Source organism: Micrasema longulum, unplaced genomic scaffold (genome assembly GCF_059751315.1).
Source record: "Micrasema longulum isolate JH-2025_06_02 unplaced genomic scaffold, ASM5975131v1 h1tg001328l, whole genome shotgun sequence".
NCBI classification, from domain to species: Eukaryota; Metazoa; Arthropoda; class Insecta; order Trichoptera; family Brachycentridae; genus Micrasema; species Micrasema longulum.
In genome coordinates, this window is record NW_028278515.1 from 192,517 (window position 1) to 326,986 (window position 134,470).

At 31.9% G+C, this 134,470-nt stretch overlaps 3 protein-coding genes and 1 long non-coding RNA gene across 8 annotated transcripts; 1 reads left to right on the plus strand and 3 right to left on the minus strand.

Annotated features, from left to right (window-relative positions):
- Positions 1–4,244: 4,244 nt before the first annotated feature.
- Positions 4,245–45,925, minus strand: Keap1 (kelch like ECH associated protein 1). Of its 3 annotated transcripts, XM_088235092.1 has the most exons (14): positions 31,344–31,465; positions 30,285–30,808; positions 23,764–23,917; positions 19,816–19,929; positions 17,565–17,729; positions 14,489–14,638; positions 13,529–13,645; positions 13,033–13,194; positions 11,460–11,651; positions 9,428–9,559; positions 9,261–9,340; positions 8,050–8,255; positions 5,458–5,634; positions 4,245–5,192 (listed from the first exon to the last, which is right to left on the minus strand). In XM_088235092.1, exons 2-14 carry the CDS (start codon positions 30,293–30,295, stop codon positions 4,783–4,785), a joined length of 2,070 nt encoding a protein of 689 aa, XP_088091218.1. In that variant the 5' UTR covers positions 30,296–30,808; positions 31,344–31,465; the 3' UTR covers positions 4,245–4,782. The 3 variants fall into 3 exon arrangements, with proteins under 3 accessions (XP_088091218.1, XP_088091219.1, XP_088091220.1); XM_088235093.1 differs by lacking the exons at positions 30,285–30,808; positions 31,344–31,465 and adding an exon at positions 45,707–45,925; XM_088235094.1 differs by lacking the exons at positions 23,764–23,917; positions 30,285–30,808; positions 31,344–31,465 and adding an exon at positions 23,266–23,399.
- A 2,233-nt stretch (positions 45,926–48,158) lies between these two features.
- On the plus strand, positions 48,159–66,600 carry omd (integrator complex subunit 5 omd). The gene is made up of 16 exons (XM_088235091.1): positions 48,159–48,481; positions 50,546–50,792; positions 54,118–54,268; positions 54,839–54,943; positions 56,179–56,369; positions 57,572–57,695; positions 59,051–59,218; positions 59,733–59,891; positions 59,971–60,289; positions 60,502–60,815; positions 60,899–61,305; positions 61,435–61,551; positions 61,880–62,045; positions 63,098–63,234; positions 63,560–63,644; positions 66,398–66,600. Exons 2-16 carry the CDS (start codon positions 50,574–50,576, stop codon positions 66,544–66,546), a joined length of 2,811 nt encoding a protein of 936 aa, XP_088091217.1. The 5' UTR covers positions 48,159–48,481; positions 50,546–50,573; the 3' UTR covers positions 66,547–66,600.
- Positions 57,778–59,679, minus strand: LOC148275873 (uncharacterized). The gene is made up of 2 exons (XR_015823922.1): positions 58,471–59,679; positions 57,778–58,372 (listed from the first exon to the last, which is right to left on the minus strand). It is a non-coding gene; the product is annotated as an uncharacterized LOC148275873 (long non-coding RNA).
- A 568-nt stretch (positions 66,601–67,168) lies between the features above and the next one.
- Grip (Glutamate receptor interacting protein) lies at positions 67,169–121,220 on the minus strand. 3 transcript variants are annotated; one of them, XM_088235089.1, is made up of 17 exons: positions 120,971–121,220; positions 106,907–107,041; positions 86,903–87,112; positions 74,514–74,719; positions 73,763–74,037; positions 73,224–73,408; positions 72,946–73,059; positions 72,698–72,860; positions 71,810–72,036; positions 71,578–71,723; positions 71,095–71,464; positions 70,853–71,008; positions 70,577–70,768; positions 69,873–69,983; positions 68,762–68,958; positions 68,577–68,675; positions 67,169–68,451 (listed from the first exon to the last, which is right to left on the minus strand). In XM_088235089.1, the coding sequence occupies exons 1-17, from the start codon at positions 121,083–121,085 to the stop codon at positions 68,383–68,385; spliced, it is 2,970 nt and encodes a 989-aa protein (XP_088091215.1). In that variant the 5' UTR covers positions 121,086–121,220; the 3' UTR covers positions 67,169–68,382. The 3 variants fall into 3 exon arrangements, with proteins under 3 accessions (XP_088091215.1, XP_088091214.1, XP_088091216.1); XM_088235088.1 differs by having other exon boundaries at positions 69,873–70,475; XM_088235090.1 differs by lacking the exons at positions 106,907–107,041; positions 120,971–121,220 and adding an exon at positions 100,953–101,278 and having other exon boundaries at positions 69,873–70,475.
- Positions 121,221–134,470: the final 13,250 nt, after the last annotated feature.

Genomic DNA, 134,470 nt, shown 5'->3' on the forward strand with positions numbered 1-134,470 from the left:
ATGAGGTTTGATTTTTCTTAAGCTACCAGGTATTACTCCTTAGATATGCGAGTTATTCATAAACAAAATAAAATATTGAGATTACAATATTCCTATATAGCAATGTAGGGCATGATATTAAATTTACATAAATTAATACAATTAACTTTTTAAAAAGATTGGTAGATATCTATATGTAAATATATGTACCAACTCGAACAGAATTTTTGGTATGTAATAACTAAATAAAAAAGCTGATACAGCTTGCTTCAATAGACCTATATAACACATTTAAATTGTTAAGCTAAAGTCACAATAATCATAAGTATGTACATATCACACCTCCGATAATAACTAAAAAAAAACAGATATTGAGTTAAATATACAGAATAATTTTTGAAAAAAACTCTCCACTTAATGGTATTATGATGACTTACATTAACACTTAATTGAACGCGGCCATTCTGAAACAGTGTCATATTTTTTTATGTAATAGTGTGAGAAATCCAAATACATATGTATTTCACATTGGCATTGCTTTAAAAGGTGAAAAGAAAAACGAAAAACTAAATAAAGATAACATTAAAGACAACATGTAATTTTATAATAGTTTTTAGGCTTTCTTGGAAATAGTTTTTTTGAGTAATGACTCTATTTTATCGGATGTGCGATGTGAATAAAAGATACAAAATATAATAAACTACAAAACATAATAAACTACATAATAGATGTGAAACTGACAGGTGGCATTTTAAAATTTATATGTGACAATAATTAAAAAAATATATATATTTATTTTTAAATACTTGAAGATAGACATTTTAAAAGTCGGAATAATCAGCGGGCGTGTATGAAAATATGTATGAATGTAGAGGAAGCGAGATCTGCATACAAATATAGAGTGATATGGCATTCTATCCTCTCCGCCTACCCTTATGGGGAAGTGGCGCGATGGTTTGTTTCTAGACCTACAATATGGGCTTTTTTCAATACGTTCGCTGTGCATTGTTACATAATACATTAGGGTTGTTTTTTCTATTATTGTAGGAATAATCCCACGATATTGTCTATTTCTCCCAATATCCTATATCCCATTTGGTAAAGAGATTGAGAATTCGTTAACACATTTTTTTTGCTTGCTTTATTTTTAATGGAAACCATTAAATTCAAGTCCAAAAAGACTGCGCTAAAATAAAACTTTAGGAATGGAGTTTCAATATAGGATTAAACTAAGATAAAATTCAGCTACATGTTTTAAAGCTATTGGTTTACAACTTGTTTAAAGTAGATTTGGATTTTAAAATACTTAATTTATCTATACACGGCATTTCTGCCATTTACATAACATATTATTGAAAGAGTGTTCATAAAATAATACAAAATGAGATATTAATACATACACATATATATAGAAACAAAAACTTACATATTTTACACTTGGCAGTTTTAGACATTAGTCATTATATCGTTACAATGGAATTCCGTCAAGAATTGTCAACAAATAACTTAAATCAAAAAGTAAAATAATGCGATGTCGAGTGATGCTTTTGGTAGTTTCATGTGTGATTCAGGAATAAATAAATATTTTGAATACGTCCAAACGTTTTTAGACAAGGCAGTTTGTAGATTCCACTCCCTGGGGAGTTATCAAAATTGAAATTCGCCGCAACAAAAAGAAAAAAAACATCTTCAAAGGTAATAAGGAAGTTCAGGCAATTACAGGTAAAATAAAATGTCTCAGAGAGTGAAATATTTCAGCCAGATAAATCTCTGATATATTAACACATCATCAGATGAATGTTCTTTACATTCAGATGAAAATGGTCTATTTGATTATTTTTTGGTTTGTACCTATAATAATTATGATAAATTGTTGGAATGTATAATGGAAGATCTATCATATCTTTTTTTGCACTGGTAAATAATTTTTTTGATGGGTAAAATGGATCCTGTTGAATGTGATATAAATTATTAATCTTCTTTTTAATTAGGTTCACAATAACGGAACCACCAATTTCTTAAATTTAATTGTGCAAGCTGATTCTTTTCAAAACGTAGCCATCTGATATTGAGCAAGCTAAAGCTATAATCACAAGTAGTTTTCTTCCAATTTGTTATTGCATTTTGTAATGCATAAAATATTCCCCCATCTCTTTGTTATTTGATAATCTTAATTCTCGAAAAAATGAATTAAAACAACAATTAAACATTTGAACAAACTCGAAATATTATAATTAAACCAACTGGTCCGAGTAGTATTAAAATTTCAATTCATGTGAAATAATTCAATCAGATGAATCTCTTAACACTAATATAAAGGTTTCAGCTTGATTACTTCACAAAACCAACACATGGAAGAGTTGAAGAAATGTGGATGTTCGAACAAAGACAGAATGGTGAATATTACACAATGTATGACTTCCATATCTCTATTGCAATAAATTTCCATACTCTATCTAAGTAGACGAACTTATTTATTGTAAAATATGTGTATTTTAGTCGTATCAAAACCATAAAAGTGATAAGATTTATATAATGAATAACTACTGATAGAAAATTTATCCGAAATAAATCACATAGAAATGTATAACTTATTATTTATATATATTAGGCGCATTCCTTAAATATGTGAGCAGCACATTCTTTAAAAATTGAGGAGCAATATATTTTGATATTGAACAAAATTATAAGTGTGAAAAAAAAACAAATATTCTTAGAATTACCACAGAAAACATTCCAGCACACGTGATTCCCAAATTCGAAAAATACTTTTACTATATATACCTACGTATGGCCCCGATAGTATTCATGGATACGCCGGACACTGCTCTTAAAGTTGATTCTAGTTCTATTGGAAAGATTATAATTCTGCGCATATATATGCAGTTCATAAACTTGGCATGTTGTTCTACGAGACGCATCAGATGACAGCATCCAATTTGTGCAATGCAAAGATAAAAAACAACTGTTTTAAGATACAAGTATAAATTGTGAAATAACATATCATTGAAATCTGTCGGAGGTCTTGGACATCTTGTTTGGGTATTGTAATGTTTACAGCTTCACTACACTACACGTGCTTGCCCTCCATCAATTTATAGACAATCAACAATGAATTATTGTTATTAAAGTGGATAATATATAGCGCCATTTTCATAATATAAAACGTCAAGGATGCTTTACAAAAGTGATTACATGCAATATTTCATTCAATTTGACTTGAAATGTAAAACTTTTCAGTAAACAATTTAGTTTTTGTCATCATATGCTAAGGATTTATTCAAATTTCAGTATTCTGATAGTCATTGTAATTATTAAAAATAGTAGAGAATTGCAAGTACAGTAAAACTCCAATTATCAAAGTGAGTGCCAGACGTTTATCCGGATATGAAGAAATCCGGATAATCGGATTAACCACTAAATTAAGGCACTGTTTTGAAAGAAAATACTACTTAATTCTCTAGACAGTGATATTATTGATCTATATAGATAGTGTATATAAAACTGTGTTTTATGTTTTCTTACTGTTTTGGATTGTATTAACTGATATTATGATTTGTCACAAAAATGTTTTCTTTTTATGTACAGTCCCAAATGAGTTTTTTTTATAACTCTTGGGAGTATAATATTTTGTTCATGTACTGTATGTTTTATTAATAATAAAAAAATAAACTTAACAATCTTTCAGCTCCATAATTATAGTCCTTAAAATATAGCTTGATTAGAATAACAGCTGTCAAACTAATTTCATTGGTGATGGGAAATTACTGATCACTGATCAAATCGATTTTATCAGTTATTTCATGCAATCATGAAACTCTGTTTCCGAAAATTGATATAAAAAATGCAAAAAAAAGCGTGTTTAACACAATTATTCACCAAAAAATGAGACATTTATACTTGTTTCATGAACAACATCAAATTAATTATTTTTTTATCCGATCAATTTGTCCCATCTCTACGTTTTTGCAAAATGATGTAACCTTGTAGGAACATCATTAATAATTAGGTTTGTTTTAGTTTTCTTTTAATTTTAAAGCTGATTTTATATATTACTGTTGATTTATGTTTCAAGCATTGTATTAAAAAAAAAAATTAACACGCCAGATACAAATGATTTTTCGTGTGTCAATATAAATAACTCCTTTGACATTACTACAAAGTTATGTCGTCACTTATCTGACAACTGTCATTCTAATCATGTTACATTTTAAGGACTTTAATTAAAACTTTGTGAGAGTTTACATAAACACTTATTTTTCTCATTTTCTTTTTTTCATTTCTTGATATCGATCCAGATGGCTGGAGTTCAGATAAATGGAGTTCTACCATACATGCACAATAAAAGTATAATATATATTAAGAATACCTTCATAATAAGTTCACATTATTAAAAACATATTTTGTGACAATGTCAACATACAAATACATAACTGATTTAAACTGTAAATTTGATGATACAAATATATCTAAATCCATAACATACCTAAACCTACCTAATACCTACTAATAGTAAGAACAACATTATTGTATTTTGTCAGCTTCCTTACTGATGATAGTCACGGCACGTGTCTGATATACATATATTATTTACAGATCGTATTTATTACTACACTTTTAGAAAATAAACGATTTACATAACTAATTATACAAATAGAGACTGAACACATTGAATTGTGCTTCATACTAACTACATAATATGACTAAATACAATTATTATTACATAATATAATGTATCTCAAAATTGACAGACCGATACAGTGAAATTGGCTTTATATTTACACTCAGGAATTAAACCGAGTCTTATAAATTACCTGAGCCATTTCTCGGTCCAAAAAGAGACCCTACAATGGAACTCACGGATGGCATTCCACTATTGTTTGTTCTATTGGTTACGCTTCTATCAATATTGTTCAAGTTCTCGATTCTGTCGGAGCCGGAAGGATAAATGATGTTTCCGTTGCCGTTTCTCTCATCCCTGGGTGCTCCTGCTGGGTTTGACCTGTTGGCTTCGGAGCGAGTTCGAAGTTTGGCAGGCAGATCCCCCCCGTCGGAGTCGTGGTCAATACTGTGTACCGGGCAGGTCCTCTGGTATGCCACTGCGGACGCGTGTCCCGACCTGCCCGATGGCAGCGGAGTTCCTTCTTCCCACTTGTCAGTGTTGGGATCGTATACTTCCACTATGGCGAGGAAGGCTTGGCCGTCATATCCTCCTGAAATAATATTGTTAGATTTTAAAAACAATGTATGGAATTTCTGTCAGCGCTTCGAGCTGTTAACCATTGGTAAAGGCAACTGATGATTATGTGTTTTATTAACCGATTTGGTATACCGATGACAGTCACTTGTAAGCATTTTGAGCAATTTCAATGTTTTTTTACCGGTTAAGTGCCAAAAGCGCGTTGACACGCTCTCCGTTTCCCTACTCGGAGGGCCGGCCATACAAAAATAGCGTGTAAAGAAGTGTGCCTTACGCACCCATAGCATAGAGTTTTCCATCGAGAGTAGTGAGGGAGAGGGCACTTCGGGGAACTTTTATAGGACTGGCCTCCTCCCACACTCCTCGTTCTGTGTCGAACCGTTCCACAGACCCCAGTTGGCGAGTGCCGTCGTACCCGCCCACGACGTAGATCCAATGGTTCAAAGCTGCTACACCTGTGGAGATATACACTAAATTAATTCTGAATTCCAACAATGAAAGCGTCCATTTACTTAATGGTGCAATCACTTAATTTTTATAATAAAACTGTCTGAATATTGATTAATTATTTATTTCTAATAAATTAAATTCAACAAGGAAATACTCTTGGAAGAGTGATGGCTAAGACAGACCTATAGATGGATATTAGGCTTTTTGCTAACTCAAATATTCATATTTACATGTGTATATACGATGTATTTAATATAGTCGAACTAATTTTTGCAATAATTTAATTTCAATTTTAATCTTTTATATTTTTAAGTTTATTTAAATTCATATTCTTATTTTTTAAATTTTATTGTGACTATTATTACTATAATTATTGATATACATTAAAAAAAACTTATTATTACTACGAGTCTTTATAAATATTCTAGTGAAATTCTATTCGATTGTATAAATTGTATCTATTTTAAATTAATCTTATATGAAATCTAATGAATTGCTTTAATAACATATAATGAAAACTAAATTTTGGTTTATATACAATTTAAAATTTTTCTTTTGTGACTATTGGTGTTCACATATAATTGGTGAAAGATGTTTAGTGTCATTATTTTTTATTTTATTAATTGTATTTATATTGTGATATCTTTTACTGTTTGTGAACTGAAAATAAATAATTACCGACCGGTTTTGAAGCTACACAAGCTTCCTTATCAAGGCAGAGTCATTTAGAACAACAGTGCTGTAATGAAATTTTGACATATCTTATTTGAATATTGCTTGAATCGAGATTCTAAACTTTCCATAAAGGTTTATTTCCTCATTGTTCAATCATTGGTAGGAAATAGTAAAAATCAGAAATGGTTTTAAGTATTAATTTTTACATTTGAAAAATTCTATTTATTTTTAAATTGTTACTTTTACCACTGATTTTTGATTATTACTACCAATCAAACAAGTTTATATTATGAAAAAATTTAAGCTTATCTATCATTGATGATGTTGAATTTTGAAAACATGGAGATGTAAATTTTTACAATTTATTACCAACGTGAAATATATATATATATATTTTTAAATGTTGGTTAGTTGGCTATTTTTTTTAAATTTTAAAGCGAATACATTACAGAACAGCTAATTTAAAAAACCAAATTAAAAATCGTCCTAACATAGATCATTATATTATATCCGATACAAAGAAGACGAAATAAAAAAGACACTCTTCAGATGGAACACTTTCTTTTTAATCATACATTAAAAAAAATAATTCACTAAGGAGCGAACTGTCATGGCGTCTTTTGTTGTTGTTTGTCCAAGCACAATACACAATAATATTGTATTAACTTAACAATAATTTATAAATCAATATTTTAACTTAAAAACATAACATATTTAATTTGCAACAGACGCTTCAAAAGAAAAACGCAGTAGTTTAGTTTTTAAAAAGACATAACATATTAATTTTCCACAAAAAAGTCCACACCATAGAAATATAATAGTCCAGAAACCGCATACGTACATCAAACTGAAGCCGACTTAACTACTTATAGATGGGTAGTTTTACATTTTGGCCATTAGGTACTCTGTAAACGTCGCTTAGTACGCAACTGCCGATTTAAATTGAATTATGCCGTGTTGTGTCATTTGTAAGTGTCAAAATACTGCTGGGATTAAAAGCGAATGCGGTGGAATCACATTTCACGAGTAAAAAGCGAATTCACAAATAATATTATTTAAGATTTCAATTATTTTACTATCTGTCAGATTGTTAAATAAAATTAGGTGAACATTTTGTTTGTATTGCCAGGGTAGTCGAATTTTTTACCCGGCTTTCTATTAATATAAAAGCCTCAGTATAATATTAAACGGTACCAATTTACTTAAGGATTATTATATAACATAACACAACACAAAATTATCTTATATTTGTGTTATGATAATATATTGTTCAGTCTGGCAACATTAAGCGGCCACTTCACGCATGCGCGCAGGCGGGATGTCAGGTAGAGGGGGGTCTTTTGGACACAGTACGATGTATACAAACTTGGTTCTACGCCCTTTCTGATATATTATAAGTCTTAGACGTGGACACAAACAGAAAAAATAAAATATATGAAAACACATAACGAGATTGTTGGATTTTTAGACATTTTCAATGGCAAAATTCAAGACTTTAACATGAAAAAACTGACGAAAATTTACACAATTGTTTGGTCGGTTGTCCTAGCAACAAAAGAAACAATACGAAGATGCCATGATAGTTCGAATCCGGAATTTACAGACAAGTAAATGGCAGCGGTTTAAATGAGTGCTATCTACAGGCGTCGATAATGCAGGGTTCACTGGTCGTTCTCCAGGTGGTAGCACTCCACGCTGCTGCCCCTGAGCGCGCACAAAGTGCGTGCCACATTAGGTAGACTAACCTGCTCCACTTCTGGCTGTGGCCATGGAAGGCATGAGGGTCCACCGGTCGTTCTCCGGGTGATAGCACTCCACGCTGGCAAGACGCTGCTGCCCATCGAAGCCCCCGACCGCGTACAGGAGTCGGTTGACCACGGCAACTCCCACCCCGAGCCGAGCAAAGTGCATGTGGGCCACATTTGTCCAACAATCTTCATCTGGATCAAAACTGAAACAAAGATTTTCTATTAAGTTATTAAATATCTTTTGAAATACTGAGAACCTTCGAAAGTCATTCTATTGTACATCTAACCTTTAAGTGGCAAGTGGGAATAGTATGGTGATATTAATACAGGTATTTTTCAAATTCCGTCACATCCGAAAGGATTTAAAAGTTCGGCAGATATAAGAACGGAGTTTATTGAAGCTGGTGGTGCTCCAGTTAGCGTTCATACCATATGTCATAGACTCCGAGAATGCGGCTTTTTAGTAAAGAGACCTGAAAATAGCCATTTCTGACAAACAAGGTGTTTGAATGTTGTAGATCTCTTTGGTTCGGATAGAATCCAGTACGTGAGACAGAAATCGGGAGGACGAGTGTCTTCAGCAAACAGTGAAACATCCTGCTAGACAAATGATCTGAGATGCTTTTCTTTTTGAGGAGTGGAGCATTCATCAATGGAACTGTAAATGTCATATTCAATATGACTCACATATGTAATTAATATGTGCGGAAAATATTATTAATAATCATGTTTAAATTATTTTTAGACCAAGGAATTTACTAAAATTAATGAGATTTCAACACTGCATTGGCCCGGAAACAGTCCCGGTTTGAACCTAATTGAGAACCTGTGGCATGTAATGGCGATGGAAATAAACTTAAATGAAGACAAATATTCAATTTTATTCCCTATAGAGTCTTTAAAACTGATAAATTACAACAAAGAAGAATTCCATAAGTATTCTTTTCTCAAAAATGTTCTCCATCTTAATAAATCTTGATAAACGACCCCTTTCTTATTCGCTTTCTTCTCTAAATCCAGTAGAAAATAATTTAGCTATTCAATACTTGTAAAAAATTGTAAAAAAAAAAGTTTCACTTTATTATAGGAAACATTTATAAAGAAATCAGGGATAAAAAAGAGTTTTTTTTCAATATTGTGAGAAAAGACTCACAATTTTCAAGATCATGTCCCAAAATACGGCATAGGTGTGTACATTGAAAACTTACTATTCAACACTTTTGTGATACTCGGTGCCAGCTGAACCTCCAACAGCGTACAATAATCCGTCCATTACAGCTACACCAACCTGTTAAGTGACAAATATAAAATAAATACAATGGCATTTTTTTACCATGAAGTAAGAAATGATAATGTCGTTTGTTTATAAAGTTACCCTATTTCTAGGAGTGGACATAGGGCTGCACGGTCTCCATTGTTCCATACTTGGGTTGAAGACATCAACCCAGTCACTGTCGTACGATGTACCGGGCGAGTTGTTCCTGCCGCCGACTGCGAAAAATAAACCCTAAAAAAAAGAACAAATAAAGAATTAAGAATATTTATTTTAAAGTCAACATGTTCCCTGTCAAGAAGAATATTGTTTATATGAGAAATCGTATGCTTAAGATACGGATGTTCATGCATTCAAAGTAATTTTAATTCCTTAGTTCCATGGCAATTTTTTATTAACTTATAGAGATAAATTTACCTCACTACAAACTACAAACTTTAAAATATCTTTTTTTTACTTAAATTTAAATTTTTAACCATTTATGTTTTTTTTTCCTTCTCTTTTTTATACTCTTTTTTTATACTTTCATAATTAACCTTACATATAATTGCTTTATAATATGGAAACTTCACTGGTCCATTAGAGTTAAGTCTAATTGTGTAAAATATTAAACTTTGTAACTGTAATGTATGTTTCCTAAATAAAAGAAAAAAAAAAAAAATGATACAAAGTAAATTTAAAAAAACTTTGAAACGCGGTCTCGCTTTTCTTAATACAAACGATTCCTGTATTTTCTCCCTGGATTATGGCACTAGTGCAAAGATTTTTTTACATTCTATAGGTATTTACCATTGGCATGCTCCAACTTTTTTTTGTTATATTATTGTGTCGTGTGAATTTTTACCGCTGTGTGAAATGCGTCGTATCTCTAAGTACGATTTATGACCAGATTAATGAATCCTTAACGCAGGTATAGAGATATTTAAATTTATTGTTAAATACATTTTTTCCTATATGCCTATATATTCTATAAATGCGAAAATATTATTTTTCCATCAAATGTGAATTCTGGATAATTTTATTTCTACTCGTTTACTCGGTTTGCCACGGTAAAATTTTGGGCCACTGAGCAAATACTAAAATCAATAAGTAACCAAAAACACTAAAAAATTTCAACAGAAAATATAAGTATATTTCAATTTTAGAAAAACTTGTCTCTAGACCTGCAAGAAAACAAATGAAAAAAGATTAATTCAAGTACCGATTTATATTTAAAACAATAAAGTAGGCAACGGTTTTATGAATACATTTCTGTGAACATACAATTATTTTAAATAATTGTTTTTTTTAATAATTCCCTTTGTGTATTGCCTGTATATTAACCCTGGTGATTCTAACTTGATAGAAATTTCTTTGTCGAGATGCAGATCAAATTCTAAGAAAACGTTTATGTTAAATAAATCTTTTCTGTCATCGAAATAAATTGCGGATAATTATGATTGCAGTTGGTCTTTTTTGTATTAATGTATTAATTATAAATATTAATAATTATACATTTTTGTAATACATTCACTAGGAAAAAACTAATTGCTACGAACCACTCGGGTCTTAGTAATCACTGTTGATTTCATAATATTTTTCACATTAAAAAAACAGTTATTTAAAATGCAGTATATTGCTCATAAATTATTTCAGCAACCAAACGCGCTACCTACTATATCACAAGTTGGACATTTAATACGTTAAAAATATATATATTAGTAAATAATAATAATTGAATAAAATACAATTTATACAGAAAAGTAACACTCTGTATACAAGCTTTACATATGTGTGAGTAATGTGATGGCCTCAACATAGGCTGCGTTACCAACACTGACACAGAAAATTTCATTCTGATACTCTTTCTAAAAAAAAACACAACAAAATGGATTAAGTTTTGAGAGCGGAAAATGGGACAGCAAAACGTCGATTTTAGTTAGGCATAATCAGTTAGACTTTCTTAACACCAAAAAAGAATAAATAATAACTCAAGAACAAAATTCTGATGAGTTAATTGATATCTTGAATTCTGATTTGTATTTCCTCATTTCAATTCTTATTTTTATGGAGTGCGCTTTCAATTCTCTGCAGGAAAATCGATAGAATGGTATGAACTAATTAATTGAATTCACAAAGAATACGGAATGAGTACCTTGAGGAAGGCTCCCCCGAGGCCTGACCGCGGCACGGAGAGGGGAGGAAGGGAGGTCCAGGAGTTCTCGTCCAGATTAAAGGCGTCCATGGTGTTGAGGGAGTGGCGCAGATAGCCACCCGCGATGTAAATCACTCGGGGCGTGTTGGGTCGCCTTTCCTTCACCACAGGTTTCTTGTGTAAAGTGAGATCCTTAAAGATAATTTATAAGAATGAGTCAAAGGAAAAAAATATTTTTATAAATGAGGCGTGTTAAAACAAAGTTGGCATTCCACTTTTTTTCATTTTGAATAATATATGCAACAAATGTTTTATTAGTGCTTTTCCCAGACTGCGGATAATGAGGAAATTCAGTGATTTTTAACTAATATTTTTTGTTAATAGACTATTGAACTAAGCTAAGAAAATATTTTATTTTTATGTATGTTAAGGTTTTGTGATTACACTGTCGTGACGTCGCGAGTTCAAGCCTGTGAGTTTTCCTAACATTTAAAAGGGGAACCTCGTACCTGTTGAAACACACTAAATGTTGAAAAACACAATACTAATTTATAATTTACTGGTTATTGTTTACCCGAACCTGCGACATTTCAATGCAATTCATATTTATAAATTTTTGAGAAACTTAGCCTTGCAATTAAATGCTCTAATTTTTACACTTTTTCATAATCTCAAAAAAAAAAAAACTTAAAACCGTGTTGAGCTGTTTGAATTAAAAAAGTGCATAGACAATATATTTTAAAAAAGAAAAATATTTCATAATCATACGATGTAAACATTTTTTACATCCGATTTACCGTAACACCAAATTTTCTCATTTATTATTTTAGTTGCAAGAAGTTACTCTCTGAGTATATTTATTGCGATTAATCGGTAAATGATTAATTTATTTTCAATTAATTAAAGGTTTTAGTTTGTTTTTTTATTTTTGTTTTTGTCATGTAATATTTCATATATGCCGTCAAAAATGTATGAGATACTGCCATTTATGTTCCGTAACCTTTGCAGTCAATAGTATTTTTATTTCTGTATCCATCGCCATAACTAACTCATTTCAGACCAACGGTGGAGATTGCCGTCTTTATTTTAACACACCTCAAATGCTTGTGATAAATATTAAGACTCTTACTGCAGGACGATTAAAACTAATAAAAATACTTGGCACCATTAGGTTTTAAATATCACAATACGGGTGCAAGTGACACAGATTGCCTGTTTTCTTGTTATCTTGCATACATATTTACAAATTATATTTAAAATCAAACAATAGCAAGCATTTTTCTTTATTATAAGAGGCTTTTTTTAATATTGACACGATTGAGATGTTTTAATAGCCGGATAAATATTGAAACAAAAAAATTGCTGAAAATTAGGATGTGATAACAGGAGTCTTATAACGTGTTTGAAAATTATTACTTTGATATAAGTATATGTATGTACGCTTTAACGCAAAAATACTATGGCACAAACAAAAGATATATTTGTTATTTTTGTAAAACGTCAGTCAAGAAAAAATACAAATAATTCATCAAACAAATAGCACTAAAAATGAACTGAAAAATAAATAAAATACCTTAAATATCCTAGATAAGTATTCACGACAAGCGGGAACTTTTTTCAATAATGTACAGTTTTTTACTTGGTCCTTCAAAAAGTTTGGAGTTAAATATTGACATCTAACTGCATACAGTATATGTTCCATTTTAGGATACCTGTTTTCTTCATCATATTTAACCTAAAATAAAAAACAATTTAACAACAAATTTGCAACAACAGCTAAATAATAATAGACAATTTGATGGAAGAATATGGTTTCAAATTGAAGATTTTCTTTCAGATTAAGAAAACTTACAATGAATCTGGATTGGAATGCATGGTTAGACGCTGTGGTCATATTCAATAGTCATTTTTTAATTAAATTAAATGAACAAAACATTACTGAGAAAAAGAAAGGTACAATTGTTTTTGATTATTAGAATTATATTTTGAAATCATTATTATTTCAAATGGACAAAATTTTATACTTGCACTGAAATGAATAACTGATAATATCAGAAGAAGGAACTTACCCAATTGACTACAGCGTTATAAACTTCTTGTTCTTCCTGAACATTAAGTTCATCTTTTCTAATTAGGGAAACTAATTGTATTGCAGATAGCTCAAGGAATTCTTCCTCCTGACAGATCTGGAATTTTTAAAGTTAATATAGTTTAAACCACAACAGTTTTGGACAAACGTGGGAGTAGATGCTACAAACTGCAGACAGTTTGTTGGCTTTTGAAATTATGTATACAATACCAGTTATACCTGCCCTTTGCTTTCATTTTGTTCATACTTTCAAGTTTCTTTCTCAATATTTGCATTTCAAATTATTTTTTGTGTCATTTAAAAAAATTATGATTTTTGTAACTCGCATGCGTAAGTGAAAAAAGTGAGTCTTAAAGGATTACTGTCCCAGTTATATTTTTCTTTGCATATGTCTATTTGAGTTAGTAATTTGCCATTCGCCTTCCACACAGTAGACCCAGGCTCGAAGGGGGAGAACTATTCACGGGGACCCGTCACGATAGATCTTCACAGGTCACAGTGACGTCAGGAGCTTGAATAGCACTGACCCCCCCCTCTAAGAATAATAGTAATTTGTCATTGGTCTAAAGCATTAATAGCCCAGTTATATTTTGTTTTGTACATGTCTATGGGAGTTGTTAGTAATTTATCATTGTTCTAAAAATAAATAAATATAACCAGTTTTTTGGGATTCTTTTTCGGAAATAACAAATATTAAATTTTATATAAACAACAGACATATCCCGGGGTAATTACTACAACTAGGTAATCCTCAAGAATGTTACAAATAGACAAGTCATGCATTCAAATCATCATAATATGATTATAATGAATCACTACTCTCTTATTCGTAGCATTCAAGGAGGAAGATACAAACATGTGTTTTCAGTGGGAAAATAAAAAATGCTGATTTTGAAGTTAATAGGAAGTGTAAGAATCAAAAAGAAAAAACCTATATCACCTCTGTAAAGTGTCTTTCAATAAACTGATTGGCTTTTTGCTTGAGCTCAGTACATCCGTGTTGTTCCGCAAAGTTAGCAATTCCGATAGCGTTGGATGGGACCATTTGGCGCTCCAGGAATACACAACAGGCTTCTATAACGTTTGTTATCTGAAATTAAGAAATATCATTTAACAAACCCAAAAACTCTGGAACTCGGTTAAGCTTAGGTGTGATTATTCCCTAATATCTGTATATTTCATTTCTTTATTTTGTTTTATATATGTATTTAAAAGGCCCCTGCTGACTTTTACATCTTTTTAAAATGATTACAGAAGTACATAGGTATTTACGTATTTTTGTAAACTGGGAAGTAATATTTTGGTCTTCTGGAGTTGGGACTTATGTCTTAAAAAATGTGTAATAAACTGTTTGTGAGTAAATAAATAAATAAAAATGCAGACATATATATACAAAGTAAACGAATTACAAAATGCAGATAGAAAAAAAAAAAACTATAAGGGGACTCGGACACAACCCGTTAATAACAGCATTTCTTTAAATTTTGATGTATGAGATTCAACCTTACTTACCCACCCTGCCAGCATAATCTATAAATGAGTGGGTCGAATACAAAACCGCGACTGTGCATGATCACTGTTTTTGGAAAGACCAACTAACCCAGCAGCAAAAATACTATTTCTTCTAAGTTCAATGGGCAACTAGTGCGTGGTATAACAGGTAGCGAAAAGACTATTCATTTTAAACTGAATTTGCACATTGAACATAAAATAAATAGTAGGTTTTGTTGATCTTACCATAAATAGTGATCATGAAAAAAGCGGTCTTGCATTTAACCCCCTTAAGTGAGAAAGCACACAAAATATCATCAGTTGACAGGTAAAACTCATACAGACAGTACAGATAAGTACAGTACAGATAAATACAGACTCATAAGTACAGATTTATGGTAGAGGGACTTGTTACTAAGTGGTATGGTATTCTAAAGAATTAAGAGACATGCAAAACAAAAGAGATACACTTTACAAAATTGCAAAATTATCAAAACAACATGAAAAGTGGGAACAATTTAAAATTATGAGAAATAAATATTCAGCAGAACTAAAACATACAAAAAAAACAATATTTTCTTAACAAAATAGAGGAAGAAAGGGGAGATCCAACAAGAATGTGGAAGACACTAAAAACAATGATAAAAAATAAACCAGTTAATATGTTATTGAGAAATTTTGATAAAAAAATTGTAATATTATTAAAAGTTTATATTAGTTCTTAAGATGTTATAAACCAACTTAATAAAGCATAAATAAATGAGTTTCACACAGCTATGTAAGTTCAACACTGCGTATGGGCCAAGTCCCATTGATTGGTGTATTTAAATTTTTAAATTAACCAACAGACTTCCTGCATTTGATAAAATTTAATATTGCGAATAAATAATCCCGAAAAAAGCAAGCAATACCATGTATATCCCTAAATTCAATTAAGCGGAGGAGACATACTTGATTTGCGTAAAGGCAATACAGCAAAAACGCCATGCGTAACTGCCACAATTAACTTCGAATAGACGCAAACGATAGTAAAAACAGATTTTCTAATATAAATTTACAACACAAAATAAACAGCATTTAATTTAAAAGAAAAAGTTACCAAGCCCATTAAGCGATCCGAAACAGTTGTTTAGGATTGTATAATTCACCCACTACAGTTTTGCAAAAGATCTTTGAGAAATATAGAAATTTAGTGATATAAAGTCATTTTACCATAAATCTGTATTTAATGAGTTTTACCTGTCAACCGACATATGAATCATAAACTTGCAAAAACCAACAGTTTGGCAAATGCCAACACCCTAATAGAAATACAGTAAATTCAAGTAACCTTATGTGATTTCGTATTTATATTATTTAACAAATATATTATTATTCAGTGTTCATACTGTCCATTTAACAGGTTAACTGAGATAAACTTATAATAAAATAAATATAAAACAACTTTGTTTTCAACTACATTTTTTTTCTAATGACCGGTTTCAAAGCTTCTTTATCAAAGTTACTAATGATTTTTATCCTCTTTTATTTTTATTGGTGTTTTTTAAATGTTAAATTGAAAGATATGAAGCTAATAAGTCAAGTCATTTTGTCATGTTGTTCTTGTTGTAAAGATGGGAGGTGTGGAGTGAGATAGATACGATCTTTAAAACTAGACAGGAGTGGGCTAAAGTAAATATTGTTTATTTGGTTAAATCTTAGAATAATAACCTAATAGTTGCCCAAATGGAGAAAAAACATTCTATGATTATTGACCATAGAGTTGGCTACAGATTACAGCAATACAACGGGCCGTACGTACTTGCGTTGAGAATAGCAAGCGCAAACCGAAACCGTCCATTAAAAAAAAAAATTAAAACCTAAAACCAAACTAAAACCGAACCAAATATTCGAAAGGCTTTTGTTCTATGCAAAAGAGCTTAATGGCTTCTCTAGAGAATTATTACTCTGAGGGTTAAACACATATTTTTTTACAAAACACACAGTTTACCCTGAAGATGACTCCTGCAATGGTGGCCGAAATGTCAAAACGTCGAAACGGATCCACCTTACATCCGTGGAATCACCAAAAAACATACATATTGACAACTTATGTTAACGCCTAATAAATCTGAATACAGTTATGTGTGTGAAATAGAACCAGAACCCTGAACGGGTGTGTTCGACTTGATGGCTGCTCTCAGGTGAAAATCTTCAATAAGGAAATCAATTGGAGATAAGACTGCCTTGTTGTATAATGGTTGGCGCATTCGTTTAACATTCTTGAAGTAAAGTGAAATATTGATTTTAAAGGTGATTAAAAACTGCAATGTTCCATAGTTTGTAGACTGGTACCTGAAGCGTAAGGCTGCCCATCTTACTTTCTATGTAACAAAAATGATCAAGATACACCGCAATTGGAGTACTAATTCAGTGCCCTATGCGCCACTTGGTGCGCAGAGGGAAATGATGATTTATCCATGTAGTTAGCATCGAATTATTATTGATTGCGAGTGAAGAGCGTTACCCTGGGTACAGCTGCTTACCTGGAACATGGTGGCTGCAGGAAGCAATTGGCAGACGGTGACCTCGGTGACGCGGATGTGCCCCGTGTACATAAAGTACAGCAGGCGCGCCATGGCTGAAGGACAGAGCCCTTGCAGACGCACCTTGGACATGTCACACTCTTTCAGGCCGCCGGTGAACATGGCCTGCCGACAGGTTTAAACCGGGCAAAAGGTTAATGCACGCTATGGACCTTCACTGTCTGTATTCGGGGTACAAAGCAAAACTTTTTGTGAAAATTAAGATTTGTGCTCTTATGTACAATCCATTCAAATCTTTAATCAGCCTTTGCTTATGAGTGCATGACTGAACATTTTAACAACGATATTTTGAGTTTGTCCAAATTTTTGCAGACAAGGACTGCATTCAACTCCCTGGGGAGCTGTTAACATTAACATATTACAACAGAGATGAAGAACATTTTAAAGAAGGCAATATAGATGTCTAGGCATCTACGGGGCTTATGACCTGTCATTGGCTGGTCATAAGCCCCGTAAATGCCTAGACATCTATATTGCCTTCTTTAAAATGTTCTTCATCTCTGTTGTAATATGTTAATGAGCATTTTAAAATTAAATATTCTAGTGTGCCTACTAACACAAACGAAATTCAAATGTTTACTCGGTTCACTGACAGGCACTTACACATTAACATATGCTTATTAAAATTTAAAATACACTGCACATATTATTTATTTATACATATGGTTAAGTTTACCTTTTACAATGTTATATAACTTAAATACAGTATAGTAAACGCTAGACTGATCAAAAGGAGCAAAAATTAAAAATTGACCAATCAGAAATACCTCGAGCACAGTTCTTTGTAGGTGGTGCAATTCTACTCGGAGGTTTTGCATTTGATCCATAGGCATTTGAGAATGGACATGGATTAGTGCACGGTTTGTTGCAGTAATACATTTAAGAGCTGCTTGTACATAAAAAATATATATAAAAAAATATTGATTCCACTAGTTTCGGACCCCACGGTTATTGAAATTTAATATAAATATGTTAAATTGGATACCCCTCGACAATTACTCAGCTGTGTTGTTTGATAATCTTTAAAGATGATCATTGTCAATTTGTTCTTGTGATATGTTAATTTTATATTTTACTAGCTGAACCCGGCAATGCTTAGCTGTTGTTAGATTTAAGTATTACTTCCATACTTAATATTACAAATGCGAAAGTGTGTTTGACTGATTTTTTGCAAAAGAATAGCCGGAGAGCTGAGAAGTAAAATAGGCTACTTGTTTTTCATCTTGAAATTAAAAAAGGACACTTAAAAATAATGAAATATAGCAACAATGATGAACAATATTTGGAAATTAGTAGGTGGTAAGGTGGGCTGTCAAAAACAATTAATTTGAAATTGATTCTTTAAATTTCTAAAATTGACTTTCTTTTCTATCAAATTTAGAATTTTTGTAATTACCCTCTCTGATTCTAATTAATATTTTACATAAATTACTACTTTTTACCCGTGGCATCGCTCACGTGGTATTAGGGAGAAATTATTTAGGTAATTAATTAGCTGTGTTTAATCAAAAATAGTTTTTGTTTATCAATAAGAATTTTCCCAATGGAATCATATATTTTATCGGAATTTAAATTAGCTTGGTCTTCCAACTTTCGCTATGAAAGAAATACGATGATCCGTTAGACTATGGTGAAGTAGCATTGTTATTCTGTTCACAAATCCAAAATCCTACTGCAAAACTAAAACGAAAAGCAAACCGAACTAACTATATTATACACCATAACATAAACAAGTACATATATTTTTTGTTTTAAACATGTATATGAACATAATTAAATTACATTTCACTGTCTTTGAGTTTTAAACAACAACAAACCATCACGCCGTTTCCCAGGGGGGTAGACAGAGGGATAGAACCCCACTTTACTTTGTCTTTGCATACTGATCTCGTTTTCTCTACGTTCATATATCTTCTTATGCCCACACAATTATCCTGATTTTTGTCAAGTCCATCTTCAAGTATTTGTTGAATCTTGTAATGTCCTCGGTCTTCCTATTTTCTACATCCATCAATATTTGCATCGTAAATCCTTTCAGCCGCTCTTTTGCTGTTCATTCGCTATACATAAAAGTTATTTAAAAAATAAATAAGAGTTATCAACAAAAATGAACTTGAGAATAAAAAAAAAAACAGCTACCACCATTTCATAATAGTAATTAGATTTTGTAACACAATGGAAATATAGATACCTTAAAATAGGGGCTGGCAGCAGCTAACACAACTTTGTGCGCATGGAATAACTCTTCACCGACAACCAGAATAACATCCGTCAACATGTGGTGAGAGCGCATCATGAACATCATCTACGGAAATTAATTAATTACTCCTTGGTAAGTGACACGTGAGATATGTGATAATGTTAAGTAAGATAATATAAAATAATGGTAAGACAAAAAGAACTGTGAACAAGGAGTTATTATTTGATTAGAACATATTTTAATAAAACATTTCTACAGAAAGTGTAATAAAAAATAATATAAGAAAAAAAACTATTATGACATATGTATTTTTGAAACTTTGAAATATTTTTAAATAAATAAGTGTTTTTCCTTATTCTAAAGCATTTTCTATTGCAAAACACAAAAAATCTCAACATGACCAATCTTCACAAAATTTAATGTAAAAGTCAGAATGTAAATAAATCCAAATGTCAAAACAACAAAACTACTTATCGGATTCAATTCAAACCACTCTCTAAACGAAACCATAGAAACAGGCCACGTTGTTTGATCATTAATAACAGTTTTAAAAAAAGATTATCTTTTCAAAATCATTGTTACTTTCGATTTTTAACTATTACTAATGATCAATCTACCGTTTCAAAAATATTAATTTAGCCCCTAACTTTTTTTTACTGGGCCGATCAAAGATTTTAATAGCTTAAAATCTTCTCAGGATAATGGTGACCATTTTGCAAAAAACTGCGCATAAATCAGTCAAGTACAATTTTAGTTTATCGCAGACAAACAAATAAACATTTATTTGTATATATATACTAGCTGAACCCAGCCACGCTTCGCTGTGGCTTTATCTGATATTAATTATTAAGGGAGTAAATAAAAATAGTTTAGCAACTACACATTTATCTAGTGACTATGCTGTAGGTAGAATATAAGGAAATGCAATGTTCTGTAAATAATTTGAGTCAATCCATCGATTACTTTCCGAGATTTGCGGCCACAGACATACAGAACCTCAGTTTATTTATAGATAGATAGAGGAAGATAGAAGATGATGTAAGTATGTCTGAATTTAATACCAAGAATTCATTTAGTGCATGCACATCACTGCACATTTTTTGACAGAGTGAGACAAAAATATATTTTTTTGTAGGAGAAAAAGAAATAAGGCATGTCATAAGCAGAATATATAAAGTTCAGAATAATAAAGTTTTATGTAAATTGGCAACATGAGTTTTAGAATAAAATATAGCCAATGACACTTCTAGTTGATTATCTGTTCTAAGATTATTTCATCATTGTTTAACTTTTCATATAAGTATACATAAATATGTAATTATCTGTTAAATGATAATTTATTACGATAAACTTTATACCACAAATATGTGACAATGATACTTAATTATTGCAAATAAAAATAGTACACATACTCGAAAATTATCTTTATCTATATAAAAGGTAATGTCCTCGATGGACTAAATAACTACTGAACCGATTTATGTACGGCTTTTTTTTATGAGTTTTGGCCAGGGCATATTTATAGCTCTTAAAATCTTTAATCTGATTAATAGAAAAAAAAGTTAGAAGCGTAAATGTTATATGTACTTCATAACCAGAGCTGCATTCGACGAGAATGCATATACTCAAAAATTGGGAGGATGTTAATTTTTTGTATGCAAAACGTTTGTATTTGAATGTTTACTGACACATTTTTTTTTAATCGGGTTGTAGTCCTGTGATTAAGTTGTGTCTAAGGTTCTCGTCCCAGTAAATAATAAGATTGCAAATAATTATTTTACTCTAAAAAGGAGATAATTTCCCTATCTTCTTCTAATGGTACATAGTGCACTAAAGTGATTTACCTATTGCAGCACACCAATCATTTAGAATTTAGACGAAGGACTGAATTATTGCTGTGAACATCCCTTTTTACATAAAATTTTTCACCATCTCCCGAATCGAACCTGAGACCTGAATCGTCTACTTTCTATACCCGCCATCCCTATCATAGTAGATAATTTACGAACTTTAAATAAACATATTATGTACGCTAAATACCTTGAAAATTCTAATCGAATATTGAAGTTAAGTACATCTTTCGGATCCGCCGCGACGTCGACCAAGTGTCTGCTAATTATTAGTTTCTAAGATTTAATATTGTCTTATTTATTAGTGAATGTAAATAAATGTGCACATAATAAGGGGAGGAAGCATATTGAACAGCCAAATACGTAGAAAAAGGAAAAAGATCCTCAAAAAAGGTAAACAAATTTTGCTGTTTTTTGTACGGAACTTTCTTTCAGGATGGTTATGAAATTCTCACATATTCTTATTATGATTTCACACATTCGATCTTTTGTAAATACATATTTAGAAAATAAAGTAAAATCAGCTAATTTCTTATAAAATGAAAAAAAATATTTTATTTAAAAAAAATATATATATATTTATGTATATGAAGGGTATATGTAACTTTTTTAAAGGAATACGGCATCAATTCTATTATTCCTTCCATATTCATGATGAAAATAAGATTACTATTTTACATTATTAATGTTTTACATTTGTTATATTGATAAATAATATTGTTTAAAACAAGTATTATTATCAAAAACCTACATTTTTATTCTTAATCTTAAGTTAAATACTAAATATTATTTTTAATTTAAAATCAAAGATATTTTTCGTAAGTGTTACTTTTTTACTGATGTTGTAATTCTTTTTTACTGTTACTTTCAACTTTGAATACTTTTTTGTTGTTTTTTTATTTACCTTAATTGTATATTTTTAACTATTGTGTATATTATATTTCATATAGGTTGTTATCTTATATTGTATTTTTTTTACTGCCAAAATTATAATTTTAAAATATAATTTTGTAAAGGGTTCTTTGATCCATAAATAAAAATATTAACACGAGTGTTCACTCTATTAGAGAGGTAAAAACGTTATTATCAATAATGTATGGACAAACTATTTGTAATTTTATACATATTTTGTCAACATTTTTTCAGTAAACAAAAAAATGTATACGTATTTGTATTATTTATATAGTTTTGGACTATTTATACCGTTTTTTTTTATTAAAATGAATTAATTACATTGGTAACTAAAATATAAAATTGTTAAATACGAAATAATAATTAAAAAATCGGTAATTATAATAATTGTTATCAGAAAAAAATAAAACTGTAATTTATTCTAAATAAGCTTCTTTCCACCCGTAGAAAAAGTACGAAAACAACAAACATGTTAACCCTCCCTCCCCGGTGATGTGTAGCTAGTACACATTGCGTCTAATAACTATAATATCTTTATAAATATAATAAATATTGGGTTAAGATTTTAAGTATTCCTCCATTACACATTTACGTATCGACTGAAATAATTTGTGTTTCTAAAAAAGCATTTTATCGGAAATCAGGGATAAATTTCAAATATCATCAAAAGTATACTCACAGTATACCGATAACACCTGGCGTTACACGTCCACTACATGTCCAGACACGTAGTCCAGTACTAGCTACTTAGTAGCTCTCGGGAATTTGGCGCGGGTGCAGTTTCGCCCGAGTCGCTAGCGATACCCAATGGTTTTTTCATGTTTTCAGCAGTTAGATTTGAATTATTATCATCTTTGAATTAAATTATGGCTAATTAAAGCCATTCCCAATAAATATTCCATTTTTAAATCTCTTATTTTTTTCATGTGTAGTGACTACACAGCACCGCAACGCGCGGGTGTTTTTAGGACAGTAAGGGAGAGGTTAAACAAAATCCGCCATCTTCTGATCATTTTGTTTTATAATTATTTTTAAAACTCGAATATTGATTATAATGACTCAATAGGTACTTTCGTCGCGCTAAAACACTTGCTTCAAGCATTATTTTTTTGATTAAAAAAATTACCTTAATAAATAATGACAAACCGTAAATTTAAAAGTTGATAATAATGCTTACTTTCATAGCTTCCTTGATATAATTGGCCATGCAGAATGTAATGTCTCCCGTGTCATCTGGTTCCCCGGGAGGGGATGTATCTGTCGTTCGCCTCCCACCCCCCAGCACCTCCCCACACACATCATTCTCCATTCTGTGCAACTTCCCTGCACAGCTACAAAAATAACCAAATTGATTAATACTTATTACATATTAGGAAGATAGTGTAAACTGGGGTATTGTCGGCCGCCCTCTAGTATTTGGTATATTACATACCCACATAAATAAACAACGAACACATGAACAAATTTGATGAGATAACATGATAACAGTGTCAAATTGGAATAAAGTATAATCAAAAGCGCAAAAAAATGTAAATATAAAACAAATTAAATTTGACAATTAAAATGGACGTAGAAAAGTTACATGATAAAAAAGAAAATTTTACTTAATTGGCAATTATCATGATTTTTTTATAAGTTAACAAATTAATTTTATTTGAAAAATTACAAGATAGTCGGTACTATTCTTATTAAAATCTGTTAGGAAATAAGGGAGATATAAAGGATCAAAGTCTAGTCATTTGAATAAAGATAAAACAAAAAAATCGTGACGTCACCAAATATGACGTCATCGGATGCGGAGACAGTTTTTACGTAAAAATCTAAGATTTTAAGTGAGTAAGTGGAATGACTTTGATCAGTTTCGAACTTCATAAAAGGGATATTTGAATTGTTATTTTTTAAATAAGAAAATATTATGTTGTGTGAGCGAGAATATAATGAAAACTTAAATTAAAGTCAACCAACCCTTCGGAGTGGGGTCGCTTTGTTACATCATGATTTTATGTGTTGGTTTTGAAGATTTTCCAATTGTAAATTACTTACAAATTAAGAAAATGCGTGTCTTTGATAGGTGTTTAAGTCGCATCTCATGAAATAATTAAGCAAATATAAATAATATACTTCGATTCCACATAAAGTAAAATATATATTTTTTGATTATTGTAAACCAAAAAAGGCAATTTTATTATAATAATCGAAATATAAATCAAGTTTAAAATTTAAAAATATTATGGTGATTAAAAAAATGTACTTATTAAATAATTGACAAAGATGACATACTTGCTTTCTGATCAAATAAAATTATCAGTTAATTAATGTATTGTGTATAAGAATTTGTTCATTAGCTGATATAATCGGATCAGAATGAAAGGTTATTGAGTCCTTTATATAAATTGTGGAAACTTTTCTTTCACAGATTTGAATTTTTTTTTTACCAAAAGACTTAGAAGTGCTATTAATGTGTATGAGGTTCTTCTACAAGATTTACTAGATGAATCACTTCACAGTTACCACTCGAAGATAAAGCCTAACATTTATTTAGCTCATTTTTGAAAGAAAATATTTAAGGAGAAAGTCATTTATAAATTTATTAAGACGCGTTCGTATGAGTCAAAATATTTATTATTTATATTCTGAAATCCCGTATGTTGAGGGTAAATCCCCAGTCCCCACATTTTACTATCGCTTGGTAAATAAAATTTTCTTTTATATTATCCATTGTATAGTGTATCAAAACATAATTTGTGATGTTTGGAAGCAGCCCGAATCTTCATAAGAGCTTTTTGTAGTATTTGAGCAAAATATTTTTTGTAGGCCCTGTCTCAAAACTTTTATTGATAACTTCGAATCATGTTTTTATAAATGTAAATAATATTATTATTATTATTTCTCCAAATTTAATATTATTAAGTTAGTATAAATATAATCTTCACCAACAAGCTACAAAAAGTGGCTTGGTGGGATTTTAGTTTTAGTAAAAATATAACAAGTGATTTTTTTTTTTGAATTGTAAAAATGTTCTATTAAAATAAATAAATTTAAAAAAAAATGTAAAAAAATTCATCAATTTCAACTCACTTTAGAAAACGTCTTACTATTCGTTAAAAAAATGCAAATAATCATAATGTACACAAAATTACTTTTATCATTAAATAAATATTTAAAATACTAACACTTTAGTTTTTTTATATATTTTTTTGTATATACGCCTCCACTCGTTTGCGAGTGATTTTAAACACTTTAGTTTATCACAGGGTTAAAAAAGTGCAGTAAGTTATCGACATTTATCAAGAAATCGCTGTCCTAGCATACATCGTACACTTTTGTAACCAAGAATTGCAGGTTCTCTTTTTTGTTAGCAAGAAGCACGGCATCATCAGCATACAAAAGACAATTGACAGTTAAATCACCCATTTTTGCTCCCATCCTAAAACCTTTCACTTCTTTCATACAGTTATCGATATATACGTTGAACAGTCATGGTGACATTACACATCTCTGTTTGACTCCTTTAGGGATGTCAAACCTCGATGTGTATGATCCATTTACCCTAACACATGCTGTGCTGTCCTTATACATGATGTCCTTATAAAGAGAAGCAGTAGCCCGTGTCAGATTGCCGTTCACTCCATACTACGATAACATCTTCCATAATTTATCTCCGTCAACTTTGAAATACAACTGAGAATAAATTATTAATGACCTATAATTAAATATACACGTTACTCGTATAAGCACGAAGTCGTTAGCATTTCAACTCGTGGGTAATTGCATTCCTTGCCTTCATTCTCTAACGGACTGTTGTCGTGATCAGACGCGACTAGGGCTTCATTCATTAGTGGAATTGACAAGCAATAGGGAAATATCACATACTACGAATACCGATAAAAATATATGAAATGGATTTAGAAATAATCAATTGTATTTTCAAAATCAATATGGATATTGTGGAGAAATGTTTACACACATAAACGTAAAAAAAAAATTAAAAATATGTTGCTAGAAAAACGCGACGTGTTTGGCCTTAGTTGTTGTGACATCAAGATTCGTGATAATGTTCTGAACAAATTTTAATGGCCAGGAACAAATAAACATGAATTATGATGTATTAGGAGCGTGGCCAATGGAATGACCGTTTTCGCGGGAATTCAAAATTACAAATTTCAAAGTATTTTTTATGCTACTAATAATTAGCAAAAAATATTTTTTTTCTGGACAGAAAGTATTTAATAGACCTTAATTACTTTAAAAATGAAAAAAATGTGATATTTCTCTATTTCGCTACTAAATAATACAATTAGAAGCCGGCTTTCCGATAAGGCGTTAAATGCCTCAACATGTCTAAAGGTCTACTTTGCTTATTTTAATGCTTATTATTGATTTAATAGCAAACAATTTCGTAGACTTTTATTTGAGTTTTTGTATATTTTAATTTATCAAAAAAACGTATGTTATTATACAGAAATGTTTGTTTTTTTTTAATTTTGTCCATCGGTACGACCTTTTGGCCGCCCGCGGAGTCTCTTTTAAAGTTAATAATGGATTTTTCGTAGATTCCCGATTCCGGGGAAAGCCCACTATTTTTTTTATTACCGGGTCCAGGGATCCAAATCCCGGGAATCGAGAAACCCTAGACATGACGCTACGCAGAAAAATGCTATATTATGTGTGATGGGAAAATATTTTAATAACACTGCAACTGTGAAAAACAGAACAGATGCATCGTTTCATTTGTAAATAATTTCGATTTATTAAATAAGCAGATAAATAATAACACTGACAACAATGGTGTACCTAATTACATAGAAATGTTTCTTTAGTTCATAGTATGAACAATCTTTTTGAATGAAAGGTTTCACTATTTACCATATACCACCCTCTTATAACATTTTACCAGTAACGTAATATTTGGGTTGGGTTGAAAACATCCCTCTATTTCCGCTTAAGTTTTTTTAAAAATCAAATGGGAAAATCCAATAACAATCAAAATCCATTTAAGCAACAAAGGTTATAAAGTTTAATATAAACCAAAATTATTTCATTATATTTTATTCACATGAGCGGCACTTAGCGGCATTTATACATACATGTTAGTAGGAGTCGAATATGACATTTAAAAATAAATAAATACTAACAGTTAAAACAACAATGATTAACCGATACTCCAAAACTGTAAAATAATAAATAGTATAATTATTATATAAATAACAATATAATACGGAAATACTAAGTGTAATACATTAAAAAAATAAATTAATACTAACAGTAAAAACAACAATTATAAAAAATACTAAAACGTGTGAAACGATAATTAGTATAATTAATATATAAATAACAATATAATTCGGAAATACTAAGTGTAACACATTTAAAAATAAATTCATATTAATAATAAAAAATAAAAAAAGATAAAGAAAAATATTGTGCAGGTATATGGCATATTATGTAAGAAAATTAACTCGATAAAAAAATCACTTTAATAAAGCAATCAAAATATTTGTAATCTATATAATTATTATTCTAAAAATTATTGATTGCGTCTGTCATGGACGGGTCAGTTTCACACGTATCGCGCCAATACACTCGGTCCGGTAAAATTAGGGTGGGTGGATACTTATTTACTATTTTCTTTAGTTTTATTTATCGAGTTTCTACCCGCGGGAGAAAATTTTGCTAAAAGAAATCGAGTGGAGATTGGTCGGCCTCTTGGTGTACTGGTTCGTTTGTTTACCTGCCGATTGATGAATAAAATAGCTTTAAAAAATATATATTAATCAGTCCACTTTCTTCTTGTTCTTTTATCGTTCCTGCTAAATGTCACTGTGGTGTGGTGACCGGCCAAACTCTTGCATAGGAATTTCAGTTTTATTTTCAAAGTCAATCGGACTAATTTTTGTTTGTAGAAATGTTGACGCTCAAATCACGAATTAAAAGGAACGGTAACAGACAAAAAGACGCTGCCTGCCTAATTCGCTTTGTATAGCGTCGTCTTTGTCACGCATACACTTATTCCACACTGGACGCGTGCGACAGAGACGACGCTTTACAAACTCAGCAGTCTCTTTCGTAAGGCCGTCGGACGATGCTTTGCGGAACGGACGAGGCTTCCGTAAATATGGAACGCGGTACAGCTATCAAATATTTTTGCGTTATATTATATTTCGGGGTTAAAACTCAATTTGAATTAGTTTTATACTATTATATTAAGTTCTTAATTAGTATTGAAATATATATAAAATGTAAATGCGCCGTGATTGTTTTATTTTTTTGCACCAGCAGGCCAGAAGGCCCAATTACAGTGGTGAATTACATCACAGAACACCCAGACTTGAGAAAAATCACATTGAACTTTTGTGTTCTATCGAACCCGGAACCTTCCGTGTGTGAGTCAATTAAACACTACACCACGGAGGCCGCCGGGATATTTAGCGTATTATATCTGTAATTTTTTAGCGGTTTTGGTAGCATTTTTCTGAAAGACAAATTATTCTTTATTACATCTAGATTGCTCCGAACAGCAAAATATAAATTGTGAGGCTTAAAGGGGGCAAAATTTCAGAGTGCCCCAGATTATAATTAATCAACTGAGGTCCGCAGGGCAGATAAAACGAGGCCCGAAGGGCCGAATTCCTTGGCATGTAACAGTCGGCGATAACCGACTGTTGCCTGCTAGTAATATTAAAAATGACTTAATTTTCCCACGCATAAAATACAAGACAGGTGCCGGGCCACCTTGTAAATTATATACTAAATTTGATACAAAACTATAGAGACAAGACATTCGTTTTTGGACATTTTAGGAATTGACCCGCGCAGAGAAATATGTAGCGCGGATTTACGTAGGGTAATTTTACTGTATAGTATTCGATATAATAATATATTAATAAAAATATGCGTATTAATAGGTACTTATATATTTTAAAGCATATTTTTTTTTACATTATAAAACCTAATTACATTATATTTTTACATTACTTTCTTTACAATGGGTACAATGATTTAAAAAAAAATTGGTATCAAATTTTGGGGGGTCATTGACCCCATGGACGTAAGGCAAAGCCGCCACTGCAATCCAATCCAATCCAAAGCAATCCAACACACACGGTATCACCCAATAAAGAAACATATTGAATCCAGCCTTGTTTACAACCTTATCCTCTTCATTCGCTTTCCGCATCTAATACACCAATCGCAGTGTATCTTGATTATTCTTGTTACATGAATGAAGATGATCAGTCTTACGCTACAGGTACCAGTCCAGGGACCATGAAGTATTCTAGTGTAAAATACCCTTTTAAATAAATATTTCATATCAACCATGTCGGGAATCGAACCCGAGACCTCTTGCATGGCAGGCAAACGCGCTGATCATTACACCATGAGGCCGACTTGACAACTCCCTAGATAGTGGAATCCAGCCGTGTCTACAAATATCTGGAAATACTCCAAATATCGTTGACTTTATAAATTGCCTATTGTTATAAGTTCTCGTTTTCCCCCGGGTAAAATGAAAACTATTCTTAAACGTTAATATAAATTTAATGAAATTAACACATTTATAGTATATGTCCGAATAATATTAACTAATAAAAATAAGCATTTTATTTACGTGTAGAAAACGACATTTAATAAAAATACGTTTTTCACAAAGTAAACGTGCTAAGAACATGCCATTGGTAATTTTAAATATCAACTTACCACATGACCATATTAGTATATTTATCACAAAATCTTGAATTGTTATCTGATGCTGATGAAGAAAGGGGATTAATTAGTCACTAATCAATGTTAGTTCACACTAATTATTGCACTTGGCCATCGCAAGCCGCACTTCACATTACTCACAATCACAAGCCACAATCACAGGTCACGGGTCCTATGCCGCCTAAACATTTATACGTTTAGGAGACCTACCAAGACGGTACGCGTTACGCGTGGATGAGAATTTTGATGAACAGGTATTTTAACATTATTTTTCTGACACTCTCTCGCCAATGCCTCCCCGATACTGTGCGAAAAGACAACTGCACGTCGGACTGACTATGCCTGAGTAAAATCGACGTTTTGTTGTCCCGTTTTCCGCACCACAAAACTGAACCGATCTGTACCGGTCCTTCTGCGTTTTTCAAAAATAGTTATATTTGTATTCCGTACGTCCGAAGACGGCATATAAAACTGGGCGCTTTTAAGTGTTTTTGGATGGTCCTAGTTACCATAATAAACTATATATAAAATATAAAAAAAACAACGAGGAACTTCAGCCCTACGGGAAATTGGATATAAAAAATGTTTTCTTGCGCAGGATAAAAATTAGAGCATTAAATTGTAGTGCAAAGTTTCTTGAAAATGTACGGAAAAATTAATAAAAACGCACTACTTTGAATGACGTCACTGGTTCATGCGAATCAACCTATGATCTGAGAGCTATGTAAGATTTCCGGTTTGCTTGTCGCTTCCGGACCAATTGGAAAAACTGAATCAGAATAAGCGGAAATGAACCTCTGACGTTACACGCGGAGTTATTTCAGAAATACAAAACTTTAAAAAATCGTAGCGCTGATAATACAGTATATAAAAATTAATAAAAAAAGACCTAGTTTAATAGTCTATTAACAAATAATTTTTTTTTAAAAAAACCACTGAACTTCCTCATTGAGACACGCCAATAGTAAATATCTAGCGTGTAAAAAATCACTGCTATAGTGCTATAATCCAGCGAGAAAATACGGAATACGTGTGTATGAAAAAAAGTCAGACCGCGTTTCCATTTAATATTCTAAATTTAACAACAACGTTTACACTTTTTTCTTTAAACAAGTTATTTATTTCATTAAACCGCCTGCCTGGCTGTTGTCTCAAGCCTGAACCGCATAATGCCTTCAGTTGCTAGCTGCTTCGTCGGTACGTTGCTAGGTAATACGTTACCCCCCGTTTCGTTCCGTCGTGACAGCAGCTCCATTATCAATATGCCTAGTCATGTTGATCAGGGATATCACACCGACGATATTTGTACAGATATTTTGACGATAAAAATAATTTTAAAGTTGTGTTCTCGTTGAACAACCGTGTAAATAATTTGTATTCAGTCAATGGACATTGGTGTATATCAAGTATGTACAGACAACAAAAAAAAGATTTCATCTAAATTATTTGTAAAAAAAGAATTTATGCAATGCAACACCGCGCATCTAAACCAAATTGTTAAAGAAATTTATATAAGTTTTTCTTGCATTATCCATCCATACTTAATATAATTTAATTAATTTTATTTTATTTTATTTTATTTTATTTTATTAGGGAAATCAACAGTTCTACATACATATTTTTAGTAAACAAACAGATATAGTGTATGAACTCAGAACTAATAACAGATTTCCACATAGTATACAAAGTTAGTAAAGAAAATATATTACATATCAAATAAATACATACAATTTATACATATCAAAAAATAAATGCGGAAGTGTGTTCATGTCTCAACGGAGCTACCAATTGACACTTTTTTTTGCATAGGGACAGTCGGAGAAGATGAGAAGTAAAATCGGATACTTATTTTTCATACCGAATTAAAAAAAAAACACAATGAAAAAATATATTAAACTTATATCAACAATGAGCAACATCATCATTTACTTTCCGCACCCAATGGTGCATAGGGCATTGCATTGGTACTCCAATCGCAGCGTGCCTTGATCATTTTTGTCACATGAAGGTAAGATAATCAGTCTTACGCTTCAGGTACCAGTCCAGGGACTATGAAATAGTTTAGTGTGAAAAAAGCCTTTAAAATAAATATTTCATATCTACCATGTCGGGAATCGAACCCGAGACCTCTTGCATGGAAAGCAAATGGGCTGACTATTACACCACAAGGCCACGAGCAACATTATTTAAAAATTAATAGGCGGTAGGTGGGATGTCAAAAATAATAAATTTGTAATCAATTGTTTAAATTTGAAAAATTGACTTGATTTATCTATTGTATTGGTGTTTGTTGATCTCGAGAAGGCATTCGACAGTCTCCAGTGCCTCGATTATGATGGGAAGATAACATATATCTTCAATTTTATCTGCAAATTAAAATTAAGTTTTCCATATGAAAAATACAATATGTTTAGATTTTTTTTCTAAACATGTTCAATAACGCGTATTTAGTACGTATAAACGCGCTATACCGCGCTATAATTGCGTTCGGAATACCAGCTCAGAAGGTTTCTGACTGTGTCTCAATTCAGTGTTGAATCGTTGGCTGTCTGATGAAAAGTAAGGAAATCATATGATTTTAGTATTTGAAAATGACGTTATACAAAATCGCACTATTTAAAATATAAATTAAATCATTTTCACCATCATTGACTTTCCGCATCGAGTGGTTCATAGGGCACTGCATTGGTGCACCAATCGCAGCGTATTTTGTTTTTTTTTGTTACATTAAGGTAAGATGATTAGTCTTACGCTTCCGGCGCCAATCCAGGGCACTATGAAATATTTTAGTGTAGTGACCCTTTTGAAAACATATTTTAGTAATAATAATAGTAGTTATCGGGTTGTGGTCCTGTGGATAGTGTCTCGGACTCACGGACCGAAGGTCCGTGGTTCGAATCCCACTCTACCCCAACTCGATTCCATTTTCTATTAGTGAGTTATTTACAACTCGGTGAAAGCGGCCCTCAAAACTAAATATTTGGGTAAATACCCACGAACGGGCCATGCCTTTGTGGGATTTTTTTGTTTACTATTTTTCTATTAATATGTACTTTATTGATATGTAATTATGCTTTATTTTTTTAATACTCTGTTTAATTATCATGTTTATTGTAAAAAAACAAAAAAAAATGAATAAAAAATAAAAAATAAATAAAAAAATCATAAGATCGCAAATATTTATTTTATATTTAAAAAAATATCTTTATTAACCATAATATACGATGTGATAAATACAAAATAAAACATGTTAAATGGCGGACTCATTGCCACTAGCAATTTCTTATAGCCTGACCAAAAAAATAATAATGCAAAAATTCATTACATTTCATGTCAATCGAACCCGAGACCACTTGCGTGGTAGGCAAACGCGCTGACCAACACTACGCTACACCACGTGGCCGACAAAAAAAGGAAATAAATATTAGATAAAGAGAGTCATTTTCTTTTTAAAAAATATATTTCATATCGGCCATTCAACAGTATTAAAATTTTGCTAAAAACAAACGGTAGTAATAAAATATTTATAGCCAAAATTTCATTCTCAAAAACACGATTGTTCCATTAAAAAGGGTTTTAATTAAAACATTTATGCTATTTAATTATTTTTAACGAAAACTGAAAGCATAATTTAACATAAGAAAAATATCACCAAATTCGTGCGATTTAAAAATGCTTTTATTTCTTTTTAAAAACAAAATTAAAGTTTTTTATTTATTTACTTTCACGTTAATTCATTGTCTTTCAAATTAGAATAAATTGTGCTCAAATACTTTGTCCATATATGAGTACCAATGTACCTAAGTTTAGTTTAAATTTCAAAAGGCGTAATCTGCTGGCCCAAAAGTAAAAATATTTTAGTTCTGTAAAACTTTTAAACGCCTATATTTTCACATAAAATGTTTATTTACATTATTTCTATAATAGCGCGATCACTTTTAAAGAACGGCGTATATAACTGGCGAAATCGTACAATTTTCCTATTTTTTATCAGACTTAGCCTTAACGTCAGCTTATAAAAACTATAATAATGACAGTTTGATAAAAATATTAAATGTTAATATTCAATTTCCCTTAAGGCAGCTGTACACGTTGGCCAATTTGTTCACTAGTACGCTGGCAGTGTGGCTCGTCACAAGTAAAGCTAGGGTTTCCTAGAACAGCGGTGCCCGTATCTTAACGGCCGTAGTGAACGATAATGCGGTAGACAGCCGCCATAACGGTGATTAGAGAGTGGTTTCATAAGAAAACAGTGTTATCAACAACGTTTTTCTAGGAAACCACTCTCTAATCACCGTTACGAAGGCTGTCCAGCGCATCACCGTTCACTACGGCCGTTAAGATACGGGCACCGCTGTCCTAGGAAACCCAAGCTTAACAGTTTACGAATCTACCGATTTTAACTTGATGGAGGTGACAACTCTGGTTTAGTGTTTCCCGGTGGGGGTCAATGTGCGGACGTGTATAATCGAATGTTAAAAGCGCACAAGAAATACTTGTCTCAGGCGCCGAAATGGACATAGAAACTATTACAGCGGTTACGATTATAAAATTTTATTTATTTATTTCAGATTCCAGGAAAAAATGCACTTTGGCGATTTATCGCTGTAAGATATATCAACAACAAAAAAACAGAAAAAAAAATGATCAAAACTTTTACTTAATAACATTAATAAACGTGTTTTCGAATTACGATTATTAAAAATAATTTATTTAAAGAAACCAACACCCATCACAATAAAAAGTACGATATTTACAAACTTACCAAAAATTATAGACCAATTATTCAATGAATAAGCGGATGCAGCTTGTGTACATAAATTTATTTGCAAAAATACTTTCGGTATCCACAATCAAATTACAAGGAATTTGGGATGAAGTTTTTTTTTTATAAAAACGTTGCAGTAGTTTACTTATTAAATAATTTACATGGCGCTCATCAGCATGCACATTAAATCAATAATGTGTACTTTTTAAAAACAGTTTTCTCAATGGTACAAGTCGATAAATTAAATACTTCCTTCCTTGCTCATATTCAGGCCGTTATCTTGTCGAAAACCCATGAAAAATAGGTGAAAAATGACAAAAAAACGCACACACTCTCTCCGGCAGCTCGTAGTGTACTAAAAACAGGCCCAGCGTGTGGACGCTTTAACAATTCGTTCGGCCATCACCCATTGATCTGTGCTGAAAACCGACAATATCTGCCAGCCACAAATAAGTCCCTCTACACGTTTGCCAATGCTCATTTGCCAGCGTGCTGGTGAACGGATTGTCCAACGTGTAGAGCTGCCTTGACAAGAATGCATGTCACGGTGACGATAATGCACTATCGATTACAAAGCCATAATTTCTTAGTTAAGCACTGAGCAATTTTTTTTATGTTAGGTTTTGCACCTCAAATGTACGAGTTACATAAAAGTCCATAACTTTTAAGGAAAAAATATTTATTAGAAAAAATCATTGGCCCAGGAATATTAGACCAAAAATAGCCATAAACATCAACTGTTTCATAACCAGCTGATTTTTTGTTATATTATTGTGATTAAAACGCAATACTTCAATTTATTCTAGCTGCTTGCGTTTAAGTTATAACGGTTTTTTTATTTTATTTTATTTTTATTCATTTACAATTTTAAAAAACCCGTTAGGGTTACATTAGAAATTTAATATTGTCTAGTCATTTTATGTCTCGTCTAGTCTAGTTAGTTCAGTCATCATGTGCTTTTTCAGATTGATTTTAAATTTGTCTCCATTAAAAAGTTTTCAAGTAGTAAGGTAGGTCGTTGTAGTGTTTAAGTCCATTATGTAGTATTTTTGACTGTCCTGTGTTTGTCTTTGCTTTTTCAATATGATAGTGTTTTTGTTGTCTGGTGTTATATTTATGTATGTCAGCATTTTTGACTAATATTATGTCGTCGTCTTGTATGTTTCCCAGTGTTATTTAAGTATATACTATACCACCAGACACTCTGTATATTGAAATATCTCAAGACGCACGCAGGAGAGGGGTGGGGAGCTTCGAGTAATAATTAAGTACCACATTTAGAACACATGTGCAAAAAATCAGCTGGTTGTGAAACATTTGATGTTTAAGACCTGAAATTCCTGGGCTAACAGTACATATTATGCTATGATCTGGGAGCATAAAAACTTTAATTTTGAAAAAATTCTTATGTTTATTGTTAATATTTTTTTTTAAATTACCGTTAACGTCGAGCCAGCGTAAACTAAGGAGTTTGGCACATTTCATACCATGGCAAAAATCCACACGACACGATGAAATAACATAAGGTGGATTGATATTTGTTGCATTATATTTTTTTAAATGATGGAATGCCAGGCAAACGCACAGACCAGTGGACAGTACGCCGTGAGGCTGGCTAATCTCCAGGATCTATATAGGATCTACATCATAATCTGCAGGATTTTTACCTAATAGTAAGCGCTGAATACACATTTCATTAAATACAAAATAATATAAAATTTATATTTGAAGCACTAACTTTGTGGTTGACCTGGTTCTCTGCGCTACACTGGCTATATTATAAATTATAAGGATAATCTTTCAAGATGATCATTGTCAATTTGTTCTCGTGATATGTCAATTTTGTATTTTACTAGCTGAACCCGGCAATGCTTTGCTATTGCTAGATTTGAGTAAGCACTCGTATATATATTAAATGAACACAATCGAAAGTTTGATATCAATTATTGTATTAAGTTCAAATTAGATATGTACGAGTATTATTTTTGTGTTTCGGATGACATAAATTGTGAGGATATGCGGCGACAGGAAATGTTGATAAATATGTATTTAAACATTGTTTTCCTGTTACTGTCTTGCAGATGCCTCCCCAATACTGTGCGAAAAAGACAACTACACGTCAGACCTTTTTTTAAATAGACAATACGACGTTCGTTGTCCCGTTTTCCGCACCTCAAAACTGAACAGATTTTTTACTTTTTTAGACATAGTATCAGATCAAAATTTTCTGTATCGATACGTTTTGCATTTTTTGAAAAAAGTAATCATATTTGTTTACCGTGCACCGGAGAACAGCAGATAAAACAGGGCGTTTTTACGGGTTTTTGGATGGTTCTAGTTCTCATAGTAAACAATTTATCAAAAAAACAAATAAATAGGGACACGCCAATAGTAAATATCCATAGTGTGTAAAAAAATACTGCTTTAGTGCCATAATCCAGTCAGAAAATACGGAATACGTTTGTATGATGGAGTCAGATCGTGTTTCTTCTTAAAATAAATACCAAACTTTGCTTCATAATGCTTTTACTTAGCCATAGAAATAGGTTCAGTTTTCTTAAACAAAACCATTAACCTATTAATACACATATTGTACCTTGAGCCCTCCAAAATTAAAAAACTTAACTCATGCCCAAACGATCAGTCACGCCCAACGCGTATTTAGTCATTCTTTAACCGCCTGCCAGGTTTTGACGTGAACTTGATATTTAATTAGAAACCAAAATGCCTGATTGCGTCTTGAAAGCGTGTAAAAACCGTTCGGATAAATGTAAAAAAGACGATGTAACTTTTCAATTGTAAATAGGTACCTAGGTACTTATTTATATTTTTTTTTTCTTCTATAACTTAAAATAATAAATATTCAAATTAAGATTATTTTTTTTAGTGCCAAACTTTGCTTTTTTTGCTAACACGGGTGTTCTTAATGTAGGAATACGATTTTCAAAAATGTATTAAATGTCAGTTAATTTTATTTTAGTATTGCCAAAAATCAAGTAAAAAAAAATAAATGGGTAGAAATTATACGGAATTCAAGAAAATAATCTGATTGGGATCCACAAAAAAAGAATGTTGTTCGTAAACATTCAAATAAAAACTGTTTTTATATACAAAAAAATAACATCCTCTCAATTTTTCAGTATATGCATTCTCGCTTAATGCAGCCCTGTAGGTCGATGAATAAAACATTTACGCTCCTAATCCTAATAGTCCGGGAGGTAGCGTTGCAAATGAAAGTCACAGTAAGCCGGCTGATTTTGATATCGACAGTTGATGTCGAACAACTAATGAACTAATCGGTTAACCGACCGTCAGCTGCTCGAGTAGCGGTGGGTCTGGGAGTGGGAGACCGCGAATGTGGTAAAAAAAAGTGATAGTACGCCGGCTGTGACGTTTTTTAAAACATAGTTGACATCGTAGTGAGTTGAAAAAACATCGTCAGCTGCATGGCGAAACTTAAAAAAAATAGTTGATATCATAGTGAGTTGAAAAAAGTTTCAGCCGACTTTATTTTACGTATTTTTTTTTACAAGTTCATGCGAGCAACTGACGCATAATCCCCCCTCCACTATGCAGTTGCCGACTTTTTAAAAACTCACTATGATGTCAACTATGAAGTAGAAGTAGTAGTTTTCTTTACCTCTTTCGCAGCCTCCCACTCACACTTCCGCCGCTGGTGCGTCAGCTGACGCTCGGTTCAATAATTAGTCATACGAGATCTATCGAAAAAGATAACAACCGATCGGCGTAAAAACACTACATAAAATGCAACGCTACCGCCCGGACTATAACTTTTTTCTGCTGATTGAATACAAGATTTTAAGAATTTTAAAAATGTCCATGGCAAAGCTCATCATTTTCTGAAAAACCGCACGTAAATCGGCCCAGTAGTTATTTAGTATATCGAGGACACACTTGCGAATATTGCCTTTAATGTAAACAGTAAACAGTGATGTAGAGCGGTGCTTATTTCTTTTTAAATCCGCTTCTGAAATCCACCATTATATTAAATATTTCATTTTTTATATTACTCACAAACTACAAACATACTTGATTGCAAGGTATGTATTATATGCAAGAACAATGAACCATTTTTTTAAATATGACGCAGTACTAACCTAACATATATTTTTAATATAGATAATTATATTTTCAGTTCATGTCTAAAGTGTTGAAATGACAAAAACCCAAATATTTTCTAAATATCGAGGTGATTTACCAGTTTGTTGAGAGAATTTATAATATTTTTTGCTTGGGAATGATAGCCATAATGATAAGCAAATTTCCGCCGAGTCACTGTGCTACGCTGTATTTATTATTTTTATAATAGGAATTAGTAAACAGATCCACGCGTTCGACACACACACATACACCCACATCCACACACCTTACACTGTCGAGTGTTTGTTCAGGGCTGGTATTCCGAACGCTTTTATAGCAGCTCAGAGATAGAAAAGTTAAATAATTATTTTTAATAGACCAGGTTAATAATCTAACTTAAAAATAAACTTATTATTTTTATTTAAAACAAATGGTGCATCAACTTTAAAATGAGTAAAAACCATATTTGTGTTTCATCCTTTACTTATGGTAGAATTTTAAATCCTATTTTAATATTGTGTCAAATGGGGAATTAAAATTTCACTTTTCAGGAAGATAATGTTTACAAGTAAAATAATCAAAAAAATACAACGTACGGTATTAATAATATTAGCCTTCAGTTAACATGATTCGAGAGTCCGATTAATATTAATCATCTAGGAAAGAAATTTACAAGTTATAAAGCAGTCAGGTCAGTAATCGCAGCCTATTTCCAAGACAAATACAATAAAAAAAATTCGAGGGTATAAATTAATAAATTTAAAGATCTAAAAATTTGTATATCTTAAAATATAATATTTGTATTGAAAAGAAAAAATATCACCAGGGCCGCGATAACACCATTGTCAATCTTCCCATGAAGATAACAGAGTTATCTTCGACTGATGATTTCTATAAAGAAAAATCGATATTTGTGTACGAAAAAGAGTATATTTGCATGAACATTTAAAGTATCTTCATCCGTAAGCTATAATTATTGAACATGTTTAAAAAAAATGTATGCATATTCTGCTTTTCATACAGAAAACTTAATTTTACTTTGTAGAAAAAATTTAAGATTTATTTTTATTTAAGAAGGTAAATATGAACAGAAAATATAAAAGAAAACTAATGAAACCCACTAAACCGCGAAACCGGCTTGTCAGCGAGTTTCTTATTTTTCCTAAATAAAGATAAATTTTAACTTCCCATTGTAATCGAGGCCCTGCTTTCTATTTACCCCCTTCCCTCTACTCCGTGAATTTTTTGGACCCCCATAGTATTTCGTATGTATTTTATTAAAATAAATACGTTTAATCGAAAATCCATATAAAAAACTAGAGAAATTTATTGATCCATCAAGTTGAAATTTGTCTTATTTTATTGCGACACGTGTACCCATAAAACAAAACTAGCAGGCGACATGCTAGAAAAATCGGTCGGCCCTCCGGACCCCGTTACCCGGATCCCGGATGCGCTATATAAGTTATCCACAGTACAAATGAAAATCAAAATTCATGAATCTTGGCGCTATATGCGTTATCCATAATGATAAAAGACATAATATTTTACTTGGCATATAATTGAATTATTTTAGCAATGTAAAAAATAATTCAATTTAAGGGAATCAGTTAAGTTTTGTCAACAAATAATTGATGTCCCACGAGGAAAATGGCGTTATATGTTATCCTTAACAAAAATAATGAAATAGATTATATTATTATTATTTAGAATACTTCAAATTCGTGCTTAATGAGATCAAAAATAGAAACAGTTCAGTAGAATCACAGGAGTATGCCAGATTATAGAAATGAAAAAAAAAATCATTGCTCAAAATGAACACGCAGATTGCGCCGGCGCCCCCACCCATTTTAGTGACATAAATCCGTTGATAAAACAGGTTAAAATTTGTATTTTATTAGAACAACACGTTTCTTTGTTTCATTGATGGTTATGTGTATGGCTCTACACAGAGGAAACAGCATCTTATATATTATTATTCTAAAAATGATTGATTGATTGTGCCTGTCATGTACGGGGCCCGTTCCACGCGTATCGTGCCAATCCACTCGGTCCGGTAAAATTAGGGTGGGTGGATACTTATTTATTATTTTCTTTTTTGGTTTTATTTATTTAGTTTCTACTCGTGGGTGAAAATATTACGAAAATAAATTGAGTGGAGATTATTCGGCCTCATGGTGTACTGTTTCGTGTGTTTACCTGCCTATTGATGAATAAAATAATTAACATAATTATTATGAATGAATCGAACCTATGTTATTTCACGGTGCCGTGCTATGTTGAACGTTAGACTAATTTGGCGGTTAGGAATTAGACCTCTATCCTTAAAGTAAATCAGACTCATTTTCGCCTGATAAAGTTGGTCATTTAAAGCTCATTAGGTATTGCACCGTCTAAACGCTGTGTATGAGAGGGAGAATGCATAGAAATGTCAAAACATGTTGAAAAAAAAAGAAAAGTAATAAACATTATTTTGCTATAATTTGTAACTATACATAGTTTAATTGTCACAATGTAAAATTTAAGCCTTTCTATTCAATAAATTAAATAATGTTTCTCGATTTAATAAATTACGCTATATAGAAAAGTAATGTTTCTCAATTTTGAGGTAATAAACTTTTCAGCTGTCAATTCTGCGCTCTAGAATATTTAGCCATATAAATATTTTAAGGGGTAGGTAGTTTTTTTTTCCGTTTGTATATTTTCATTTATGAATTCTCTTGAATGTATTCTATTCTGGGGGGCCCTAAGACATTTGATCTGTGAGTCCGCAACAATCGTTCCAAATTGAAATATAAACCTTGTATATTATAAGCAAGGTAAATAATAAAGCAACTCCTATATAAAAAAAATATAAAAAAAACAGAACTAGCTTCCTCGGTTTATTCGTAAATCTTAATGTAACATCTGTAAAACAACTTTAAGTAAAAGCTCTGTTACTGTACGCACACAAACATTATTTTCTACCTTCCATAAATCCTTCCACAAATACAATAGTTACTAGATACTCCACCCTGATGCTGCAAAAACAATTAAAAATTAATACAACTTTCGGTCAAAAGAGGATTGGCCTACTACTCGGTTAAAGTGTACAATCTACTTCCATTATCCATAAGGACAATTAATAAGTACTAACAATATAAAATTGCTATTACGAAATGGACAGTGGGGGTGGGTTGCGCACAGATTGATGAGTGGATCAAGCCAAATAGGTAAAAATTTGTGTACTGTTTATGAAATTTGGTCTACATGTCTATATAAATTGGTTATGTTTTTTTATGATTATTTTAGTTTATATTGCTTATTATGTTAATGATAATTAGTTTAATTACGTTTTTATTTTATTATTATGTTAACTTTGTTAAATAACTAATTTAAGGCATCAATGTTTGAGTATGTCCAAATGCTTGCAGACTGGCTGGATTTCCTCCCTTGGGAGTTATTCATATTTAAATTTATTTCAACAGAGGGGGAAAACATTTTTGAGAAGGGGATATGGAAGTCTAGGCGTTTCCCTTCTCAAAAATGTTTTCCCTCTCTGTTGAAATAAATATAAACTTAAGGCATGTTTTACTTATTGTAAAATGTTTCCCTTGGTACGGGACACCCCAGTGAGGGAACATTATTCTGTATAAAAAAATAATACAAACATTTTAAAAGGATAAATAAATAGAGCTGTTAGTTGCTAATAACATATTGTGTTTGCGACCTTGAATTGTGGAAGTTTTTGAAAAATCGTGCTTTGGGCTATAAACACAGAACAAAATATGCATAAGTATGAGGTGGTCACTTGCCGCTAGTGACCGATCGAAGTTTCGGTTTCTGCCAGTAAAACGAGTTTCAGCTCAGCCGAAACCTGCAGTCCGGATGTGTCGTATTACATTCGGCTGTACTCGGGTGTAATCAGAGATATTGGATTGTTTTATTTAATTTTTATTTTATTTTATTTGGAAGTTCAACAAGGATACACAAAATATACACAATTTGTGAGTCAGTTTTGGTATCATTCTTCATATATATCCTCATTATAGACCTCCACCATCTTTCATAAATTATATAAAATAAGTGTGTGGCTTAATTAAATCAATTTGAGTGATAATAAAGATTGAGGTAAAAACAAGACTAATTGTTTTTAAAGAAAAGAAAAGAGAAAATAAGAAGGTATACGCAGTAATAAAAAAGTCTTAACATTCTTGCAAGAGGGTTAAAATATGCCATATTGTTTGTAAACATTGGAAGGTAAAATGTATCAGGTGATCTCGGACACCTACGGGGAACGTACAATGACACATTTTCAACACAAAACACCGAATCAAAATTATTGTGAATTATATTATCCAAGTACATCACATCTGCAATTTGTCTCCTAGTTTCTAACTTTTCAATTTTGAAATACTCCAAGCGCTCTTCATAACATTGAAGTAGGCTGCCCATAATACACTTAACTGATAAAGAACGAAGGATTTTTTTCTGTACAGTTTCAATTATGTTTTTATAAATCTCATAATGAGGTGACCAAACCATATATCCTTATTCCGAATTGCTACGAACAAGAGAATTATACAAACAAATTATTGATGATCAAAATTATAAATTATTGAATTGCCATTGTCTAATGTAAAAAATAAAAACTAGACTGACTTTGTGGTTTGTTGACTATAGTTAAAAAGTTCTAAGATCTTTCATATTTATATTTTTGTAATTCCTTTATAATGAATAAGCTATATGTATAAAAAGTGCTAAAAAAAAACAATAACACTCATTAAATATATGCCTTTTATTTAATTGTGTATTTTATTTAAACACTTATCTATGAACTCATGGGGTTCAACAATAAAAACGCCCAATTTTTTGCATTTTGAAGTGACTTTTAACTTATTGACATAAGTTTCGGTTTTGGCTGAAAATCTTGTTTCAATCGCCGCTAAACTAAAGAACCAAATTAAATTCACACAATTTTGCAATGTTTCATTTGCGAAATAAAGAAGTACAAAGCTATCGGTTTGATGAAACAGGAGCAGACCTAGTAGCATCATTATTTAAGCCGTGCTTGGTTGATTGGTTATCAAATATGTTAGATAAGGACTGTCACACTTCGGTCGGACGGTTGCAACTACCAGAATTGTAATACCGTTGTGTCCAATGCTGTACTGTATCTAGCTGAGGAATGCGATACGGAGATTGAGCAGAAATAGGTTGGGAAGGGCCACATTCAAATGGAGTGTGACTTTGTGCACAGCGCCGTAAAAAGATGCATCGTAAAACCAAAACTGAGAAATAATATTGCCCAGTTAATATCACTCGATTACAAAAGAAGCACGAGAAAACTACATACCGCTCTTGCTATTTACGCAGAAAAATGTCTGAATCCATTCTGAATGATGTTATGATTTGATAGTTAATAATATAAAAGTTTTGAAACACGTCCCACAAGGCCTTATTTACTATAAAGGGAATTTTTGTGATGAATTCCACTTCCTAGAAGACCAAAATGTATGGACTTTCTTTCTACCTTCCCTCATCTGTACAAAGAATGGCTGAAAGTGAAGGAAACCAAATGGAAATACCTTCAGCAATTGAAAAGGGTTTCGCCATAAGATAGGCATCATTTTCACGATTCACTGCCACTTTTGTGCATATTTTAAGAAGCTCATAAGAAAATAATAAACAAATTTTTGTTTGTTTGTTTTTCTAAGTATTATAAAAGTTTGCCAAGCAGTAATAAATTATGCAAATACCGTATTTCCCATTTTTAAGCCAAATAAAAAATCTGATACCACCCGAGTAACATATTTTTTGGCAATCAATTTATTAATTTATTTATGGTTGCACGAACCTTTTACATAATTACAATAAAACCAATGAAAAAAATTGTAAGTAATGATACTTTTTTACAGTAAAAATCAATACGATGTAATAAATATGCATAGGAGTATTCTCATTCACTGAATCCCCAATCCCCACTGATAAAATAATATTTTTTGTTTCTTCTGCACAATTTTAATCTTGGCGTTTAGATTGTTTCTTCCTCGACGATATATTACTTACAGAAGTATTAACAAACCTTATTTCCGTCTTTGGATAGAAAGGCGAAATAAATAGGAGAAAATGAACCTTTATGACTTCAGTAACTAGACAATATTTATATTACAAGTATTAGACATAATATTAGTGTCATTTTTTTCCTAAATATTTCATGAGGATTCAGTTTATCTATTTTAGTCGAAACATTAACTTGTTTGAATCAAGCAACAGGTAATGAAGGAGGTCTACATTACTATAGGAATACAAGTATGAAAATATATTTACGTAATTACTTAACATAAAAAAAATACTTTGGCAAGAACATATTAAATCTAAATTACATATATCTAAATCTTATCATAATATGGTACTTCGAACATCTCAATTTGCAAAAAATATGAATAAACAAATTTACTGCCTTTACTCCAAAGAGTTTATATCAAAAAGTGCATTAATACTCTAATAATATTGCCAAATATTAATTACAATAAAAGTAATATTACAAATTATAAAGAATACTTACACTACACTTGAACTTATACAACAGATATGATTATTATTGCACTAAATACGGGGAGTTCATTTTGTATTAAGAAACCATAAGTATTAACTTTCATTTATCCAATTCCGATTTTTTTTTAAAATCTTTGATTATTTACATTTAATTCATTTACTTGACATTTGATAACCGCTTGACCAGAGATTATACCACTTGACGACTTGACAATTATCAACACCACCTACTTCTTCTTCTTCTTCTTCGTTTTTTCATGGCCTTTTCACATCTCAACTTGGGTGTTCTGGCCAGTGTCGAGTAGTTTTTTTTTTTTTTACATATATACACATGTGTTAGTAATATAATATGTACAAGTTAGTATGTTAGTATTTAATATAATATATACATATAATAATAAAACATATTTACAGCTTTACACCATTTACAACTAGATATTTACATAGAATTTTAAATACACGTTTATTGGGTGGGGACAGGAGAGTTAGAATATGAATAGGGAATGGGATATTAATATCAGAGAGGTCGGATAGGAAATCAGGATAACAATCATTTATGGGGCATCCAAAAAAAATATGGTTTAAATCTTCCTCATCTAGCTGACATTCGCAAATGGCAGAGTCCCGGACATGGATTCTGAACAGGTGAGAACCACAACACCACCTAGACTCAAGGTCTAGACACTGAAATAATGTGGGCCACTTGGGACGTTCGTAAACGTTAAAAAAATTAGGTTATGATTCTGTAAATTTTCAAAAATTCTGACACAAAGGTAACTGAAGACCCAAACATATTTATTATATTTTTTAATAATAAATACCTTAATTGAATATGTTCAAATTTTTAATTTTGTAAAAGAACACTTACCTTTACAGAACGGGTATTATTTGACATTTTATTTGAGGATCACAAAACCAAACATCTTACAAATAAACAGGACAAACATGTTTAATAAACCAATAAATTTATTTTAAAAACGTGCAGGTATTATGACAAGTATTATGTAGAGCTATCGGCATAAAACTTTTCTAATGCTCATAGACAGCGAAGTAAAAATAAAAATAAATTAGAACTTATTTTTAATATTATTCAATTAAAATTTTGATTTGAAAACAGGCATTGACGGTGCTATTCTGAACCACTCTCACGGTCATAGAAAACACTTTTATCTCGTGTATTTTCATACAAAATACGCGAGATAAAAGTTTTTCTACAGCCGCGAGAGGGTTTTAAATATCACCCCAGGATAATAAAGCAACAATGTAATAGATCTCTGATTTCAAGTCTGAGAGACGCGTTTAATATAAAAACGTAGACGATATAAGTATAGATTTAGGACACGGAAACATTTAAACAAAATATTTTGATTTTTATGTTTTATTTTATACATATCATAAACATTTAAAAATAGTAAATTTAAGGAAAATATAAAATAATAATAAATAATTAAGTAAAATTAACATAAGTAGTAAATGTAGTAAAAATAAAACATGAGGAAAACAATGCATTATAAAAAAGTAAGAAAATGTCACAATGTGAAAAAAGAGCATAAAACATATGAGCAGTAAATGAATTAAAAATATAACATAGTAAGAAGAAATGAAGTAAAAAAATGTATTTATTTATTTTAACACGTGTACGTCCTCCAAGGAAGCCAGTTTCCTGCACCGCCAGCACGCCAGTCTTCCAGCTGACTGTCGTCCACCAACGGGACCGAATTCCAAAAAAAACACCAACGTTCTTTTCATGGCAGGTCTCCGCCCATGACATCGCCCAGCTTGTTCTCATACGAGCACAGCATTCAAACCACCATCTGTCAACTCTACGCATAAGTGAAACCATTGGTAGAATTAAGATATAAGTGAAGAGTGAGAATAACGAACTGCATTAGTTAAGGACCTAGCTCTGTAAGTATTTTTTTTTCATGTTTGTAATTAGTTTTAAGACATCCCCCATTTTCTAGATTAAAAAACATACGTAAATAAAACATTCAAACTTTTTAAATGATCTTCCAAATTACACGTTTTCAGGATAGATTTAAGTTTTATTTATTCTCTTTTGGGGATCAAATTAATTTAGTTTTAATTCGAATTACACTATTATGACGGGGAATAAAAAAAAAAACACACAGCAAATGAACCTTCTATTCCACATATCTGACAAGGCACTAGGAAGATGGAATCTTCTATTAAATCTCAATTTTCCGATCGGCGGATGTTCCCGCTTTTTCTAAGTTAGCGGAGAGACAAACAGCTTTCGTTTATTCATACGTGCGAATGTGGAACTTGATTTTTACAGCCTCCGAGATAATCATATCCTATCTTAATTTTCTCAAACTCACCACCATATATTTCTTAATTAACAAAACTACCCCATAAAGATACATCTTTTTCATTTTCCATTTATTCCCCCCGTGATATATTTTCGGATCCACCGAATTTTATTTGTACGGACTGTATTTAGTCTATGGTCTGTGGGTTTACTATACTTTGTGTATGATATGATATGAAATCTGAGGAAATGATCTATGAAACGTCGAAGACGGCGCCGCACGAAACAGCGAAACTTTTTTCGATAAATTATGTTTTAGCTCTGGCGCTGCTTCACTACTTTCAACTAGTATATACATAAATATATTTAATCTGTGTTCACTGCAAATCTAATCTCTGCCCAAAACGCCAAAACCACCCAAAATTAATATAAAAACACAAACGCTCATAACGGCTTAGTTATTACACATAGGTTATTTATTATGTTATTCGAATTTGTGACCGATTGTGTGGAGTAAGTATTATTTGTTATTAATTCTTACATGAAATACAAGACAATACGTAAACTTACATATTTATTAACAAACAACAACAGGAATAGAGAATACCTTCAAGAAAGGAATATGGAAGTCTAGGCATTTACAGGGCTTATGACCTGTCATTGGCTTGTTAAGGTGGCCACTTTACACATTGTGTAACCTAACACTGTGTAACATATTTATATTTTTTTCCATTACTGTCTTGTACTTCAGGACAATAACCAGGCAATATATGTATATATATTTCTTTATTTATTTATTATATACACCATAGATGGTATTCTGAACGGAATCTCGCGCGAGGAGATCGCTCTGTTAGCGTTTATTTAGTAGGCAAATACGCGTTTAAAATGTGTTTTCTACGTGGGCTTTTGCGTTCAGAATACTACCCCAGAGGGCTTTTACATGACAGGTACAAAATTAAAATTCAAGCATTTCATGATATAACAAGACAATATGTTGGTCTAATAAATATGTATCTAATAAACAGTTTTTTAAAAAAAGTATCTATCGAATTTCATTATCCTTACTACATAAAAGTAGGTAAAAGAACATACAGTCGAACTTGGTTATTACGAGGACGACGGGGCCACTTTTAAAATTTCTAATTCAGATAAAAAATCATTCGTGTATTCATGCGACAAAGATAGAGAAAACTTTTTACACATTTCAACCTATTTCGCGCCATGTTCTATTTTACAAATAATTGCTACTTTTTTGAAAATTGAAACACTTCTGCCTGTTAGTAGTCATGTTTACAATTCAAGGGTTAGGTTTTAGCTTATCTGACATCGCCCACTTGTAATGTTCATTATGCATTGACCATAAAACATTAAAAAAAAACACATTGTTGAAACCCCCGAAACAAGAATGTCATTCATAAACTACAAAAAAAGTTGTAAATTTTAATGAGGTGGAATTTTTACAAGCAATTTCAACCATATGTGTTATACTTTGCCAATGTTGTCGGTGAAAACACTAATTAGGTACTTAGGACACTTACATAGTATCATAAACGTAAACTGATCCCAACGCCCAGGGGTATTGGTAATAAGTTAGCCCCCAGTTTGGATTTTATGACTTAGGTTCTTATTTCGAGACTGACGTTTTTAAACAATTGAAGAGTTTTTGCTGAACTAATATTTTTGTGCGTTATGTCCGAGAAGAAGAATAGTAGGTATACAGGTGTTCTTTAAACCCTGTCACATCCAAAACCACGATGATCAGTACTGGCCAGAAGACAAATTAACATATTAAAAAAATATTTAGAATAAACAATTTTTTTTAAAAGAAAATAAAAAAAAAACAAATGGTTGCGTACTTCTGCAGGGGAGAAGTGAAGGGGGCGCCACCGCGCGGTTGACGGTATATTAGTGGTCGCAGAAAATGCATAGCTAAATGTAGCTACAAAAAAATGCTTAGTTTTAATAACGCCATATTCATATTTCGGGGTTTAGTATCACAAGTATAACTACTAAAATATGGTTTTGTGATAAACGCAAATATGGATTTTGATCCTTTGTAACTCAATTCGAATTTTTGTAGTTACCTAGCTGTAATCCAAAGCCCCCGATATGTACTGCCATATTTCTATTTTAATCACTGAAAGCACTCCTTTCACAAACCCAAAAACCGTTTTTAAGACCGTGGGTCTTCCTATCGATTTCACTCATACTAAAAAGCAATGTTTTTTAGTCAATCAACAAGCTACTTTTTAAAAAAAAAATAATTCATAAACTGCGATTTTAATTGAATTTAACTCTACTGCCTTCATTGTCACTCTTCCTCATGACCATATATTGCAAACATGAATGGTAGTAAAAACTGTTACTTGTAGTCGATTCAGTTTCGAAAATCTCTTTCCACTATAGTATTTTTTAAAAATTTAGTAACACTGATTTAGAATACTATTATCATTAATTTTAAAGTTACACAACCTGACGCTCTTCATACAAGTCACCATAAGATTGGTTCTCAATTTTAATCAGTTCATTTCATAGACTAAATATGTTAAATATGTTTATTTGTTTTTGAATTAGGTAAATTAAACGTTCAGTTTGATTTAAAATGGCGCCACTGAGTACTCCAGTTATGGACCCTCTCTCTGAATTAAGATCATTTATTCATGGAGCAACAAGAGGAGGACTCCAAAATGTATTGGAACTGACTAAAACTGCTATCAACCTTCTGAAATCATTTCCAGCAGCGAGGGAAGCGGTTTTAGAGTATTTTGCTATGGTTTTTCACGAAGCCGTGGCAAAATTTTTAAATCAGTCTGAATATGAGGTATTTTAAAACAAGTTTTAAACATTGTATTTTCATCTTTTATGTTCGAATTCCGTCCACCATTTATTTGCCTTAGAATTTATGGCATAATCACATCACCAGTAGTCACATCATAGTAGTGCTAATATGTATATTTTTTTGATAACATATTTTTCCTTACATCATCATTCCTTTTCCACACCTGTTGGTGCATAGGGGACTGCATCATTACACCAATCACAGCTTATCTTAATCATTTTTATTACATGAAGGTGATGATCAGTCTTATGGTTCAGGCGCCAGTCCAGGGACTGAAAAATTATAGTGTAAAAACACATATTTATTAATAGCAGTGAATCTTGATCATTTTTCTTACATGAAGGTAAGATGATCAGTCTTACGCTTTTTGGTACCAGTCCAGGGACTATGAAATATTCTAGTGTAAAACACCTTTATAAATAAATATTTTATGTCAACCATGTCGGGAATCGAACCCGAGACCTCTTGCATGGTAGGCAAACGCGCTGACCACTGCACCATGAGGCCGTACTTTGTTCAGTCAATTAAATCTTGGTAAACCAGAAAAATACTGTTGTTATAATAAAGCATTTTTTAAATAACATGCCATATGAGATCATCAATTTATTTTGTATGATTTTTATAGCGCCATTTTTGTAAAAATTACCTCAAGGCGCTGTACAATAATCATCCCAACAAGTTTTGCAGCTACAGAGCGCATAGGCGGTTGGGATTCTAGTTTCCCGTTTTTAATCATGTTAAATTTTAATACACAAGAGCTAGATTACAACACGTCTTTCAACTAAAAAACCCTCAAACAGTTAGAAATCTTCTCTCAATTTACATTTTACAAGAAAAAAAGTAAATATTACCAACGTCTTGCATCTACAAAGCTGGTTGTTTCCTGGTAGGTGGTAGATGCACGATGGACATGTGGGTGTCATCGGCTTCGTGTTCACTTTATTTATTAATATGAGACGCAAATTTCCCTCTCAAAATTTCAGATTTTAATTATTTTATATTAAATAAACGTGTGTACAGTAGAACTCCGTTCATCCAAATTCCAGTCATCCGGATTGCCAAATATCCAAATCGTTATCAGTAAATTAAAGAACAAAATGAATAAACACATTCTAAAACAGTTTTAACAAAAGCGCAGTTATAAAATCACTTTTGAGAGTTTCCACTGTTTTCATATATTTTGGCTAGAATAGAGTCCAATATAATAGGGTGTCTAAAGCAATGTTTCAAATTAATGTTATCTTTTTATTTATAGCGAATCTACACATTAGTGACTTATATACCCAGCCTGTACGGCGGCTGGGCGTATAAAGTAATCATGTATCAAATGCTGAGTATGTAAACAAGTAAATCTATATCTCGTCACATAAACAAATATATGTAGTTGAATATACATACATACATACAAGGGTGGATACATAGTCTTAAGGCAATTTCTTCCTACCTACCCAAACCGTTTAATTTGAGAAAATACGTGGTAACTTATTTTCTCAATATTTTGTAGGTATAGTACAATGAGGAACTTCAGCCCTACGGGAAATTGGATACAATAAATGTTATTTTGCGCGCGGAAAAAATTGGAGCATTCAATTGTGTGGCAAAGTTTCCTGAAAATGTACGAAAAAAATAATAAATATGAACTACTTTGAATGACATCACTGGTTCATATGAATCAACCTTTGATATGAGAGTTTTGGAAGATTTCCAGTTTGCTTGCCGTGGATGGACCAATGGGGAGAACTGATCGAGAATAAGCGGATAAGAACCTCTGACGTCACACGCAGAGTTATTTCAGAAATTCAAAACTTAAAAAAATCGTAGCGCTGATAATATGATATATATATATATATATTTTTTTTTATTAAGTTTAATAGTCCATTAACAATTTTAAACCACTGAATTTCTTCATTATTTAAATTTTATAAAAAGACAAAATATGTAATTTTTTTAAAGATATCAAACTTATTGTGAGAGTTCTGTGGGTTTTTAAATTTTTAAATTTATTTGTCAATAGACTATAAAACTAAGCCAAAATTTAAAAATATATATATATATCGTGGGCATACAAGAGAAATTGACCAAGTGACAAAATCAATAATGTTCAGGGGAGCCATTTTAGTGTTTTTCTTGAGTTCAATTGCTTCTCAAAGATCAGACTTTTCAATTAGGTGGTTGGTAATTTTACATTATATGTACGGTACTTTTAACTTCAACTACTACTACTACTACTACCATCATGCCATTACTCCGTAGGGGTAGGCAGAGAGAATGGACCGCCACACGTCTATCCTGGCATACATTCCTAGCTAAACTTCAATCTTAAGTATAAACGTATTTAAAAAACATTATTACTTTTATATTTAAAAAAAAATAGAAAAACTTAGTCAATTTTACCTGTAAAATTTGAAATGAAATTTAGCAGATAATCATTTTTGTTTCGTTCATTGAGGGAGGTAGCATTTTATTTCAGAACTACAAATTATGTTTTTGAAATTTTTCATTTCAATAATCCGTTTTTTTATATTTATGAAGGTTAAATAAACAAAGAAATACAAAATAAATGAAAAAGAACAAATAATTAAGAAGTGTTACATAATAATCTAAAGAATAAAATTTATTAATGAACTTTTTATAAAAAAATACTGTATCTGTCAAATACAAAACGTATACTAACTTACTAACTACTAACTCTTAACAAACTCTTTACTGGTGACATCACCTACAAGTAAAATTGACTAACTGTTACTTAGTCAATTATTTGGATCTTAAATTTACAAATAAAAGTGACTATATGTTTTGGTCAGTTTTACTTGTCAAAAATCTGTGAGCTTCTATCAAATGGTCACATATTTTACAAATGTTTTTTTTTTTGGAGTGTCGGATCGACTTGGCATTTTTACCAGTCAAGCATTATGCTAATACGATGTCAAAAAGTCAATAATCTCAATTTTGACATTTTTGCAAATGGTCACTTTTACTTGTATAACCACGATATGTATTATATTTTCAGCGCTATGATTTTTTAAAGTTTATTATTTTTTAAATTACACTGCCGCTTTGATGAGTTCTGCTGATTGGTGGCTACCCGGAAACCGGAAATCTATCATTGGTTGATTCGGAAGAACTTGTGACATAGTTTGTAGTAGTTCATTTTCAATAGTTTTTTCATACATTTTTGAGAAACTTCGATAAAATGCTCTAATTTGTAAGAAAACATTTTTTTAATTCGATTTCCCATACCACTGAACTTCCTTATTAAAACACTACGCGTGATAATTTGTAAAATGACTATTGATTCTTTGTTTAGAATGAGTCTGGAGTGGGAAATTCACCGATGGAGGCGATATTACTTATTGCTCCCGCTCTGTGTGATCTAGAAGTTCCATGGTCCCAAATATTAGCTCCCTGGAGTATAAATCTTTTGAAAGGAATAGCTGGAAGTAATACTAACTCTACAAGTAAGTTGATAGTACACACACATTTTAGGTATATATTTTCAAATTTATCTGATATAAATTGTTAAGTGATAACGCCTTACATTTAAGTAAAAATAAATTTTTATTTGTTACTTTTTTATGTTATTCTTTTACAATTTTTTCCTTTTGTATTTATTTTTTTCCTTGATATTTAACAAAACCGTTATTATTATTTCATAATCAAGTACATTTATATTGTTGTTGAAAATTTTCTTACAGGATCTTTTTTTTGTATTTTTTTTTTACTTCTTTTCATTATTCTTACTGCAAATATGAATAATGTACCTAAATTGATGCGATATAACATTCATAATTATTTATTTTACTGTTATTTAATTTTTATCTATATTTGTTACTTTGTTGAAACTCTTGTATAATTTTGTAACCCAACTAATATATTTTTTATACCCTTTTAGACTGCATATTTGTAATCTAAATATTCTGTTAATATCCAGTATATATAAATAATTACATTTAATAATTAGTTTAATCAATAAATTTTAAAAAATAATTTCAAAATTCGATTTAAATAAAAATATTGGTTATAATTAGCTTTACAGAATTGCGATGCAGTCAGAGCCTTACTGAATGTAGCTACCGTTTCCTTAAGTCGATTGGACGGGGCAGATCGAGTTCGATGTATTGACATGATATTAGGTAAATATTCTTGTTTTACTAAAGCTTATTTTTTAAAAATACAAAATGACTGAGCTTAACCTGACATAAGAAACTATTAATAGTAAAAATATGCAATTAGTCTCACCAAACCACTTGCTTTGGCTTGTCAGTGGAGATTGTAAAAATATATATTATTGCATTAATTTACTGGAAGGTTGCTGTAGTATAATTTCAATTTTATTATGAAATTAAAACCTTCTGAACAATAACCCATGGCAATGGGGTATTGACTGTCTCTGCGATCGCTTATAAGATATTTGAGTGATTTCGATTTGTTATTTGTGGATCCTTGCACCGCGCAATAGATTTTTAGTTATTTAAGTAATTGTAGTCTATACAAATCCATCATAGTGACTATTCAAGTGACAAGAATAACCCTGTTCGAAACATCGCAGCAAGTCTGACCACTAGAATATAATATCAGTTAGGTGTGAGACTCCAGTAAAAGGTGAGTGTCTTGTCATTTTGTATTAGAGTTCAGAGCATTTTAATAATGCAATTTTCATAAAGGAGTGAAGCAGGGATGTGTGATGTCACCATGGCTGTTCAACGTGTATATCGATGACTGCATGAAAGAACTGAAAGGCTTAAGAATGGGAGCAAAAATGGGTGATTTAAATGTCAATTGTCTTTTGTATGCTGACAATGTTGTACTTCTTGCTAACAACAAAGAGGAACTGCAATTCTTGGTAACAAAGGTCTACGATGTATGCAAGAGAAGCGATTTGCTGATGAATGTCGATAAATCGAATGTGATGGTTTTTGAAAGAAATGAAAGTATGACTAAATGTGAAATCACTGTGAATGTAGTTATAATAAAACAAGTAGAGGAATTTGTGTATCTGGGAAGTATGTTTACTAGGGATGGAATGACTGAGAAAGATATTGAAAGAAGGGTGAGTTCCCAGCTCCTGGTAGTCCAACATCGGCACAAATACTTATATATATATAAATACGATGATGCTATAGTAATAACTAATCAAAATACTGTGTGGATATAAACATACATGAAAAATACTATGCATGAAATGCAACAATAATTTGGAATTCAAACGTCTACTGCTTTGTTGCGGTGACCACCTCAAATTCGAACTCATTTAATAACTTTTAAATTGATTAAAACTTTATGTTGCGTGAAGTGCATATTACCTGATGAATATTGGACTCTGTAGAGTATTGTAAGGTTTAGTGAACATGGCATGTATTGATTGTAGGCAGCAGTCAATGTGATTGGTTGGTGGGACACATCGGTCGCTGCGATCCTTCCCTAGTGGTGCCTCGTGCTCTGGAGCTGGCTCTGCAGAACTCATCTGTGCAGAACATTGACCACGTTGTGGCCATCTTGACGCATCTTTCCCCGCTTCACTTTGCTCATATTCGCCAAGCACTCCTCCAAATGTTTCAGGTATATTATATTTGTCTTATTCAGGTTAGGTTAGGTTAGGTCCTTCCCTAGTGGTGCCTCGTGCTCAGGAGCTGGCTCTGCAGAACATCGACCACGTTGTGGCCATCTTGGCGCATCTTTTTCCGCTTCCTTTTGCTCATATTCGCCAAGCACTCCTCCGAATGTTTCATGTATATTATATTTGTCTTATTCAGGTAAGTCCCACCTTGGTAGAGGTTAAGGATAGATTGCCCCCGAGGATTTTAATGACGGGACACACAAAAGATTCTAATATATATTACAATACCACAGTAAATATATTTATACTTGTTTTCCAGCTAAAGCCAGTAAATAAAAATAAAAAAAAATTGAAAGAAATCACGGCATTGCAAAAAGCTTGCCGAGTGAGCATTTTTAGTTTTTTTATGAACAAGTATAATTTATTATAGAAATAAAGACAAGTGATACTTAGAAACGACATATATTATTGCTTACATTGTAACATTGCATATTTTACTTTAGAGTGGTTGTCAGAAAGAACAATTAGCCTTATAATTTAATAATAAATAGGTTTTTGATAAAACAGTCTGGTTATCATTTTGAACCTGTAATCTTGAAAAGTAATTTTAAAAAAATCTAAATTACACAACGGCGTAAAATAATGAAAAAAAAACACATTTTTTGATATACGCATTGTTATAATGTAAGCAGCGATATCTACTCCCGCGATTTGTTTATTACATGTATTGAAATGTATTTTGGATTGTAAAAAAATGATGAAAAAATATTACTGTTTTGCAATGAGGAACTTCATCCCTACGGGAAATTGGATACAAAAAAATATTTCTTGAGCGCGGTAAAAATTAGAGCATTAAATTGTACGGTAAAATTTCTTAGAAATGTAAGAAAAAATTATTTTTTTAAAATAAGAACGCACTACTTTGAATGACGTCACTGGTTCATATGAGCTTTGAAGGATATCCGGTTTGGTCACCGTAAACGAACCAATCGGAAGAACTGTCATAGAACAACCTCTGACATCACACGCGGAGTTATTTCAGAAATACAAAACTTAAAAAAATCATAGGGCTGATAATACGATATATAAAAATATTTCTTTTGTTTCGTTTAATATTCTTTTAACAAATAAAAAAAGAAAAAAAGACACTGAACTTCCTCATTGAATTGAAATAAGTCTAATGCCATTATGTATTTATTTATAGGACAGTCTCAACTTGGAACTGGGTGATACTGAGAGACGGAAAGCTATTATTTCATATTTAATGCAGCTGGCTACTAAGTCTGATATAGTACTGAAAGCACTGACCAAGGATATAAATATAATATGTAAGTACAATAGTCATTTGAAATGTTCAGCATTCATTGGGGTAATGGGACTGGGCTATGAGTCTGTTTTCTCTACATTGGAAAACAAAAAACATGATAATAATTTTAACAAATCATTAATTTTTTTCTAACTCTTTTCAATCTCTTAAATTATGTGTTTATGTAGTTGTGCAGATTTTCCATACTTGCTAATAACCAATCAGGTACTCAACACGTTCGCGGCTATGCCAGCCATAGCCGTCAATTCAAAAGACATTGGTAGTGAAAAAACGGCTATAGCCTTGGTGAAACTGAAGTAATTATATGGTAGGAGGAGATATTGTGTCCCTGTAAAAACCCTCAGCAACAGTGTTCCAGTGTGTTAGTCAAATTAGATTTAGGTACTTCAAACCGTCAACTACGGTCCAACAAGAAGTGAAAAATTACAAAAAATAAGAAAGTTATGATATGTGTCCATATTCCATATGTGTGGATCCCAGTGTTGGCTTTTCCTTATGCCCATTGGGTCTATGACCCCACAAAATTAGCTACGAATTAAAAAATATGTATAATTACATCATATTACAAAGAAAGTATATAACATAATGTAATTAGGTTTTTAAAATATATTTTTTAAATGCATTAAAATATTAAAGTACCTATTAATGTGCATATTTTTATACATATTATGTGGCATACTATTAAAAAAAATAGCCCCACGCTCTGCGTCAAATCCACAATATTCATTTTATGTCGGCTGGTCATTTGTCTAAATGTCCCGAAGCAAATGTCTAACCTCTGTATTTTCACATGAGAAAGAAAGATATGAAACGTATCATACTCACGGAAGGAATCAGAATATTTCTAATGAAATTAGTCCGAATAGGGATATTGTCCTGGAAGACAGCAATATGAAAGAAATAAGGTTAGAATGAGATAGATAATAATGATATAATATTGCCATTCGTCTGAAAGAGATACGTTGATAAATGTATTCCTATGTATTTTAAATACCTACATTCAAAAGGACGAAATTCTTAATGGAAATGATTATTGCAAGTTTATATATTTCTCCTCCCTTTCGAGTATGTGTGTCTCAGCCTAAAATCAAGAGTTCATTAGTTTATTTGATAGATTGAAATTAGCTTGCTCAGTAAAAAAAAAATATCCTTATTTACTTTGATTGTAATATGTAAAAGGTAATTAAATTCTAGAACTTTAAAATGATTTGGAAATGTAAAATATTGTTATTTTCTTTTCATTTATGTCTCTTTCATATGTATCAAAATAATATTGTGCATCATTTAAGTCATCAAAAAAAGTCATAAAGAAGATGAGTGCGCTGCCTGTTCTTAAAATATCTTTCACTGTTTAAGCATCGGCTGGAATGTTAGAGAAGTTGGTGCGAGTTTGCGAAGATGGTTTGCCGGGAATGGGAGGAGCGAGGTCCTCGCTGGTCGCCCTCTATGTTCGAGCTCACGCTCCCGTATTTCTTCTGCTCCTAAACTGGGCGCCGCAAAACGCATTTTGCAGAGGACTACTCGGTAATTATTCATGAAAAATTGAATCAATTAAAGCTTTATTTTTGTGTAAAAATCTCTGGGAATATTATACAATAAGGCGATATGAAGCTTTTCAGTTGATATAAATAAGTTATTTCATTGTATAAAATTTAGATGCTATGCATGCATACTAATAGTATCTACTATTAGAAATAGCTCATAAAAGGAATGTTATAATATTTACACTATTTAAACAAGAAATTGCAGTAAGGATTGTTAACTTTGTGACAGAACATGTTTTGATATTTACTTACCTACTTAACTAAGTAGGTAAGTAAATATCAAACTAATATTGTTAACTAACACCACTGAATCATTTATATATATATGTACCAGTTTTGGGCAAGTCCAACTCACCCATCTTCAGTACAAATAATAGGGAACTTTAAATGGTGTCATTTCAAATATGACAGTGAGAAAGAAAGAAAAAAATAAGATAAAAATCTTAAAATTAGACTACTGCTAATTTATATTTATTGTAATTTTTATTTTACAGAACATTTACTGCAAAAAATGGAAACAGATGTTCGATCCTCGGAGGCTAAGATTCCTCTGTTAGAGAGTATAGAAGGAGACATCACTAATATTAGAAGAAAATTAATATTTGGTTCCATTCTAGAAAAATATTCCATAGCTAGAGTTATAATTTTAATAAGTAAGTATGTATTCGTGAATATGTTTCCCATTTTCAGTAAATAACATAAGTTTTTGTAATAATTTATATTGTTTTCCAGGTTACCAATCAACAGCTGTTTTTATAAGTACCGTCAGCTATTTATTGCAAAATTCTCAGGATGATAAAACACTAGCTCTCTTGGTTAGAATTTTGTCTAGCACTTTGGCAATGAGGGCGACTCAAGATAGTCCCGAACAACCGGCAGAGTCCAACAGAATAATTTCCCTCGCACGACAAGCGCATGATAACAGTATTCGGGAAGCTGTCAATGCGGTCGCACTGCCGGAAGAATATTTCACAGAAGAAAAAAAAGAAATTAAATTGCGCCGTGAGACTTGTTTAGAAAGGTTTTGCCACAATATTTCAACACTTTTGAGGTAAGTGTACCGAGGGAAAATATTAATAAACTTAGTTTTTCTGCTGACATTTCTTAGTGAAACTGCGTTTTAATTGTAGTAATAAAAATATGTACCTGTATTTAGTTTCAACATTAAACTAAATACTTTAATATAAACTAAATATTTTATTATAACAAAAATGGATTTACAAAAATTATCAGTAAAATAATATCCTTGTTCACTTATTTCAGATGGGAAAATACTGGAAAAGTGGTTCAGTTGCAGAATAAAATTATATCAAAGGTGTGCGAATTGAATTTACTTCGTTTGGCCACTGTATTAAATGAACAAGTTTCTGTTGTGACCCATGGAAGCATCGGCCTTACAAGTCATCTGGAAGAAGAAAACCAGATGAAAAATTCAATGCACATTTGTCACGCGATGGCCACAATGATTGAACTTATTAATATACCGAGTCCACAGAATAACTTGCTCGATGTAGAGGTTATTATGAAAATAACCCGAGCTAATGTAATGTTTCTATTTCGATGTTTACACGAAAAAGGTAATAATCCAAAAAAAAAATCTGTAAAAAATTTAATTGATCTTTTTTATTGGAACTATTTTACAAAAGATTAAAATTTTTAGATATCACAATGCAAATGAAAGGCACCCAAACAGCATATAGAATATTCCGTCGCATGTGCGCTAGTAAAGTGGCTAGATCTGTCGCCCTGAGGGAGTTACTGGAAACTGCGTTATTTCGTGAATCTGAAATGTTTGGAGCGAAAGTTAAAGATGGTCTGGAAAACAGTGCTAATTTTGAAAGCGGTAAAGATGATTTACTGATGTTTCAAAACCATAAACAGGCTCCATTAACTCAGCTCACACAAAGTCACACATCGGTGTTTCACGCTGGAATAATAGGAAAGGGTGCTAGAAAAGTAAATAAAACCAATGGCAACGTTATATCTTCACCAAACACAAATATTGCAACCCTTTCGCAAACTAGTAGAGAAGTAGAGTTGCTCCTGGGAGCTATAATGTCCTGTATGGTAAGTTTTCGTATATTCCAATAAATACCTGTATTGAGATATGTACTATTATAACCATTTTCTTCTGAAGTTACATATTATTGGCGATATGAGTATTTTTCTTGAAGTTATAAATGATTTGTTTTTAAGGAGGAGAATGGCGACTGTCTTGATGGAATGACCTGTGTTTCTCTGCTCTTGGTAGAGTTAGTATCCCCCGATGTAATGTACAATGGATTGCCTTGGCCAGATGAAGACTTTACAAAAGTTTGTTTTTTGCAATACATCCTTTTTTTTTTACAGAAAATGGGGAGTGAAAAACCTTGACCTCCGAGAGATTACATTGAATATTTTCTGCATTTTAGTAGTTTTAAAACTCAAGTGTCAATTGCATAAGTAAATCATCAAAATCTGAAGAATTAGACGCTGACAAAATTTTTATTGGAGTCAAATCAAAATGTGAATTATGTTTTTTTTTTCTTTTTAGATTCAATATTACAAACATAATACATATTATATCGATGTAAAGGGTATAACCGGCTGAACATTATTAGTGTACCTAATTTGATTAGAAGTTTTTTTGTGTAATTTTTAGGTGAGCATTGAACGTGAACTTTATATTCGTCAAGTGTTTGATGGTTACCCTCTAGTTTGGCACTTTATTCGGATGCTGAGTTGTTTCCGTCCTGCTCTTTGCTACTGTTCTGTTCTCCTTAGGGCGGTAGTTGCCACCTTAATCCAGCAATATGGGGCCAAGTCAGGTACATTGTCAACTATTCATCCACCATTAAGAGAGTATTATCCTAAAAAATACATAAATCTGAATCCAGGCAATTTTGCAGCAAATCCTTAAACCCCAAACCCAATTTTCAGAACTTGTTGCCCAACTTAGCTTATATTTTGATGCAAATTTTTATAGTATGTAAATATTGGGCTGATGTATTTTTCACTTTATTTGAGGGTTTTTGTAACAAAAACGACTTCAAAATTTGGGTAAATGCAATAAAAATATAAATAAATAATTAACTCTGTCATAAGTATGGCCTTTGTTTATGATAATAACATATGTTTTTTTGTTTTTATGGCAAAATTGGCTCTGCGCCTTTCAGTCGTTTTACTGGAATAAAATGATTATAATACTAGCTTTTACCCGCGGCATTAGGAAGAAATTATTTAGGTAATTAATTAGCTGTGTCGTTTATCAATAAGAGTTTTTGTTTATCAATGATAATTTTCCCGGTGGAATGATATATTTTATTGGGATTGAAAGTAGCTTGGTCTTCCAACTATCGCTATGAAAGAAATACAATGATCGGTTAGTCTATGGTGACCTAGCATCATTATTTTGTTCACAAATCCAAAATCCTATAGCAAAACCATATCAAAAAGCAAACCAAACTATCCATAGATAAAGCAAGGCAATTATAGATATTTAAATAATTAATTTCAAATCGATTATTTTTGACATCCAACCTCACCGCCTACTCATTTTCAAATAATGTTGTATAATGTTGTAATAATGTAAATATATAATATGTTTTTTAATTATATTAAAAAAAAATTCAGGATGAAAAATAAGTATCATATTTTACTCTCATCTCTCCGGCTATTCCTATGCAAAATAATAGGTCAATCGGCCGCTTCGTTGAGACTTGAAGGAAACACAAACAAACACACTTTCGCATTTATAATATAAGTATGGATTAATTTAATAAAATGAAATGCGATTTTCATTCTTATTATGATAGGCCTGATTTTAATTCATATGTTACTATTTTGATGTTATGTATGTGTATATATTATCACATTGTAGATAAATATAATGACAGCGATGATGAAGGTTTAAATGAAGTAACTATTGAACTGCTCAACATAATGTACCGCGGTCAACTGTTGCCAGCTCCCTTGAATTACATCAGTGAAATGATACCACATCTGAAAGCTATTGAGGTACGTATTGATCGTGCTCTGATCAAAAGCTTTAAACCTCAATTCTGTAAAAGGTGATTTCATTATTTCAAATGTGTTACAAATTGCGTAAGTCTTATGCACATTCTAGCATAACTGTTGACCTCTATTGACTTAAATCCTTTTGCCAGAATGTGTATAAGACCAATGCAATCGGTTTAAAACACATTTGAAATTATGAAACCGATTTTTCCAGAATTGTGGTTTTAAGCTTCGACCTGAACATGGTCAATATATTATTCTGAATATTAATATTGTAGTAGACACTAAACTAACTTCTCTCATAATTATCATTCTTCTTCTTCAGATTGTGCAAATATTGCGAGATTGTGTTTGGAATTACATGAGAGATAATGTGCCATCGCCTGCTCTCTTCACTCGTGATGCTTCAGGTAGGTGTTTAGGTTCTTTGGTTAATTAAATACAACATTCAAAATTATCAATTTCATTTAACTAATAATTTAACTGTACTCTGATCTTGTACCAGATTTTCCTTACCTAATTTATTTATACCTACTTCTGCTTTCTTGTTTTAATTTTTATGTACATATTGATTACACCAGGGAGGTGATTACAAACACTATCTTCATCGATATGTATCGAGACATTATACTTAACCTTTCTACTATCTCTATTTACCTCGGTATTAAAAAGCCGGTTCTACGGATATTTTGGTACGTGTTTTCAGGAAGATATGGTTATCGATGAAAAAAATAAAATGGTGATATTTTTTTTTCATGGTAGTAACATTTCTTCAGAAGTGTTACCATTGCACCTTATGGCGCATGCGTATTATGTCATCTACAATTTCAAATGATCCGACGCATGCGTTATACTTTCTCGAATTTTCAATACCTTAACCGATAAATGGTGCTGTCTTTACTGTCCAACTTTACTCCGCGCTTTTTTTAAATAGACTTCTGTGATAAAAAGTAGCCACCTCTAAACAATTGAAATTTCAAATAAATCGCAATCAAAGCAAAAAGAGGTAGCTTAGCTTATTGATGCTTAGTTTGAGCGCGATCTGTCATTTAGTTTGTTGTCAGCAGTCGAAAACATTGGTTGTTCTCAAGTGTGTGTTGCGATTTTTACTATGGAGAAAAAAAAATAACTAAGAATTTATCTTAAATTTTGTGTTGCATATTAAATTTCGGATTTAGATGCTTTGAAAATGTTGCAAAAAGCCTACGTTGACTCTACTATATGGAGAACAAGAGCATTTGAGTGGTAGCATAAGAGCAAGTAGTTGAAGACTCGCTTCGTCCTGGATATCCTTCAACGTCAAATACTGGAGAAAACATCGACCAAGGGAAGAAATTAGTGCTTGAAAATCGTCATTATATCTTGAGAAAGCTTGGGAACTAAAAATCTCTCGTGAATCAGTTTGAATGATTTTGGTTGATGTTTTGGGCATGAGATGCGTCGCAGCTCGGCTTGCGGTGAATTTTTTTCAAATGCAGCCATGAACTCAATTGGCTGAGGATATGCTGCAATAAGTCTGAATGGACCCTACATTCATAGAGCGCATCGTAACTGGTGACAAGACATGGGTTTATGAGTACGACTACAGGCATCAGAATGGTGCTTACCCAATGAGCTGAATTTTTTAACATAAACTCAACGAATGTCATTGAACATCCCCCATATACTCTTGACTTGTTCCCTGTGTTTTTTTCCTGATCCCCAAATTTGAATTACCGCTTCATGGAACTTGTTTTGACTCAATTGACGATAAAACACAAAATTCGCAGAGGGAACTCAAGGCGGTTCCGGAGTATGCCTACAAAAAGTGCATGGTTGACAGGATTGTTCGTTGAAAAAAATATATCGCTTCAGAAGGAGTCTATTTTGAAAGAGATACAATCAATTTGGAAGAATAATTGATTTGTTGTTGTTTTTTTTTTTTACTCAGTCCCGGTATTTATTTGACAGAATATGTATTATCTTTATTAAATATTGTCATTGTTTAAATAAGTCACTAATTAACGAACGTTTTTGTGACTGATTTGTCTGAATGGTGATGATATAAGAATCAGACATTTTCTACTATTAAAGTTGATAATTTTATGCATAACTTGATAAAGTAAAAATATCTGAAAGATCTTTTAAAATTTATTGATCAATTCAATCTTTCAGGGTTATATAATATAAGAGGTGTGATAAAACAATGGCGGCAATCTTCATCATTGGTCTGATATGAGTTATGGCGATGGATAAAGAAACATAAATACTATAGACAACTGCAAAAGTTTCGGAGCATAAATGGCAGTATCTCGTACATTTTTGACTCAATGTATTTAGTTCTGCAGCAACAACAGCAGTCTCCTTACCAGAACAAAAACAAAAAAACAAACCAAAACCATCTATTAATTTCAAATAAGTCAATAATTTACCAATTAATCCCTGTAAAATATACACAGAGAGTAACTTTTGGCACAAACTATTAGCTTAAATAATAAATTATCCTTGCAGTCTGGGAAAAGTACTAAAAAAACATTTATTGCAAGTGTCGACTGCCATCTTTGTTTTAACACACCTCATATATAGATTATAATATTCCTTCAACTAGCCAACTTCAAAATCAGCATTTGTGTGTTACCCACCAAAAACACATGTTTTTATCCTGCTCCGTGAATGCTACAAATAGAGGAGTCATGCATTGAAATCATCATAATAAGATTTGAATGAATCACAACTTTTCTATTTGTAGCATTCACCGAGGAGGATAAAAAAATGAGTTTTTAATGGGTAACTCATAAATGCTGATTTTGAAGTTACCTAGTTGTAGTAATTACCCCGCGATATGTAAACCTACCGATGTTTCAGTATATCATCGAATAGTACTGCAATAATAATGTATAGTACTGCAATACCGCGTAACTATCTACAGGGGAACCTGAAAACTGTCCTGTTAATATATTATGATTTTAATCAACCAAAAATACCGGTGGAGTATTAGAACAATTATCATTATTTTGAGTAAAAATATTAATAATTCAAAACTAACGGCTCTCAGTCCCTAGAACGAATCTATGCAGTAAAAACATTTTTGTAAAAAAAGGTTATGTAGTATTGTAGTATCACTGACAATATGCCGATTCACTTACAGATGTGACTTTTTATAATAATGTTTATTTGTGATTAGGTCTTCACTGGCGGGACCCGAGTCAATCCAAACCTTTGCCTCAATACACCGATACATTGAGGGTATTAATACAGAAGAATATTGCTACTATCGGTCATCTTTATCCTTTAATGTTTTTGGATATGCATCAATCAGAAATAAGCGAATAAGAAACACACTTATTTTATTATGAATTATACACCAATAAATTACAATATTTACAAGAATGTGTTTTTTCTACTTCACTAGTTTGATTTTGTTAATACATAATATATGTAGATATAATATATTGCATTTTAGTAATTAGTAGATACATAACATACTATTACAAAGAGTTTTCTTTTTCTAAAAACACAGATGGAGTATTACTCTCATTCTTCGAAGGTTCAGTTCTCTATAAGCTTCTGACGTCACTGCGACCTGTGAAGATCTATTGTGACGGGTCCCCGTGAACCAGTTCTCGCCCTCCGAGCCCGGGTCTGTAAAGCGTCTGGCTACTGTGTGGAGGGCGAGAGTTCTCATTTTGCTAAATCTCCCCCTCTAAGCCCAGATATATAAAGTATTGGACTATTAGCTAGGGGGCGAGCTCTTTAACATCCTCAGGTTTAACCAGCGGTCCCCCGATGATGTGACTTCTTTTATGATGTAAAGCATTACATTCACATAGAATGTGTGAAGGTGTTTCCTCACCTGTACTGCAGAACCTACATCTGGAAGTTTTGGAAAGGTTCATTCTAGCAAGGTGTTTGTTCAATCTGCAGTGCCCTGTGAGGGCTCTAGTGATAACACCACTTGATTTCGGCTGAGCTTTATTAGGTCGAAGGGAAAAAATATTAGGTGTTAGCATAAGTTGTATTAGTTTTTTTCCAAATTTAAAAATGAGTACCAAACGTAAATCAAAACGGTAAAAGTTGTACGTCATTCGAAATATTTTTTTCTACTCTACATGAAATTGTGTTTGCTTTTATGTTACATATATTATTTATTTGATTACAAGCCCAAAAAGGAGTGTAAAATAGACAAAAGTGAGCATTTTCGACACCCCTTCTGTTGTTTGCCTTCAATCGAGGAAATAAATCTGTCAAGGATGCTCACCAGTGTACGGTGAAGACGCTATGAATTATTGACTAATATGTTGTAAAATAATGAAGGAGAATTCATTATTTACTAATTTGTTGTATTTTTATTTTTTTTGTCTTCATGTTCTCTTCATTTGGAAAAAAAACAGATAAAACTTATGTTAACACCCAATATATTAATATTTACATATGTATCTATACACAGTTAGGTAGCAATATTTTAATATAAAAATAGTTACACATATATGTACTTAAAATTGTAGTTGACAAGACAAACACTCGATTTACATGTTTCTACTGATAAATCTAATACAATTGCATAATGGTTCGACATAGTAAACGTTAGTTTGAATAACTTAGATTTGGCTGGCAATAATAGTTGTTAAGTATGTAATGCTTATATATTATGATCCTCAATTGAACATCACTTAGCTACTTTGTTTTAATATTTGTATAATCATGTGAAAATACTTATTGCCAGTATTTCATTACAAATACATATGTACATAAAAAGGCTACAAGTTTAGCTTTACTTTACAAAATTGACATAATAATATCATGTAAACAAGAGTAATTTACAATATTGTCATCTTTGGTTGTAATTATTTGATTTTCTCTATTTTTTTTGGTGGCATTTACAATTATTTAATAATACATTTAGATACAAATAAAACCTTTATGGTAGTCGCCCGATATTTCAGTATATCGGTTACTTGCGTTAATTTTTAAAGATTTTTACAACAAAAAATATATCGTCAACACATTACATAACACTTTTTATCCACATTTAAGCACACTCTATTTCATGTTTTGTTGAATAATAGTTGAAAATGTGATTGTAATGTATTTTTTAGCATAGGATTTTCCAGTGAGGAAATGATCAGATCACATAATTTTCATAATTGAGAAATATTCAATAAATGGTATTTAAATGGTTTTTGTTACGACATTATTTGATTCTAATGTGTTAGAATTGTTTTCATCACTCCATGAATCCTAAAACAAACAATTCAATACATTTTTATTTTCATATTAATATCAAATATATTTTTTGTATACTATTATTATAATAATAAATAAAATTATTGCAGTTTTAGGAAAATTATTATGAATAAAATCACCTTAAGTCTTTGTAAAACTATTTCAATCCTGTCGCCCGCTGAAGCAATTAGAGGAACTGTCAAGCAACAATCAAAGTCCACAGTTCTTGTTCCATTAACCTAGAATAATATACAATTACATTATTTTGCAAAGTTGTATTTAAGCAATATTTGAATATAGCAAAATAATATATATTCCTGATTACCTGTAAGATCCTGTCAAATGGTCTTAGCAAGCCTACTATGTCCGCAGGACCCCCTTTCCTTATTCGATTAATATAAACTCCTCTTTCATACAGGCCATCCGAAACAGAAAACCCGTAGTCATCATAAATTACATCTTTGTATAATGTCACATTGTGGATTGTTCCTTGGTTTGCCAAAGAATCTAAATTGTAGAAACCTAAAATATCACACATTACTTTACTACTAACAACGAACAGAGGGTATATTTTACTTTATTTGTATAACTATTTTAATATTATGTAGACACTGTTTATAATCTCTGTGTATTATGTAAAACCTCTTTGGGCGCTAATAAATAAATAAATATTTTAAATTTTATATTTGAAGCACTAACTTTGTGGTTATTCATTATAGTAAAATAAATAAAAACAACTTTGTTTTTAACCACTTATTTTGAATTTTTTCTACCGACCGGTTTCAAAGCTGCACAAGCTTCTTTAACAAGCTGTTTTTATTTATTTTATTAAATAAATATTTTGTTTGTTAGCATTCCCAAATATTTCAGTCATTTTTGATGAACTAAAATGCACAAAGCGAAAACTTTGTTCAATTGAAACATTTTGGGTTATTTTTCATATTGGTGTATTTCAATGAGGAAGATAAGTTCTATCCGAAATTGCATTTTAAAAATATTTTCTTGAACTCAAGTGTATGTTATAGCTTGAAAAATAATTAACACTCTACAGGCTACATATTTTCTTGCACTCAAGTGTATGGTAATAGCTTGAAAAATAATTCACACTCTACAGGCTACATATTTTCTTGCACTCAAGTGTATGGTAATAGCTTGAAAAATAATTCACACTCTACAGGCTACATATTTTCTTGCTCTCAAGTGTATGGTAATAGCTTGAAAAATAATTCACACTCTACAGGCTATATATTTTCTTGCACTCAAGTGTATGGTATAGCTTGAAAAATAATTAACAGGCTACATATTTTTGGCAAAATAACACGAACCAAAAAGGTTTTGATTTAGTTAACTAGTAAAATTAATAAAAATAAAACTAAATTTCCTCGTTGTACCATAATATTGTGTCTATTTAAGTAAATGTTATGATATTTAAATACCTTGTAAATCAGAGTCATAGTTAGACGTTCCCGGTAGTTGAAAGACACTAGGTAATTGGAAGTTGGCGATGTTTCTTTGTCCATCATAAGGTTTACGTTGTCCATTATTCTCTGTCATATTAGAAAAGCCACTGTTATTGCCGCTCGATCCACTGTCAGAATTGTTATCATGAATTCGTTTATTTGGTGGTCTTAATTGAGAAGCGTGAATGTTGAAAGGACTTGCATCTTTAAAGCGACTGTTATTGGAATCGAGTTTATTGAACAAATTGTGTTGATCATCATCGCAGTATGCTTCGTTATTTCTATTGAAGTGATTTGTTACAAAATTGTTTGTTCCTTCAAAATTCTGATTAAAATTTTCGTTTAATTTAAATCTATTGCTATTGTCGTTAGAAAAAGGACTTTTTTCAGCTTTAAATGTCCGTAAAGTATTTGTGAAACTATAATTCGGTAAAGGAAGATCACTGGAATCTATTGGTGAGTTTTCTTGTATTCTGTATCCTGAAGCGAGTAGTTTATTTTCATCGGTAGGTAAATATGACATTCGATTTTCATTATTTTTAAATTGATCATCTGTGGAATCAATACACCCATCCTTACCTGAATTAAAATTCACACATTTTTATAATTCATTAAAAGTAATATAAACAATATGGTATATGCACTTGTATGTGTTCATGAGAGTAAATAATTGGTGTTACCTGATAGTATATTGTCTCTCAGAGTATCGGATATAGGAGGTTGACTGTCCCACGACTCTACAGCGCTATCAATAGATGCCAGACCTGGACTGGACTGCGAGTTATTTGTGAAATTGTTGGAATCTCGATTATTATTATTATATGGAGTTTTCTCTACAATAACCGGTACAGTTATCTTCGATGCAGCTCCATCTATTTAAAAAAAAAAGTTTTTTAATTTACTTTTTTAAAATGTAGATTTAAAGTGTTTTAGAGAGATAAACAAATATTTCTTACACTGTCCTTTTCTCAATACTTTTAGGAGAACTCGTTGATTAGAGTTTTGAAGCATGTTAATGGCTTCAGATAGGGGTTTTTGATACACACTTTGTCCATTTATAGATAAAATTTGATCACCTATTTTCAATAATCCTGACTTTTCAGCTATACCGCCTAGAACAAACAAAATATAACTGTCTTATATGTGGGTTCCATGTTCTGTTCCGTGTTTTATGAAACGAAGGAATTTGTAATATCACCTCTAATTAATCCACTCAATACAATTGGTTGAGTAGCATCCTCACTACCCGCGATTGTTAATCCTAATGGTCCTTCATTTTGTTTAATCAATTCAACATCAAATACAGTTTCTTCACAATGATTGTTATTGTCAGAATTATTAATGCTACTCTTATCATTCGTAGGATGATTGTGTTTCACAACTCTGGCGTAAGTACTTCCAGAGTTGATTGAGGAATTTATCGAAGAAGGAGATTCCATTCCGTAATTAAAGTTAGGTTTTATTGTTGAATTACAAACATCCCTCCAGTCATTCCTTGTGTCCATTTTTCTAACTGTCAATGTTATTATATCATCAGGAAAATTTTGAAGAATGTTGAATGCAGCATCCTTAAAAGGAAAATAGTTGTTTTAAGAAATAATAAAAAATCTACACAATGCCAACTTTGGAAATATTCAATAACTACCATATTACAATAGTTCTTTTAAAAACATGTACTCACTAATGAAAGATTATGCAATGGCTGTGCATCTATTGCCACTAGTTGATCTCCAACTGCTAAAGTTCCACTTCTGTATGCCACTGAACCGACCTTAATATGTGAAATAATCATAGGCTCTTCGGCATTCTGCGTTCTCTGCTTGTTACCTAATAAACAATATTATTGATACAGTTTTGGATTCTCAGTATAAATATCCTCTGTGATTTGTGTATAAGTTTGTGTGTTCGCCTACCTGTGATGGTTACACCAAGTCCTGCTCCGCTCTTGGCCAATTTAACATTGAATACTCCGCTAGAAGCTTCTACTGAATCAGCCATACTGAATTCAACTTTAATATTGAGATATCTTGTACAATCTGTATCGTTACGTTTTTGGAGAACATCATTAGCCGCACTGGCTGTCAAATTTTGCAGTGAATTTATTGAAATGATCCGATCTCCCAATTGAAGACATCCACTTCTAAACATAAAAAATAACGAAGGTACATTATTTTGTTTAATGGGTCTAGTGTTGAAGAAGTGGACATTTTTACTACTTATTGTGAATAATAATAAAAATAAATTAATATAATTTATGTATTTTATTGATGATTATTGATAGAATTCCATTGTAACTAGATAATTACTTAAATATGAGTTATTTTTTTGCCAAATGAGGAAGTTCAGTGCTACGAGAAATTAGATTTGAAAATGTTTTCTTACGTGCGGTAAAAATTGGAACATTAAATTTTAGGGTAATTTTTCTTGAAAATGTATAAAAAATAAATAAAAATGATTTTCATAAAAATGAACTACTTTGAACGACGTCACTAGTCATTCCAAATCAGCCAATGATAGTGTTGTGATAGATTTCCGGTTTACGGGAAGCTAATTCACCAATCAACAGAACTCACGGAAGAGAACTTGCGATGTTACACGCGGAGTAATTACAAAACGTTAAAAAATCATAGTGCTGATAATATGATAAATAAAAATATTTTAAAAACCACTTAACTTCCCCATTGTCCCAACTCAACACAATACTTTGGTTTCATGGAGTTGGGACTTGGGAATATATTTTAAATAAATAAAAATAATAAAAAATTGTGAATGTATGAATTAATTTGGAACATTTGTTTTACCTGTACGCTGGTGATTGGTGGGTAATGTGTGATATCAGTAATAACTCTCTATCTTCGCATACGGTGATACCACTATCATGACTCGGAGGTATTTCTAACTGTACAGTAAGGATCTCAGATCGACAAACTCCAACTCCTGTGACAAAATTCAGATGGAGGTAATCTACAAATGAGAAGTATCCAATTTAACTTAAGATTTATAAAATAAATAAATGAGATTCAAACATTCCCCTTGTATTGAATCTTACCTGGATCCCCGTCAAAGGTTTTGGGTACGGAACTTTGTCTATGCTGTCGATTTTGTCGGTGAGATTTCCTCGAGTTTAGTGTTGACATTCCGGATATTGGGCTTCCAGGTTGACCTAAAGAAAGATTCACTAGTTATTATTTTGGTTGGCCTTTTACAATATTATGAATATCAATATTGGAAACCTAAAAACTGAAGAAGATGCTCGTGCAAATATAGCATAATATATTATGTTTAAAACAGGTATCCACAATTCAAAAGTAAAAAATATGCAATTACCCCTCGTTTTCCCCATTCTATAGTTTTTTAATAGCATGTGTACTGGTAGAATTTGAAGTTGAGTAAACTGTTTTGCGCAGCAGTTTTCCATGTAACACATTACTTCCTCTGGAGTGTAAGAAGTACTCTCTACTGTAAGGTCATCCACTGCTAATATCTGATCTCCTGGGTGCAGAGCTCCGCACCTATGAACGATTTTTTTATTAGATCAAGGTTAAAAATTAAAACTGTTTCTGCATTGCATTCAGTGGCGCTATTTGACAAAACATGTATGTATCCATTCATGAATATTAAGAGTCTAAGTAGTGTTGATAATAACATGTTATCCACAAGTCGGTACAATTTTGTCAATGGGTATATTGACATTTTAAGAAAGTTTTTAGATTTAATTCATTATAAAATTGTCAAGATTATTGTAAATAGGAATGGTAACTGTTAAACCTGTGAATTAAGAAACAATGTTAAATGCAGTGTTTTAAATTATCGGTCTTATGTTTCACGAGTCCAATTAGGATAAAGTATTAAATATTAGTAATTACCTGTCTGATATGGTTGCAGGAAGTATTGATTGAACAAATATTCCCGGCTGTCCATCCGCATTGGGCCCGAAGCATTCCTCGTTGAAACCCTTATCAGTAAGCATGAGCCCAAGTCCTTCGTTACAACCTCTTTCTATCTCTATAAGTAGAGGACCCGTTGCAAATTTAACTGATTCCATAATAGAGATGTCATATTCTATCGTTAAAATTGTGACGGAAGGACAGTTCTGTAGAATTTGGTACGCTTCTGATATGGATTTGTTTGCCAGGGAAATCTAGAATAAAACAAGGTAATTTAAATACGTTATGATTTTGACTATAAGTTAATAAATGAACATATTACAACAGAGATGAAGAACATTTTGGAGAAGGTAATATAGAAGTCTAGGCAACCACAGGGCCTATGACCTGTCATCGGCTGGTTTAAGTGGCCACTTTACACACTGTGTAACATTCACTATTCTGCCCTTATTTAAACATCTATATATAAATGAATTGATTTGAGGTTCCGTGGCTGGTGTTATGGACTTACACATCAGAACTCCGAGGTTCAAACCTCACTCTACCCCAACTCGATTTCCATCTTCTAATAGTGAGTTATTTACTACGTGTTGAAAAATTGAAATATTTGGGTAAATCATAAGGCAAGTATTACTTTTTGTCAAAATAAAAAACATTCGCGATACAATATTGACATAGGTTCTGTGTATTACAATGTCCCCCGTTGTTTAGTATTTGCAAGGCACCTTACACTGTCAACTTTGAGCAGCCTGTCCCCGGGTTTGATCCTGTGCGTGCGTTGAGCGGGCCCCCCAGGGCGCACGTGCGTCACTAGTAGCGCCCCCCGGCCTCGTGCGCCTCCCCCCGCTGCCCGCAGCGTCACCCCCAGCGACCCTCCCTCCCTCTCCACCGACACCTGCGTCACCCGGCTGGTGATGCACAGCGAGCTTTGGGAATCTACATAGAGCAAACATTGCAACTACTTAGTAAGAATGAGACTAGCTAAAAAGGTATACAAAAATACTTAGAAACTTTAATAAGGGAAATAACAGCTGCTGAAAATGCTTTGTTTTTATTAAATGATAAAAAAACTTTATTATGCAGATAGTAGATACACAATAATTGTTATTTATTTATCAATCATTCTGTGTCTGCTCTCTACTTTGAGCATATGGTATCCACAAAGAGCCTCCAGGCATCTCTGTCAGCTGCCAGCTCCCGTGCATCCTCCCAAGTCAGGTTTGCGTCTCGTAGTTCTGACATGAACTGCCGACGATCAGTCAGCAGTGGACGTCCAGGACATCGAGAACCTGATGCCTTGTAAAGTAGGCAAGCAGGAGGTATCCCCAGCCAACCGTGTCGCTTCCACTTGCCGACAGTTGTCACCTGAGTTTGCTGCGTCCATTCTCTTACTTCTTCGTTTATCACAGAGCCAAACCGCCGTACACCCAAGATTCGTCTGAGGAATCTATTCTCAAAACTCAGTAGATGAGCTAAGGGTAATACCATACAGCGGGCAATTCCATACAGCAGTTTTAAGTTGGAAGAAAGCAGGTTAAATATGTTTGTATCAGTCATACTCGTTTGTTCAGTGTAGTCTCGCACCCTCACAACTCACAACGTATTACATCAGTCAGCGGAGAGCTAGCGATGCCATTAGATGTGATGTGATTTCACACTCACTGTTACATTTTAATATCGGAATATAAGCCGTAAGTATATGTCTTTATAGAGTTATGTAGTGACGGTATTGAAATTAATTTTCAATAGCATATTTAGCTTGATGTTATCGACGATGCAGCACTTAGTTGCGCATATTTTTGTAACTACAGGACTTTGACGATAAATATACATTTTCGGTTAATTCAGTACACTACGGTATTAACCGCCATAACTATTTGTATTACAGCAAGCTAACACTACTTGACCTCTTTGCTCTATTTATCAAAGTTTAATTCAGATTTGCCAATGCGGGGAAAGAACATAAAGTTAAGATGAGATAATGTGAGTTATATGCGAAGAATTTGGTAAGAACGGAAAGTTATGGCACAGATGTATCATTTTATTTATTTATATTTTCTTTTATTTAGGAAACATACAGTACAATTAAATAATTTTGTAGTGATCAAAATTAGATTTAATTCTAATGGACCAGTGAAGTTTCCATTTTATATATTTTATTATATGCTAAGGTTATCAAATTAACTATTTTAATTTTTTTTAGTACAATAATATTTTATAAGGGAAAAAAACATAACTAATATTAGTTTAAATATTAAAGTAAGTAAATAAAAGTATCTAGTGAGTATTAACATAAGTGGAAATATATGAAAAATTAAAAAAACTTACTAAAAGTAATTAAAAAGTATGAATTTAAATAAAAGAGAATAAAAAACATTTTCAAAAAGGAAAAATATATTTATGTATTAGGAATTTAAAAAAGAACAGACGAGAAGAAACAATAAAATAAATTAAAGACAAGAAATTAAAGTTAATTTAAAAAACAACTTTAATAATAATAACAAAATGGACACCAAGTCGTTGGAACAATATACATAATCCCCCAGTCTACACACGTGCATTTCCAGAAATTCTCCAGCAGCCAGTGGACCACATGGTGACGGTATCTACCTACTGTCTACAAAAGATTCTCTTCGGACATCTATCTCCCTTTGTTAACCATGGAGTTGATACCGTGCTTTATTTATTTAGTTTTTTATTGCTTACTTCTTGGCATGAACACTTGACAAACTTACTACTATGCTCTATTTTTTGTAAATTTATTGATAACATTTTAACTTTGCTTGAATTCCACTCGTCCATGCGCTTTGTAGCTGCACGATGATTGGTTATCTAGCTTTCATATATCAACTTTAAAATACTTAAATTTTGTAAATGTGGTCTAGAATTCCAATCGTCTATACGCTTAGTGGCTGCAAGACGTGTTGTAATCTTACTCCTTTTTATTATTCATATTATTTATATATTTTTTTAGTATCATTAATACACTAAATTTATTTGTCAATTTTTAAAATGTGTAAATGGGGGCTAAATTTCTAACTGTCAATGCGCTCTGTAGCTGCAAGACGTCCTGTAATCTAGCTCCTATCTGTTATAATTTTTGATTGATCTTAATTGAAAACGAGGAACTAGAATCCCAACCGTCTATGCGCTCTGTAGCTGCAAGACGTACTGGGATATTTTTTAATTGTACAGCGCCCTTGAGGTGATTTTCACAAAAATGGCGCTATATAAATTATCCAACTATATATATATATATATATATATATAACATGTTAAGAAAAGCAATTTATTATTTTTGAAAGCAGTTCTTTATTAAAAATAGTTTAAAAATATAAAAACACGCTCAGAGTAAATGAAGAAAAAACAGTATTTTAACTAATCTTTAGAATTTAAAAAAGCAATACTAAGAGAAGATTTTAAACTTTACCTAGTTAAAAAAATAATTCTACTCATGCGCAAATTGATCACATGTTTTATGCAGCGGCGAGACTTCTGCGGATAATTATTATTGTGAATTTTGCGAATTAATTTACCTATGTAAAAAAAACTTTAGTAAATGTGTGATTGAAAGTCATTTTATCATTCGTACAAATACCTTTAATCGTGCTTTATTGAGCTTCGAAAGAATGTACATTAGACAAACGATGTACGGAATTACGCGTGTCGGGTACTTCCTACTTTTTTAGATTATTTATTTTTTAGGGTTCCGTAATAGTCGCATATAAATAAGCTTTGGTCAGATAAAACTTAATTAAACTAAGGGTAAATTGGTATATAAAAGTTAGTCTTGCGCCGAATAGAAAATGACCTTTAAAGTTATGCGTATGGCATTACCTTCCGATCCCATAATTTTCTGTTTTGGGCCCTTGATTGTTGATTTTGGTGTAGATACCGTTCATTTCCCGTGCATAATAAATTATAGGTCATCATAATCATCATCATTCCCCTTTCCGTACCTAATGGTGCATAGGGTACTGCATTGGTACACTAATCGCAGCGTATCTTGATAGTTTTTTGCTACATGAAGGTTAGATGATCCGTCTTAAGCTTTGGGTGCCAGTCCAGGGGCTATGAATATTACATTGTAAAATAAATTTTTAAATCAATATTTTATGTCGACCACGTCGGGAATCGAACCCCAGACCTCTTGGATGTCCATGACGCGGACTTATATGTAATGTTTATTATAGTTGGAATGGGTAAATTTTACCGATTGATAATAAAATCAAGAGAGGCAATAAAACAACTGATAAAATGTGTTTCTCGGTAAGTACCGGATTTCACAATTAGAAATTAATACATTATAAATTTTATTATGTTGTGCATGTGATAAATACAAGCAGTATAAAATGTACCTCTTTGTCTGCAAATTAATGTCAAATTCTTGATTCCCTCTCTGTATTCACATTTAATTTATAAATCTATCCTTATGTGTGTTTGTTATTTTTTATTTTCTGCGGTAGGTATTCATAAGAATGTTCATTCAGTGATAATGCACATTAATTACAACAACATGTTCGTTGGTCGTTTCGCTACGCAAAAATAAAAACGTTTTCTGAGACAAAGCTCCGAATATTTTTTTACGCGTGCGGTTTTCGAAAAATAACTACGCCAACCATTGCGTTTTCAGACAGAAGTCAGACGTCTGTTTCGCTCATAATAATGTCAACGCTTTTGGTCACGCCATGCAATAAGTTTTCAGGCGGTAAATCAGAAAAGCATCCGCTACAGAGAATAAATAATGTTAAAATACGAGCAAAATTTTGCTTGGACATAAGAAAGTTAAGAAATACTCTAATTTATTTCTGAAATTAACCACTCAACAAAGCGAAAATGCCAGGTCGTATTTTTTAATGTAATCATTCATAATGTGCAAATCTACGCATTGTCATATTGTAATGCATACATCGCTCACAATAATAATTGTAAACTTATAATACAAGAAATCAAACACTGATTTGAGTCTACTGAACATTTTATTTTATTTTTACAGATATAAAAACAAAAAAAATCAAGACAATTGTTTCGCCTGTTAGGACATTTCCTAACAAATGTGAAGATGGATTAGATGGATTGAATGTCTTTATATAGTTATACAATAATTCTGTAAAAAATATAAATAATCTTATGAACTACAGCATGTACATTAATCATAATTGTGGGATCAACTAATAGTTAAGGGCTAGGCTAAGTGTTTAATTGGTAATGGGAAATTAAGGCATTTGCTGTCGAAATGCGATCCCTCAGGCGAATGTGTGGTAAAACGATGTATGATAGGTGCACAAATGTCGAGATCCGTGAAGTGTGTAAGGCTGAGACATGCATTATTGACAGAATTAAGAAAGGGGTGCTGCGTTGGTTTGGACATGTAGAGCGAATGGACAGTAAAATAACGACTAAAAGGATCTACGATGCAAATGTTGATGGATGCAGAAAACGAGGAAGACCGAGAAAGACATGGCACGATCAAGTCCATCAAATACTTGAAGATGGACATGTCAAAAGTAGGAATAATCGGCGTGCGTGCATAAGAAGATGTATGAATGTCGAGGAAGCGAGGTCTGTATGCCAAGATATAGTGTTATGGCGTTCTATCCTCTCTGCCTACCCCTACGGGGGAACGACGTGATGGTTTGTTGTTGTTGTTATTTGAATTCCGGAAAAATTTATAACAAAGAACAATTGTCACGAAATATTTGTTTTTATATTTGTAAAAATAAAATAAAGTGTTTAGTAGACTCAAATCAGTGTTTGATTTCTAATATTATAAGTTTAAATATGGAGTTCTACAAAATAAACACCAAATGTAATTGATGATAGACGTATGGTGTTTTAAATTTTAATGTAAAAATACAATTTAAAAGACTATTTACATCGATATTTTTATGTAAGAATAATATTAAAGCGATGGAATATTTTGTCAATTGGTCCGTGTCCTATAATTGCTCTAGGTTCCGGGTTCGATTCCTAGCAATGTCGACGTGAAATATTTGTTTGAAAAGTGGTTTTACACTGCGATATTTCATTGTCTCTGGGCTGGTACCCGAAGCGTTAGACTGATCACTTTACCTTCATGTAACAGATGCTCAGGTGTTGGGTGCGGATATTCTATTGAATTAGAACTATTTAGTTTTATTGACGCTACTAATCAAACGAGTAATATTTACTCATTATTAATTTAATATTTGTAATTACTAATTACTATGGATCAAAATAGGAAACCTGTTATGTCTGAAGCTAATATCTTCTGCTGTGGTGACCATGTATGCTGTATGTATACAATGTACCTATTATTAATTTTTAAAAAAATAGCTCTGTTCTAGGCTACAGTTATGAGACAATAAAGAAGTTCAGTGGTTGAAAAAAATAAGTTTGTTTATAGACTATTACATCGTATTATCAGCACTATGATTTTTTAAAGTTTTGTATTTCTAAAATGACTCCGCGTGTGGCGTCAGAGGTTCTCTTCCGCTTGTTCTCAATTAGTTCTGCCCATTGGTCCATATACGGCAAGCTCACCGAAAATCTTCCATAACTCTCTTATCATTGGTTGATTCATATGACCAGTGACGTCGTTCAAAGTAGTTCGTTTTCATTAAAATATTTTAGATTATTTTTTTCGTACATTTTCAGGAAACTTTGCAGTAAAATTTAATCCGCCAATTTTTACCGCGCGCCAGAAAACATTCATTGTATCCAATTTCCCGTAGGGCTGAAGTTCCTCATTAAGTGATTAATTTTTTAACTACGTAGCGCCTACTCTTATACGATCAATGTAATTAAATATTCATGTAAATGGATTTTTTCTCCTTTTTTTCACACTTCTAAAACTTTTTATAAACTATCAACTTCTAAAAGAAGAGAGTGTATAAAAAACAACGCATAATGATAATAAATACAGGGTGTTCTTTAAGCCCTGTCACATCCGAAACCACGATGATCAGTATGAGCAAGAAGACATATTGGCACATTAAAAGAAATTTTTAGAACGACTAAAATCTTAAAAAATAAAAGATAAATAAAAAACAAATGGTTGCTAACTCCTGTAGTGGTGAAACGAGGAGGGGGGAGGGGGGAGCCTGATACACTGTCAACCGCACGTCCGCGCCCCCCTCGCTTCTCCCCTGCAGAAGTAAGCAACCATTGGTTTTTTTTACAATATTTTATTTTTAAAAATTTTCTTCGTTCTAAATATTTTTTAAATATGCTAATATGTCTTCTTGCCTATACTGATCATCGTGGTTTCGGATGTGACAGGGTTTAAAGAACATCCTGTATATTAAGACGATGAAAACATAAGAAGCAAATATTAATTTATTTTCAAAGTATCAGAGTTGTCAAAAACGAAAAACATATTAGAATATGAAATATCGCGCAGTATTACTCCTGTTAATCAAAAAAGATGGAAGACGAAAATTATTTATATGTACCTAATACCGAGTGAACCTTCCTTGATGAGTTTGACAACAATGTAACAAAGAGAAAAGTGCATAAGTTTTATTTCAATTGCCAGTATCGGACAGTACCTACCTACATAAAATTATGCATGTGATGTATGTATATTATCATCTGTTTAGGAATAAGTACCTATGCAGATATCAATTTTGAAATCAAGTTCATAATCTTTATTTATATAATTCTTCTGTACGTGTGATGTCTCTGAACTCCTCTTAAACAGCTTAACCTATTTACGTGCGGTTTTCAGCGAAATGTAGATCTTTTCGCTCCGTGTGTTCGTAGATATTAAAATTTTTAATCGAATATGTATAAAAAAAACGTTAGAAGCATAAATCTTTTTTCATCGACCTACCAGGGTTGCATTCCACGAGAATGCGTATACAAAAAAATGGAAGGATGTTGTTTTTTTGTGTATGAAAAAAGTTTGTTTTTAAATGTTTATAAACAACATTCGCTTTCTATGGATCCCAATCAGATTCTTTCCTTACATTCCTTATACAGTCGAACTCGGTTATTACGAGGAAGATGGGACCACTGAATTTGCTCGCTAAGCGTTACTCATTATTTATTTATTTTTTATTTATTTATTTAATTTTACAATACGCCCAAGGGGCATTTACAAAAAATATTCAGGTAAGTACAAACACAGTAAGTATATTTAAAAGATAAACATCGCTTATTTTGTACACATGTAGAAACAATGAAAAGCATACTGCCATGCAAAATAAAAAGTGAATCTTTACATAGTAAAAAAGAAAAAAATATATTCGGATATAAGAAAAGTAATTGAATTAAAAAGCTAATTGTAAATAACTTGTAAAGAATTTAAACCAAAATACATATATATATTTTCATATACTTATACGTATATAAAAAAATAGTATTAACAAATTATTGTTAAAAACAATTAATAAAATTTAGTTTACAGTAAGTATATAATAAGATAATAACATAATATCTGGTACCCAAAAATATTTGATACATTAATTTCAGAAAAAAAAAAAAAAAATAATGATACACATCAAAAACAGAGAAAAAATTGTATGAAAAAGAAAGTTTTATTACGACATTAATAATTAGTTTCAAACAGTGCATTTAAGAACGTTTATAAATGGATAATTGTCGTATTAAAAATGTCTACATCAGAAGTAAATTTGTTGGCTAAGGAATGTAAACGCGGAATCGGAGTGTCGTGCATAGTTACCAGAGAAAGGTTTTTTGTTATACAATCGCTATTGCACATTGTCCCTAAGTAAATACATATGTGTACATATAATTCATACAGATTTTTTTTACAGGGGTTAGGTTTTAACTGGTCTGTTCTAGAACTCATTTGATATCACCCATTTGTAATGTTTCTTGTTTATTGAAATAAGCCTAGAACATTAAAAAATCTTAAAAAACCCCGTAAAAACCCCCGAAACAAGCATGTTATTCATAAACTACAAAAGCAGCTGTAAATTGTAACAATGTGCCGACCGGCACTTACTTAGTTCACAAAGCTTGGACTTTTTAAAAACCATGTGTGTTCATTTTAAAATATTGTTGGCGAAAAATCAAATTAGGTACATACATAGCTATCATAAACATAATCCAATCCCAACGCCCGGCGGTATTTATCCTTTACGCTAGCCGACCGTTTAGATTTGATTACTTAGATTCTTATTTCGAAAATGATGTTTTTAACAATTGAAGATTTTTTGTAAATTTTTTTGTTCGGTATGTCCGAGAAGTAGCTCGTTATAACAGTGAATAATTGTATGGAGAAAACCATGAACTAAAATGTCAACTAATGTTTCCTCGTTACATCCGAGATCTCGCTATTTCCGTGATCGTTATAACCGAGTTCGACTGTAATTTCTTCCCATTTTTTCTATTTACTGGATTTTTGGTAATACTCAAATAATATTAACTGTTATTATATATATTTTTGAAACTAGCATTCATGAATAAAGTGCACCCCTGTTGCTGAGAAGAGCCGAGTTTGACACTTGCGAAAAGAATTGTATATTTGAAAATGAATCATTTTATCTTTTGGAATTTAACCATAAACAAGTACCTAAGTACCTACTTAAATTCAATATTTTAATATTTATAATTTCATTTGTACAATAATATCAATAATCTATATACTTATCTAATTAAAAAAATTACAAGCTGATAGCAGGCAAGCCAACGTTCGGGTAGGACAACGTCTGTCGGGTCCGCTAGTATATATATATTTCAGTTCTTTGGACATATTTCCAGAGGAGAGTTTAGAGAAAACTACCAGTGACAAATGCCTACAGAGCAGCACAAGACAATTCCAGATGGCGGAAGACGTTGTCGTTTTTTTTTTCATCACTTTTAAAACAAAAAACGTTTTGAATTTCACGTGAGTAGGGTTTATTAATATCAATTACAAGAGAGGTACGGAGTTGAGTGTATTTTTCTATGCGTAGAGCGTTGATTTAAAACTCAAATTTACATAACTTTTGCGAACGTACCTACTCATTTGGAAAAACTCTGTCTGACTGAAAAACTGTGTCTTAGAGCCAGTAGTGGATTAATGGAATAATTAATTATATGTTTTATTTAAAATTAATAAATGTATTTTTGCACTGTTTTTTGTTATGAATTTTATATTAAGTTTATCTAGAACGAGTCCGTACTGATTTATCTCGGTACGCTCTACATGAGTAATTTAATAGGTCTGGTCTGTTCCAATAAATATTATGTTGCAGCTTTCAGCTTCGTTTAGGGGATTATGTATCAGATTTGGTTTGGAGATTAGTAGGTACCTAATGTTTGTTCAAGTATTAGTAACTTAAAGAAGTAGGTAGATAGTTGCAGCTGTCATTCACTCGTCACTAAATTTATTTTCGTATTCAAAATTCAAACCCCCCCGGACTAAAGCACGAACATATTTTAACGCACAAAAAACGTAAAAACTAAACTTGCTTTTAAGAAAGTCAAAAGCGATCGTAAAATAAAATTTAAATCTTTTGAACACCGACGAAAAGAGTAATTCAAACTGTATGACACCAAAGAAAGACAATATGATAAAAACATAAATTATTTATATCTATTGAAATATATGTAAATAAATCGTTGCTTTACTCAAATATTCATATTTACATTTGTTAAATTTATTTAAATGCTTATATTATTAATATATACATGTGTATACACGATGTATTTAATATCGTCCAACTAATTTTTACAATAATTTAATTTCAATTTTAATATTTTATATTTTTCAGTTTATCTAAATTCATGTACTTGTATTTTTATTTTTTATTTTATTGTGACTATTATTACTATAATTATTGATATACATAAAAAAAACTTATTGTTAGTACGAGACTTTTTTAATATTCTGGTGAAATTCTATTCGATTATATAAATTGCATCTGTTTTAAATAAAGTTTTATTAAAATTAATCTTTTATAAATTCTAATAAACTGCTTTAATAACATATAATGAAAACTAAATTTTGGTCATTACACAATTTTTATTTTTTCTCTTATGTTAAGTGTTATTATTTTTTATTTTATAAATTATATTTATATCCTTTACTGTTTGTGAACTGAAAATAAATAAATAAATAAATTTACAAAATACAAAATAATCGGACAAAATCGTTTTAAAATTATGCTTTTACCTAGGTATGTCAAATTTTAATGTGGAGACAGTTTTAGATTTATAGACTTAAGTAAATTATATTATTTATCGATACAGCGTTAACTTTGTAGAATGATATTTTAAATGTTGAAATACCTATGTATTTCTATATTGAAAATCATTTTATTTTCCATATGCGTCACTCTCGCCGCATATTTTGGTTTACTTGTAGTTTATATTTTCACTTGATGATGGATAGTCTTGTTCAGTGTACCCGAAACTACTTATAATATGTAAATTGTGATGGAAAATTATGGGACGTGGAAGATGCTATTAATAAAATTCATATCCTTGGTTAATTTCACAAAACAACATTTTAAAAATTACAACAAAAAACCAAGAATATATCCATCTTTTTTAGAATTAAATAATTTTGCTCCAAGTAATAATGCGTAATCTAGAGAGGGGCCCAAACGTAGGAAAACCATTCTATGACTATTGGGTATTAGGTTAGCTACAGTTTGCAGCAAAACAATGGGCCGTTCTCAGGTCGAGAATTGCCAAACGGATATTAATTTGCATTGTAATTACTTTTAAATGTGTACCTGTGTATTTATCATTGCAGGGTTATTCAGATCTATTTTTATTTAATTCGCCTATATTTATTTTATAAAACTGAAAATACATGTTTGTGTTTATTTTTTATTTATTTATTCATTTTATTAACAATATATTTATGTTATATTTATTTATACATAAATCCCAACTCCATTGAACCAAAGTCCTGTGTTGAGTTTGTTTGTTTGTCCGTCACATCTCCGAAATGGCGAGTCGTAGCGGCCTGAAATTTGGACACGTCATTTTAGATGCGATTTCAAGGTTAACGTTGCTATTTTCGAGTAAAATTTTGATCGACCTCTACTCGTTAAAGAGTCAAACTTTATTTGGATGCCTAGTGAGGTCCTGACGTATTGCTCATAATCAACTGTCATTATCAACAGTAAACATACTTTAATTCACAAATTAATCCTCTAAATTGAGAAAAAATAGTATCTTAAGTAAATATGTTGATACAAAGAAAGTTTTTATGCAACATAATACACGTGTCAAGACAATAAATGTCAAAATCAAGGTAAATCATGGGAAAATATTCTGAATCAATTACCTGTGAAAACTGACTCTTTTAACACATTTGACGCTCCTACTGCTGCAACCAAACATACTTCAATTCACCATAGTCGATTTTTATTTATTATAACGTAAATATCCAAGTTATTTACTAACAAAGCCAAGCACAGCTACAAAAGCATTCGATCGACCCGTTATGTTTATGTTGTCAAATAAAACAAAATGGCCACCAATTGGTTGCTAGCCAACTAACCAACATCGCTTGCGTTCTATAACCCATTGTGTTAGGGCTTCTCTCTAGGTTACGCATTATTACTCTGAGGAATTTTGTGTAAATAAAGTAGATGACATTTTTAAACAAGAATATAATATATTTATAGGTACATGTTTTTAAAGAGAAAATGTCGCTTTTTTAAATCAAATTTACGAAAAAAAGATTGTGTATGTATGAGGTGCAATACGAGTGTAGCGTGCAATTACTTTACATTCTCGGGAAGAAATAATTTTGATCAATTACTTTTAGAAATAAAAAATCCAAATTAAAGTATCATATGAAATCTTCTCCATTTTAATTTCCACGCTGAAATGATTGATTCATTTATATAAATATTACAAACAAGTGTGTTATATAAATAATTGTAAAACGAACTCCCTCTTGCTCCATTAGGAGAGAGGTAGAAACGTTAAACACACAATTATTATAACATGTATTTTTAAAACTTCAACTTTTGTAAAACTTTATTGATTAAATAAAAAATGTGATTAGCTGGTGTGTGTACAAAAATATAAATATTTTTATCGTTTGAATTTAAAACTAGGGAGCGGGAAATGAATGTATGTAGAGTAGATATTAAAATATGCTTTCAAAAAATCAACCAAATAAATAGATATTATAATAAGCTTTCAATCAATCAATCAATAACTTACCGTAGTTTGGTAGGTAGTACTCTACTTCCATGGAAGCTCTCTCCTCCACATTCTCCAAAAGTGCCAGAACTTCCTCGTTAGTGAGGCGAGCTGTGGCTATACCGTTGATGCTGCATATCTTGTCTCCTGGAGCGAGCCTGTCGGCGTCCTGAAGGGAAGACTCCTTCTTGAACCCGGCTATTGTGGGTAATAATCCCGGCTCGGAACGTCCTGTAAGGTAAACAAAAAAATGTATTATAAATTATAAATATGAAATATTCATTTAGGGACAAGCATATGACATACGAATTTGTCTAGAAAAAAACTTTGGTCTAGTCTAGATCAACTAAATAATACTCTTCGGAAAAGTAGTTTTCCAAAACGTACACCTTGTTCTTATTTTAGGAAACTGATACTCTAAATCTTTTGGCCAATGATTAAACTCTTCTGTTACGAATTATGTGGGTATGCATTAAAATATTGTCACAACTTCAAAATCCTTTTTACCCACAACATCTGTTCACTCCCCATCCAGTATCCTTTGATCATCCGCCACATTAAGACATCGTGTAGTGAATCGCACGTTTATTTGTAGAGCGTGTGCCGCATCATAGACTTTGTTTCCACCAACCACCAGTGTTCAGCTCCAGATCGGGGGCCTGTCCTAGTGTTGGAGCCGCTCGCAATGGACCAGTCGGACGACCGCAATTCCATCAAGAACGAATCAGGTTAGTGGCATCCATTTCTAATCCATCTCATTCGTTGGGGTTGTGACCGATTGACCCTGCATACCGCATATCGAGGATATTCACTTATTTCATTCAAATTAAAATATAGTCCACTCCGCTAAATAATATCGTAGAAGCCCTAGGGCTTCGCCTCCCGCAATTTCTCGCCCCGCAGCCGCGTGGGAATTCTTTTTCTCACCACTCTTTAAAAATGTTGTGATGCAAGTTGCAATGATTTAGTACCAATTTTTGCTGACTTCGAAGGTCCTATAATATGAATTTTGTTCCATGATAGGGAGAATTATTATTATTTCTTTTATTTGCCACTAAATGATTGATAATATCACATTTATTAAAATAATTGTCAGTACCTACGAATGTAAAAGTATGTTTTAATATTGAAATAATTATTAACAATATTGAACAGTAAAATTAATGTGTCCTCACTAGGGTAACCCGTGTTGAAAACACTTAAACATAATTTATATTTTTGCATCTGAGAATACCTATACACATTTTTTATTTTTTTATATACGCCTCCACCCGTTTGCGAGTGATTTTGGCTCTTAGAAACAAAAATAAGAAATTTAAAGAATATAGGCTTCAGCGAACGACAAAAAAACCCTACCCACGAAAAAATATAATATTTTTTTATTAAAAAAAATAAAAAAATGCGTTCTTATGATTTACCCAAATATTTAATTTTGAGGGCCATTTTCAACGAGTTGTAAATAACTCACTATTAGAAAATGGAATCAAGTTGGGGTAGAGTGGGATTCGAACCACAGACCTTTGGTCCGTGAGTCCGAGACACTAGCTACAGGACCACAACCCGATCGTTATAATAATATAATATAATGTGAGGTAGTTAAAATCAGTATGAAAGAGTTATGTGACAGTAAAATATTATTACCGTCTAAATTAAACGTAAACATAACATGAAATTTTGGGCCAAAAGTATACCTATACACATAGAAAACATAATAGGCAGAGATAAATTTTCGAAATTTTAAAACGCTACGTATTTAATTTATTAAATACATTTATGTACATTGTTATTATTAGAACACACATAAGAATATATTTATGTGTGCCCTATTTTAAGATTAAAAATAAAATCAATAACAAAATAATATATACAACCTAAACCAATTACAACAGTTACACGAAGAAATATATATACACGAAAATGAACATGAAACTTTGTAGCAAAGACAAACAAGGGAAATAAAATAATGGTACACAATATATTCATAAACACGATAAACATGTAAGACTTCGAGCTAAACCATGCCAATCTATCTTCATCCCATACTGTTTTAGTGGCGAAGAAATCTACTAAAAGCTAAAAGATCTATCCCAAAGAATTCCAAGTCGTGTGACGAATTGACTAATCTACACATTCAGTAGCTCAATCACAAATAACTATCGACGTGCTTAAAAACATGCTAAGCATTTGAGCGATCACAATGAACAATAATGAACATGCTTAAGTTATCGCAGTCATAAGTCAACGCGTGTGTAATCTCAAAGTCAACGCTTGTGTTGGTTTGTTTTTTGTTTTCCTCGTAAATAAATACAGTTCATTGGCGAAAAATCGGCGTTTACTATAAAAAATAATACAATGTATTGCATTTTCAAAATACTAAGGAGTATTTAATACAAAAAAGTGAATATCAAATTACAATTACTATGGCGACTGCTTTTTTGACATTTGGCTTGATAAATAATAAATAAAAATAGCAGTTATGGAATATTTTCCATATTTACACCGGTGAAATTCAAATCTGTGATTGCGCGGCAGGACTATACGTCGCGAAACGTAAATATTTTGACATTTAATATTAGGTGTTTACGGATGTTGTATTGTGATCGCGAAAACTATAAACAACCATGGTGAGAAATTGTTATCATGTCGCTTATTAGCACGTCGATATAGTTATTTGTGATTGAGCCACTGGACATTAGGGCATTAAAAAAAACAAAAATTGCTCTTAGAAGATTTAATAAATACCAGTGGTGACATGGTTGGGAACGTAAAAATAAATTGATTGCAACAGAGATACCTATATCCACTCTCTACTATCCATTTTATAGCCTTTTAAAACATTTTAGCAGCAATTGCACAGAAATCTTTAATCCGAGTAACTTTGAAAAAAAAACATTTCGTTATCCAAGTGACTTGCCCCTCAAAGAATTCAGAGTACTAAATATTATTCAACAGTATATATTGAGAACGGTAGTGGTTACACACATAAATAGAGACATTTACCCAAGTGTCAACCACAACCATAATACAAGATACTCTAATAGGGATCTGATACTAAGTGAAGGGGTCAACACTGTTCTGGCATCGAGACAACACTATTACGTAGGCAAAAAGGTCCATAACCTTTTGCCAGAATCGTGGAAAGACGGGAGTGTTGTCAAGTTGGAAGGTGTTGACCTCGCTCTTTCATGACATTGGTCGTAGGGAGTCAGAAAGGTTGATGCATGTCGTGGATTGGAGATTCTTACTGCATGTCGAAAATAAAATTTGAAAAAAAAGAATAATTTAAAAAAAATATATATACAGATGGCAATCATGAAGGTTCGCATTGTTAATAAATTGTCTAGGTATGTTTTATGAATGTATGTGTATGCGCATGGGTGTATGTACGTGTGTGTATGTACATGTGTATACAGGGTGTTCATTAAACCCTGTCACATCCGAAACCACGATGATCAGTATGTCTTCTTGCCCATACTGATCATTGTGGTTTCGGATGTGACAGGGTATAAAGAACACCTGTATATGTGTATGTGTATCAAAATGTGTATACGAGTAAGTTTATATTTTATTAGTCTGTGCTCTCTAATAATTTGCTAACTATTATCATATATTAGAATGAAATGGCCTAGCTTGGAACAGGGTATGTACCCCCTTTGTTAGCTAGGCAAAGTGAAAGTAAAATTGTATTGTTGATAAGAGGTGTAAATAAATAAATAAAAATAAATAATCTGTGGTTGATCTGTTGACAGTTACTGCTGAATGTTATTGTGGTATTTGTTAATAAACTTTTGTACAAGTATTGTATTAAAATAGTGTAGAATACAGCTACGTTTATCGGGTAGTTAATAATAATTGTTGTTTGAGTTGATTTTCACAGAACCACAGTTTTTTTTATATTTATAATTATATTATTTACATATTATGTACTAATATGTAGATACAAATTAATGAACAATGAATAAATCAAGTAATAATTAATAAATCTTAAGAATTACATTAATATGAAAATTCGCGAGTGATTTTCAATTAAAAAAAACTTAAGGTTAATAGATAAAAAAAATAAAACACGAATTTAAAAAAAATGCAGGTAGTGTTATGTCTTTCTTATAAATACATAACACTATCATATCTTATATGCTTGTGAATAGTTACGCTGGTGAATAGTTTGTTCAAAAGGATCTTAGTGTTGAAGGGGAAGTTTTAAATAGACGCATAAGTGTTTAAGAAGTGCGCCACTAATTAGAATTCCTTATAACTGAACACAATATCTCTCTACGAAACATTAACCAGATGCATGTCTGCTATATAATACAGGATATGATGAACTCGGAATCATAATGTTTTAATGTGTATTGTTAAATTAAATTTAAATGTGTAAAGTCCAGTGCTACGAGAAATTGGATGTAAAAATGTTTTCTTACCCGCGGTAAAAACTAGAGCATTTAATTGTCCGCGAAGTTTCTCGAAATTAATGAAAAAATTAACAAAAATGGACTATGGAAGAACTCCAATTATCCGAATCGCTTTCAGAAAAAAAAGACGGAAAGGTACTGCGATTCGCTCATCTCACCGAAGAATGACGAAGTTCAGTGGATTTTAGTTATCCGTAAAATGATATTTTTTAAAGATTTTTATCGTATCTACATAAATATACCAACGAAAAGGCCAAGCATTTAAAAAAATATATTTTTCAGGATTAGGAAAGATAGTACCTACTATTTTATTTTTGTGGATGTGGTACTATTTTATTTTTGTGACTTCCATATGCCCTTCTCAAAAATGTTTTCCCTCTCTGTTGAAAGAAATTTAAATGTTCATTATTGTTCATTGTGATCGCTCAAATGCTTAACATGTTTTTAAGCACGTCGATAGTTATTTGTGATTGAGCTACTGGACTGGTACCCGTAGCGTATGCCTGATTATTTGTCTGTCTTTAATGCACCAAATTATTTATCGAGATGCCTATGACTATGATCGTTAACCACGTAAATAGCAAAATAAATGTATAATTTGTAAATTACTTTAGTAAAACCCGTATTTACACACTGAACTTAGGATGTGTGGAAAAACTATAATGATTGGATTAGGGTGTCGGTGTATTAATGATATGGTTCTAATAAAGGGTAATAGTTTGCCCTCCCTTCAGTGGAAGTTAGGGTGAATTATTAAGCTGTCCCCTGGACACGACCATATTGTTCGTGTAACTTTATAAACTGCCTCCGGCATTATAACTAGGCCAGTGGTCAAATTGTGACCGCTTTTCATACAAGCTTAACATAATAATAATAATCACGGTTTATTAACAAAAATAACAATTTCTTTATCTACTACGTGCACACTTCGGTAATAGATTTCTCTTCTCTAGTCTGCCTAACTGGTACAACCTGTTTAAGGCAGGCATTTTTATGCAAAAAAAATAATACCATACCTATAACCTGTATAACCTATAGTCCTTAAAATGTAACATGATTAGAATGACAGTTGTCAGAATGACGTCAGAATTGTCAGTTGTGACGACATAACTTTGTAGTAACGTCAAAGAAGTTATTTATATTGACACACGAAAAATCATTCGTATCTGGCGTGTTAATTTATTTTTTCAATACAATGCTTGAAACATAAATCATCATTAATATATAAAATCAGCTTTAAAACTAAAATAAACCTAATTATTAACGACGTTCTTACAAGGTTACATCATTTTGATCAATGTAAATTGATCAAATAAAAAAATAATTCATTTGATGTTGTTCATGAAAAAAGTATAAATGTCTCATTTTTTGGTGAATATTTGTGTTAAACACACTATAATAGGCTTGTTTTTGCGTTTTTTATATTAATTTTCGGAAACAGAGTTTCATGATTACATGAAATAACTGATAAAATCGATTTGATCAGTGATCAGTAATTTCCCATCACTAATGCAATTAGTTTGACAGCTGTCATTATAATCAAGCTATATTAAATAATAATAATTATGGATAACTTATATAGCGCCATTTTCGTAATATAATACCCCAAGGGCGCTTTACAAAGTGATTGTATATAAATATATAAATTTAATTTTAACTTTTGAATTTAAGAAAAATAATGTACTTTTTCATATTATTTTTCCACCACATGCTAAGAATCTATTCAAATGATTTAGAGAACAAGTGGGTTTTAAGTTTCTTCCGAAACATCACTTCACTCTCACAGTTTCGGATTTCTGCTGGGAGAGCATTCCATGCCGTAGGGCCTGCGACCGCAAATGCAAATTCGCCGAATTTAGTGCGCTGTTTGCGTAGAGGTTTAATAACTTTTCCTTTCGACGTAGATGTAGCTGATCTAAGCGTAAGACTAGTTCATCTGGAATGCAGAGTTCCCTTAGATATTCTGGATCAGAGTTGTGCAGTGACTTATACATAAGCCAACAGAGTTTGTATTCCACCCTCTGTGGAAAACGTAGCCAGTGCAATTCCCGAAGTAGTGGAGTGATATGACTGAATTTAGAGATTCCAAAAATAAGTCTCGCTGCGGCATTTAATACAGCCTGTAGGCGAGTCATTTTTCATCGAGCTTTATTTTAAGGATTATACTAGTTAATTTATTATACAGTTATACTTTATCAATTTATACCATTTATTATTTAAGAATGTTTTTGAGTAAATTTTCCGATTTTTCTCTACCAGTAACCGATATTTTACAAATTTATTCAATCGAATCCGTGTCATGGTTTTGCAATATTCGGGTAACATATTAAATATTTTGGGGCCCAGAAGCCTGAAATTTCTTTGCCCGATTCAGAGTTTGTGGTAGAGACCCCATGACATATCCTCTAGTTTAACATAACCTCTTGATATTTATTATTTGTTTTTTCTTTTATCTATTTTACTGTTTTTATATAAATAAATTGGAGCATGTATATAAAACTCGATTCACTAGTGTGGATGGACTAGCTCTCCCTAAATTCAATAATAAAAACCTACGGGAAAAGAACACTATAGTACAATATACCAAAAATGTATAATATGCTCCCATTAAATATACAAAAACAAAAAACTTATCAGGCTTAAGAAAAAGACGTATGCAGAAATCTGGCTTTTAGAACGTGAAATTTTTTTGTGTTTTTCTTTTTTATTTGGACAAATTTTTTTTTTTTCACATATAACATATTTTTGATGCACGTTGGAACAAATATTTTCTTTTTTTTTCCATAGTAATAAGAGTTTTTATATGTTATAGAATTTTTAGGGATAATATTATCTATATATATTAGAACTTAACTATAAGACCACGACCCCCCCAAACAAGGCTTTGCGAAAAACACTGTTTACTAAGAATTCATTTTTTCACTAGTAAATTTTCCGTTGGTGTTATTTTATTTTTATTAAAAAATATTTAACATAGTTACATTAAATGATACATGTTTTTTTTTTATTACTGTCTACTTTTATGTATAAAAGTTCTTATAACTGTAACTTTCCAAAAAAGAGACTAGCTCTTGTGCTAGGCTCTTTCGTAGGGATGAAAAGCAGCTTGTGACATTTTTCAGTTCTCAGGCTATCCCTATGCAAAAAATCACATCAATCCGTTGAGACGTGAAAGAAGAATTCATTTTTGCACAAATAATTTTTCCGATGGGTGATATTTTTTTTTCGAGATCAAAAGTAGCCAATTTTACTTCTCAGCTCTTATGTAAAATATCAAGTCGATCGGTTTCTACGCGAAGAAAACACAAACAAACAGAAAAACACACTTTCGCATTTATAATATTAGATTATAGTTTGTGTAGGTATGGTTTAATACAACAAAATGAATGATGTGTTTATTTTACTATTATAAAAGTTAGCGCACTAATGTGTACATGTTCAGACAATTTAAGAAGATATTTTTGACAGATCACAATAGTGTTGTAGTAGTCATTTTTCCCTTCTATTTTCTGTATCGATTTTGAATAATTATCCGTCAGATGGGGTAATAGAAATGGGTTTTCATGACTAAATAAGTTGATACTAACTAAACAAAAAACAAACTTTTTTATACACAAAAAACAAAATTTTTCAGTTTTTTTTATCAAATTGTAAAGTAAAAAAAGTATATTATTTTGTTGTTTTACTTGGTAATTCAACAAGAATATACGAATCAAGGTAAATCAAATAAATACAATATAAAATTATGACAAAATAATTATAGGACAACACAGATAGCAGCATAAATAGCTACATACTTTACAATTATAATTAAAGTAATAATTGTTTTATTAAGATTAACTCGGGAGTGTTATCTTTTAACATACTGAGCATGGATTACATAATAATAATCTCGAGTGAAATAGTTATTTTTGACGGTTGGACGGATGGTCTAACATTTAGCAAACAGATACCAGGGTCCCTAACTATATAAGTATGTATTTAACACATTTTATGATCACAGCGTACACTCCGCTTCTTTTTTTTCCTTATCAACATCAAGGCAATCTGATTGCTCTGAGTAATCACGTGAGTTTTCCGGGGGTTGGGGTGGGGAGGGGGAGTGGTGGTGGGAATGAGCAATGCAGGAAAATAGAGCTAAAGTTACTAATTCGTGAACATGACTCGTTTTCAGTGACCATCACGCAAAATAGCGTATTTTATTTTTTAAAGTTTAACTATTTTTAATTGGCGCATAAATAACGTAAGTTCAACGTCAAAATTATCGTCTATTACTTTAATTAACCGTATTGCAAACTCCTTAAAATGAACACGCACAATATAATTCGATATTCTTCTTCTTCTTCGTTTTTATGGCCTTTTCACCTCTCGACTCAGATGTTCTGGCCAGTGTCGAGTTTTTAGTTTTTTTTACATAATTTACACATGTGTTGGTAATATAACATATACAACTTAGTAAGTTAGTATTTAATATAATATACACATATAATAATATAAGATATTTACAGCTTAACACCATTTATAACTAGATATTTACATAAAATTTTAAATACATGTTTATTGGTAATTCGATATTCAATATAAAGTCGGTATTGTCGATCGATAGTGAAGTTTTGCGTGGTACATCACTATTGCGGTGTCTCAACAATAAAGTACTGCATTTGTTCCCTACACTTAACTGTCAATATTTACAGAACTTCATGAGGGTGCAAACGTAAAAATTCTCTTCTTAAGTTGATTAAATACTATGTGTCTATGAATGTTTGTGACTAAGAAGTCAATAAACACACAAAACACCGAAAATATTATTCTTCCACAGCTTTAAAATACGAGCAGGTAGGCAGCAATAGCCAATATATTTTGGCACCATATTTTGTTTCCTTCATTAAATATTATATGATTTACTGTTATCCTTACCTAGGGAATTTTTAATGAATACGTATAAGAAAAACAAATATTTATTCACTGTTTTTTATGTAAAATTTTCGCTTGTCAAAACTGAAAATATAACGCGCTAAAAATACTGAGTTTAGAAAAATACGAATTCAAAATCGTAAAAGCATTTTTAATGCATTTTATTTGTTGCGTTTTATGCGAATGCGTTCAGAATTCCGCCCCAGAAATAGTTACATATTAATATTTTGAGCATTTTCATGGTTTTATTAACTAAGTTCATTGTTTAATATTGTATGATAGATTAGGAATCAATATAAGTTTAAATGGAATATCGAGTATAATTGGTCAGGCGTCTACATAACACGTATATTTTTTAAAGGTGCAGGCATACTTAGGTACAGTGGTGCCTCGCATAACGAACGCCTCGCACAGCGAACGCTGCACACAACGAACTTCCTTTTCGTTCATTTCACGATTCATACAACGAACTTCGCTTCACACAACGAACTTCGCTTCACACAACGAAGTCGCCCACTTCACACGATCACTGCCGATTTATTGCATCCTTCCGCGCAGGCAGTCGTTAGTCACTGAGCAGTACGCTTAACTTACGCACGTGTCGCAGCAATCGTTGAAGAGGATGTAGAGGAGCTTATTGAGGAACACAAAGAAGAGCTGACAACTGAAGAGCTCCAAACACTTCTGGCCCAACAACAGGACAATGCTCAAAGGGAAGCGTCATCTGATAACGAGGAGCAACAATCAAACAATCAACCAATTCCAACTGCTGACATCAAGAACATCCTGGTCAAATGGAAAGCAGTTCAGGAGTTTACCAATGCCCACTATCCGGATTCCGCTGAAGCAAACAGGATCAACGACCTGTACTCCGATACTCTTGTCCGTTATTTCCGGCAGATGTTGAAGAAAAGAGAGAAACAAACGACTTTGGACAGGTTTTTCACTGCACCATCGGCCAAAAAGCGGAAAATGGATGAAGATGTGCAAGATTCGATTATTTCTTAAAATTAAAAAATGTGTGTTTTTTTCATTATGTTTTTAGATGTATCTAAATAAAAATAATAACAAAAAATTTATCTTTTTTTTATGTCATCTTACCATATTTTATGCTACAGAACGAATTATTTTTTTTAACATGTATTGTTATGGGAAAACGCGTTTCACATAACGAACTTTTCGCATAACGAACTTGCTCCTGGAACGAATTAAGTTCGTTGTGTGAGGCACCACTGTACACATATTAACGCACATTCATGGATAGTATGCGTTAAAGAATTTTAAAGAAGAAATCAATATTAACAAATAAATTAAACATATTATTGCATAAATAAGTTTTACCTTGTATCGTGTCATATTTTTCAGATGACATAATAATAAACAGGTAATCGATAAATACTAAAATGAAATTAGCAAAGTTCGATTTTTATTAGTCGCTAAAGTTTGATGAATTATTCTACAAAACAATGCACGGTTAATTTTATGGCATTCTATTGTTTAATGATGGACTTATTATATCAGGCCTATTGTCTACCCCGGCTTAGAAAATGCTAAATGCTTGCTATAAAAATGATAAAAGCTAGAAGTAACTATGTACGTATGTATTCCGCCTTTACATTCCTCAGCCAACAAATTTACTTGTGATATAGACATTTTTAATACGACAATTATCCATTTTAAAACGTTTTTAAATGCAGTGTTAAAAACGAATTAATTAAATTTTCTTTTTTATACAATTTTTTCTCTGCTTTTGATGTGTATTATTATTTATTATTATCTTTTTCTGAAATTAATGTATCAAATATTTTTGTGTACCAGATATTATGTTACTATCTTATTTATACTTACTGTAAACTAATTTTTATCATTTGTTTTTAACAATAATTTGTTAATACCATTTTTTTTATTTAGTTATTTACAATTTGCTTTTTAATTCAATTACTTTTTTTCTTTTTTACTGTGTAAAGTTACACTTTTTATTTTGCATGGCAGTATGCTTTTTATAGTTTCTAAATGTATCCAAAAAAGCGTTGTTTATTCTTTAAATTATTACTTGCTATGTTTGTACTTACCTGTATATGTTTTGTAAATGCCCCTTGGGCGTATTGTAAAATTAAATAAATAAAGTATGTAGAGATTACTAACGATTTACAGAAATTTCTTGGTGAATGAAAAGGCAAAGAGAATCGACGAAGTAGGCTGGTTTTCTATCCAAATTGGATGTAAACAATGTTTTCTTTCAAGCGGTACAAATTAGAGCATTCAATTCAATACTGAAATTTCTCAAAAGTATTTATATCTAGTTCAGAATTCCGCCCCAGAAATAGTTATATGTTAATATTTTGAACGTTTTCATGGTTTTATTAACAAAGTTCATTGTTTAATCTTGTATGATAAATTCGGAATCAATATAAGTAAGTTTAAATGGAATATCGAGTATAATTGGTCAGCCGTCTACATAGCACGTATTTTTTTTTGTTAAAGATGCAGGCATACTTAGATACACTAACTAACGCACATTCATTGATAGTATGCGTTAAAGATTTTTAAAGAAGAAATAAATATTAACAAATAAATTAAAATTAACAAATTACAACAGGGATGGAGAATACCTTAAATAAGGGAATATGGAAGACAAGACATTTTAAACCAGCCAATGACAGGTCATAAGCCCCGTAAATGCCTTGACTTCCATATTCCCTTATTTAAGGTATTCTCCATCCCTGTTGTCATTTGTTAATCTTAATGACCCCCGAGGGGGTGAAATCCAGTCTTTTGTCTATGAACATTTGGACAAACTCAAATATTGTAAACAAATTAAACATTTAAAAATAATTTTCTCATAATTTTTCAATGACCTATTTTTTTACCGGTACCGGGCAAGTGCAGGTACGAAGGTCATAAAAACGTAAATAAGATATTGTTATAAATTGAATATTACAACCAGAATTATCTTCTTTAAAAAAGGGAATACAATTCTATAAAAAAAGGTTTCAACCAAAATATTTCAAAAGATATATTTTTAAAAAGTATTACCGAAGGCATAATTTGACGTAGAAATAAAGGAAAATGTCACAAAAATGTATGTGATTTAAAATGCTTGTATTTAAAAAAAAAAATTGCTCTGGCCACTTTCATGTTCAATTTATTAACTTCAAATTAGTTCAATACTTTATATGAGAACCCAGATACCTAAGTTTAGTCTAAATTTGAAATGGCGTAATCTGCCGGTCTAAAAGTAATTATATTTTAGTTACATAAAACTTTTAAGTATATTTTTAACAGAAACACCTTTGAAAATTCTTGTTTTTATGTAATTTATGTTTTTTAATTATTTTATTATTGTGCGATTAAAAAAATAAATTCGATTTAAAATGACAAAATCGTATGATTTCCCCATTTTGCGTGCGTTTTACCAGACTACAGCCTTAATGCGTTAAAGCCTGTCGGTATCAAACCAATCAAACATACGAATTTAACAACAATATTTTGAGTTTGTCCAAATTTTTGTAGACAAGGACTGGATTCAACTCCCCGGGAGCTGTTTATTTTAACATATTACAACAGATATGAAGAACATTGGAGAGAAGGTAATATAGAAGTCTAAGTCTCCCTCCCGGGCACAAAATATAATGATGATAAAAATCAATGATACGTTTGTTTTCTGGTTAACTAGTTGATATAAAAAAACCCCCATCCAATTATTTTGTAACAGGTGTATTATATGTATAAAATAGTGAATGTGTTTACTAACGTTGTTATAATATGTACGTTAACATCACGCTTGTCTAATATTATCACTTGCAAACATACACCTAACCATAGTTCTTAAGAATAATGAATGTGACTAAAAGGATCTCTTCACTTTTTTGTGTTATTTTTTTAACCATTTCAAATCAGAATTAATTCTTGTGGATATAAATATATGTATATATTCCGTGTTATTTTCAATGTTCTTCATTTCTGTTGTAATATGTCAATACGATTTTTTTTTTAGTAGGCACAGTAGAATATTTTATTTGAAAACTTTGTCACTAACCCATTAACATAGGGTTATTAAATAATTTTCAAACGTTCTGTACCAATATCTATTTCCAAGAGGAACTTCAGCCCTACGGGAAATTGGATACAAAAAATGTTTCCTTACGCGCCGCAAAAATTAGAGCATTAAATTATACGGCAAAGTTTCTTGACAATGTACGAAAAAAATATTTTAATAGAATTAACTTTGTACTTTGAACGGTCTCAAATAAATACCAATTTTTTAAAATCATAGCGCTGATAATACGACACACACAAATTAAAAACAAGAATTTTTGGCTTGGTTTAAAAGTTTAAAAAAAATATTAAAAAAAAACTACTGAGCTTCCTCTTAGATTAATGAGTGCCAGACGTTATTACATAAAAAACTTATTGAAACGCACCGGCCAGCGCCCTTTTATATTCGTTATTATAACACCTCTTTTATTTTTTACATCCTGATAACGATCCGAGGTTTGGCTATCAGGATGACTGGAGTTCGGATGAACGGAATCCTAGTGTACACCATATTCCGAATCCTCCGAGGGCGAGACAAAGCTCGGTTAGATAGTTTTTTTAAAATGCTACAGACATAAATTTAAAAATAAATCTTGACAAACATTTCAATGTCAAACTAACCAACCAGCTTCAGGTGAACCAATTTCAATAATAGAAGCGGTAATAATTTAGTGTTATTTGAGTTAGGTTAATACTCAGCATTATACTTCTTTGATGTCTCTTGACGCGGTTGGCTCCGAGAACCGGGGTCTTGGGGGGCTTGCTCCTAACGGGGGGCGAAGCGCCCTGGTTTCCCTCCTCTCTGGGGCCCCTGAGCCGCAGGGAAGGGAACTTGAAAGACCCGAACATGACCGACTCTCGAGCGCGGCCACCAGTTTCTTCATACAACACAAACTCGCGCAAAAGAATGTTGTTCCGAAGAGTCGCACGTGGGACCACGGAAAATATAACAACACACCATCGCGAGTTGAGTAGTCGTGAATTGTTTTGTAATTTGTCGCGTCTGAATTTAGCTCCGAGTCGCCACTGTGAGTTTAATCGTGACGCACTGTTCAAGCAGTTTCACTGTTTAGTATTCCCTGACGGGGTTCACTTGTGAAAAGGATTTGTTGGTCCAATTGATCTCGGAACATGTCGATGATTGAATTATACCGCGCGGCGCGTCGGGCCGAGGGCCGTGTCAGACTTCGGTAAAGTAAAGTTTGCTGTTTTGTCAGAGTTTCTGGACAGACATGCGCCGCAGATTGGAGGTATAAATAGTCGAAAGATGGTGGGCGGCCCCGCGGCCCGCGCCCGGAGTATCCGATTCTTTAGAATCATTAAGTGACAGCAATTAACTACTTATTCATTTACTTCCATCGACCGCTGGTGGTGAATAAACCAGCGCTTCATCCACGGAAGATCAGAAAACAAACAGTTTTTATTTTTTATTTAAGTACCTACATACCTTTATTTATTCGCATCACAACCCACAGCAGGCCGAGAGGCCCATTTATTTGACTTTTTGTACATAATGTTAATTGTACATTGGCAGGCTTATTGCCAAATGGCAATTTCTTCCAACCAACCAATAAAATAAAAGTTTTGTTTTTATAATTCAAGTTAAAACATATTCGATAGAAAATGAAGATAAAAGAAGGCTAAAGAATATATAAATATAAATAAATGTATTTGTATAAATGACCTTAAATCAATAACATTACGCAATGGGAAAAAGGAAAAAAGAGGAAAGAGGAAAGGAGCAGAGATTAAGGAAGAGAAAAGATATGTTTTTTCAGACGTGATTTAAACAGAGATACTGTAGTAATATCTTTGATGGTGGATGGGAGATGATTCCACAGCTGAGCGGCATGGACACCATATGAGCTAAAGAAGAAAGAGGAATTGTGGATGGGTATTAAGAGAGTGCTTTCAGAATTAGAACGAAGAGGTAAAACATGAACTAATAATCATTGAAATTTTTCACGCAGGTATATAGGAGCGTTAGGACTATGAAGTGCATTGAACAGAAGTGAGAGGGAGTGATAGTCTCTCCGCTGTCTAATTTTGAGCCATTTCAGTTTCCTATGATATTCAGAAATGTGGTCATATTTCCTAAGACCAAAAATTTACTTTATGAATGTATTCAGTTCAATTTACAGTGGTAAATTAAAGCATAGAACATCCAGGCTAGGGAATAATTGATTTGATTTTATTATATTTATTATAGCCCAGCGATCTGGGAAGGACCCCTATTAAATAGTAAATAAAGTTTACTCAAACATCACATATTATATTTCCAGGGCCGCGATTATGAACGGTCTTTATTGGCATATACAGAGACGGTATAAACTAATATCGATATTTATGTACGAAAGTGTGTATATTTGTATGAAAATGCAAAGTATCTTCGTCGGTAACCGGTAATTGAACATGTTTAGAAAAAAAAATTGTTAACATATTCTAACTTAATTTTACTTTGTAGATAAAATTTATATTTTTTAATTTTAACACATCGTATTATCAGCGCTATAATTTTTTTAAGTTTCGTATTTCTGAAATTACTCGGCAAGTGACGTTAGAGGTTCTCTTCCTATTATTCTCGAGCAGTTCTGCCGATTGGACCAATCGGCTTTTTGACTTATTGAATTTTTTCGAACATCTTCAGGAAACTTGGTCGTACAATTTCATGCTCTTATATTTACCGCGCTAAGGAAAACATTTTTTGGGTCCAATTTCCCGTAGGGCTAAAGTTCCTCATTTTAACCTGTCGTAATTTAAAACAATTCAAAAAAAGGTTTTATATCAAATGTATTTCCAGCACATCAATTTTCGTTCATCCGAAACTACAGAAAGGAAATGAATAATAAAAACATTTCAGTTGCTCGAGTACCTGGGAAACGAGTATATAGTAGGCATCGAGACGAAATTAGTTTAAAAAACATAAATTAACAAGTGAGTATTATCTATCACGAAACTTGACATTTTGCCAATAGTTGTTTCACAATTAAAAATGACTATATTAGTATTATATCGGTGTCCATTACGCCTGATATTTGCGTAGATCTCTGTGTATTATATTTAATTTCACAATAAATATTATAATCTTGACATATGTAATAACTGTGAAAAAATGAAGTCTGAAAGGTGCATAAAATACCTGAGAGTAATCATTGACTGTCAACTTAAATGGACTAATCATCTTGAAGTAATTATTATAAACTGAGATATTTAACCTATGTGTTCAAACAGTTAAGTATTTACGCCTAGCTAAATACTATTAAAATGGTATATTATGCACTTGTCCAGTCATCGCTTTCCTATGGAATAATTAGATGAGGGGGAGGAGCTTATAACAACCATATTAAACCATTAGATACCGTTCAAAAATTGATCATAAAAATAATGCTTCACAAAAATCGCACTTTTCCCTCTTTCCAATTGTTCCAAGAAGCTAAAATTTTAGATATAAGACAAATATATTATTTTCAATGCTTGAAATATATATTTAAAAGCCAAAATGTATTTACAAGTAATTCAAATAGATCAAGTCAAAGAAGGAATCGTGTGTTAGAAATACCACATTGTAAAACGAGGCTAGCACAGACAATCATCATATTCTTATATTTATTTATTTACTGTTTTTTATTTATAAATCATTCGATAAAAAATATTTTTATTCCCTAAAGTAACTATAACTCAATTCAAGTCTTAAATATATATATTTTTTAAAACACATTTTCAACAAAACAAAAAACAAACAAGTTTTTCATCTTTATAACTAAATGTATAACGACAGTATAAAAACCACAAAAACTTTTCTTAAGCAAAAAAATTTAAAAAATAAAAACGCTTTCAAGAATGGAGGACGTAGTAAATCTAGGACTAATTGAGATAATGTCGTTAAAATCCCACGATTCCAGTCCAATCCAGACGATGCAACCAACTTGACAGAATCAGAAGATGATTTGCAACGCATGTTACACAAGTTTCATCTAAAATCTCAGTAATGGTAACTGGTAACAAGACAGACATAACAAGAATACAAAGACAACAAAATAAAATTCTTAAACTAACATACAACCTACCCTACCTGACCTCTACGACTGAACTGTACAAAAAAACACACCAGTTTGACATAAACTACTTGACTAAAATTGAGACCTTAAAAATTGTGCACAAAATAACACTGGGAAACATACAAGACGACGACATAATATTAGTCAAAAATGCTGACATACATAAATATAACACCAGACAACAAAAACACTATCATATTGAAAAAGCAAAGACAAACACAGGACAGTCAAAAATACTACATAATGGACTTAAACACTACAACGACCTACCTTACTACTTGAAAACTTTTAATGGAGACAAATTTAAAATCAATCTGAAAAAGCACATGATGACTGAACTAACTAGACTAGACGAGACATAAAATGACTAGACAATATTAAATTTCTAATGTAACCCTAACGGGTTTTTTAAAATTGTAAATAAATAAAAAAAAATAAAAAAAAATCAAACGTGAAAATTTATCTATTTATTTTTTGTATTTCATTATGTAAATAGTGACTAGCATAATTCCCGATGATAAGAACATATCTATCCTAGTTAGTAAATCAAAAAGTTTAAATATTTTTTAATATTTATGTTCTAAAATCTCGATTCACAATTTCCTATACTACGAAGTGATAGAATAAACGAATAAAGCCTTAGCAGTATCTATAGCTTAATCACAAATAACTATCGACAAGTTAATAAGCGACGTGATAACAATTTCTCCTCATGGTTGTTTATCGTATTCGTGATCACAATGGAACATCCGCGAACACCGAATATTAAATGTCAAAATATTTACGTTTCGCGACGTATAATCCTGCCGCGCAATCACATATTTGAATTTCACCGGTGTAAATATGGAAAATATTTAAAAACTGCTTTTTTTATTTATTTATTTATTATTTATCGTGCTATTCATTGCATTTAGCTGGCGCTGGCTTTTTTGTATTAGATACTCCTTACTATTTTGCAAATGCAATATATTGTATTATTTTTTATGGTAAACGTCGATTTATCGCCAGTGAACTGTATTTATTTACGAGGAAAACAAAAAACAAACCAACACGAGCGTTGACTTAGAGATTACACACGTGTCGACTTATGACTGCGATAACTTAAGCATGTTCATTATTGTTCATTGTGATCGCTCAAATGCTTAGCATGTTTTTAAGCACGTCGATAGTTGTGTGTGATTAAGCTACTAGATGCCTAAGAAATGTCGCATGGCACGATAAACACATGTGGATTAGAAGCAAGATTTGGATAAACAAAACGCATGTCAGATCTCAATCATTGTGTATCCAATAGAGACATTTAAAAAAATAACTCAATAACTTTTGAAAAGTTTCTTACAGTTCCAATTCAATACCCTTTATTAAACTGTGTGGTTCGTAGATTGATGACACACACGTGCCTAATCATTTCACCTGAAATATAGAGCGACAACCGATGAAGTAAGTTATCATTTTTTATTGGATCCAATACAACATATTTTGCAAGTCTAACAGTATTGCACATAATTACTGGAGCTACGTCTATGAGCATCGTTTCCACCATGGAGATATGAAGAACAAAGGATCGTGGCCCATAAAGAGACCACAGAACGTGGTATCGCCCAGTCAGCCTGAAGAGTCAGCCCAAAGAAGTCAACCCAGCCATGCAGCTAATCAATTCTATCGTGTAGTCTAAGTGCAGCCAGTCAAACTCCTCATCGCCGTAACACTCGCGTTAGATAATTCAATTCGTTATTTATTCCCCATGTAATAAATACGCATTAAACAGCAACCTCGTGTTTTCTGTCAATCTCCCACTGAGTAGGAGCTCCAACAACCCTTTACAACCTAATACCCAGAATAAAAACAAACGAAAAAACACAAAAAAACAAAAAATAAATAAAAATATTTAAAAAAAAAATAAATATAGAAAAAATACAAAAAGAAAAAATTTAATTTAAAGAAAAAAATAAGAAAACGGTAGATAATACCTCCTATGATGTACATACTGTCATATTATCTTATTCAAATATTAAAATGATAAATATACCTAAACGCACATGTATGTAATTAAGAATGATGAATTTCTAATTGTTGCATTATGTTTATACGAGTACTTAACTTTTATTCTCTAAGCTGACAATACATGTTATATTATCTCGCTAAATTGTTTAAACTAATTTGTTTCCATTATTATAATTATCGTTTCTTTTATTTTATTTAGAATATCGTAAAACACACACAATAAAACCTTACGAAAAAAAACGCAAGGTGCAAAACAAAAATTGTAACTAATAAAAAAAAAAAAAACTAATTCCTATAAAACTCTATTTATTTCAACAGAGAGATAAAACGTTTTTGAGAAGGGAATATGGAAGTCTAGGAATGCCTAGACATCCATATTCCCTTCTCAAAAACGTTTTCCCTCTCTGTTGAAATAACTCCCTAGGGAGGAAATCCAGCCAGTCTGCAAGCATTTGGACATACTCAAACATTGCCCTATAAAACTCAATCATTTGTTGAAAAACATGATTAAACGTAATAAATAATAATATCAACAGAAAATAGCAACGAGAAGTTGATTAATTTATAGGTTAGTGTGTAAAATAGCATGTTAATGTAACCTGTCAGTATGAGGCCTAGGTTCCCCCTGCCCCCGCCCGCAGCCCTTCGGTCGAGCTGGACGAGTACTCTCCTGGCAAGCCTCTCCTTCGGAAGACCAGAGTCGGGGGACTCGCTGCATCTCCTCTGGCTAATATCTGGAAGGAAAAACATCCCTTAAATACGTCATCGTCGGCAAGCCTTTAATTACACCTAAACATTGTGTAGGTATAATGTAGGTATTAGTACTCGAGGATAAAAACAACCGTCAGGTTTTGCAGTCTTCTAATGGGAAATTAGCATTGATTATCTAGATCTAGCGAGTCAGAGCGAGTTCATGGGCTGTGTCAGTATTCTCCAATTCCAATTAACGTATCTTTTACAAAATATTGGTTTCCGTTGCCCTCTTCGCTATACCAGATTAAATTAACTTTTTATATACCAACTTGTAAAAACAATTATACCTCGAATTCATTCATTAGACGTACCTGTAAAAATTGTAATAGACTCAGTATTGATGTAGACATTTTTAACTGCACGTTGCATTTATACACAACATTTCTTCATGGGGTCGATTATTTGAGATAGTTGCTGAATGTGCATCTTGAGTGGTTTGTGCTATGTATATGTGCCGCATGTAATGTGTATGTTTGTGTGTGTTTTATATGTGCGTTCATGTGTGTGTGCGTAGATGGCTCGGAGTGCATTCGGTATTTTTATTTATTTTAATTAATTACCAACGATAACCTCCATGGAAAACGCAAATGTTAACAATTATTCTTTTCTCACTTGAATGTTTATATCTTTTGCATAATTTATGAAAACTTAATTGGCCTTTTATGTTTAAAAAATGATGTTTTTAATACTTATTATGTATGACTGTATGTTTTCTGAATAAAATAAAATAAAAAAACGTTATAGGTACTCGTTTATACATAAAACAAAAAGTTATTAATTTGCCATTAATATTCCTTGCTTTATTATATTACCGTTCATTCCAAAATGATTCAACAAAATTCCGTGTCCGTGGTTCGACAACTCGTTGAAAATGGCTCTCAAAATTAAATATTTGGGTAAATCATAAGAACGAAAATATTTTTTTACTATTTTTTTTTAAGTATGTGAATAATATTGTGACAATATTTTTAGCATGTCCAAATCTTTGTAGACATGGCTGGATTTCATTCCCCGGGGAGATGTTTAGATCGAAATTTACTGCTACAGAGAGGGAAAACACTTTTGAGAAAATGAAATAAAATATGGAAGCCTAGGCATTTACAGGGCTTATGACCTGTCGTTGGCTGGTTTAATATAAATAAGTAATATTAACCATTATGCCTATGTTTAAACATCCACATTTCCCCAACTCTTCCATCTGTTGACTTTTATGAAGGAAAAGAGCTGAAACCTTTATTGATGTGGTTAAGATTCATATGGCTGAAATATCTCACTTACTAAGGAATTTAATTTTACCTGCAAATGCCTAGACTTCCATATTCCCTTCAAAAATGTGTTTTCTCTATCATCATCGTCATTCCCTTTCCGCACCTAAAGTTGCATATGGCACTGCATTGGTACACCAATCGCAGCGTCTCTTGATTTTTTTTTGTCACATGAAGGTAAGATGGTACCATTTCAGGTACCAGTCCAGGGACTGTGAAATATTCTAGTTTGAAAACACCCTTTTAAATAAATGTTTCACGTCTACCACGTCGGGAATCGAACCGAGACCTCGTGAATGGTAGGCAAACGCGCTGACCATAACACTACGAGGCCGACAAATTTTATATATATATATATATATATCTTTATATTTATTTTTTTTAATCTTGAAATCGGGCCCTCGTGAACAAACTTAAAACAGTGCTCTAATAATAATAATGTACATATATTTCATTTACAAGTTATTTCTGCTTGTAAATGTTTTTTCCAATTTCATAATATTTTTTAACAGCCTTATATAAAATTGAATTTTGTGACTTTGCCTTTTTTCGAAAATGGAAGTCTGATTTTTTCCTTTTTTCTTGTATTGTGATAATGTTCATGTCGGCTTTGATATTTTTTTTTCTGAAATTCTTATTATCAAAATTAAAATTTATGTTGTAATCATTTTAATTTTAATTGCTCCCTAAGGAGTTTGAATCGCCACTTTACACGCGGTAACATTCACCACTCTGCCTATGCTTAAACATCCACATCTGTGGAGTTTTGCAAAATAAAACAACTGAATCCTTTATTGACGTGGGTGAGATTCATCTGGCTGATTTTTTCAATCTACTAGGCAACGCCTGAAAATGTTTATCAATTTTTATACTTCTTGTACGAATTGGTTTAATCAACAATATTTTGCTATGCTCAAATGTTTTTAGACAAGGCTGGATTTCACTCTCTGGCATTGGCGAACGGTGATTTTATTTGCAGGTAAACTATAAATAATATAATTTATTCGTACCTGCATAGTAGGTACACAATATAATGCAAGTTATATAATATACCTACAATAAATTGCAATTTTTCTGTAGTTCTGTGTGATACAACAACTCTTTGAAATAAACTCAATCGACGTAACTTCGTGATATATTATATTGTGTAGCTGTATTATCCATTAATTTAACACATAAATTTTACAAGTTTATTAAAAAAAGCACAACGAATGCAGTCAGTATTAGGTATTCTCATAACGATTGAAATTTCAACTGGCCGATTTGTTCTAAAAATGAATAATGTAAAAAAAAGTATTATCTCAAAGAAAAATAGTCCTTAATAAATAATGTTTGAAATACTGTTTTCCAAATCGAGAATCTTCAAAGAATTTGTGTAATCTGCAAGTTTACTCTAGGAGAAAAATCCCGTCACTGGGTTTAACATGTTCAAAATTTTATTTTATTTTATATTATTTATTTCGAATACAAACAGATGTACAGGTTAAATGAATATTTAAAAAAAAAAAACTATGTAAAATGTATACATAGTAGGGCCTGCCATCCAATTATATGTATTCACTAAATAATACTGGAATAAAGCGACGACGGCTTGAAGTTTAAACTATATAAATAATAAATATACTATATATTAAAAGAAGATAAATATGGACAAAACAAGGAGATAGTGGAAAGGAAAAGAAGGAAATTGATAAGTAGTGGTAAAGGATGATTGAAGGAAAGTAAGAGTGGAAAATTGCATTTGATTGAATGATTAAATGAATTATGAATGAAGAGCATGAATCAAGCCTATTATTAATTCTCTTCTGTACATATTGTATGGAGTGTTAAATATATCAAGACTATTATTTTTTTTGTTAAATGTTTCACATATACGAGGGATCGTAGAATGTTTCCTATGATTAGTTTTATATTTACGAATATAGAAAATATCAGAGAGTCTAGTTTGCCTGGAGGGGACACGGTAAGCAAGTAGATTAATGAGTTCCGGGGAATCGAGTTTATTATTGACAATTTTATAAAGCAGGATCTGATCAAACATATCTCTTCTGTGTGCTAATGAATCAAGGTTATAAAATTTTAATGAAGCTAAATAATTTGGAAAATGCAAATGAAATTTGTAATCTAGTTTTTTCAGGAATTTTTTTTGAACACTCTCGATTCTATTAATATTTCATTTATAAACAGGAGACCAGATAGCAGTGCAATATTCAAGATGGGGGCGTACGTATGTTATGTAAAGCAATATAAATGAACCTAAGTTTTTAAAAGATTTACACAGCCGCATGATAAATCCAGTCATTTTGTATGCCTTGTTAATTATAGTTTCTATATGACTATTGTAATTTAAGTTTGAGTCTAAAAAAATTCCCAAGTCACGTATTTCGTTTACTTCTCTAATTGTATTGTCATTTATCATATAGTCATATTTTATTTTATTTTTATTACGAGTTTAAGATATTCTGTAACATTTAGACACATTGATATAAAGTTTGTTTTTAACACAGTAATTCGATAATGCATATAAATCTTGCATAAAATATAGTACACTTATTTGAATGAAGAAATAAGCTGGAGTAATCGGCTAGTTCCTTTGCTCACTGCTGGCGCTGGGCGCACTTTATTAATATTTTTATTTATATTTGGAGAAAAATGCAAGATTTATAAGAAATAGTAATTATTTGTTTGTTTTTCTGTAAATAAAGTAACCGCAAAACATTATTAAAGATAGTCAAATATTAATTAAGCTGCGCATAATCGCTTTTATACACGGTTCACTCCTGCTCTCTAGGTCAAAAGCCCTCTAAATGCCTGGATTTCGATATTCCCTACTCAAAAGTGTTTCCCCTATCTGTTGCAATAAATTGCAATAGTTTTGACATTCTGGCACATTTCTACTGGGCAAACCAATAACCCTTTGGTAAATATTATATTGAAAACATGTATAATACCTACTTATATTTAAAAATATTTTTAAATATCAAATTAGTAGTGAAATATCTTAGTGGAAGCTCATAGCAATTTTAACTGCTCAACACCTTTACTCTCGCAACACCGTCAGATTTCAAACTGGAACGGTTATTAAGATGTTTAAACTGTGTAACTTTATGGTCATTGATTATAGGTGAAATTGAAATAAAACATCTTTATTTGTATATGTTTATAAATTTGTATAAACCATTTTAATTTTGAGTTATATTTCGACCAGTTTCGAGGTAACTACCTCATCGTCAGAAATTAAACTAACTTATATTTACTCGCGTTGCTATTTATACTATAAATATAGGCGGCCTCCGTGGTGTAGTGGTCAAGACGCTTGACTCACGCACGGAAGGTTCCGGGTTCGATTCCCGGTGAGAACACAAAAAAATAAAATGTGATTTTTCTCAAGCCTGGGTGCTCTGTGATGTAATTCACAACTGTAATTAGGCCTCCTGACCTGTTGTGGTGCAAAAAATAATATATATATATATTGTATGAAAGAGACAGAAAAATGAAAGATAAACATATAAGTGTAAAATGTCATACCACAAAGTGAAAAATATTTTTAATAACAATAATATAAAAGAACTCTGTTTATCACTACTTATTTTTTATATTTCTTACCGACCGGTTTCGAAGCTACACAAGCTTCTTTATCAATACATAATATTTTAACGAATCTTATCCCATTTTATTTAAAATTGTCCACTAAATATTGAATCTAAACGTAAACAGCCAATAAGTCAAGTCTTTTCGTCATGTTGTTCTTGTAAAGATAAAAGGTGTGGAGTGAGAGGGGTACTAAATAATAAATTGTTTATTTGATTATTGTTTTTTTTTTTTGTTATTATAAACCGCTTTTTTTAATTTCTAAGATTTCTAAGTTGACTAATTTTGATATTTTATTTTCAACATGAAGAACTTTTAATCCAGTGTCTTTATGAAAATTTTGATTATTTTCTAAAAGATGGTTTGCGAATTCAGGAAAATTTTTATTATAGGCACCTGTGATCTCTAATGTTAAAATTTATTTGAGCTTTTTCGTTTTAAATTTAATCGCAATCATTACACACATTCATTAAATACTATAAAAAACAAAACAAAATATTTTAGTATGTCTGCATTACATACCACGCTTCTTCTACATTCATACATCTTCTCATGTACGCTGGTGATTACTCAGATTTTCGTATGTCTTACTTCAAGTATTTGTTGAATTCGGTCATGCCATGTCTCACTTTTTATTTTCATTTTCTGCATCCATCAACATTCGCATCGTAATAAGTGATAACTCATTTAGCCGTTCTTTCGCTGTCCATTCGAAAATAAATTACCTATACTTTATTTATCTTCCATTATGGACCCCCTCTAATGAATTAAAACACGAATTAATCATTCAATAAATTAAAATATATAAGATGCGTTCCCACTAGACTTTTTTATGAGGGATTTAATTAATAATAATAATATGCATTATTTAGTAATGCGCCGCGTTAAATAATTTTAAAAACATTATAGTATTACAGTTTTAATTAAGCGGCTTCAGAATAAAGGTTGCAATGCAATCAAACGCTTGGCCAGCGATCCCGGGGGTCCTTAATTATTTTCAATTAATTGTAACTTTATTCTTCTTAATTAAGTCGATAAAGGGCAGTTAACACCGTCGATTGAACGTGGGCAATCGTTTATCCAGCAGATAAACGTAATGCAACGCTGTCTATCCTCGGTTGTACCAAATTTGACAGTTAATGATTCATTAGTAAGGTATAAAGGCGTAAGTAAAAATAGGTAACGGTGGTTTAAATGTGCGATTACAATGAAAGCGCTTACCCCTTTCTTACCGTTTATAACGTGTTGTGGGGAAGAATAGGCAAGAAGGACTATATGTTAAATTTGCCTGTTCACGAATACTCAGTGTATTTCTACAGTTTCCAAAGCCATTGTACTCCTCATTGCAGTTTTGTCATTTTGTGATCTACCAAATACACACGGTCAGTTCTATGAAGTTTATATTTTATATTACAGTATCATATTTACACATTAAAGTATTATTTAATACTAGCGGACCCGGCAGACGTTGTCCTGTCCGAACGTTGGTTTGCCTGTTCTACATTATCTATGGATATAAGCTCGGAAAAAGACTTTTCATTGATAAGTAGGTACTTAGGTACTTTTTTGTAATTAAATTCCAAAACTAAAAATTGTTAACATTCAAATAATTAATTTAAGTAGGTACCTAGGTACTTGTTTATGGTTGAATTCCAAAATATAAGATAAATATTTTTTCAAATACGGCATTCTTTTTGCAAACGTCAAACTCCGGTCGTCTCACCAACAAAGGGGTGTACTTACGTAGGAATACGATTTTTAAAAATGTATTGAATTTAATATTATTTAAGCGTTACCAAAAATCCAATAAAAAGAAATAAATGGGTAGAAATTATAGGGAATTCAAGGAAAGAATCTGATTAAGATCCACAAAAAACAAATGCTGTTTGTAAATATTCAAAAAAGAACTTTTTTTATACACAAAAAAACAAAATCTTTCAATTTTTTTGCAAATGCATTCTCCTCGAATGCAACCCTGGTAGATCGATCAATAAAACATTTATGCTCCTAACTTATTTTTTACATATTTGATTGAGGTTTTTCAAATCTACGAACACGCACAGCGCAAAGACCTATATTTCTCTGAAAGCCGCACTTAAATCGGTTAAACCGTTTAGGAGGAGTACGGTGACATCACACGTACAGAGGAATTATATATGTAATTTAATATCTTTATATATATATATATCAAGATATTTAAATTACAACCAAGTTTACACCAAAATGAAATAAAACCATTTTTTTCTACTTGGTAGAAAATAAACATTTATATTCAGAAAAGACTCACTTTATTACTTTCCCCTAATATTTGAAACGAAAATGTTCTACTGGTGAACGACCGACGCCGACGGAACGAATTAATCAAATATGATGTTTGGTTAGGCACCCAAAATGACATCTGTGTTATTAGTTATTACTATAACAGATTTTTCAAATTGTCAACCAATTTTTTGCTGATTTTTCGATGAAAAAAGATTTACTCAAGACACGAATTAGTCTACATATCGTGTTTGAAATTCCTACCTGAAAAATTCTTAGCTAAAAACTAGGTGTAATTTCAAAGTTTTTACGTGTGTTTTACAAATAAAACTAAATTTATGTTACTTAAAACGATTAAATTTTGTTGGTATTTTTTAGCATGATTTTTTTATTGTTAATGTTTTTTTTAAAACTTAAATTTTTTCATGATTTGATTTATATACTTCATAAACTTTACTATATAAGAGACATAACTGCGCCCTATATTTTTTGTTTGTACACTTTTTATTTGTTTTGTTAACAATTGTTTATTGAGAAATCCCCCTGGGCGTTTAATGCATACAATTAAAATCCTTTGAAAAATTAATTTCTTGTACAAACTGGCGGGATTTTATCTATATTTAATCTTTTAATTCGTCGGCGTCGGTCGGAAGTCGGAAGATATTGGTCATTAGCAATAAGCCCGTCTTTTAACTAATGTTTTATTATAATGTCCATAAAGTAATATAAATATTTTAACAATCACCTAGACCATAAAGGATGCAACTCTCACTTCACAAAATTAATACGCGGTTCTAAGTGAATTTTGAAACTAAGTAACTAACACTGATAGAGCATTCGCTATGTCTAACGTTATCAATCTCCATAATAATAATAAAACACTTTTAAAAAGGACGGTAGGTACTGCATATTATCTATATCTGCGGTACCTACATTCTTAACCCCTGTTCTGGTTCAAATAACGTCACGTCCCGAAGTGTCAAAGGTTCAAGAATAGATACTCCAAAATATGACAGAAAAAACACAGTTTTAGGGGATTTTTTGTCCTTCTCAAACCTTATCAGGTACACTTATCTCTCCGTTAAGGGTTTTGTCAGGTCGAGTGAAATACAGATTATTAAAGTCTCCGTTTCTCACGAATCAGTTTTGTCAAAAAAGTACTCGAGTACCTACCTACTTATATTCTGAAATATTTCTAGCTCTAAAATGATATAGCGAATGCTATATGGGCTCTAAATGGGCGTGAAAAATTAATAAAATAAAAAAAATAAAACAATCTTCTGGGCGTGAAAAATTAATCAAAAAATATATTTAAAAAACTTACGGATACATGGATACGAAGTACTCGCACACTAATGAGGTACCGACGCTAATGAGAGAATTTAAATTACTTTTCTTTGACTGAATGTTGATTTCAGTGATCACTTTATTAAAATTCAATTTCCAATCCGACTTAACTATTTATTTCATGTTATTAGTAACAAAAGTTATTTGGACAACAAAATCACATTTCCCTTCTCGAAAACTTTTTCCCTCTCTGTTGAAATAAATTTAAATCACATTTCCTTGAATTCGGTTACTGTAGAGACATTGACTTATTTTGGCTAAAATCTCTCGAGGTTGACATCCAATATTTGCTATAAAAATGAATACATCGCTTGATATTTGGACGAAAGCGTTGATATTACTCATATACGTTAGGTTACCGACAAAACTTGGAAACAAATATTCTAATTTGGGTTGACTATATCGATAAACATAGATTAATCTCTGTCTCTTTTCTTTATTGAATGTAATGGCTTTGGTTTGAAATAATTTCTGACTCTGAACTTTAAATGAGTTAATTTATCAGCGTTATTGATGTAACAGTACAATAACTTACTGATATATGTGCGGAGTGTGAAGTATCGACAGTAACACGAATTTATGATGTTGGACACTTTAAATCATCGCCATCGGCGAAGTATGTATCACATATTGTGCAACGGGAACAAATTTCTCATACGATGAATGCATAATAGGTACATAATAACAATAAATAAATATGCGGTTCACTACGAAGATCGGTAATCTAAATTTTTATTTTTTTATTTTATAAATTTATGGCAAAAAATTAGTATACATACTTAATAACAGGGAATCTAAATAAAACTAATTAATGTAAAATGAAAACGGAGTGTTCTCTGTTTATGATAGTCTCCATCTAACATGGCTCAGCCTGTTCTAAGATGGAGATTTCTTATCTTTAGAGCATAAGTTTCCATAAACATTCCATATCACAATTTAAACATGAATTATCACAATTTATTAACACTGCTCAACCTAACATCACTTTCAACAAAAGAACTATTAATGATCTCATTGTACTGTATAAAATTGTAAACTCTCTTTTTGACGTACCAAAAATACTCGAATTGATTAATTTTAGAGTACCTGCTGTCAACACTAGGAGTACTTTATTGTTTCATTGCTCCAGTACTTCTTCCAACCAACAAAACAATTCATTGATACCGAGACTGCATAAGGTAGGGGAACGGCTGCAGACATTCTGTCCAATTCTTTATTATCTTATAAGTCCACAATATCAAGTTTATTTGTAGCTGCTCGTCAAACTATTATTGACAATTCAATTCCATAAATTAAAAAAATACTTACTTGTTTATTTTTAATACCTTATACTTGTTTTCTATTTTTTACTATGATATCAAATTGCATTGTAGTATTGGCAAATACGCATTTCATATATACATATTTTTATTTCTTCTTTTAATATATGCTTGCTTGTTTATTAATTTAACTTAAATTTGTCTTTCTTCCTTACCGTAACACTTTATTTACTGTGTTTGCTTTACAGAATTTATTTCAGAGGCTTAAATCTTTTTAATTTTTTGTTTATATGTTTACTGTTTTTTCTTTCATACCTTTGTTATTATTGTTTTTTTTTTTACTTTGTAAAACTTTTTATTATATCCCTTATAACTAATTTCAAATATTTTTCTGTATATTCTGTGTTTATTATTTAGTATGTTAGCATGTATTTTATTTTTATTTTTTGTAAATGGCTTTTGGGCGTTAATGAACAAAATAAAAAGTAGTCCTATACTAATAAAACAATAACATAAAAAAGAAAAACTAAAACTGCTTGATTATAAATGCCTAGCTAATCAAATGTAAGAAATTAAAAATCGTTATTATACAAATATAAAGTATATATATGTGCCAAGAATACATGTTACTTAAACATAAAAAATATAGTATAATATAGCAACGAAATACATAAAAATATAAATAATATGTGTACCAATTATATAAAGTACTGCGTTTTTTGATTTACTTATATTTTTCATAAAATCTCTCGCTACACTATTTATAAGTGCAGTTATTTTTATTTTAAAATTAGTTTTACATTTTGAGTCTATTGAGAACAATGTTTTGAGTTTGTCCCAATCTTTGTAAACGAGGACTGGATTCAACCTCCTAGGGAGCTGTTAATAACATATTACAACAGAGATGAATAACTTTTTAGAGAAGGAAATATATAAGTCTAGACATCTACAGGGCTTATGACCTGTCATTAAAAAGTTCTTCATCTCTGTTGTAAAATGTTAATATTAACAGCTCCCTAGGGAGTTAAATCCAGTCCTTGGTAACAAAGAATTTGGACAAACTCAATTTTTTTTTGAAAAATCCACCTGGTCCAAGAAAAAGTATAAAAATTAAAAAATATTTTGAAGCGTTGCCTAGTATGTAGGTGACATAATTCAATCATATGAATCTGACCCGCAACAATAATGTTTTCAGCTTTTTAACTTCATAAACGTCAACAGATGGAAGAATCGAAGAAATATAGATGTAGAAAAGATGATGATGTGATGATAGAATAAAGCGTATATTTTATTTTTATTTTTTTAATTTTTTTTATTTTATTTAATTTATTTTTTATTATTATTATTATTATTATTATCATTATTATTATTATTATTATTATTATTATTATTATTATTATTATTATTATTCTTATTATTATTATTATTATTATTTTTTATTTTAATTTTGTTATGTCCTGCGGGTAAAACAACTTTGTGATTACAAATTGATTGTAGATCACTTTGTTGATCCGGGATATAAAAAAAGTGTTTCCCACACTCACAATACTAGATTAAAAACTAAGGGTTCTCGGGCCGTTTCCCGAATTACAAATTATTTCAGAGAGCGAACATTAAATTGCGTTTTTCCAAGGTTGCTCAATGATCTCCCACAAACCATTATTAATATGAAAGATTAAAAAAAAGAACGGAAAAATATATTCCAAATACTTTATAGCGTTTAAAACCAGCCAATGACAGACTATAAGCCCAGTGGATGCCTAGATTTCTATATTCCCTTCAGTAAAAAGTTATTTATCTCTGTTGTAATAATATGTTAACATTATGAACAACTACATTAAAAAAAAAAGTTTTACATTATCTAACGGAATATTGAACCATCTATGGAATGCATCATGATGATAAAAAATTCAGATATTATTGTATAATTTTATTCTGCCGCATTCAATAATATCAGTAACATCATTATATCGTCAAAAATATTAATATTTACGATTAAGAAGGCAAGAGCGTTTATTCAAATAAGTTCAAAATGATTTTCTATCCTGCGATCAGAATTCCAATGCCCATCGATGAACGATTAGATATAGTCAAAACAAAATTTCCATAATATATGATGGAATTGTATCGTATTGTATACAAATAAATTGTTACATATAGTCGGTCGGCGTGCATTACCGCCAATCTACAAAATCATATTTTTCCAGGGTACGTGTTCTGAAGGAAAGTTAATAATTATCTTAAATATTATCTACAAAGTAAAATTAAGTTTTCTGTATGCTACAACCATCAACTGGACTCTAAAACCTTGAAAAAGTTCAAGATTTAGTTTATTTAGGTTCATCCATCTCTGCGGGCGGTGCATGCACTTTAGAAATAAAATGACGTATCCAAATAGCGAAAAATGCCATGACTCGACTGACCAAAATTTGGCAAGATCGAGGCATCTCGAAAAAAACTAAAATATTCATAGTGCGTACGCTTGTGTTCCCAATATTCTTGTATGTCGCAAAAACTTGGACAATCAAAGCACGTGAGTAGGAGAGAATATATGCCTTCGAGATGTGGAGTTGGCGTCGAATGCTGAGAATACCATGGACAGCCAGAAGAATAAATGTGTCTATACTGGAAGAACTCAACATAAAAGTTCGCCTATCGGCCATATGCTGCCAACGTATGCTGCAGTTCTTCGGTCACATGGCTAGACGTGACCCAGAAAATCTGGAGATCACGGGCAGTGTGCCAGGACGAAGAAGCAGAGGCAGAGCTGCAGCTCGATGGATCGACCAGGTGAAAACAATGTCACGGGCGACCCTATATAGAGCTGCGGAGAGGGCGCAGAGCCGTGAAGAGTGGAGACGCTTTGTCAATGGAATGGCTGGTGAGAGTACCAATGATCACGACCCTCAGAACTGAGGAACTACAGAGAAGAAGAGTATGAAAAATAGAATATGTTTGCAATTTTTTTTCTAAACATGTTCAATTACCGGTTCGTCATTAACACAGTATGGGATGAAGATGGATTGGCATGGGTTAGCTCGAAGTCTAATATGTTGATAGTGTTTATAAATATATTGTATACCATTATTTTATTACCCTTGTTTGTCTTTGCTACATATATTTGTGAACTTTTTAATCAGTTTCTTGTACATACGTTTCTTCACATAACTGTTGTAATTGGCTAAGGTCGTATTACATAATAAATAAACAAATAAAAACCTCGATTCCTTGTAGGATGAACGTAAATTATTGGTTTTAAAAGTGGTTATTCACAGCAATATTTCATTGTTCCCGAATTAGAACCTAAATCGCAAGACATGCTACATTCTGGATTAATTTTTTAAAAATTAAATGTTTGAGTTTTTATGATTCACCCAAATATTTAATTTTGAAGGCCATTTTCAACGAGTTGTAAATAACTCACTATTATAAAATGGGAATCAAATTGGGGTAGAGTGGGATTCGAACCACGGACCTCTGAGCCGTGAGTCCGAGACACTAGCCACGGGACCACAACCCGATTCAACTACGTTATAAAAATGATCCAGACACGCTGCAATTGGAGTAGGTACCTACTAATGCACTTATACCCTATGTCCTATGCAGGTTGCACCACGGGGTGCGGAAAGGGAAATGATAATAATCATAAAGACAATTTTTTTTAAAGGGAATAACCTGCTAAGCCTCTATTTTGAGGCTCGTCAGCAGGTGGGATAAAGCGGATATGGAAGGAGGTAATGAAAAATACAACACAACACCCAGACCGATTGAGAAATTAATCTTTCTTTGATTTTTTCTTGTAACTGGCGGGAATCGAACCCGCGACGCCAGTTTCACGGTTGGCCGTCTAACCAACTGCGCCACGGCGCCTGTCTATAATATTATATTATTATAACATATTATATTGAACCCTCGAGGGATCTCAACCAAATAATTATCTCACGGCCATGGTAGGTACATCAATAAACAATAATTGTTGCAACAGAGAGTGAAAACATATTTTAGAAGGGGTTGATTTACAGGGTTTATGACCTGTCATTGGCTGGCTTCTCAAAAATGTTTTTCCTCTCTGTTGCTACAAATTTAGATCTAAATACCGAAGTTTGAAATCAGTGCTTGTCTATAAAGACTTGGATTTACTTAAGACATTGTTCATATACACACGAACGTTAATCGTAAAATCTCTCACCTTCTAGTTCAAAGGTGTCGACTGTTCGGTTTGACGAATTAAGGCTAGTCGGAGTCTTCATTTCTCCTCCCAGCTTATGCGCTCCCACTGTCTTCAGCGTTTTCCACAGCTTCATCGCTCCCCGACTTTCCTTGGATCCTTAATGTCGTCGACTCTCGGCTCCGGTGATCAAGCCGTACGCAAGCCGCGCAATATCCGCCTCTGGAGACAGGAAGCGCTTCTTGTGATCATCATTAAACACTAATACTCAACTCCGACCACATCTGTTATGACACTCAGTGAGACGTGTGACTCACGCAACTTTTCGCTTAGTTCACTATAATCGATACAAATAATAACCCCATGTTTAATAAACACAGGAAACGTGGTCACTGGAGCGGATTTATGAGATGATTCAGTTCGCAGAATTTTATCGGTGCGACGTCATTTTTCTTATAAAATTATTTACGGTAACTTATTTTCGACTTCTCGTACGTACATATTTATATATATATATTTTAACACTTCGTAAAATAGTAAAATTTGTTATTTTTAAGCGTAATAACATACGAATTAATGGTCTTTTTAAACTCCTATCCCATTTTCTTTTAAAACAGATCACGGTCACAAAACTTAGTCAAAACGAGATAAACAAGATCACCCGTAAATTATTTTAACGACTCAAATAGTGAATTAAATAAATAAACTTTACACGATACGCGAATAAATTAGTCTCGTTGAAACATATGATTTATATTTATAACGAGAGTGAGTGTAATATTAATTTTGAGAGCATAAATTAATAATTGTGATTAATAGTGCCGAGACAGTCACGCTTCGAGTCTCGAGTGGAGTCGATCCCGGTAACTGAAAGATGTTCCGGTTTTATTTCCGAGTGCAGTAATCCCTCTCGCGGAGTGGAGTCTGTACCCAACAAAAGCTCGGCAACAAATGAGCGCTCGGGTAGAGCTTTAAGCACTGAGAACTCTGTACAGTCTGTACACACCGCAGAACGCTCGAGATGTGTCAAAGTTTGCCGGTTCGGGGCGTAATGTTTACTGCGTACAGTGTATACCTACTTCGTCCCAATCTATAATTAGGTGCACTGAATCCCGGAATCGGGGAAATAATAGGAGGTGGAAATCGACAACAGTGTTTTGGTTTACCCGATGATAAATTATTTACCTCGACTGAACTTTGAACTGCCATCTGTTGTAACTTGTAACGCGTAACGTTAAATATCTCGCGCTTTTGTTTTGGGTGTAGCTAATTTAGCAACCATAATAAATAAAAACATACCCACGCCACTGATTGATTAATTCATAAATTGAAACTTTAAAATAATAAATAAAGTTTACAGTAAAAGTTCTCGGATAAGCGGGTAAAGGTTCTTATAAAGAATGTCGAATGTTGAAAATCAACAGTGGAGTGGTGGAGTAGGTACTAATGAAACAAAAAATTTCGTCTTTTAAAAAAAAATGTACCATATTATTTCTTTATTCTTATTTTGTATTATTTTTTGAATACCTAGAAGGCACATTACAAATTATATTTTTATTTTTCTTGTTTTAATTGTATTTATATACCGCTTATGTAAAAATTAATTTTGTGATATCAAGGTACATATTCCAATGCTTTTTGATATTTTTATACTAATATAAGTTTATATTATCATCATCGTCGTCATAATTTCTCTTTCCGCACCGAATGAAGCATAGGGCACTGCATACTGCTACATTGATATAGAAAATTTCATTCTGATATTCTTTCTTCAAAAAAATAACCAAATCGGTTCAGTTTTGGTGTGCGGAAAACGGGGCAGCAAAACAACGATTTACATCATCATCATCATCATCATTCTCTTGTATAGGGCACTGCATTGGTACACCAATCGCAGCGTATCTTAATCATTTTTGCTACATGAAAGTAAGATGATCAGTCTTACGCTTCAGGTACCAGTCCAGCTACTATGAAATACTCCACCGTAAAAACACACTTTTGAATAAATCAACCAAATCAGGAATCGAATCGGAATTTTTCAGAAATGTTAGAGAGTGAAGATATATAAAGTTATCACTAGCAAGTGACAAAAAATCATCACCGTCTAGACTTTCATAAGCACTTAAATATTATATTATGGAAGCAAAACATTGTAATTAATTGAAGTAATTATACCCTACTTGCCTTCGGGAATAAACTTTCAAATTAAATTCACTTTTTTTTATTATCTCTCTAGAAATATATTTCTAGTAATATAATATGTAAGTACGATCAGAAGTAGGTAAGTAAAAATTACAATGGCTTACAATTTGCCCGGAGTTTATCACTTAGAATTTGCGTTTACACGCGTGTTATTTAAAAACAAATTAATGGCAAATTTAAAAAGGTTTCACAGGGTTTAATTTGCCAGTTGTATAAGATTTGGCAAGCTATCCTCAGAGATTACTCCATTACTTGTGGTCTTACTTCCTACTATGTAATCATATATTATTATACACATTTACGTACAATATACCTAGAGGAACCGAACTGTTTAGGATAACTGATCCCAAATAAACTTCTAACATAAACATTGCATTCTAGTTCAAAGTAGGTTTGTTTACACAACATCGGACCGTGGACCACTCGTTAGTTCATCCATTACTAATGCCCGACAATTTATGAATTTATGAGATCAATTTTATTTATCGAGTTTTTATTAATTACGACAGTGCTTATGGTACAATATGAAATACCTTAGTGCAAAATAATGAAAACCACCTAAACGGAAAAAAGCACAAGGGTGTACAAAAAGTAATATTTTGATATTGTTTTGACAAAAGTGAAATAATAGAAATGGTTACCTATTTTGAAAATAAAATACAAAATGTTTTTTTAATCAGTAAAGTGTACCTATATTATTAAAAAAATAAAAAAGATTTCTGAAAAGATCAAGATAAAAAATATTTCAAATTTGGTAAGGTATCCAAATAAAATACTTTTAACAATGTTTGAGTATGTCCAAATGCTTGCAGACTGGCTGGATTTCCTCCCTAGGGAGTTATTCATATTTAAATTTATTTCAACAGAGAGGGAAAACATTTTTGAGAAGGGAATATGGAAGTCTAGGCGTCAACAGATGGAAGAGTTGAGGAAATGTGGATGTTCAAACATGGGCAGAATGGTGAATATTACTCTGTGTGTAAAGTGGCCACTTAAACCAGCCAATGACAGGTCATAAGACCTGTAAATGCCTAGACTTCCACATTCCTTTCTCAAAAATGTTTTCCCTCTCTGTTGAAATAGATTTAAAAAATATTAATTTTGTATGTGAAATGACACTTTCGTACGTAAGCACATATTACAAGTAGATGGCAGTCGGGTAACGAATTCAGACGAATTTAGTATTACAAGTGTCAATTTTTCATCTTGAATATACTCGTATTATAATAAATTTATTTTAACACAAAACATCTCGGTTATCAACATATTTTTCAATCGAGAAGAAAAAAAAAGGAAATGTGTTTTAGTATAATTTCAACCTAATTACAGATTTTTCGAAGTATTTATTACAAATATTATATTGAATCTAATGCGATCGGCTTTGGGCTTTGTTCAAATAATTTAGCTGATTTTACGAAACTAAAATGCCGTCAAAATTTGACTGAGCGATACTTAGCTAACTCGGTATCTATTAAATTTATTGCACGTGCACGTGTGAAAATATAGAAAATATTGAGCAGTATGTTTATTTAGGTTTAACTATAGATTGTAATTTTAAATGGGATGTACATATTAGAAAATTGTGTAAGCGATTAAGAGTAATAAGTAATAGAATGTATATATTAAAACATTATGTCCCTGTTAATACTTAACGAATTATTTATTTATTTCTTTCTGAATCAATTATACGATACGCTATAACTTCCTGGGGGTTATCAAGTGAAACTAATATTAATTATATTCAAACTTTGCGAAATTCTATGATCAAATTTCTTCTACATAAATATGTATACCGCCAGAGACACAATATTTCAATATCATTGATGTATAAATCTGTAAATAAATTATCTGTTAGGGCTCTACTTTGGTACAAATTAATTTGTCAGCATGCGTCGCACTCCGAGTATAAACACAAGTTGGTACATGATTACAACACCAGGTTTACGAGTATGGAAGGGCTAACTGTTCTATTTCAATAAATATGGCAAAAGGACACTGCAATACAGTTACCTAAAATATTTAACATGTTACCAAACAATATTAAAAATACTGAGTTAAATACAGGAGTGAGACGTTTGCTCAAATTATTGTTAATAGAAAAAAGTTTTTTGTATTGGTGATAGTTTTTAATTTTTGATAACGTAATATGTAATGTTTTTCAAGTAAAATTATTGTTAATGTAGGTTAAGTGTGAATAATCGATGCAATTTATAAGAACCTGCTGACGAGTTGTATGTATGCAACTCAGCAGGACTTTAATTTAATACTATTTTGTAAATAAAAAAAAAATAAAAAAAACATTTATTTTTTGCTGATATAATACCTCTTATGAACACGGAAAGCTTTAAATACACCCATTCCAAATACATGTGTTTTGAACCGGAAATTGGTGAGATACATGGCTGTGTAATATAATATAGGAATAACATTATAAAAAGAGTTAGCTAACACATTTCCGTCATCAAAATACCGAGCGCTTATGCATACCCATCTCCATTAAAACTAGCTGAATAAAGCAATTACCGGCCCTAGTTCTACAGATGATATTATACAACCGGCCCTTCAAGAGAAATAATATACAAACTACTATTTAGTTGGTACCGGTAGTGGTGAGTAGGTGGTAGTTAATAGTTACCTACCTTCTGAGTGAGGATTGGGATTTTTTTTTTTTTAATAAAGGAGTTGCATATTTTTTGCCATACTTATTATGTACAAGGCTTATATTAACTGCAAAAGGTATGTTCCTTCTAATTTTTTGACTTATTTTTTTAAATTTTGTGAGGATCAGGTGGCGGAAACTCATACAGGAGAAGCCGGACTAAGCAGATCTTCCGTTCCACTTTAAGAGCGTTTGGCATTTTGTGTCCTATTTTTATTTATTTCAACAGTCACCTTTACTATTGTTACCATGTATGATATTACCTCATGCGATAAGTCCTTATGACTTAAAATCCGAGGATTGAGATTCCGAGCATTGGTATTACGTATCATCTATATCTTATTAAATAATAGATACCTACGTGTTATTTTGAAACAAAGAAAACAATAGGTGCTGACTATTTAAAAACAATACAATTTAAATCTTACCTTCAAGAACTACGACCGAGTTAACATTGCAATAAAACTTATAATATTGAGGTAATGGCATTGCGTGGCATCATCAACACTCTTCTGAATAGCATATTTTTTTCTGCTCACACAAATTTAAAATACACATTTAATCATGATATTCACAACCACAATATATGAAACTAAAAAATTCTGCATGTATTCAACGAACGAAGTTTGGCAAAAAATATCTTGAAATTATTGGCCGTTTCCAATTCAATAAACTGCCCGATAAATTTAAACGCGAAAAGTCGAATAGTAAATCTAAAATATATAATATGCTTACATTAATAAAGAACGACTAACTGAAATGGAACATGTTAAATACTTAGGACTAACAATAGACATACAATTGACATGGACAATTCATATCAACAATTTAATTAGCAAAGTGGCGACTTTATCGAGTCTTTGAAGCCTATGTAAAAACTAAAATATGTTATATGCAACTACTACGGGGAACAGGAAATCAAAATGACATAAATAGACTACAAAGATAGCAAAATAAAATATTAAAGTTAGTATATGACCTTCCCTATCTAACAGCAACTAAATAACTTTTTAAACAAACTAAACAATTAAATGTAACTGAACTCTTTGAACTAGAATCCTTAAAATTTATTCATAAATTAGCCAGCCACTGATGTAATTGTAGACGAAGAATTAAAACTTGAAAAAAATTGTAGTAAACATGAACGCAATACGAGAATATCAGAAAAATATCATATACAACCTTTTAAAACGAGAAAAGGACAATCGAGACTAATAAACCATGGACTGAAATTATACAATAAACTACCAGACAAAACTAGACAAAAGGTTTAGACAACCTTTACAAACGATGTTAAAAATAGTATTATTAAAAGTAGAATGTGAATTTTAAAAGTTAAAATATTTTGTTAAATGTATGTAACCCGTAACCAGGGTTTATCAATGAAATTTAAATATAAAAAAAAAATTAAAAAAAGCGTAGCAATTAATAAATACTAGCAGGCAACGATCGGCAATCGCCGACTGTTCCATGCTAATTCGGCCTCTCGGGCCTCAGTCGATCGGCCTCGGGCCTCGGTTGGTTAGGATCTCGAACACCTTGAAATATCGCCTCTTTGGGCCTCACATTTTTTTGTTAAGTCCAATCTTAATGTGATAAAGAAGAATTTGTCTCTCAGATAAACGCTACTGAATCCGCACAAAATTTACAGATATAATATATTCAATTGGGTTGTGGTCCTGTGGCTAGTGTCTCGGACTCACGGACCAAAGGTCTGTGGTTCGAATCCCACTTTACCCCAACTTGATTCCATTTTCTAATAGTGAGTTATTTACAACTCGTTGAAAATGGCCCTCAAAATTAAATATTTGGGTAAATCATAAGAACGCAAATATTTCTTTTTTAAAAAAAAAAAAAAATATCTACACAAAAAGTTCGGTTAGTAAGCGATTAACATTGAACAGCGAAGAACCTGTAATTTAAAATAAAAACAGCCAGCTATCGCTGACTATTACATTCTAGGTGATTCGGCCCATCAGGCTTCATATAATAAGCCCTGCGGGCCTGGAATAATCTGTTACAAAGACCTTGGCTAAAAGATCTCGGATGCGTTGTATAAGTTATCCATAATACAAAAAAATCCTTATTCATGAATCACTTTCTAAAGCGCTCTCGAGGGATTACATTACGATAATGGCTCTTTATACGCTATAAATATGAATAATATTGATAAAAGACATCTAGGGCCTAACATTTTTTTTTTACATTTTTTTTTTTTTTTTACATTAAAGATATTCTGGGGGTGTGCCGTGCCGAGGGAGACACGTTATATTATGATGAAACATGCCTAATTGAACATAATTAAATCATAATATTAAATATTTAGTTTAATTTATAGACCTTTTCAATCGTTCCTTCAATCTATATAGGTAAACATACTAAAATTTAATCTAGAAAGTTTCAATATTTTCTCAGTAGCTCAATCAGAAATAACTATCGACGTGCTAATAAGGGACGTGATAACAATTTCTCACCATTGTTGTTTATAGTATTCGCGATCACAATGGAACATCCGTAAACACCTAATATTAAATGTCAAAATATTTACGTATATATTTTATACGCATAAACTTGCTGCGCAATCACATATTTGAATTTCACCGGTGTAAATATGGAAAATATTACTAAACTGCTATTTTTATTTATTATTTACTAAGCCAAATGTCAAGAAAAGCAGTCGCCATAGTAATTGTAATTTAATTTTCACTTTTTTGTATTAGATACTCCTTGCTATTTTGTATTATTTTTTATAGTAAACGCCGATTTTCGCCAATGAACTGTATTTATTTACGAGGAAAACAAAAAACAAACCGACACGAGCGTTGACTTAGAGATTACACACGCGTTGACTTATGACTGCGGCATGTTCATGATTTTTCATTGTGATCGCTCAAATGCTTAGCACGTTTTTAAGCACGTAGATAGTTATTTGTGCAATCACAATAGCTACAGGTCGATTCTCGATTTTAAATTGATATAAAATAAATTGATTGTTTTAAGCTCCAAAACATGCGACTTCTAAAACACATTTATTCATTGTTAATTTGATAATGAATTTTCTTGGTGTTTATTATATTTATATTTGAACATAAACAAACAAAAAACCGGTTGGATTATGGAGCTTGAAGTCAGCAGGTAGGTACATTAATATATTTTTAAGTCAATACAGATATTGGATCGAATATGATTAGTGACAATGGTGACTAGGTTAATTCCTCAAGATGACCGATGGGCCTAGTGTTCACGTATCGCAGAGAAGCGGCGGCGACTCTCCTCCCGTCGGCGTTGTGTGTCTCCAGAGGTTATTTTGATCCATTCTAAAAATACCAGCGGATGGTCTGTTGGCTGCTGGCTGTTGCCCGTTGGACTGCGGGCAGGCGGCAGGCGGCAGGCAGTAGGCAGTAAGCCCCAACTGATTCCACGCGGTATCGGTATGGCAGTAATTGCCTAAAATAACACCCGCCCGGTAAAAGCTCTCTCACTCTCTCCACGCTCCGTCTTTACGGCCCGTTTTGTTGGAGTTGCAAGAACAAAAAGTGCTCGTAAACACGAATTCGTCACATTGACTCCGACGAATGAAACTTTCGCTCTAATTTATTTAACTTTATTAATTTATTTTTAAGGGAAACGAAGATGCCTATTATTTTCAATCAAAGTGAAAACTCTTGTAATAAATTTGTGAAGCGTAATCATTAAAACCAACTGTCGGCCTCGTGGTGTAATGGTGAGCGCGTTTGCCTACCAAGCAAGAGGTCTAGGGCTCGAATCCCGACATGGTTGATGTGAAATATTTATTTTAATAGGTGTTTTCACACCAGAAGTCCCTGAATCAGTCTTAACTGATCATTTTATCTTTATGTAATAAAAATGGGGTTCGAACTGTCAGTAGGGTCGCAGTGAGTCACATCTTGCTGGAGGATGTGATTCTATAAAATGCTGCGAACGCCCAGTTGCATTCCACCGGCAACACTACTGACTAGTCCTCGTTAGCGTCCACGTCGCGAACCCTAGGCAATGGGATCACCCTCATAGCGGTGTGATCACAGCAGATAACGAGAGGATGAAAGGCGAGTTTTTGGCGCATCAAAACCAAAACCAGCCAGCTAAGGGAAGGTAACCCCGACAGAAAAATCCACCAGAGAAGGCAACGGGAAACCACTCTGGTCATCTTTTCCCAGGAATCACTACGGCGAGTACATCAATAAGCAGTCGTCCTGGCTGCGAAATATAAAAGTAGCGCAGGACAGATATATATGCTTTCGCTGTAGTGATCGCTAACGTCGGGGGACCCGGCAAGGCACTAGAAGAAGAAGAAGAAGAATAAAAAAATGGTCAAAATGCGCTGCGATCAGTGTACCAATGCAGTACTGTATGCACCATTAGGTGCGGAAAGGGAATGATGATGATGAATATTCATACGCATTATTTAATTAAATAAAATTAAGATTTATAAAATACGATTGAATTTAGTACCCACTTATACTTGTTATTTGTTATCTTTTACTTACTCGGTTTTGCTTATATGAACCTACTGAATTAAATAGTTAGATCCAGCTACATAACATAGAACAGTATTTTAGAAAATGATAAATAATACTATTTGTTGATATAATCGAATCTGAGACCCTCTACAAGCTAGGCGAGCGCGCTAACCACGAAAGGTATCTTTATCTCATGAATTATCTCTCGTTTAGAATAGCAGAGCAGGTTTATAGATAACCTATATAGCGCCATTTTTGTAATATAATACCTCAAGGGCGCTTTACAAAGTGATTCTATGGATACATAAATTTAATTGAAGTTTTTAAATTTGTAATTTAATTTAACATATTACAACAGAGATGAAGAACATTTAAGAGAAGGTAATATAGAAGTCTAGGCATCTACAGGGCTTATGACCTGTCAATGGCTGGTTTAAGTGGCCACTTTACAACACTGTGTAACATTCACCATTCTGCCTATATTTGAACATCTATATTCCTTCAATTCTTTCATCTGTTGATGTTTGTGAAGTTAAAAGCTGAAACCTTTATTTATGCGGGTGAGATTCATCCAATTGAATTATTTCACCTACATACTAGGCAACGCCTGAAAATATTATTTTTTCAATTTCTATACTTCTTCATGGACCTTATCTTAAATGTTCTTCATCTCTGTTGTAATATGTTAATATAAACAGCTCCCCAGGGAGTTGAATCCAGTTCTTGTCTACAAAAATTTGGACAAACTCAAAATATTGTTGTAATTTAATTTTTGAAAATTATTTTGTTATCACATGCTACGGATTTATTAAAATGATTTGGAGAGCAATTGGGTTTTAAGTTTTTTCCGAAACATCACTTCACTCTTAAGCTAGGGTTTCCTAGGACAGCGGTGCCCGTATTTTAACGGCCGTAGTGAACGGTGATGCAGTGGACAGCCGTCGTAACGTCGACTAGAGAGTGGTTTCCGAGGTAAACGGTGTTAAATGGTGTTGATAATACCGTTTTCCTAGGAAACCACACTCTAGTCACCGTTACGACGGCTGTCCACTGCATCACCGTTCACTACGGCCGTTAAACTACGGGCACCGCTGTCCTAGGAAACCCTAGCTTTACAGCCTCACACCTCTGTTGGGAGAACATTCCATGCCATAGGGCCTGCGACCGCAAATGCGCGTTCACCGAATTTAGTGCGCTGTTTGTGTAGAGGTATAACCTCAACAATATTTTGAGTTTGTCCAAATTTTTGTAGACATGAACTGGATTCAACTCCAGGGGGGGCTGTTAATATTAACATATTACAGTCCACGAAGAAGTATAAAGATTGAAAAATAAAAATTTCAGTCGTTGCCTAGTATGTAGGTGATATAATTCAATCAGATGAATCTCACCCGCATAAATAAACGTTTTGGCTCGTTAACTTCAAAAAATCAACAGATGAAAGAATTGAAGGAATATAGATGTTCAAATATGGGTAGAATTGTGAATGTTACGCAGTGTGTTAATAGGCCACTTAAACCAGCCAATGACAGGTCATAAGCCCTGTGGATGCCTAGACTTATATATTACCTTCTCTAAAATGTTCTTCATCTCTGTTGTAATCTGATAGTATAATAACATTTTCTCTCGCCGAAGACGTATCTGATCTAAGCGTAAGACGCCTGTCAACTAGTTCATCTGGAATGCATAGTTCCCTTAGATATTCCGGAGCAGAGTTGTGCAGTGATTTATACATAAGCCAACAGAGTTTGTATTCCACCCTATGTGGAAAACGTAGCCAGTGTAATTTCCGAAGTAGTGAAGTGATATGACTGAACTTAGAGATTCCCAAAATAAGTCACGCTGCAGCATTTAATACAGACTGTAGGCGAGCCATTTTGTTCATTGTTAGACGCCATTCTAAACGTTAGCGCGAATTACGTACTAAATACGCGCTATAAAAGCGTTTCCCACGGCCGTGAGAGCATTCAGAATAGCATTCCAGGAATACAATCCGGGTGTGTACACAAAGGAGGATAAATAATGAATGCTTTGGAGTTAGGAGACAGCCGTTCCGCGCCCCTCCCCCCCAATCGGCTGTCGGTAGCTTGTGACCAGTTGTGACCGTTGTTGACCCTGACTGCGATTTTCCCGTTGACAAATTAAGATTTGTGTTTTGTGATTTCATTGACAAATTGACGGTAGCTGGTATTTATACAACATTGTATGTATATTACAGAAGAAAATTCAGACGCTTAGAATGTACCAGGGGCGAATTGTCCAAATAATCGATTATGCGCGGGTTACCATTATATTTTACTACAAACAATCATGTTTTGTAGTAGTTTTAATTATGGGAGAATACATAAAATAATCTATATTTAAATTAACGTCACCGTTTATATCTTCCTAAAAAATAAATATAAACATCTAAAAGCGCACCAAATGGCTGTAATCAGCAGTAATCTGCAGCTTATTTCTCAATACAAAATGTATAGTGTATTTTAACATCCAAAAACTAAGTAAGTATTTATTTATTTATTCATATTTTTCCTATGTTCCTATGTTCCTATTCCTCCTTTTTATTATGTCCCCGTGCCGAGGACACTTAACAATTTAGTTTTTTTTAAAATTACATTTGAGAATAAACAAAGAAGACTAACATAATTAACAAATATTCAGACAGTTTTAAAAACAAGGTATTTATGTACATCTATATTTTATTTATATTACAAAAGACACAACGAAAACAACAAAAACCTAACATAAGCTATACAGTTGTGGAGCAGTTCATTCAGTATTGGTATGGGCGAATGAGACAATCCATTTTACTTCTACCTAGCACCACTATCCATTTTTTATATCCTTTTTAAACATTTTCTCATTACTAATTGCTTTAATAGATAGTGAAAGTAGGTTATGGATTTTAATTGAATAATACTCAAAATCCCTTTGTCCGAAAGTGGTATTAGTTTGTATTTGTTTAAGTTGTCTATGTGTTGAGGATCTAGTGATTATATTATTTGTATGTGATGTATTGTGGGGGTTATATCTTTCATTTTTATTGCTGAGTTCACTCGAGAATTACATATATTATTTGAAGCTTCTCTATTTCGAGAGTAGCATTTCGAACATTACTTCCTAAATGCCATTTTCGTTTGATGGTATTCTGTTGACATATGACGCCAGTTTTTTCGTCCGCGCGCCTTTTGACTAGTGGCGCTGCGTTTGGTGTTGTCAATTTTTGGCATTATTCATTTTTGGTTTAGAAGGAAACGAAGCTGACGGTCACGTGACATTTTTATTGCAATATTTTTGAGAATAAATGTTATAGTTTAAATACACTTATTTTTTACATATTTTTTTTACTTTTACATACATGTACTGTATTAAAATAATGGAGAATATACCTACATATTTCGCGAAGTTATTAATTGTTGTTTGTTTGTCGGATTATTGGTATTGGTAATGATTATTTCAATTAAAAATAACTAGGTATTTCGTCTTCAGTTGTCAGCAGGTGAAACTGGAGTTGGAGAGATGAAGTTGTTTTTACACTAAATCATAGAAAAAAAAGCCGTGTACCTGTATATACATTTTACTTATATGTATGTATGTATGTATGTACATGCGGGTACAAATAATGAAAAAAGTTGTAGCTTACCAATAAAACAGTCACCGTTCGCCACTGGAATGTACTCGTATTTTCTTACAGCTGAAAACGTAAAATTAAAATTAATATTTAGCACTGACGTTGTAAGTTCCCATGTTGACCAATTTGTCTGGGTTTTTATTTTATTAGTCAATAAATCAAACTTGATATGAATACCGGTGTCGGTAAAGGTGTACCTACCTGATTATTCTTTCGCCAAATCGTAAAAATAAACGGTTCCGAAAGCGGTAGGCATATAATTTAGTGATTTTAAACAAAACGGTTAATTTGAAAACTCGATGTACCTTTATGATAAAAATCCACCAGTATATCGTACCAGTACGATTTAGGGATCCACGAGTTCTGAAGTTCGTATTTTAAATACTTTAAGCAATTCGTATCGGACACCATTTTATGCGTACTTTTAAACTTAATCTAATTTAATTAGAATTGATACCATTCTTATAGATTTATATTTGATTTTTATATTTAATTTTTGAAAGTCCGATACACCCCACTCCTACTCGTTTTATTTTTGTTAATTTAGA

Coding starts and splice junctions, on each gene's coding strand:
- Keap1 (XM_088235092.1), bottom strand. Junction 11,652..13,032: donor ACTTATCTAGGATATTTAAG/GTATTTTATTTA, acceptor ATTATCTTTAAG/GATCTCACTTTACACAAGAA. Junction 9,341..9,427: donor TGTCCACTCCTAGAAATAGG/GTAACTTTATAA, acceptor GTCACTTAACAG/GTTGGTGTAGCTGTAATGGA.
- Grip (XM_088235088.1), bottom strand. CDS start 121,085: ATGAAGCTGTGGAAAACGCTGAAGACAGTGGGAGCGCATAAGCTGGGA. Junction 72,037..72,697: donor CACCAATCACCAGCGTACAG/GTAAAACAAATG, acceptor TTTTATGTTTAG/AAGTGGATGTCTTCAATTGG. Junction 68,959..69,872: donor CTATGACTCTGATTTACAAG/GTATTTAAATAT, acceptor GTGATATTTTAG/GTTTCTACAATTTAGATTCT.
- omd (XM_088235091.1), top strand. CDS start 50,574: ATGGCGCCACTGAGTACTCCAGTTATGGACCCTCTCTCTGAATTAAGA. Junction 54,944..56,178: donor ATGTATTGACATGATATTAG/GTAAATATTCTT, acceptor TATTGATTGTAG/GCAGCAGTCAATGTGATTGG. Junction 56,370..57,571: donor CACTCCTCCAAATGTTTCAG/GTATATTATATT, acceptor ATTTATTTATAG/GACAGTCTCAACTTGGAACT.